The sequence below is a fragment of the Vulpes lagopus genome, chromosome 7 (assembly GCF_018345385.1).
Source record: "Vulpes lagopus strain Blue_001 chromosome 7, ASM1834538v1, whole genome shotgun sequence".
NCBI classification, from domain to species: Eukaryota; Metazoa; Chordata; class Mammalia; order Carnivora; family Canidae; genus Vulpes; species Vulpes lagopus.
Window position 1 is genome coordinate 79,767,947 of NC_054830.1, and position 124,038 is coordinate 79,891,984.

General features: G+C 39.2%; 1 protein-coding gene and 1 pseudogene across 3 annotated transcripts; both read right to left on the reverse strand.

The window, feature by feature from the left end:
- Positions 1 to 22,675: 22,675 nt before the first annotated feature.
- On the reverse strand, positions 22,676 to 120,276 carry MELK (maternal embryonic leucine zipper kinase). Of its 3 annotated transcripts, XM_041762805.1 has the most exons (18): positions 120,164 to 120,276; positions 112,341 to 112,436; positions 109,692 to 109,777; positions 108,995 to 109,111; positions 96,595 to 96,738; positions 94,869 to 94,937; positions 92,807 to 92,899; positions 86,414 to 86,512; positions 65,720 to 65,788; positions 63,973 to 64,071; positions 53,331 to 53,417; positions 47,149 to 47,280; positions 43,327 to 43,449; positions 38,801 to 39,032; positions 34,819 to 34,915; positions 33,641 to 33,809; positions 25,475 to 25,578; positions 22,676 to 23,120 (listed from the first exon to the last, which is right to left on the reverse strand). In XM_041762805.1, the coding sequence occupies exons 2-18, from the start codon at positions 112,396 to 112,398 to the stop codon at positions 22,943 to 22,945; spliced, it is 1,956 nt and encodes a 651-aa protein (XP_041618739.1). In that variant the 5' UTR covers positions 112,399 to 112,436; positions 120,164 to 120,276; the 3' UTR covers positions 22,676 to 22,942. The 3 variants fall into 3 exon arrangements, with proteins under 3 accessions (XP_041618739.1, XP_041618737.1, XP_041618738.1); XM_041762803.1 differs by lacking the exons at positions 108,995 to 109,111; positions 109,692 to 109,777; positions 112,341 to 112,436; positions 120,164 to 120,276 and adding exons at positions 104,690 to 104,806; positions 105,387 to 105,468; XM_041762804.1 differs by lacking the exons at positions 22,676 to 23,120; positions 25,475 to 25,578; positions 108,995 to 109,111; ... (1 more) ...; positions 112,341 to 112,436; positions 120,164 to 120,276 and adding exons at positions 26,851 to 28,234; positions 104,690 to 104,806; positions 105,387 to 105,468.
- On the reverse strand, positions 95,131 to 96,119 carry LOC121494543 (annotated as a pseudogene).
- Positions 120,277 to 124,038: the final 3,762 nt, after the last annotated feature.

Below are 124,038 nucleotides of genomic sequence, written 5' to 3' on the forward strand. Positions count from 1 at the left end.
CCCACGGCTCCAAGCAGAAGCCACAGACCAGGAGGGTGCCGTGCTGGCCAGACTCCCCACGGGTGCTGTGGCGGGGCAGGTCCAATGCTCCAGACTTCATCTGCCACGCGGGCAGTGGACCTGGCACCCCTGCCAATTCTCCATGATGAAATGCTGCCGCCCCGGGGGAGCCATCGCCAGCCTTCCACGGTGGCTCGGCGGCAGGTTTATCACACTCGCTGAGAGAAGACATAATCAATTCCCCAGCTGGCACTTTGCGCTGAATACCCACTTTTTCAGCTTGATAGCAGGACTAAATTAGTTATTTAGCAACTAGGCCCTAATTTAGAGCGAGCGAGAGCCTTGACAAGGATCATTGTTCAAGGCCATCCCCCCTTTGCCTTCAGATAGGAGGCCCACAAATCCCCAGAAGGTGATAAATAGACAATTAGAAAATAGATATATTTGGTTAGATCTACAAGGCTCCCCGGCGCTGTCAGGCTCACAATGAAGGGGGCCGGGGTAAATTGGTGGCCAATGAACGCCAGCTGCACGGCCATCCGTCCTGCAGACACTCAGCCATATGTGGCCATTTACAGGCCGTCCTGAAGAATAGATCGGACCAATAAGACCAGAGGGAACTAAAAATACTTGACAAAGTTGGCTGCTCTTCATTTAACAAGAATAAAATATCTAATGGGGTGTAATGGAGGCCATCAATCACCTACTGCCAGACCCAGCGTAATACCACACTTTTAACTATTAATGCAACTTTCTTTTCTCTAATAAGTGGGACAGGCACATCCGCTTTGTACACAGGGTGGATGTTTGGGGAGTGGAGATGAATGGGAGATGGTCCAGGCAGAGGATAAATTTCAGTTTAAAAATAGAAAAGGATGATGGGAATGTAAAATGGGGCAGCCATGAGGGAAACAGTATGGTGGGTCCTCAAAAAGTTAAAGAGAATTACCACACAATCCAGCAATTCCACTCCTATGTATATACCCAAAAGAATTGAAAGCAGGGACTCAAATAGTATATACACATATTCACAGTAGCATTATTCACAATAGCCAAAAGATGGAAGCAACCCAAGAGTCCACCAATAGGTGAAGGGATGGATACACGAAATATGGCGTACACCTACAATGGAATATTATTCAGCCTTAAAAAGGAAGGATATCTTGATATATGCTACAACATGGATGAACCTTGAGAAGAACATTATGCTAAGTGAAATAAGCCAGACACAAAAAGACAAATATTGTATAATTCCTCTTATATGAGGTACCTAGAATAAGCAAATTCATAGAAAAAGAAAGTAAAATGATGGTTGTCAGGAGCTGAGGGGAGGGGAGGTTGGGCAGTTAATGTTTATTGTACAGAGTTTCTGTGTAGGATGACAAAAAAAAGTTCTGGAATTAGATAAAGTGATGGTTGTACAACATTGTGAATGTACTTAATGCTACTGAATCATAAACTTTAAAATGGTTAAGATGATAAATTTTATTGTTTTTATTTTAAATGGGAATGAGAGAATAGGCAAAACATTCCAGTTTGCCTTAGGAACAGAAAAATATTGTGAATTTGGTTAATCTGAGAATGTTACAAAAAAAATAAGTCACCCCAGAAGATTGATCTTCTCTTGGGCAAGTCATGCTTTCTTGGGGTCCCAGTTTCCCTGTCAATAGATGATAGATGACAACCCTTGACCCCTCTACCTCCCAGAATATTTGTGAGACCCCAATGAAATGAATGGGAGGGACATGGGCATCCTTTGTAAACCATTAAGCACTGTTTTCTCATTTGTCAGTCCATACCTATTTCCAGCACAGCTAATAAACATTTCAGGAAACCTACTAAAGGAGACTCATCCATATGGACGGAGCCATCAATCTGAAAGACCCCATGGATAGGAAAGTCGAGTCCCCACAGATGGAGACCAGACTCTGTCCTCAACCCACCACCCACTTGGGGAGGCTCCCCCTTGGCCACTGCTGGTTTCATGCATTATTCAGTCACCAGAGTCACCCTACAGTGGCCCTGATGGTGTCCTTCACACAGTCTGAGAGTGTCTCCAGGTAGAGCAGGCAAGGAACAAGAAGCGGAATGACTTTGAACACACCTGCAGAGTACAGATGAGCCAGGTGCTGTGGCAGCGTGGGGCTGAGTGCTCTTTGTGGAGAAGGCAGGAGAGGTCTGGGCATTTGAAGGGATGATGACGGCTGCAGAATGATGACCATCAGGTTTCATGGTAATGCCTGTGGTTTGAGTTCTTTGTAGGCTTTCACCTTTCCCCATCCCCAACTGCATATTTTGGGTTTATTAAAAAGATTCCTTCTATTTCAGTTTTTAAAGCACATATATGCCTCCTGACTCATTTGATCCTCAAAACCACCTTGAAGATAAATAGATGGAATATTTCCTTCTCCTGAATTTGGCATGCTTTCCTTGCCCTACTTCACCAAGTTTGAATTCAATTCAGTCCCTCTGCTCACTGTTTTATATAAACCCATGAACCCAAATGCCCTTTATCTCCTTTCTTTTTCCATGCTCAATTATTAATTCACTTAGCAAATTATACTAGTTAGGATTCACGAGAAGCAAAAAACTAACTCAAATAAGCTTAAGCAAAAAAGGGGAAGGATTAAAGGAGGATCTCATGAATCCCAAGAACGAGAATGTGGCAGGGTTCTAGGTGCAAATCCTAGAACCCCAGCCCTGTTCAGCATAGTCTTCATCTCCCAAATTTGGCTGGGCATCTATGACTTTTCTCTTTGTCTCTCTTTATCTATCATCTATCTATCTATCTATCTATCTATCTATCTATCTATCTATTTTCCCTGATCAGCCTTCTCTAGTTCAAAGAGAGGATATATGGTGGTCAAAAGTTCCTGAGTTTTAACCACTTATGATTTTAACCACTGGGAAGAAATAAATCTGGCCCTTCCTCTGTTCTAAATTTTAGAAGCACCAAGAGGGGATTTACTGGCCCAGGTACATACCTCCTGGGCCAGTCACCAGTGGGAACAACCATACAGATGGAATGGAGTGGGAGGCAGCAATCCTAAAAGAAAATGGTTGGGGCATCGGTGCTGGGAAACAAAACATAAGGTGTCCATTACACAAATACATCCATACCCACAGTCTGTGAGGCATTTGTTCAAAAATATGTATTGAGCACCTACTATGTTGAGCCACTGAGGCACTGGAGACAAGGCAATAAACAAGACACTACACCTGCCCTCAGGGAGCTTACAGTCTACCAGCAAGAGAGATCACACGTACTCATAATAACAAATCACAAGTTTTTGTAATTGAGGTGTCCATAAAGAAGGAAGATAGGACATATGTCAAAATAGGCCAGGAAATATACATGTGTATCTTCTGACCTAGTTTCGATGGATGAGATGTCTTCCCTGAAGAAGTGAGGTTAAAGCTTTGATTAAAGGATGAGGAGTGGGTATCTGGAAACTGCTGAGTACTCTGAGAAATTTAAAGTTGAAGACCCCATCTTTAAGAAACTTCAATCTAACAGGGCAGTGTTTCCTGGAGAGTTCCACAGAATACTGGATGCACAAGTGACTGGTTTATATAAAAGGTTCGGTGGTCAAATACATTTTGGGAACACTGTTGGATAAACTATTCTCTTTGCTGCAGAACTTGTTAGCAATTTTTATATGCCAAGGTGCCCTGGCAATCTCCAAAGACATTCTCTTTTCCGATCAAGACAGACCTTCATAAATAACACCTTAAAATGCAAGCAGAAGTGCTTTGTCAGAAAACCCTATCAATTTATGGAGGGTAAGAGACCTGTCCAAGGACACACAGCTCATTAATGATAAAATCTGGACTCTATTGACCTTCCCACTGTCCCTTCCTCTCCCCCATCTTCTCTGCATGATGGAGGTTGTGGATGCAAGATGACCATTCTTCCAGCCTCCTTTATAGCTATGGATGGCCATATAACCCATTTCTGTTAATGAGATGTTAGAATTCCTCTTAAAAGCTTCTGAGAAGGACTTTGTTCCTAATATAAAGAGAGACTGAATACGATGAGTTCTCCCAGTGTGCTCCCTTCCTACTTCTGGACTCTGTTGACAGAAGGCATGGTATTTGGGCTGCTGCAGTCATCTTGTGACCATGAGGAAAGACATCACCAACACCATGAGTTGAATAAAGCATCAAGCAGGTGGGCCATGGCCCTTGATTACAACATTAAATTGCTGGACCAAGTCTGTGACCATCCACCTATGGACTTCTTGCCACGAATACCCACTTTAATGAGGGAGGGTATTATGTTACTTACAGCCAAAAAAGATCCTTACTAATTCAATTCTCAACCCTGGTTATCCACCTTTAAAAACCCTGGTTTTTAAATGCATTTTTATTTTTATTTTTTAAAAGGTTTTATTTATTTGAGAGAGAGAAAGTGGGTTGGGGGAGAAGGTGAAGAAGAAAGAATCTGAAGCAGACCCCACACTGAATCAGAGCCTGAAGCAGGGTTCAATCCCACAACTGTAAGATCATGACCTGAGCCAAAACCAAAAGTTGGACATTAAACCAATTGAGCCACCCAGATGCCCCTAAATGCATTTTTAAATAGAATGTCTCCCTGTTACTCCTGCTAGAACACCCCTCAGGATAGGAATGAGCACATATCAAAATATATATCTTTCAATATAATATTTAAGCCAATATTCATAAAAGAAAAAACTTTTTTAATTCATTAAAAAATTTATCCCAAAAACTCAGTGTGACATTATGTTTGAGAAAAGCCTCAAGTTTCTTCCAACTATAACTGGTAGACCATCAGAAACACAAAAAATTTTGAACAGTGAATCAGGAAACAATAAAAAGGAAGTGTGTCTTAGCTGGGGCTGGTCCTAAAAGAAGCTTTGTCACACTGCACAAATGACCATTAAAAACCTATGTATCATTTAATGACAGGACGGAATGTTGAAAGCCTTTTTACATCCTAATGTGATCATTTCTAACTTAAATTTACAAAGAAATTTGACTGTTTCAGTAAAATTTAGTTGAAGGATTTGGGTAGTATATAACACATCGAAATATCTTCCTATTTAAAATAAAAATTGGCTCCCAGCTAGCATGTGTATGCAAAGTGACTTTTCAGGAATGAATTACTCAAAGTACAGATGCCTGTAATTTTATGTGGCAGGAAAACTGGATTTGAATTGTTTTAGAAATGCCTTCACTGAACTACAAATCAATACTCCTCTTGTATTAAGAATCAATATGATAATTGGTTGTATAAAGAGTTTCTGCATCTTCTGCTGAACAGCGATTAGTCATTTGTTCTCCGTAAGGTTCTACACCACTAACCCACAAATCTGGCTGTGCATCAAACCCACCTGAGGAGCTTTTTAAAAAAAATATCGATGCACATGTCCCATCCTAGACAAATTAAACAGAATCTCTAGAGGCCAGATGATTCTTAAGTGTCCTCAAGTTTGAGAACTACTGCTCTAAACAACAAATTCCTCCAAGAACTTAGGAACAGGAAAACATTGATATGACAACAAGATTTATGAAACCTATCAATTTCCTTTTTACCCTGGCTATCCAGAAGCTCAACCAAACTTAGTTATAGTAACTCTCTTGCACCTGGTTCTTACTTTGGTTAACTCTCTCCATTATCCAGATGTCCAGATGCCACTTCTTTTATCTATAATTCACTTGTATCACAATAAAATCCCAAATCTTCTGTGTTCTATCATCAGACCTTCCACCAACTGACCAACCATTCTAGCATATATGACCACACACATGACCACACACACACACACACACACACACACACGCACACACCAGGATTTAGCTACTCCAGGAAGCTGTATCTCCTAATTTTGACTTTAATCTTTTTTCCCCCTCCAGAAGTTTTTGATTGCCTTTAACATGTTCTACAGTGGTTAAAACCTTGACTAATCCAATTTTATATGAATCAAGGCTATCAAATATTAATATCAACCTACTTTCTGTGGCTAAAATTTTTTTTTACTTTGGGAACAAAATATGTGGCCTCATTTATGCCTGAGTTCATCAACCAGTTAAAAATTTTTGTGTTGTTCTTTTCATCAGCTCTGACAAAGTGATATGGAATTAGACACCCTGTGAACTGTTTCTTTGGTCTAATGTGTGAGCTGCGCTTCACTAGAGGGAATAAAATAATCCACTGTCATTTCTGTTTTTATCATATTCATTTTTGGCAGAGAATTTATTCACTCTTCACTATATAGTTATTTATGTGCTACAATCTCGCATTTTTGCATTCCCCAGAGAACGCACCATTAAAACTCTTAATGTGACACCTCATATTTTTAGTAGACTAGAAAATAGTTACAATTTTAATTTAAATTGAAATGACTATGTAATAGCTGGACAAATCAGTTTGAGATCCCCAGAGCTCTTAATTGTAATTCTCCATTGTTTTCCATGCATAAATTTCTTTTCCAAAGTGCTCATTCTGAAATACTCACTCATTTTTTTCAGCTGTTCCATGCTCATTCCAAACTCACTTATTTAATAATTTTCAATGGTTAACAACTTCATGATTAAACTTTAATGTTAAATATAAATGGTTGAAATAATAAGCATATTAGAGTGTTTTAAAAAGAAAGAGGATTGGACATTTAAGGAATGATGAATTTAAGTATCATGTAAAAGAGGAGGAGAGAGATTTGGTCTGGCCAAGAATAAAGCAGAGACCCAGATTTTGATAGTTTCAATAGACATATATTTGAAATACCTGTGGTAGACATGAACGTCCAATTCTGCTCCAAGCAATGGCAGAGGAGACTCAACATGATGGAACTCAGGGCTAGACACAGCTATGAAGATATCTAATCTAGCCTTCTCACTCTACAAATAAGAACACAAAGTTCAGAAAAGGGGAAATTTTCTCAAAATCAAATGATTTATTTGCCAAGAGCAAGCTAAGAGAAGAATTGGAGGTGAACCAAAAGAAGGGGGAAAGACTCTAGAGAAGGCAGGCAGACAGCCTCTTTTTCAGAATCCCCATGTCCACCAACAAAGTGTCAGATCAAGCAGTAAATGATTTGATAGCTTCCCATTACCCACCTACTGTGGCTATGTTTCACAGCATCTGATTCTGAGTTTAAAAACAAAAACAAAAGATACCACCTGAGCTACTGTCAGATCAGATTTTATTTTAACCTGGTCTGGCAATGTTAAGAAGGTGAAAATGTCTCCAATAGAAAAGTGGTATAATGCCTCTCAAATAAGCCTCGACGGGTCTCCCCAGCTCCTTTGAACACTTTTGGAAGCAAGAATATTCTATTCTTCCCCTCCATGCCACACACACACACACACACACACACACACACACACACAGAGGGTCTAATGAAGGCAGACTGTTGAGCTGTCCCTCTACTTAATGAAGATTTAAAACATCTAGAAAAGAGCCTTTGATAGGTTCTGGTAGTCCTGGGGTCCAGTACTGACCCTGCTGCGAACTAGTCATATGACTTTGGTCAAGTCCATTCGCCACTCTGGGCCTTAATTTCCTTATCTATGAAATGAAAAGAAAGGGCCCAGCCTTTCCAGCTCTAATATTCTATGGACTCTAATTCCATCCCTTAACTCCATCTTCATGTCCTTTCCTTGACATTTATTGAGCAGGCCAGGTTCTGTGCTTGGCACTGGAATATCAAAGTGGATAAGGTGCTGTCCCTGCTATCCACGGGCTCGATCTACTGGAATAAGACAAACAATACAGAATTGGGAGTTCAGCAAGAAGGGGTTTAAGATAAATATGAAGTTTCTGGCACCAGCATTTAAGTGACTGGTCATGTCATTGTCCAAAATGGATAAAGTGACCTTATAATGTGTCATTCAAACAGAAACATTTCTGAGGAGAAAAGAGGGATTATTAATAATTATGCTGGGACAATAGGCTTACACTGAGAATATTTCAGCAACCTGGGATGTATGGTCACCCTAAAGAAAGGGACAGTGGGGAAAAAATAGAGTGGGGGGATAAGTTTGGGCCTAGAAATGATGCCTTTTGGGTTCCTATGGAACATCCAAATGGAGCTGTACAGTGAAGGTGGACTGAGTAGGACTTGGAGCTGATAAGAGGGGTCTGGGCCAGAGATGCAGATTCTGGAGCCATCACAAGGCACAGGACAGATGAGAATATCTAGAGAAATGTGAAGAGCAGGAAGAGAAGTGGCCAGAGTCAGAAGCCTGGAATTAACATCTAAGAGGCAGATAGGGGACAAGGTTGAGACATGGTTGGAAAACCAGAAAGGAATAAAATCAAAAGCAGAGAGAATTCCAAAAGAAGGAAATGGATAATAGTGTCAGGAACCAGGTAGAGCTAATGTGGTCACTGAGTTCAGCTACAAGCACAACAGTGGTACCCTAAGAGACCTGACCTCTGGGCGCTTCTCTCCACAGCCATGCTCCAATAGCCCCTGTAAACCAAAGGATTTCTCACCTCTCTTTAAACCTAGTCCCATCTGTATGGAGTCTATTTGTGGATCTGAGAAACAGATGCCTTCTCTCCCTTTCCCTCTCTCCCTCTCCCCTACCCAACATCCTTTCTGCTTCCAACATCAGTGATTTCTCATGTTGCATCCCGTTTCCCTTCTGCCTTCAACCTTCGCCTTCATAGGTCTTACCTATCTAGCCTCCATCCCACCACTCTTGCAGCCAAGTCCATGAGCATGGGACCTGAACCTCTTGCCTCTACTTCTCAGCAATTCTCTTGCATTCCTGAGGTCAAGTTTCTGCCCTAGCACATTCGTGAACCTATCCCTGATTCCTGCTTGACAGATCCAATGTCTCCTCATGCCTTGTCCTCCTGGTTCTCTCAGCAGCCTCCAAGCCTGCTGTCTCTGCCTCCTTCAAAGGCCTCTCCTCTTAACTTTGATGACTTATTGTTTCCTCTCCTGTCTCTTCAACTCCTCCACCTATTCCTCAGATGTGCAGTTGACAACAGCAGCAGTTTGCCTGGGGCTTAGACCCACTCATATAACCCTGAGGCCAGAGATGATGCTGGACCATTGGAAAAGTCTCCCCTTCCTAGAGTCAGATCTTAGACTTGGGCTTTCAACCAAGAAACCCCTGGGATTCCCACTCTACAATGTAGAAATGGGATCAAGGATTCTCATATCAAGAACCTCATAGAATTATTGCCCTTTGAGGTGAGAAAAGAGCCTCAAGTGATTCATTTCAGACATCACCTAATCTTTACACCCCCTCCCCAACAGTGCCAGTTGGGAGACTACCCTGCTGCTGCTGGAGCACTCCAGGGATGGGACTGGTCACTTTCTGGACAAGCATGTTTTCTTCTTACTTAGATAGCTAAGAAGAAAGGCCTACCTCATACCAAACCAAATCCAGCTTATTATACCCATGCATTTGGTCTTCTTTATACTTGACAGGTCTACCCAGAAAAGTTCAAATCCCTCTTCCACGTATCTTCAGATTTGTGAAGATGCCTGTCACATCTCCTCCTCAGTCTGATCTCCATAAAGCCTTGACACCTCCATTCCTCCTGCCATCCCTCATATCACACAGCTTCCAATATCCTCATGACCCTGACTCACTTATTCAAGTGTAACCATATCCAACAGTGAAGTGTGTGTGTGTATGTGTGTGTGTGTGTGTATAAGTGAACAAAGGGAATTTCTTCTGGTTTTCCTTTAAGTAGTTCATTTTTGCAAACATCAGGGAACAATTTCCGAGAGGCAGCATGACATATGATGACATAGGAACAAGGTTACCCAGAGCCCAGCACATCAGACAGTCTGGAAAACCCTTAAGTGAAGAATGCTTGTCTCCATGAAACCTTGATAATTTAAAAGGGACAATGACTCTCTGAAGCAGTCAAGGTCTCCGTTAAATCCAGCAAAGCTAGGAGACTGGAAGGGGGGGCTTCTCATGCAAGGGGACCCTTTGGTCTTTAGCGACATCATTATCTGCAGGTTATTATCATTACTACAAATACTAATACACTTTTATTAAGCACTGGCAATGACCCAGGGCAAGTGAGTTTAAGTTCATATTATATCCATTTTCATTATCGAGAGAAAAGAGGAGAATGAACAAAGGACTATAATGTGAAATTCTAAAGTAGGAAAAATGAAAAAAGGTTAATTAAAAAAAAACCCACAGAGTAAAGAGAAAGGCTCCAACTGTTCGTGGTCAGGAGCCATGATGGATGGTGGATCTTGTCACCCTAGACTTGTCCCCTATGATTTCTTTCCATCTCTCTCTCTAAAAAAAGATCCTCCTCTCAGCTAAGGACATGGCAGGGACGGGGTAGGGTGGAGAGAAGGGCAGTAGACTTTTATTTCAAGGGCCGTTTCCAGCTCTGAAATTGTAAAAATCAATATTTCCTCATTCTAATATCCAGCCCAAAACAGAATCAAGTTTAACATTAAAAACATTAAAATATAAAAATAAAAATGTTAAATCCTGAGAGATACCCCTTTCCCCAGAGGTCATTTTTTGTACTTCTGACACTAAAATATCAAAGTGTATCACTCTCACCTCTGAGTATACCCTTCCCTTCTAGATGGTTTCAGTCTCTTAGGACAAATGCAAGAAATTTCCCATTAACCACCAAACTTCGTTGAAAGTCTCCCTTGAAATTAAATCTTTCTGCTCTATAACTCTGTGCTTGGTAATTCTAAATATTTTCCTGTGCAAGTTATTTCTCTCCATAAAGTGAATGCCTGAGGCTTCTCAAAGTGTATAAAGCAGACTGGGAATTCAGAACACCAAAAAGATCAACAGAATGAACACCTAAACATAGAGGAAGTGTGCTGTCCAAGCCAGAGCGTCCTTTTTAAGGAGTGTTGTATTTTGAGTATATACTTAAGTCACATGGTAAGGTGTCTGTAGCTACTCTGTTGGAGCTACTTATCTTAGTCAAAACTTGAAACCATCACTCCTTTAAAAAAAAAAAAAGATTTATTTATTCATGAGAGACACACACAGAGAGGCAGAGACATAGGCAGAGGGAGAAGCAGGCTCCTTGAAGGGAGCCTGATGTGGGACTCAATCCCTGGACCTGGGATCACACCCTGAGCTGAAGGCAGATGCTCAACTGCTGAGCCACCCAGGTGTCCCTGAAACCATCACTCTTAATTACACATCAAACTTCAATGCCATTTGTGGTATTAGCTAGGAGAGACCCTTAAAAGAGGTTTGTACCTGTTTGCGTGTGTGTCATGTTTATAGGAACAAATCCAGAGATGGTCAGTAACTTACCCAAGGTCATAAGCAGAATCAGCTCTAGAGTCCAAAGGCCTGAGTCCCAGAATCCAGCACTCTTCCTGCTAAAGTGCAGTCTTGTAGATAGTGATACAAAAAGACACAGCTAGTCTTAAAGAAGCTTTCATAATGCCTTAAGGTAGGAATAAGAGGTCATACCCTGGATCTTTCTTCTCATATGCTATGAGAAACAGGTGCCTCTTGGAAAGTTGGCATAGAGGATCATGTGGAAAGGTTACCCCAAAACCCCAGGTGGGAACTTCAATGCATCTTGTTGCTGCTCAATAGGTTTCTCATTGAGACTCTAAGCAACCTGATGGCAGGATAATACATGTATTCTTTCCCATATCTCACCTAGCACCAATATGAAGTTTAAATTCAACAAATGGTGACTGAGCAACTGAACTAAATGAAGTTAAAAGTGAGTCAAGAGGGACGCCTGGGTGGCTCAGTGGTTGAGCGACTGCCTTCAGCTGAGGGTGTGATCCTGGAGTTCTGGGATCGAGTCCCACCCTGGGCTCCCTGCATGGAGCCTGCTTCTCCCTCTTTCTAAGTCTCTGCCTCTCTCCTTCTGTGTCTCTCATGAATAAATAAATAAAATCTTTAAAAAAATGAGTAAAGAACGAATACATATTCAACAAATGGCATCAACTGGCTAATCATTTTGGGGGCATTAGATTTAGTACTGGAGGGTACATGGGTAGCTCAGTGGTTGAGTGTCTGCCTTTGGCTCAGGTTGTGGTCCTGGGGTCCTGGGATTGAGTCCCACATTGGGCTCCTTGCAGGGAGCCTGCTTTTCCCTCCCTCTGCCTCTCTCTGTGTCTCTCATGAATAAATAAATAATATCTTTTAAAAAATAATAAAAAAGATTTAGTACTGGAAGGCCTGGGAGCAAGCATAAAATACCAGATTTTTGTTTTGACAACACCACTCCACATAGAGCCCAGTTAGAAGGATACTATAAAGCTCATCCTCTGGGCTTACTTAGGACAGACCCTGTATCATGAGCACACACATATTCTGACAGTTCTTACAACTGCCCTCCCCAGAAGAGGGTACTATTTTTTCTGTTTAATAGCTGAGAACCTGAAGCTTTCAGAGGCCAAGCAAGTGCCCAAAGTCCTTCTGCTCAGACATAACAGAGCTTTCACAATAACTGCCATTTCAAACACCTTAAATTTTTAAAAATCTGTCAACAATCTCCACTTAATAACATATTCCTATCAATGTGAGTGTTGCTGCTATTAGCACTACCTTACTTTCGGGCATTGTGTTTCAGACTCATCTTGCGTATTTCCTACCCCAGTCCTAGATAGAATCAGCCATTTCTCCAAGGAGTCCTGGTTCCTTTTGTTGGAGAATGGTATTAGAAACAAGATCTGGGTACTAGGTCTACTTGTTGCTACCAGAGTGTCTTTCAGAACTTCTCAGCTGACAAAGAAATATAAGTGCTAACACTAAGCTGTGTGTGTGTGTGTGTGTGTGTGTATGTATGTGTATATATATAGTGTATATATATATGAATAAATGAATAAATTTATTTGTGTGTGTATATATATATAGTTTTGCCCTTTCCAGAATGCCATATAATTATAATTTATATTATAAAATCTATAATTTATATATATATAATCTTTATTTTTTTAAAAAATATTTTATTTATTTATTCAAGAGAGACACAGAGAGAGAGAGGCAGAGGGAGAAGCAGGTTCCCTGCAGGGAGCCCAATGCAGGACTCGATCCCAGGACTCCAGGATCACGGCCTGGGCTGAAGGCAGCTGCTAAACCACTGAGCCACCCAGGTGTCCCAAATAAAATCTTTAAAAACAAAACAAAAAAAAACAGAATTGTTAACTTGTACTCTCATGGGAAACAATTTTATTATCTAGAGTACAATGCTTATGTGTGATTCCTTTTGTCTTGAGTCTTACATACTCTGCCCACTTCCAAAGTTACTCAGGTCAGTAGCCAACCCCCATCCCCTTCAGTGAAGTAATTGCATACATTATTTAATAACTAGATTTCTCTTGTCACAGTATACATTCTTCCCCAAGATATCCCAACTTCTTAAATGATTTAATTTACATACAATAATACTGCTGATGGAAAGTCTGTCTGCCCTCTACCCCCAATTCATATGTTGAAATCTAATCTCCAGTGTCATGGTATTTGGCAGTGGGGCTTTGGGAGGTGATTGGGTGGAGGGATAGAACCCTCATGCATGGGATTTGTGCCCTTATAAAAGAGACCCGAGAGCTCCCTCACTTTTTCTACCATGTTAAGTCACAGAAAGAAGACGACTTCCTGAACCAGGAAGCAGGCACCTGCCAGTACCTTGATCCTGGGGAGTTCCCAGACTCCAGAACTGTGAAATCTAAATGCTATGTAAGACACCCAGTCTGTGGTGCTTTGCTATAGCAGCCTGAAGAGAATCAGACTACCAGAGTTTACTCTTTGTGCTGTAGAGTTTTATAGGTTTTCACAAATGCAGAATATTATGTACCCACCATTACCGTATCGTACAGAATAGATTCACTACCCTAAAAATTCCAGTGCTTCATTCATTCAACACTCCTTCCTATCCTACAGGCAACCACTGATTTTTTTCAATGTCTCTTTAGTTTTGCCCTTTCCAGAATGCCATATAATTATAATCGTACAGGGGGTTGTCTCTTCAGACTGGCTTCTCTCACTTAATGATATGCATTTAATGTTCCTCCAGGTCTTTTCATGACTTGATAGCTCATTTATTTCTTTTTTTTAAAAAAATTCTATTTATTTATTCATGAGACACACAGAAAGAGAGAGGCAGAGACATAGATAGAGGGAGAAGCAGGCTTCATGTAGGGAGCCCAATGTGGGACTTGATCCCGGGACCCCAGGATCATGCCCTGAACCAAAGGCAGACGCTCAACCACTGAGCCACCTAGCTCATTTCTTTTTATTGTTGAAAAATATTCAATTGTATGGAGGTACCACAGTTTATCCATTCACATATTGAAGAATATTTTTGTTGCTTCCAATTTTTGATAATTATGAATAAACATTAACCTATGCGTTTGTGTCGACCTAAGTTTTCAAATCCATTGGGCAAAGACCTAGGAACACAATTACTGAATTATATAGTGACATTATGTTTAGCTTTGTAAGAAACTATCAAACTGTCATCCAAAGTGGATGTGCTGGGGTGACTGGGTGGCTCAGTTAGTTAAGTGTCTGCCTTTGGCTCAGATCACGATCCTGGGGTCCTGGGATCAAGCCTCACACTGGACTCCCTGCTCAGTGGGGAGTTTGCTTGTCCCTCTGCCCCTCCCCCTGCTTGTGCTCGCTCTCCCTCTCTCAAATAAATAAAAATTTTAACACCTCCCCCCAAAAAAACAAAAAATCCAAAGCAGATGTGCTATTTTGCATTTTTTACCAGCAATGAATGAGTTCCTGTTGCACTACATCCTTGTCAGCATTTGATATTATCAGTTTCTTGGATTTTAGCCACCCTAATAGGTGTTTAGTGGTATCTTGTTTTGATTTGAAATTCTCTAATGAGAAGTGATGTTGAGCATCTTGTCATACATTTATTTGCCATCTGTGTATCATCTTTGGTGAAGTAATGTGTTCAGATCTTTTGCCCATTTTTTAAAATTGTGCTGTTATCTTGTGGTTGAGTTTTAAGAATTCTATTTTGGATACAAGTCTTTTACCAGATGTATTTAGCAAATATTTTCTCCCATTCTGTAGGCTGTCTTTCTTTTCTTTCTTTCTTTTTTTTTTTTTTTTTTTTTTTGATGGTGTCCTCTGAAGCACAAGTTTCTTAACTTTGGTGAAGTCCAATGTATCTATTTTCCCACTTGTTGCTTATGCTTTTCATGCCATGTGTAAGTAACCATTGCCTAATCCAAGATCATATTTACTCCACACTTTTTTCTATGAATTTTTATCATTTTATCCTTTATATTTAGGTTCTGATCCGTTTTAAGTTAATTTTTTAGATGTTGTGTAGGACAGGTCCAACTTCATTTTTTGCATGTGGACATCCAATTATCTAACATCATTTGATTTTTATTTTGTTTTGTTTTGTTTTAAATTTTTTATTGGAATTCAATTTGCCAACATATAGCAATAACACCCAGTGTTCATCCTGCCAAGTGCCCCCTCAGTGCCCATCACCCAGTCACCCCAACCCCAATCCACTTCCCCTTCCACTACCCCTTGTTCATTTCCCAGAGTTAGGTGTCTCTCATGTTTTGTCACCCTCACTGATATTCTCACTCATTTTCTCTCCTTTCCTTTTATTCCCTTTCACTAATTTTTATATTCCCCAAATGAATGAGACCATATAATGTTTGTCCTTTTCCGATTGACTTATTTCACTCAGCATAATACCCTCCAGTTCCATCCATGTCGAAGCAAATGGTGGGTATTTGTCGTTTCTAATGGCTGAGTAATGTTCCATTGTATACATAAACCACAACTTCTTTATCCATTCATCTTTCGATGGACACCGAGGCTCCTTCCACAGTTGGGCTATTGTGGACATTGCTGCTATAAACATCGGGGTGCAGGTGTCCCAGCGTTTCATTGCATCTGTATCTTTGGGGTAAATCCCCAGCAGTGCAATTGCTGGGTCGTAGGGCAGGTCTATTTTTAACTCTTTGAGGAACCTCCACACAGTTTTCCAGAGTGGCTGCACCAGTTCACATTCCCACCAACAGTGCAGGAGGGTTCCCCTTTCTCCACATCCTCTCCAACATTTGTCGTTTCCTGCTTGTTAATTTTCCCCATTCTCACTGGTGTGAGGTGGTATCTCATTGTGGTTTTGATTTGTATTTCCCTGATGGCAAGTGATGCGGAGCATTTTCTCATGTGCGTGTTGGCCATGTCTATGTCTTCCTCTGTGAAATTTCTGTTCATGTCTTTTGCCCATTTCATGATTGGATTGTTTGTTTCTTTGCTGTTGAGTTTAAGAAGTTCTTTATAGATCTTGGATACTAGCCCTTTATCTGATAGGTCATTTGCAAATATCTTCTCCCATTCTGTAGGTTGTTTTTTAGTTTTATTGACTGTTTCTTTTGCTGTGCAGAAGCTTTTTATCTTGATGAAGTCCCAATAATTCATTTTTGCTTTTGTTTCTCTTGCCTTTGTGAATGTATCTTGCAAGAAGTTGCTGTGGCTAAGTTCAAAAAGGGTGTTGCCTGTGTTCTCCTCTAGGATTTTGATGGAATCTTGTCTCACATTTAGATCTTTCATCCATTTTGAGTTTATCTTTGTGTGTGGTGTAAGAGAGTGGTCTAGTTTCATTCTTCTGCATGTGGATGTCCAATTTTCCCAGCACCATTTATTGAAGAGACTGTCTTTTTTCCAGTGGATAGTCTTTCCTGCTTTGTCGAATATTAGTTGACCATAAAGTTGAGGGTCCACTTCTGGATTTTGTTTTTGTTCTTTTAAGATTTTATTTTTAAGAGACACCTGGGTGGCTCAGCAGTTGAGTGTCTGCCTTCGGCCCAGGGCATGATCCCAGGATCTGGAATTGTGTACCACGTTGACCTCCTTGCGGGAAGCCTGCTTCTCCATATGCCTATGTCTCTGCCTCTCTCTCTCTCTCTCTGTGTGTCTCTCACGAATAAATAAAATATTTTTAAAATTTATTTTTAAGTAATCTCCACACCAAAGGTGGGGCTCAAATTCACAACTCTGAGATCAAGAGTTGCATGCTTGGGATGCCTGGGTGGCTCAGCGGTTGAGTGTCCACCTTTGGCTCAGGGTGTGATCCCAGGGTTAGGGATTGAGTCCCACATTGGGCTCCTTGCAGGGAGCCTGCTTCTCCCTCTCCTCATGTCTCTGTCTCTCTCTCCATGTCTCTCATGAATAAATAAATAAAATCTTAAAAAAGAAAAAAAAAAAGAGTTGCATTCTCTGTCAACTGAGCCGGCCAGGGACACCATTTGAACACCATTTGTTGAAAAGCCTATTCTTTACCCCACTGCACTTGTCCTGGTATCTTTGTCAAAAATCAGTTGACCACTGTGACGAAAAGAATGCCCCCACACTGGAGACATTACATCCTAATTCCTGGATCTATGAAAATGATATGTTACATGTGAAAGGAGAAGTAAGCTTATAGATGGAATTAAGGTTGCCAAACAGCTAACTCTAAGACAAAGAAATACTCCTGCATGACATGGGCCCAATGTAATCATTACAGTCTTTAGAAGCAGAAGAGGGAAGAAGAATAGTTCAGAGTCAGAGGGAAATGCAACTGTGGAAAGAGTAATACAATGTGAAAAGAGTAATACGATACTCAACTTGCCTTTGTGTGAAGGTGGAGGAAGAAAGCCATAAACAGAAATGTGGGCAGTCTCCAGAAATTAGAAAAGGCAAGGGAATGGATCTTAACCCAGAGCCTACAGAAAGGCTTTTAAATATATAATTCTATAGGCCTATATTCCATAATAATCATAATCATAAAAATAAGCTCTTTAAAATGCATAAAATCACTGTGGAATCAAGCTGAAAGTCTTTCAATTCTTATTTCCTTAGTAGACTATATTCTTAGCAGAGAAAGACACTTTGAATTTCTTACTTTCACTAAGAATCACATAACAAACTCAATTGTAGTAAATTACACCGTAATAAGGTCTGAATTAGTGAAGTTTTCCTACATCTTAACCAGTTTGTGTAAGATTGCTGCTTTCAAAAAAGCAATCTTTTGATAAGTATAATATATAATCATGCTTTCCTATATGGTACAATTTCAGGAAAGAGGTATTACACCTATTTCTAGTATAGGAAAGAACATAGACTTTGGAGTCTGTCATGCCTGATTCAAATCCAATACGCTTACAAGTTTTATGACCTTGAGAGAGTTATTACTTTGCCTCTCTGATACCCAGCTTTCTCCTATGTAAAAAGGGATACCACCAACTTTGCAGAGTTAAAGACTAAATGAGTTAACGTGCATGATTTGAAAACATTTATTTAAATCCGGGGTCAGCAAACTTTTTCTGTAAATACTTTATGATGGTAAATACTTGATAATAGTAAATACTTTATGCTTTTCAGATCATATAGTCTCTGTCAAATTTACTCCATTCTGCCACTAACACAAAAGCAGTCATAGATAATATGAGTACAGCTGTGTTTCAATAAAACTACCAAGAAAGGGTACAGGGCTTCAGGGGTGGCCCCCAGGCCATAGTCTGCTGATTCTTGATATAAATCATCCAGTGTAGTGTGTGGCACATAGTGGGTGTTCAATACTAGGCAGTTACTATGATTATTACTTTATTCATCCCTATCTCAGTCAACAAACACAATCTACTATTGCTCCCACAACTCATTCACCATTCTATCATTCCCAATTTGCAAAATATTTAAAATTACCTGAAATGCTGCTGCCAGAACTTCTGCGGTCACCTACTCCCAATAACCAACCAATTGATTCATTATCTTCCACAGTTACTGGACCATAGATACTACAGCGGAGAGGAGCTTTAGGGCTACTGGTTTCAGTTCAATACTTAAATCCCTTCTGTGACCTTTCCTATGAAAGGCTGTCCAACATGTCTGCCTCCAAGGACAGGGAAACCACTATATTCCTAGGCGCCCTCTCGTCACATAGCTTGGGAGTTCTTCTGAAAGCTCTTTACCGTGAGCTTAACTTCAATGTGGTTCAACTTTGTAAGTATACACTAAGTCCCTGCTGTATTCCAGGCACTACTAAGTGCTGGAAACACAAAGAGGAATAAGATATGACCTCTACCTCCAACTTCTCACTGGACTTCCCTTGCCTGTTACTATCACCAAAACAAGTTTCCTATTCTCCCCTCATGATAGACTTCAGGTATTCAAGGGTTAATGCCCTAAGTGTTCTCGAGGTTTCAAACTCCCAATTCCTTCAACCATTCTTCACAAGTTCCTTCATCTCTTCACACTGCCTTCCTCCAGACATAAAATTCACACACACCCTCCAAAGAAGTCCAGGTGTGGCTGGACAAGGGAAAGTGAAGCCAACTTAAAGATATGTAGATTTAGTTTAGTGTCAACAATCTAAACCATTAGCAGGACACCTGGGTGGCTCAGCAGTTGAGCATCTGCCTTCAGCTCAAGGCATGATTCCTTGTCTGGGGATCGGGTCCCATATTGGGCTCCCTGCAAGGAGCCTGCTTCTCCCTCTGTCTGTATCTCTGCCTCTCTGTGTCTTTCATGAATAAATAAATAAAAATCTTTTTTTTTTTTTTTTAAAAAAAAGCAAAACATATTTGCCTCTTAGGAACTAACCCAGTCTCATTTACTCAACTCACAACTATACCCCTTTAATTTTTCAAATGGTTCTATAAAATTAGAGCTAAGTGATAGATTTTAGATAATATGACAATCATTAACATTTATTCTCCTTAAAGAAAGCAAGATTTAGCCTAAACAGCAGTCAGGGTACCTAGTTTTATTTGATCCAGTCTGATGGGTAGTAGAGCCAATAACAGCATTTCTAAGCTGAATTAATTCCAAAAAAATATATTTAAAATTTTTCATTTTGGGGGAGCCACCTGAGTGGCTCAGTGGTTGAGCATCTGCCATCTGCTCAGGTAGTGATCCCAGGGTCCTGGGATCGAGTCCTGTATCAGGTTTCCTGCAGGGAGCCTGCTTCTCCCTCTGCCCATGTCTCTGCCTCTCTCTGTGTGTCTCTCATGAATGAATGAATGAATGAATGTATGAATGAATGAATAAATAAATCTTTAAAATTTTTTTTTAGTTTTTAAAGTAAATATACTAGGGGATCCCTGGGTGGCGCAGCAGTTTAGCGCCTGCCTTTGGCCCAGGGCGCGATCCTGGAGACCCGGGATCGAGTCCCACATCGGGCTCCCGGTGCATGGAGCCTGCTTCTCCCTCTGCCTGTGTCTCTGCCTCTCTCTCTCTCTGTGTGACTATCATAAATAAATAAAAATTAAAAAACAAATAAAGTAAATATACTAAAAACTCTAAAGTAAAGACTGCAATGACCAGACTAGATGTTTACAAAAGAAAATAGAACAGAAAATAGTATCACATTTAGAGTAAGGCTAAGTAGTGTTTTATATTTATGTGTGATGCATCCTGAAGTAAAAACGGACTTCTAACTGTGTTCAAAGTCAAAAGTTTTTGTTCCAGAACATGCCATCTGCCACAGGAATATAAGAATGATTCTTCTCTTATGCTTTATAAAAATAGACGGATTGGACTTCAGAAAATTTTAAACGTTTGTTTTTCAAAAGACACCATCAAGAAAGTAAAAAGACTACCTACAGAATGAGAAGAAATATTTGCGAATCATATATTTGATAAAGAACTTAGAGCTAGGGCAGCCCGGGTGGCTCCGCAGTTTAGAGCTGCCTTCAGCCCAGGGCCTGATCCTGGAGACCTGGGATCGAGTCCCACATTGGGCTCCTTGCATGGAGCCTGCTTCTCCCTCTGCCTGTGTCTCTGCCTCTCTTGGTATCTCTCATGAATAAATAGATAAAATCTTCAAAAAAAAAAACAAAACTTAGAGCTAGAACTATAGAATTCTTGCAACTCAATGATGAAAAGACAAACAACCCAATTAAATATGGGCGAAGGGCCTGAATAGATATTCCTCCCAAAAGCTGTACAACCAATAAGCACATGAAAAGATGTTCAACATCATTAGTCATTAGGGAAAAGCAAATCAAAATCATAATGAGATACCACTTCACAGAGCCAAAGTAAAAAAGACAGACAATAACAAATGTTATAGACAATGTGGAAAAATTAGCACCCTCATAAATCACTGGTGGGAACATAAAGTAATAAGCAGTTTGTCAGTTCCTCAAAATGTTAAATGACTCAGCAATCCCACTCCTAAGTATGTATATATAAGAGAACTGAAAACATATGTCCAAAACATATTTGTATATAAATGTTCATAGCAATGTTATTCATAATAACTAAGTGTAAACAACCCAAATGTCTATCAATTGATAAATGGATAAATAAAATGTGGTGTATACATACGATGGAATATCATTCAGCTGTAATATGGAATGAAGTATGGAATATGGAATGTAATATGGAATGTAGTATGTGTCAGCACATACTACAACATAACGAATCTTGAAAACATTAGGTTAAAAAGGTGAAAGAAGCCAGACCCAACAGGCCACATATTGTATGAGCCCATTTATATGAAATGTCCAGAATACTCAGACCCAGAGACAGAAAATAGATTAGAGGGAGCCAGGGGCTGTGAGGTGGGCGAATTGAGAGTGACCACTAATGGACACAGGGTTTCTCTTTGAGGTGATGAAAATGTTCTAAAATTAGATTGCAATGATAGTTGCATAAATGTGAATATAATAAAATCCAATGAATTAAACACTTTAAAGAGGTGAATTTTATGGTATGTGAATTTTATTTCAGTAAGCTGTTATAAAAAATTTAAAACCCTTTGACAGCTTCCCTTTGCCAAAATAGTTTAGTGGAGCATTTGAGTTCTTTCGAGTTCTTTTGTCACACTTATTTCCAGCTAAGTGTTCAGCTCTCATTTCCGCCTATTTCCCCCTAGCACCACCTTCTGCTTCCACCCTAAACAAGGCATGCCATTTTATAATTCCATGCCTTTGCACATTCTCTTCTGGCTGCCAAGAATGTCATGTTTCTTCTTCTCTTTCTGATGAACACCCATCTATCCTTTAAGAACAAATATTGGTTCCTCCAAGAAATCATCCCTTACTCCTCCAAAGTTGGTCACCCTGTATGCTATAAATACACCTGCCCCTAAGAGATTCTGAACTCCCTGAGTTTACTAGACAGTATCATCTTCAGCCTCAGAACCCAATGTCTGTAAGCACTTAGTAAATGTTTACTGAATAAATGAGTGACAAAACACTCCCTCACTACTGACTACAAGTAGCACTATTTTTCTCCAACTGGTTTAATTGGTAAAATCCATACAAATAAAGCTTGAGTGCTAGCCTTTAGAGACCAATAAAATGAAATAAAAATACAAATTTGGGACCAACATTGAGATTTAAGGAAGATTACCATAAAGTAACATTTCATGGGGGTTCATAGTTCATAGTTCATAGTTCATAGTTCATTGTTGACCGAACATACTTACTGAAGTCAATACTCTTTTATTCAACATATTAAATGTGTTGTTTAACTCTGGTAACCACAGCTGTGACTTAGTTAACGATCTCAATAAATCCTACTTAAATCAGAGACAGGAAAAAATTATGCAAATGAATTCTTATCTGTTTTTCTGCCCAAGGCATATTTGATAACAGATAAAATATCTCCAAATAGTCTCTACTTAATAGTCAGGAAGCCCATTTGAGGTTTTATTTGGATCAAAATCAAATACAAAGAAGAGGAGAAGCCTGCTATATTCACAAATGATTTTATTTCAGAAAGAAATAACACATTAAAAGGAGACATTGTTAAGAGCTTACTTTCACATATGGAAGTGAATCTAGGAAAGTCAACAGTTATTAATATACAAAACCACATGATTAAAAAAGACAGTAATAGATAATGACAGATGGGCACGCCTTAGATTAATTTGCAAAATACCTTTGTCTAAAAACAGAAAGATATTGGTCTTTAAGACGGCTCTTTAGAAACAAGTCTGTAGTTCCGATGGACTTTAAAAATCAAACCGATCACACTCATATTCATCCAGGAGGGGGAGGAAACCATCCAACAATTATACCTTGCAGCTGGACAGGATGTCTTCCACTAATCTCTTGTAAACCCAGGCATCACCCTTAAGCCGCTGCCGCCTGATACCCACCACATCGGGTTTTTGAAGCTGGCACACTTCTAGTTCAAATTGCATTGTCACTTTACCAAAATCTGACTGTGTTTGACACTTCAGTGTATAGCTACGAAAAACAAGACAAGAAACCAGTTAATAGGAGAACCGTGAATATTCTGCATAAGAGAATTCTAAGCCTCTAGGAGGCCAGTGGAGAAAATGAACCCTTATTTCATATTAAGCGATCTATTACTACTTACAGTTTCCAAATGACTTAGCTATACCCTACTCATGGAGCATGACTGGTCTTTCCCCAGAAGCTGAACTAGGATCTTATGAAAGAATAAAGATGGAAGGCTTTATCAGAATTTTTCTCTTGTCCAAAGAAAAGCCCTTCTTTTACAGCTACTCATGCCATTCATGCTCAAGAAATCTTCTGGCCTTCTTTATGCATCTCTTTCAACAGTGTAATCCATAAACATTAGGCCATTTCCACAATGTTCACAACAAAGGAAAGTGTGGGGAAGATTAAGAATATTTTTTTATGTGCACCTTATCAGGAAATTCTTTCATATAAATAAGACTGAAGCCACCACCTTTGTCAGAAGGGTGTAGGTTTTAGAGATTTTTCTAATAGTAGTAAGAGGTTATGATCATTACACATTACATTACACACTCTACACATGGCAGAGTTTTAACAGAAGGTCCATAGAGATGGTATATTCCCAAGGCTGAAACACATGGTATATGTAATTAGAACTGCAACACAACAACTCTGATGATGGAAAGGCCCCCTCCAAATGAAGCCTTAAACATATCTTAAGAAACAGGTAGACTCCTGCAAAGTTAGATAAATCGAATTCATTTAAATCAATTTTTTAATTAGTTTGCCTGATATTTTAATTTGTCTTACTAATCTCCAATAAATAATAAACAATAGGATTGATTTTAAATATTAGTTCCCTAAATATTTAGGGGCAGATAATTCTCCACAGAAATGTGAAGAAATTACTTGTATCTGTTGTGTGTTATGAGGATTCACAAAATATTATCCTTTGGCTTGCTAATTTAGTTCTGTGTTTGGGGTCTTGATCTCTTAAAAATGGGCAGTCATTTGGATAAATGCCAAAAGGAGTACCCTATAGTTAAGGTTCCCGATGGGAATATGAAGCATAGAGCAATTCAGTCATATGGAAGAGAAAAGTCCATTCTTCTGCCTTGGAAAAAGATAATAATGGAATATACCCAAGATTAGTAACATCACACCACCAAAAAACAGCTTTTGTTCTACCTTGTCACAAAGAAGTTAAAAACAAACAGAAAAGTAAAAAAGAAAAAAAGGGGTCAAGGCAGAGACTTTGCAGTTGATCAGGAAGTTAGAAGAGTAAGTTATTGGTTAACAGCTAGTTGGTGATCTGAAAGAGAGATCATATGCTGAAGGAAAGATTATTGAAAGCTTTCTGATACAGATTTGGCTAGAGATTCTGGAACCATCACTCAAACCCAACCATGAAGAACAGGCCAGAGTGAGTTATTATGTGTTCTGATGACGCCTAAAGAAGAAAGCCAGGGTTCAGGTAAGGAATGCTTGCCAACATTTACAGATGAAAAATGAAATTACTTTTCCAAAAGATTATTTCTTAAACTCTTACTCTACATTGAATATTCTAGTTAAATATTTTGTTATATCCATTAGTGGCTCTTTTTATCTGCCTCAATAGTGAAATTTTAAAGAGACATGACTGGAAATACTTATCAATAAGAACCTCTTAGGTATAAGTGGTTTGGCCATTCCGACCATACGATCATAGCCATGGAGGTTTTGCTGGCAGCTCACTCAACAGTGGGAAAGAGTTCAGGTGAAATAATTTCCTACTAAAGTGCTGAAAACCCAGTCTAACAACAAGTCATAAAGGAAAGGGTTCTACATAAATCCCTAATTGGTTTGAGGTATCTCACAAATCTAGATTACAATTTATAAACATTATTGATGGGCAGCCCGGGTGGCTCAGCGGTTTAGCGCCGCCTTCCGCCCAGGGCGTGATCCTGGAGACCCGCGATCGAGTCCCATGTCGGGCTCCCTGCATGGAGCCTGCTTCTCCCTCTGCCTGTGTCTCTGCCTCCCTCTCTCTCTCTGTCTGTCTCTCTCTGTGTCTCGCATGAATAAATAAAATCTTTAAAAGAAAAAAATATTGAAAAGCAGAACATCAAAGGAAAATAAGAGTACTGAAAAAGAAAACTCGAGGAAGTTCAAATTTTTCTATTTTGAAAAGTCTAACTTTGAAAGTGGTGCCAATATGGCACTAGCTCATATAACATCAAAGAAACAAAATTATGAACAATGACACTACCATAAAAGCTTTTTTGATGAAAATGAGGTGGGAGAAATATTTTTTAAAAAGAGAAGAATCAGTACATGTCATCTCGAAGTTCAAAAGACATCAATCAATAAATGCAACAGCCTCTAAGTGTGCTTCTTACCCCTTTTGTACAAAGTCAACGTGCTTCTTTGGAAGAATAGACATTATTTCATTCAAGAGTTGATCTGGATTCACTAATCTGGTTGTAGTCACATTATAGTGAAGCTTAAAAAAAGAAAAAGAAGGGGTAAGAAGTAAATCTTTACATTAACACAAAGACCATCCTAATTTAAAAGATCTCAAATTCATTACAGTACCAGTTCAAAGGGAAACATTTCCAGAAAAAATTTACAACCAACTCTTGATAAGCTGAAGTAAGATGGCACTGGAAAGCTTGAAGAAATCGTGTCCACTAGTGACTACATATCATCCTTTTTAACATTTCATCCTCCTCTCCTACCAATCTTTTTAAAGAAATACATAAATATTAATTAACATCCATCTGTTTGGCTGGTTTCTCCCTTCCTATGCTATGCTAGAGACATTAATAGTCCTAAAAAGTAAACTAGGAAATGAAACAAAAATCCTAGAAAATGTGGTTTGTATATATAGTTGACCTGTAAACAATGCAGGAGTTAGAGGCACTGACCTATAAAGACAAAAATCCACATATAACTTTGGACTCCCCCCAAACTTAATAGCCTACTGCTGACTGAAAACGTTATAATCAATTAACACATATTCTGTATGTTAATGTATTTTTTTTTGTTATTTTACTTTTGTTTTTTAGAGAGAGACAGAGCATGTGAGCAGGGGCTGGGGGCAGAAGGGGCAAAGGGAGAGAGAGAATCCCAAGCAGGCTCCATACTGAGCAGGCCTCCACCTCACAGCCCCTGAGATCATGATCTGAGCCGAAATCAAGAGTTGGATGCTTAACTGAGCTGCCCAGGCGCCTCTATATGTATTATATACTATACCTTTATGATAAAGCAAGCTAAAGAAAAAAAAAATGTTATTTTTAGAGAATAAGGAAGAGGGTATCTGGGTGGCTCAGTGGTTGAATGTCTGCCTTTGGTTCAGGTTGTGATCCTGGGGTCCTGGGATCGAATCCGGCATTGGGCTCCCTGCAGGGAGCCTTTTCTCCCTCTGTTTACGTCTCTGCCTCTCTCCCTGTGCCTCTCATGAATAAATAAAATCTTTAAAAAAAATAGAGAATGAAAATACATTTACAGTACTGTACTATGTTTATCAATACCATAAATTTATATTGTTTACAAGATGAATCCTCTATTATCTATTAGTACTGACATCAATATTGTCTTATGACATAAAACACTATAGATATTATATGTATTACTAACACTAGATATCAAAAATGAAAAAGATATGAAAAAGAAAGTCGTATTTATTTACAGATTTATAATGATTCATACATTGATAACAAAAAAGCAGCAATATTATTGCTTCATGGTAGCCTAGTGTAATCAATACGATTGCTTCACAGTAGCTTAGCCTATACACTAATGAATAAATGGTTATATAATTTTTATGGGTTATAGTAACACAGTCATATTCATAATATGGTATTAGAAACACGGTTTTATTTTTTTAAAAACCATCTGCTGGTGATGATAGGCTGATAATCACAAGAGAAGCATATTCCACAGTAACGTAATTCTTTGAAAGTAAAGTTATACAACAGTAAGAAAACTAACACATTATTAATTTTATATTAAATCACTCACCTTATGTCTAAGTAAAGATAGGCTATCCACATCTATGAGTCTGGCGCACAATGTTCTACACGATGAATACTTAGGTAATGATGATGACACAAAAATGTCTCATGATTGTCGTACAGCTATTAGATGTTCACACAAAGACACACACACATACAATAGATAAATTTATTAACTATATGGCATGATTATTTACTGCTCATTAAGTGTAAGTGGATCATCACAAAGGCCTTCATCCCCATCTTCACGTTGAGCGGGCTGAGAAGGAGAAGGAAGAGTAGAGGTTGGTCTTGCTGTCTCAGGGGTGGAAGAGGTAGAAGGGCAGGTGGGAGGGACAGGCACATTTGGTGGAACTTTATGGAAATATATAATTTCTATCTGACTTTATGCTTTTCCATTTCTCTAAAAATGGTTCCTATATGGTACCAATCCTCCTTTAACGGTTTGCTTTCGTTTCAGTGCTCATATCATAAACAGGTCCATGTCATAAAAGAAATCAGAAGTAGTCTCGAATCATTGAAACCCTTCTGCCAGATTGCCTAATGTCAATTTGTTTTCTGGCAGTGATTCTTCTACATTTTCTTCCTCATTATCTGTCACTGGTTCAGAAGCACTTATTTCTACTGACTCATCTTCTGTTAATTCTTCTGGTGTGGTGTCCATCAGCTCTTGAATTTCTCCAAATCCATATCTTGAAACCTTCCCCATACACACCTTTTTCTGCCATAACCACAAACCCTTTCATGATTTCCTTGCTCGGCTCTGTCGTAAATCCTGTGAAATCATGCACAACATAGGGACAGTTTTCTCCAGCAGAAATTTATTGTTTCAGGCTTGATGGCTTTCATGACTTTTTCTGTTACAACAATGGCATCTTCAATGATGTAATCCTTCTAGACTTTCATGACGTTCTCTTCCATAACACTGACAATCCTTTCCAGAGAGTACTGGGTGTAATGAGCCTTAAAAGTCCTTATGACCCCCTTTTCTTGATGCTGAATTGAAGACATTGTGTTTGGGGACAAGCAGACCACTTTGATACCTTCAGTGTGAACTCATGGGGTTCTGGGAGGCCCAGCAGCATTGTCCAATATTAAAAGAACTTTAAAAGGCAGGACCTTACTGGTAAGGTACTTCTTGACCTAGGAACAAAGCACTGATGGAATCAATTCAGAGAAAGGGTTTGGAGTGCCTAGGTGGCTCAGCTGGTTAAGTGTCTGCCTTCTGCTCAGGTCATGATCCCAGGGTCCTAGGATCAGGCCCTACATCAGGCTCCCTGCTCAGCGAGGAGTCTGCTTCTCCCTCTCTGTCCCTTCTCCAGATTGTGCTCACTAGCTCTCTCTCAAATAAATAAATAAAATCTTTTTTAAAAACAGGAAAAGAAAAAGGGTTCTCATTGTCCAGACTTTCTTGTACAACCAAAAGATAAGCAGCTAGTGGTCACCTTTTCCCTTCAAGACTCGGAAGTTAGCAGCTATATAAACAAGGGCAGTGTTGATCATAAACCCAACTACGCTGCATAAAACCACAGAGCTAGCCTATCCCTCCCTACCTTAAATGCTGGTGCTCATTTTTCTTTCTTACTAATTTATGTCTTTTGTGGCATTTTCCCCCCCAGAATAGAGTATTTTTGTCTGCATTAAAAATCTGTTCAGGAAGATATCCTCTTTCCTCAATGATTTTCTTAATGGCATCTGGGAACTGGTATATACTGCCTCTTGGTCCCTATAGAAGTTGCTTCTCCTGTCATCTTGACATTTTTTAAGCCAAATCTCTTTCTAAAATTATCAAACCATCCTTTACTGGCATTAAATTCTCCAGCTTTAGATAACCTCACCTTCCTTTTGCTTTAAGTTGTCATAATATGACCTCATCTTTTCTCAAATCATATTAAAGTTTATAGATATGCCTTTCTGTCTTTTAATCCTGTATCTACATAAAAGCTGCATTTTCAATGAGATTTTTTTTTTAAGTATTTTTGCAAAAAGTAAAGGTTTTTGTGCCTATTGGTACAGCCGCAGCAAGGGCTTCATGAAGTTCCATTTTTAAAAAAAAACAATGGTCCTTATACTGGATTCATTTATCTTGAAATGGTGGATGACTGAAGCTGCAGACCCCAATCTATGATATATATCAAGCAATGCAAATTTTTCTTGTAATGTCATGACTTTTCTGTGCTTCCTCGGAGCACTTCCAGCATCACTAGGAGCACTTCATATGGGTCCCCTAGTGTTATTCAAGGTTTATGTCATTGCACTAAACATGATGAAAAATATGCAAGAACCACAAGAGATCATTTTTTACTGTGATAACAATTTACTGAAGAGATGAACACACACATGGAAGTGATTAGCACCACACAACAGTTTTAGTAGGATATTATTTAACTTTATTTTTTTAATTTATTTTTAAGATTTTATTTATTTATCTGAGAGAGAGCACCAGCAAGGGGAGGACCAGAGGGAGAGTGACAAGCAGACTCCCTGCTGAACAGGGAGCTTGATGTGAGACTCAAACTCAGGACCCGAGATCATGACCTGAGTTGAAATCAAGAGCTGGACACTTAACCCACTGAGCCACCCAGGCACCCCCAGTGTTTTTAAGCAAATATTTGCAACACAAACTCACCACAAGAGCAACATAAGGTAGCTACGAAATTATTACAGTAGTACAGCATGTATTACAGTTGATTTTATGCAGTTATTTAATACTGCATCTTTTTTTTAATTTTTATTTATTGATGATAGTCACACAGAGAGAGAGAGAGAGAGAGAGAGAGAGAGGCAGAGACACAGGCAGAGGGAGAAGCAGGCTCCATGCACCAGGAGCCCAACATGGGATTCGATCCCGGGTCTCTAGGATCGCACCCTGGGCCAAAGGCAGGCGCTAAACCGCTGCGCCACCCAGGGATCCCCTAATACTGCATCTTTAAGCTTCTTCACATTTCTTTCAACTGTGAATGGCTCCATGTACAGTATATTTGTGTGCATATGTTTTGATAAATTTTAACTTTTTATAATATATTTGTTTATATCTTATGGTAGTAAATGATAAAATAGACTAATATCTACATATATCTTACGCATTCATGACATACCTTTTTCTTAATTTTTTTTAATATTTCTAGGCTATGCAGTTTTTGAGTTTTTCCAAAGTATCATAAATCCCCCCAAATTCTCCTAACCTATTTGGTTTTTGTTTTTGTTTTTACCTATTTGTTGAAAAAATACACCACACTCAAAGTGACCCACACGGTTCAAAACCATGTTGTTCAAGGGTCAACTACATTTTTATTTTAGTATTTGCATATTTGTTCCAATCTCATTTAAAAAAATATAACTAGGGCAGCCCGGGTGGCTCAGTGGTTTAGCACCACCTTCAGCCCAGGGCCTGATCCTGGAGACCCTGGGATCGAGTCCCACGTCAGGCTCCCTGCATGGAGCCTGTTTCTCCCTCTACCTGTGTCTCTGCCTCTCTGTGTCTCTCTCTGTGTCTCTCATGAATAAATAAATAAAATCTTTAAAAAAAAAAAAAAGAAAAAGAAAAAGAAAAAGAAAAATACAACTAGCAAAAACTAATAAATTATAGTTTCTTTTAAAATAATTCAAGCGGCTCCTGGTTGGCTCAGTCAGTCAAGCATCCAACTCTTGATTTTGGCTCAGGTCATGATCTCAGAATTGTGAGACCACACCCAGTGTCAGGCTCCACACTCAGCAGAGTCTGCTTGAAAATTCTCTCCCTCTCTCCCTCTCTCTTCCTCTCTTTTTCCCTCTCTCTCTTCTCTCCCCCTCTCCCCCCACTTGCATATACATGTTTTTATCTCCCTCTCTAAAATAAATAAATAAAACTTTAAAAAATTTTTTTTAAATAAACCCAAGTTTTTAAAAACTTAGTCACCTTGATTGTGGTGATAGCTTCACAGGTGTCTATATAATGCCAAAGTATATTAATCATCCATTTCTAATATGTATAGTTTAGTTATGTCAATTATACCTCTATAAATCTTTTTTTTTTTTAAGAGTCACTATAAAGAAAATGCCAGTACAGATGATATGCCAACGTGAAGGTGAGTTAAATGACTGCAGTTTAGGGACACAGCTTCATGTTATAAAAGCAATGACAGGGCTGTCTGTCTCCTGGGTCCCCATTTAGGGCTGTTTCACCAAACTAAATTGGCTTTGTCAAGATAATAATAAGAACACTTCCAAATCACAATTTTAGTGATTCTTTTTGTAAAATAATTAATCCTAGTTTATCTATTTAAATTTCAGATTTTTACAGAGCGCTTCCTACAAGAGGGCTTAGCTACATATGGTTTGCTAACTTAACAAACAAGGTATTCTTTGTACCATCCTTTTATGTTTTCTGTGAGTTTAAAATTTTTTAATATAAGAAGTAGGGAGAAAAAAATGAAACTAATTCCCTAAAGCAAGCCATGCAGTTCTCAAAAACTTAAAGCTTTATAAAGGGTTAAAGATCCAAAGTTAGGTCAAGTTTCCAGTATTAGGTGTATGCTAATTAGGACTGCGGTTCTGCTCCATTAGGGTTAAAATGCTCAACACATGGATAGAAACAATGCTACTCAACATGGAACACCTTCTATAATATATAATAGAGTGTTTCACGTGCATCTCACAGAGACAGCTTTCTTCATATCCCAGGCCTGTGAAGTTTTGGGGTAGAAATTATCTCCAGTTTTTACAAACAAGGAAATTGAGGCCATCACAAATAAAATGACTTATCCAAGCTACATAGGATGAAGCTGAGGCTAGAACCATCTTCTCATTCCCAACCTATATCCTGGAAGTATTAGGGAATACCTGGAAAGCCAACTAACACAGCAGTTCCTACTGGAAAATGCATTCAGGTTCCAAACAATTTATACAGGTGAACGTTTTTAGGATATTATCCATCAGTATTTGGTAACTGCTTAGCTTCTCAATAATGTACATGATTGGACATGTTTCCTCAATTTTCTTTATCTAATGTTTTTCAGGGAAACAACACTATGGTTTTCTTAATCCCAATGTCAGGTTTGAAATATTTCATAACTGTCTCCATCTAGAGAAATCTTAGAACAATAAGACAAAATATACCTAATAAATAGCCATGTGCAAAACTTCTCAGTGCATTATTCAAGTTCAACAAGGCAACAAATATTAATGTACAAATAAGTCCTATCTTCTTTTTTTTCTAAGGATTTTATTTATTTATTCATGACAGACACAGAGAGAGAGAGGCAGAGACACAGGCAGAGGGAGAAGCGGCCTCCATTCAGGGAGCCCGACATGGGACTCGATTCCGCGTCTCCAGGATCACGCCCTGGGCCAAAGGCGGTGCTAAACCGCTGAGCCACCTGGATGCCCTTATTTTTAAAACAGGACATAGGGATCCCTGGGTGGCGCAGCGGTTTGGCGCCTGCCTTTGGCCCAGGGCGCGATCCTGGAGACTCGGGACCAAATCCCACGTCGGGCTCCCGGTGCATGGAGCCTGCTTCTCTCTCTGCCTCTCTCTCTCTGCCTCTCTCTCTCTCTCTCTCTCTCTCTCTGTGTGTGTGTGTGTGTGTGACTATCATAAATAAATAAAAATTAAAAAAATAAAAAAAAACAGGACATAAATGAACATCCCCCCTGAACCACACTCCTGCCCAACAGTTCACCATTTTCCTTCCCCAAATGTGCCCAGGTTTGCTCCAAATGAGAGTCTCAGTGCAAAAACTATCCAGACTCATTCCCCAAACCACAGGGAACAGTGCCATCTGCTCTGCCTTCCTCCGTGCCCCACACCTCTTGGAACATGGTTTTTTTTTTTTTTTGGAACATGTTTTTATACAGCACAGAACAACAACCCTGCCGTCTTCATGGCCACTCCACCAGATCCTCGGTGACACAGGCTGTATCTTATTCATACCTTTATCTCTTACTTCCCCCGAACAAAAATGTCATTCATTAGATGTTTGAAAAAATGCAGAGAGAATTTCAGAGAGTAAAAAGGATTTGAGACCCACTAATAACCTCTTTTTCCTTTCCTTGAAAATACTGTCCACACCACTGACATATTAAGGCCTTTAAAGCATAATAGGACTACCAAACAAGGTCCAAACCTGTTAGGCCTGTGAAGACCTGCCAGCCTACCTTCCTAGTCTACTGCTCACTATTTTCTTCACATACATCACACTCAAAGTTCAAATTCACTTCCCATGCATTCAAATATTTGTGAGGGCCTACAAAGGTACCCACATGTCAGGGACTCTTCTATAGGCCAGAGATATAAGAATTAAGCTAATATCTGCCCCATGTTTCCCCAACTCCATGTTGCCTTTGTGATTAATCACTCTACCTAAGTATTTGCATTATAGTTATTTGCTCCTTGAAAGGAACAAGTATATATAATTTACCTCTGCATCCTCAAAGCCCACTGCATTAAAACGCATGAAATAAAAAATTATCAATTCATTCAATTCAGTACTTCTTTTAGAAAAAAAAAAAAAAAAGTCCAGTTAGCAGTCAGCTTCAGAAATCCATATTGCAGAATTCAAGTTCACTTACCTTTAGTCTTCTTGGCCCGTCTTTGGCAGAGCCCTTCTTTTTGCTCCTGGTAAGCACAGTGATAACCTTATCCAATCCCCTTTCAAGGCTCCCAAACACTTTGGTTCCTTTTCTTTTTGGAGTGTCATCTACATGTGCTTGGTTGAGATCTAGTTCCACTGAGCGACATCTTAAAAAAAAAAAAAAAAATTTTAAACCCATGAGTAAAGAAGGACCTCCTGCCAGTTGGAACTTTCACAGGACACTCGAGTATACCAAGGCCAGACCACCTCACTCCTTAAGGAGCACTAAAGCCATCTCCCACTGGAATGAAACCATCACTCTGCCTCTGGGCCAACTGTCACTTGGCAAGACTTTTTTGCCCCTAGCCTTTTATTAAAAGTCAATATACAGAAAAGTTGAGTGAATAGCACACCAAACACCCACATATCCTCTTAGATTCAACAGCTGTTAATCTTTTATCACATTTGCTTTCTCTACTTATACAGATAAGTAAATATATTAAATATATATACATCTTTCCTGAACTATCTGAAAATACCTGCCTGAAGACATATGAAACTTCACCCTGAAACCAATGAATAAGGACACATAACCAATGAATAAGGACATTTTCTACATAACCAAAATATCAACACAACATCAAGAAATTTAATAATGATGCCATAGTACTGCTTAATATCTAGTTCACAGTCTAATTTCCTCAATTGTCCTCAAAATGGATCCTGCTTTTAAAAATAGCTGTAAAAGACAGGAAGGGACACCAATGCTATAGAACTGTCCATATAAAAGGAATGAGTTTTCTTTAAAACTTTCATTGGTATCTTTACTATTTGGGCAACTGCTATCTGTGAGTGGATGTCTATATTCTACTGGCAGAAGCATGGGAAAAGATGAGCCTCAAAAATGGTATTATGTGTCTGGGCCCAGGGCCATTGTTTCCAAGCCTGCTGTATGTCAAGGTGCCTGCCAGTCCTGCTCCTGATGAGTTTCAGAATTCTATCCCACAAGGAAGGCAGCAGCAACAGCTCCAGGAGTAGCCACAGACCATCGTCATTCTGCTAAACATTCCTACATTTATACAATGGTTTGTTACTTTAATCAGGTTTATCATACATGAAAAAAGGAAATCTGGTTACATATACTGAGGATCAAAGAATAAAAAACAGAATACTTACCTCCTCTCAGGGCTAATGACACCTGTCATTAACTTCTCTGTCCCTGTTGAATTTATTGGCATTTTAATTGGGGTTTCTTTCAGGCACTGGTTTCTAGCTATTAGAAAAACAAGAAACACAAACCATATGCAGGTGACATATTATGGTTTCAAAACTTCTATCAATAACACATACATCACTTATTCATTGACTCAGAAATATTGTAATCACTTGGCCAGTGCTGTTAAGGCTCTAATTATTTAAAGAAATGTTTCATGTGATTTATAATAAAAACAAAATCATTTTGCTTTGCATGTGTGGCTCCTCTTTTCCTTCATTGCAAAATGAAGGCCATGCTTAAATTCCTATTTTAAATATTATATGACAAATTTAAATAGATCACATTAATACAGATTTTATGACTACTGATTCTCCTTTTTTTAAAAAAAAAGATTTTATTTATTTATTCATGAGAGACACAGAGAAAGAGGTAGAGACATAGGCAGAGGGAGAAGCAGACTCCCTGCGGGGAGCCTAATGCAGGACTCAATCCTAGTACCCCAGGATCATAACCTGAGTCAAAGGCAGATGCTCAACCACTGAGCCACCCAGGTGCCCTGATACTTTCTATAAATAAAAATCAACCTGTACTTATACAAGAATCCAATTTATGCTTCTAAGTGAAATAGTATTGAGAAGTGTTAATTCAATTCCTAATCCTACTCAACTCCTGTTAGGCAAAGAAAACAACAGTCCCTGTGAAGGCTTGACAAAAGTTATTAAACAGCTTTGGCTATTTTTATATTCCCTATTCTAGAATTTTGTGCTTGATTCTAGTAGGGTATCTGTATCCAGTTTCTGACAAATTCACAATAACAAATCTGGTTACCAATGATTAGCTAACTTTCTGTTCATGATCTAAAAGTTACATACCCAAAATAATAATACTTTATAAGTATATGATATCAAGTTTTTTAAAAGACTTTTTATTTTTCTTTATGACTATTCATTACTATTTTCACTGGTTCCACAAGAACAAGAAAAGATCACTGAAAGGGTATCTCTGAAAATAGTTTTCATCTTGGTATACAAAGAGTATCTTCTACTATACATAGTTAATCTTTGATAAACTGTCACTGACTGGATTGTACAAGGTTCAGAAAAGTGATTAATGCTAATGGCAAAAATGACTCAGAGTAAAAGTCAAATGCAAAGCGCTAATGAAAACTATCAGTCGGAGCTTCAGCTACTAGCTTCCGTGGATGGCTCTTGTGTTTAAAGAAAAATAGCCAATAATTCCTTTTGACCAACACAATCTTTGTCACAGGGATAAGACATGCAAACTGATGACACTTTAAGACTAAATTCCAAACTATCCAAATGTCAAAACCTTCAGAACTACATAAAAAGTTAAAAAACACAGGGGCACTTGGGCAGCTCAGTCGGCTGAGCAGCTGACTTGATTTCAGCTCAAGTCACAATCTTGGGGTTCTGGGATTGAGTCACATGTCGGGCTCCAGGCTCAGAGAAGAGTCTGCTGGAGGATTATCTCTCCCTCTGCCCTTCTTCCCACCGCATAAACGCATGCACATGCACACACATACACATACTCTCTCTAAAAAATAAATGAATAAATATTAAAAAAAAATTTAAGTTAAAGCATACACACACACACACAAAGAGTAACAGAAGGGATTATAAACATTCAAAGGTTTAAAAAAAAAGGCCTCAATAGCTAAAGTCCATCTTATCTTACTACCCAACTCCTTGACTCACAAAGGATGTTGTAGCTATATTAACAAATAACAGAAGAGGAACACCTCTCATTAGGAAAAAAAACGCAATAGCAGCTACTACTAAGGTCCCACTATATCCAAGGTTATCTCACTGAAACCTCATAACAACACCAGGCAGCCACAAATGCTTATCACAGCAAACTAGTCTCACAATTCTGGGGAAAGCGTTGTCTGAGCTGATGAATGAGAAGTCCATTAACATAATAATAGAACTCCCAATAAATATTCTGTCAAAGTTTTTCATACTTTCTTTATAAGAAATAGAGCTCTGGGGGATCCCTAGGTGGCTCAGCGGTTTGGCGCCTGCCTTCAGCCCAGGGCGTGATCCTGGAGTCCCGGGATGGATTCCCACGTCAGGCTCCCTGCATGGAGCCCGCTTCTCCCTCTGCCTATATCTCTGCCTCTCTCTCTCTCTCTCTCTCTCTGTGTGTCTCTCATGAACAAACAAATGAAATCTTATTTTTTTTTTTTTTTTTTTTTTACAAATGAAATCTTAAAAAAAAAAAAAGAAAAGAAAAGAAAGAAAAGAAAAGAAAAGAAAAAAGAAAAGAAAAGAAAAGAAAGAAAAGAAAAGAAAAGAAAAGAAAAGAAAAGAAAAGAAAGAAAAGAAAAGAAAAGAAAAGAAAAGAAAAGAAAAGAAAAGAAAAGAAAAGAAAAGAAAAGAAAGAAAAGAAAAGAAAAGAAAAGAAATAGAGCTCTGGAACTGGCAATCAGCCACATTAGTAAACTGAAAGCACGAGGGAAGGATGTGATTTAACAGCAGTTCACATGGCAGTCTCAGAATTTGGGTTCATGAGGCTCTTAATATAAAACAAGTAGGTCAGGGACTCCTGGGTGGCTCAGTCAATTAAGTCTCTGACTCTAAATTTTGGCTTAGGTCATGATCTCAGGGTCATGAGATCAAGCTTCATGTTGGGCTCTGTGCTGAGTGTGGAGCCTGCTTGAGATTCTCTCTCTCCCTCTCTGTCTGCTCCTCCCACTTGCACTTTCTCTCTCTCTCAAAATCAAGAGAAGGTCACAATTGCTGGAAATACGGCCAAAAGTTTAGGGGTCATTTTAATGTGACAGACTGTATTACAGTAAATAAAACCCCTCAGGGGGATCCCTGGGTGGCTCAGTGGTTTAGCACCTGCCTTTGGCCCAGGGCACAATCCTGGAGTCCCGGGATCGAGTCCTGCGTTGGGCTCCCAGCATGGAGCCTGCTTCTCCCTCTGCCTGTGTCTCTGCCTCTCTCTCTCTTTCTCTCTCTATGTCTATCATGAATCAATAAATAAAATCTTTAAAAATAAATACATACCTGCATACATACATACCCCTCAGGCTCTCTCTAATTTTTGTATTCCTTCATTCAACAGGTATAGTCCCACCACACACAAGGCAATGGGAATCTACTATGCACCAGACAATAAACACGGCTCCTCCTAGACTACACCATGCTGCCATAAACACAGCAGACACAATCTCTACTCTTGTGACACTTGCTGTCTCATCCTTGAGACTTGGTATTAGAGGAGACTTGGTACTAGAAAACTGGGTTCAGTTCTAAGCACTGTCTTAAGAGGCACAATGACAAAACAGAACATGCCCAAATAAGGCCAGGAAGAAAACAGTGAGGTATCATAAAGGAAACAGCTTATATAACTGGTGATGACTGAGCTGACCAGGAAACCAAAGGTAATGAGAAAGTTGTAACATCCGGACACAGATCTAGATATCTAGAAGGACATCACAGGTCTCTCCTGTCCGGTGGAATATGGGCAAGAGCAGGATCAGATCCCAGAACTGGAGAGCTAGACGAGTAAGAAGGGCTCAGCAGAGACTTCAGCTTTAGCCATGATAAGTAGAGGCAAAGGAGAAAGCAAGTCTAACTCTGGATATATGACCTTGGGCAAATCATTCTTCTGAGGTTCAGGTTCTTCAGCTGTGAAAAAGGCAGGTGGATAAAATGAGCTCTAACTTGCCTCTTGGTTTTGATATTCTATGATGCTATGATTCAATTCTATATGTGAAAAAAAGAAAAATTCACTTACGAAAAATTAGAAGTTGCCTAATATGCTTTCATTTCAATCAATGCAATTAACATGATAAAGAAGCAGAAATTCCTGAGAGCAATGCTAGTCATTTCTGACCTGCACTAAGTTTATTTACATGGTAAGAAGAACGGAATTTGAAGTATGTTGCCACTGATTAGTCCATATAGCAAATACCTTTTGAGGGTGTAGTGTAATGATTTGGTGTACAGAGTATTTCTCTCTTATACTGGCTCTTATTAACTGGAGTCTTTGGCTCAGGAAATACAAAGCAGTCATCATCCTTTACAGCAGACTTAGGCATATATACATTCTCTTTGTTCTTTAATTTATCAGCAGATGCTCTGCATAATACTGGAGTTAATGATTTAGATTCCAGACCATTTGATTCTGTCCAATGCTTGGCAAACTGGAAAAAAAAAAAAGTTACTGGATAAAGCACACTGACAAAGAAAAAAAGTCAATTTCTCTACAACATGCCTTAATCATTTGCAAATTACCTTGCATCATTTTTATTAAAATGAAATACTCTCAAAAGGATATTATTGGCAATACCAGGGAATTTGAAAATGTATATACAGTTCTCTTTAGTACATGTAGATTACTTTAGTCTGTTCTATTGACAGATCATTTCAACATGTTTCAGGCTAAATGTTAAATCAAACATACACAGATCTCAGGCAATACTGAGAATGGCCACAAATAAATCCCTAAGAACTATTTCCCATGCCTAGATTGCCATGGTTTGTCTCTAGTATGTACCAAAAAATCAAAGTTTAGTCAATGATTAGAGCAGAAAAACCGTGTTAAAATACTCTAACGGAAAAGTTGGATACTAAATATTTAATCCTTTTGAATTTATGGCTGAGCTTGCAAAAAAATAAGGAAAAATCCTCAGAGGCTAAACTAAAAAAAGGAGCATGAATCCAGAGACATAATGAAGGCCAAAACTGTCCTAGCTCTAAGGGCACCTATCTACTCTATCTTAGATAACTAACTGCATGGGCTGTAATAGCCATGGAAGCCTTAGAGTATGCAAGGTGGTAAGTTACAACCAAGCCTCTCAAAAAAAGCCAGACTGGGCTACAGCTAAAATGAAAGGGTGAATTAAATATAAATCTGCCCTGGAAAGGAGTTGGCGCGAAATGTGTCTCGCCTGGTCTTGGCTCTAGAGAAGCAAAAATCTCCCTTTAATAATTTGTAATTTCAAAAAATAATAATAATAATAATTTGTAATTTCACATAGGTTTGGGTACCAAATTCATACTACCTGCATGGTCCCCCCTGCATTCAAGGAAAATATAATCCTTAGCTCTTAAAAAAACATTCCAGGAGGAGACCACCTGGGTGGCTCAGTCAGGTAAATGTCTGCCTTTGGCTCAGGTCATGATTCCTGGGGTCCTGGGATGGAGCCCTACTTTGGGCTCCCTGCTCAGTGGGAAGTCTGCTTCTCCCTCTCCCTCTTCCCCCCCACCTACTCATGCACTCTCTCACTTGCTCTCTCTCTCTCTCTCTCTCTCTCTCTCTCTCATAAATAAATAAAATCTTTTTAAAAAAAAATTCCAAAGAATAAAAAAGGAACACATCCCAATTCATTTTAGAAGACTAATATAATCACAATACCAAAATCAGATAAGATTAATACAAAATGGAATGGAATACAAGGAGAGGAAAGTCTTTCATTATTCGACGTTGCTCTATATTGTTTGAATGTTTTATAAGATGAATATACCTATGTATTACTTCTGTAATAACAAAATTAAATTTTTCAAAAGAAAAAAAGGTATAAGAGAAAGAAAATTATAGGCCAATTTCATTTAAGAACATAGAAGCAAAAATTCTGAACAAAATGTTAGCAAACAAAACCAAACAATGTATTAAAAAAAATAGTTAACTGGGCTTACGTAAAGAATACAAGACTGGTTTAACATCAAAATTGTTGATATACAACAAACTACCTTAACTAATGAAAGGAACAAAAATAGATGATTATTTCAATAGGTAAATCTTAATCAATCTGTTTTCTGCAACAGAGATTTGTGATTTTTAAACAAATCTTAGCAAACCAGGACTAAATGAAAAACATGTCTTAATCTGAAAAATAAGAGATGGGGAGGTGCAGTGGGGAGAGCAGAAGAATGACAAAGAGGGGGAGAGGGAGAAAAAGAGTGTGGAGGGGAAGAAGGTATAAGAGGGAGAGAGAGAAAACAAACATATTTAATGATAAAAGCAGCATTTTTTTTTTTTTTTTACAGTTGGGAAGAACACAGAGTATCTGCTATATTGCTAGGTCTACTGAATATAGTAATAAAAGAGAGAATATTAAAGGCATAAGAATTAGAAAGGAAGAAAAAAACTGTCATCCATAGATGATATACTTTTCTATACAGAACACTCAAAAAATATACAGACGGGAGTCTGGGTGGCTCAGCTGGTTAAACCTCTGACTGTTGTTGTTTTTTAAGATTTTATTTATTTATTTGAGAGAGAGAGAGAAAAAAAAACAGGAGCGGGGGGGCGGGGGAGCCGCAGAGAGAGAGAGAGAGAGAGAGAAAAGCAGACTCCCTACTGAGCAGGGAGCCCAATGTGGGGCTTGATCCCAGGATCATGGAATCATGACCTGATCCAAAGGCAGATGTTCAACCCACTGAGCCACCCAGGTGCCCTGACTCTTCGTTTTGGCTCAGGTTGTGATCTCAGGGTTGTGAAATCAAGCCCTGCATCAGGTTCCCTGCTCAGCATGGAGTCTGCTTAAGATTCTCTCCCTCTCCTTCTGCCCTTTCCCCAACCCCCACCCTGACCCCACCACCCTCCACCCCACACTAACACACTTGCTCTCAAACAAACGAATAAGCAAACAACATAAGAACTTAAGAGTTTAGGAAAGTTGAATATAAGATCAATAAACAAAAATCAATTTTATATCTATACACCAGTAGCAGAAAATGTGATTTTAAAAAACCTACCATTTCCAATAGCAATAAAAAATAAGAGTACTTAGGAATAAATCTAATAAAAAATACAAGCCTTTTTTGGGGAAATGTATAAGACTTTATTAAAAGCAACTACCTAAAACCTAATAAATGAAGAGATTTACTGTTTATGGGTAGTGGGATCTGAGGGTCCAGATTTCAATTTCTACCAAGTTGAATCTTTTTTTTTCCAAGTTGAATCTTAAATTCAATGTAATTTCAATTTTTCAGTGTCCATGAAATTTGTCAGAATGATTCTAAAATGTATATGGAAATGCAAAGGGGCAAGAATAATAGCCAAAACATTCCTAAAGAAGAATAAGATGGGAGGAAATTGGCCCACCAACAGAAGAACAATTATAAAATTTAAGTAATTAAGAAGTATAGTATTGGTGAAAATAACCAATAAAACAAAATATAGCCCAGAAACAGACACAACCCCTACAACAACTTGATATATGATTGAAGTATCACTGTAGACCTGGTGGTGAAAGAGTTGACTTTTCAACAGTGGAGATATAACTTTATACTCACTAGATTAGAAACTATTTAAATATTAAATAGCTAAAAATATCAATATTAATAAATATGTGGAACAATGGGAACACTCTTCTACTGCTGGTTGAAGTAAAATTAATACAACCACTTTGGGGGAAAAAATTGGCTGGTAAAGTTGAAGATACTCATTCCACTCCTACACACAATAGGACTCTTACACATATGTAATAGGCCTTGCTGTGCACCAGAGTTAGAATAGTAGGTCCCGGCTGGAAGCTGGGAACTCAGGTTTTAGAAAGTTCCAAACACTGTTGGGATAAGTCTGTTTGCACAGCTGGGGCACCAAACCTTGCTGTACTAGGCTGTACAGACTACAAGCAGTGTGATTAATGATGAACAGCAGCTTTCCTTCTAGCAATCTAGAATTTCTGTAATTATGACTGATTACACCGACAAAGAGAGCCTGTGTAACCAGCCCCCAGTAAAAACTCCGGATTCTATGTCTCTAGTGTGATTCTCTGAGCAGAAACATGCATACCTGCTCCTGCATTTCACTACTGTAGGAAGGAGTACACTCCTTGTGGCCCCCTCAGAGAGAGCAGAGGAGTAACATTCACTGTACATCCACTAAGTTCAACAAACACCAAGTAAGATTTAAAAAAAAAAAATCATCAGAAGGAGAAAAAAACAAATCAGTTGCTTCTCTGAGTTGGGAGGAATATGGAGTTGACCACAAAGACGCATGAGGGAATTTGAGGGTGCAACAGAACTGTTCTTGATTTTGATGAAGGTTACATGGTATGCATTTGTCAAAACACACAGAATCATACATTAAAATGGTGAATAATTAACTATATGTAAGCTATATCTTATTTTTGGAGAGGGTAGGGCAGGAGAGGGGAGAGGAGAAGAAGGCAGAGGAGGGGAGGGGAGGGGAGGGGAGGGAAGGGAAGGGGAGTAAAAAGACAAGAAAAGCGAAAAGAGGAGCAGGAAAATGCTCCAAAATGGAATCTTGGCGTTCTTCAACTTGGAAATAACTGGCTTCCCTTCCATTTATATTCCAACAATTTCTCATTAATGTTTTCAATGATTTAGGAATTCATTAAATTCGCAAGCACATACACAATACTGCATATTACACAGAACTACTACTATACATATCACATTAGAGTCTGGATGTTTTTATAATTAAGATAACATATACTGCTTTAAATAGTAATACAAATAACCAACCTGTGGTGTTTGTGGAGTGGCCACACCTGTTGATGAACTGTCTCCACACCAGTCATAGTCTATCAATCCAGCCACACAGTTTTCATCACTTGTTGTCATATCTTCTAGACTCAGATTCTTTGACTGTTGAAAATCAGAAGAATTTAGAGACAACACCATCATGATTCAATTTTTAAAAGAGTATGTTCAAGGCAAAGGGCAAGGCCCTGATGCAGAAACAAAGCAGAGATAATATACTGAAGGAGCTCACCATCAAAGGACTACTACTCAGCCATAAAAAAAAAAAAAAGAAAAGAAATTTTGCCATTTTCAATGACTGTGGATGGAACTAGAGGATATTACTTACGCTAAGTGAAATAAGTCAATCAGAGAGACAATTATTATATGATCTCACTCGTGTGTGGTATTTAAGAAACAAAACAGGATCATAGGGGAGAGAGGAAAAAATAAAACAAGATGAAATCAGAGAGGGAGACAGAGAGAAAAGACACTTAATCGTAGGAAACAAATTGAGGGTCACTGGAGGGGAGGTGGGAAGGAGATGGAATAACTGGGTGATGAATACTGGAGACAGCATATGATATAATGAGCACTGGGTATTACATAAGACTGATGAATCACTGACCTCTACCTCGGAAACAAATAATGTATGCTAATTAATTGAATTTAAATTTTAAAAAATTTAAATTATAGTCACGTCAGTGACTTATCCTATCTTGTTCAAAAATCAATGGTTCCCATTACCTATAGCATAACCCTAGTTATAACCCTAGCATACCTAGTCTAACCCTTCTGATACAACATTTCAAGGTTCTCTACAATCTAGATCTCCCGTACCCTCCCAGATCACTTCCTCCTCCTCTTCCTCTCACCTTTCCCCTACTTGACCTCTCCATCTTAACTAAAGTCTGGTGACTGCCAACAGACATATCAAGCACAGTTAGGTGCCTCAGATTTTGCTAATTTATTTACCCTGCCTTGAATACTGTGTTCCTTCTTTTCTATTTTTTTCTAGACTTGACCACAGATCCAGCTTGGATCACCTATGGTGATCACTCCCTTCCTAAAGCCACTAGAGCACACCTCTAGGCCCTTACTGGCACCCATCAGCTACTATTCCAGTATAGTGTTATCTTTATGTATGTTTTGCCTCAACTTAACTGTTACAGAGCAAGCATAGGCCTGAAAATGCTAATGATATGTTGATGATACAGTCTTCTGTGCTTCTTGGATCAGACTGTATTATTGTTTCACTGAAAACACTATCTATTAATTAATAGTTCAGGATTACCTACTTTCTTATAAATAATACCCCAGAAAAAAAGGGATTCTATCAAGGGGGAGAAGAGTACAAAGGAACCTTGTTTCACATTTCAATGATTTGCATAAAACCAGAAAACAACCTAAAATTTGATTTCTGCTCCATTTTTTGTCATTAAAATGTCTGCCTACCATAAAAATTGATTAAATAACATAAATGCCCAAATAATTACATGATCAGGGTCAATGCTCATTAGTTAAAAGAGAAGAGTAAGCATCTTCCCAATTATTTCCGTTTGAGTACTTCATAAATGTTATAAGCAGATGAATTGAGATCAGACCAATCAGATATAAGAAAATTCAGTGACTTAGGAAAATGTCTCATGCCTATTTTTTTTTGTCTCATGCCTATTAACTAAGGTATCATAAATGTAAAAATTTAGCTGAAGTTTATTAATAAGGTTTATTATAAATTAATATATATCATTTGTATATAATTTAATATAAAATTAATTATAAGTACACACTTATCTAATTCCTTTCTGAAACTACCTTGATCAGAAACAGAGTTCATGGGGCACCTAGGTGGCTCAGTGGCTGAGCGTCTGCCTTTGGCTCAGGTCATCATCCCAGGGTCCTGGGATCCAGTCCTGCAGCAGGATCCCCATAAGGGGCCTACTTCTCCCTCTGCCTACGTCTCTGCCTCTCTCTGTGTGTCTCTAATGAATAAAATAAATAAAATCTTAAAAAAGAAAAGAAAAGAACAGAGTTCATGATTTTGTATCCTCCCGGACCTAAAGGTATTCACTTCAGCCTGAGAGATTAAAGGGTCCAGCAATGTAGGCAGGATGAGTGACAGGACAACTCATGAAGTCCATGGGTAAAAGATCTGTCTGGGCATGGGGTATTCACCAATCCAATAAAACTCTTCAAGAACAGACAAGAGGGACAGACACCTGGGTGGCTCAGTGGTTGAGCATCAGCCTTTGGCTCAGGGTGTGATCCTGGAGTCCTGGGATCAAGTCCCGCATCAGGCTCCCTGCACAGGACCTGCTTCTCCTCCTTCTGCCCATGTCTTTACCTCTGTGTGTCTCTTGTTAATAAATAAAAATAAAATCTTAAAAAAAAAAAAAAAAAAAAGAACAGACAAGAAAACCCAACCCAGGAATGACATTATCTCACTTCAGAGATTCCTTTACATAACAGCTACTGACACTTTTAACGCTTAGTTTGGTCAAAAGATCAACTAGGGAAGGAAGAAGGGACTGGCAGGATCTGGGAAGAACAGAAAATCCCTTATATCTGCAGCAGATGATTGACAAGTACCAAAAAGAGAGTTCTAAATGAAGCAGTAGGGACGCCTGGGTTGAGGGACTCAACCAGTAGGGACTCAGCGGTTGAGCGTCTGCCTTCGGCTCAGGGCATGATCCTGGAGTCCCAGAATCGAGTCCCACATTAGGCTTCCTGCATGGAGCCTGCTTCTCCCTCTGCCTGTGTCTCTGCCGCTCTCTCTCTCTGTGTGTCTCTCATGAATGAATGAATGAATGAATGAATAAATAAATAATTTTAAAGAAAAATAAAATAAATGAAGCGGTAAAGCAAATCAGGGGGTTGGAGGGAGATTAAACACAAGATCATGAAAAAGGTGGCCTTTTTTTTCTTTTTAACAGTTTTGAGACCTAAAGGAATAAAATCACCTCACCTACACAGTCATTTGGGCTATAATGGATTCTGTAAAGAGAACTAATTACCTCTCTCTGAGAATAGTAAAAGTACAATTTCCTAGTGCTGGAATAACTTAAATTGCAACCTAAATTAATCAAAGGGAAGATTTACTATATTACAAAGTTCCACACCCAGCCAGCAAAGGATTTGGAAGGCAGGATTTTAGATAACAAAGAATCAGACAGAAGACAAAGACTAATCTTAGGAATGATACAGTGCTTCCAAAAATGTAAAGCTTTTGCACCATTCTAAATGCTCGTGACAAAGAAAAAGGAGACAAAGGAGACAAAAATAGAAAAAAAAAATAATATGGTCACCACAAATTCATACAAGGAATTTGAGTTACATAAGCTATAATTACTTCTCAAAACAAAACCTAAACAATCAACACAAATGAATATCAAAATATTCATTAAATTATTTTATGTGGTACAAAGTATAATATATCCCCCTTCAGAAATCTTAACAATTTTTAACATTTTTATCCATGATGCAGTAATATGGTATCTTTTAAAAGCACTTGTATATACATAAATTACATAAATAAACATACTAAAAAGGACCGGAAAGATACAGTCAAATTAAACCTACAGGTAGTAGGTTCATAGATAAGTTCTATTTCCTTTAGCTTATCTGTGGCTTAAAATTTTTCTACAACAATCAGAAATTACTTTTGTGAAAAACAGAGGGGAGGAGAGGATTAGTTCAATGTCATGTAAAAATTCTTATTTTTAGAGTTGTATATGATAAATTTTTTAAAAGATTCTCCCTCTCCCTATTCCCCCCTTAAAAAAAAAAAAAAGCAACGAGTGTTCACACAAAAGGTCTGACATTTACCTTGATGTTTGTGAATGGGGTAGTACTGGCTAGTCCACAGGAAAAAGAAGGAAGCCTTAAACGAACTGGTTTTCCCCGAGCCTTCTTGGCTAGAAGCAGAAGATAGGTAGCAGTGAGGTGATCATACTGCCACTGGAAAAAAAATAAAATCAATTTATTTAGAAGACTAAAGTTGTTTTTCAAAATAATGTTTTATTTTACTTTAATTTTTTTTTCCATTCAAAGAAATTGCAATCTCTTATACCATCTCTCTCTCTCTCTCTCTCTCTCTCTCACACACACACACACACACACACACACACATACACACACACACACACAGAGTTTCTGTTCCTCAGAAGGAACCACCTTTAAATACTTTTAGTATTTCTACTGTTTCTATGTTGTTAATATAGCTTTAAATTTTTTTTCAGCTTCACATATTATCTGTGAATTTCCTAGTATGGAAAATAAGGATTTAGTTCTACTACAACTCCTTCCTGCCCTATACATTCTTCCTCCTTGCATCCTCCTACTATAATTTTATCACAATTTTTAGTTAAATCAATATTTACACTATTATGATTATGTAAATAGTATTCACTACTGAGTAGGGGGAATGTTCAAATACTTAATTGGTACCCTGAACAGAGAACTGAGAGGAAAGTAGGGCCCTGAGGCACCTTTGCCATGACAATTATTAACCTTTTAATCACTGGGTCCCAAGGAGGTGCTCAGGGGACCTAAGGGAGGTAAGAGATAACAGGGAGGGCACTCAGAGTAGCAGTTCTTTATCAATGAGTAGATAAATATTCTAATATCTTAACAACCAGTACAGAACTGCAGCTAAACTATGCAGGGTGCTACCCTTGCATTTCTTTCCTTTGTATCTTGGTTTTTCCCAAAATTAAATATAAAAAAGAGGCAGTTACTTGTCTTACTAATTCAACTCCACACTCTCCAGCACTCTTTACCTTCTCAGCATGCCCATACACACCAGCTAATCTGTTCCCTCTTCCATTGCCCTTTTGAAGATATTCCATGTCTGCATTCCTTGCTCCACTCTGGACTGGCTTCTTTTTCAACCTGCAACTCAACTATCAGTCTAGGGATGCCCTTCACCTCTAATCTACAATGTGTCCCTAGTTTCCCTGATTCCAAATATTCCTCTTTCTTCTTGTATTATTCTTCTTGTATTATTTCTTTGATGCTTTCTTCCCTTCCCTCCTTTCTTCTGTTTTATCTTCCTGCAACTTCTATTATTTGTATGTTGGACCTTTCTTACCCATTCTGTTCTATTTGTGCATCTCTTTGTCTTTAGATTCTACTTTTGAAAGATTTTCCTTTAATTTTATTCTCAATCATTTCTACTAAGCTTTTCATTTCTGTGGTCATATCTTAAATTTTCAAGTGCTATCTCTTGAAATGTTCCTTTTTAGTCATTTTATTCTTATTTCAAAAAAGAAATAGCTTCTCTTATCTCTGAGAATATTATCATTTCTAGGCATTTTCTTCCACTCTCTGCATTATCTGTTATTTCTGAGTATCTTTGCTTTTCTTCCTTCTCCCCCCCTCACCACCCCTGCCATTTGTTTTGATCTCTGATTTTCATTTTAGAGGCTTTCCTCAAATGTCTGGTAATCTTTGGCTGCCTGTCTCTATTTAAAGGTAAAGAATTATAAAGCACAGCTAACTAAAGGCTCTATGCATAGTTTGAGACTGCTTATCACCTTCAGGGCTTTTCTCTATGGTAAACAGACATAAATCTTAACTCCCAATCACTGGTATAGTAGGTCCTCTCTCTTGGCTCTTCCCCAGAACTGAATCTTCCAATATTTTCCCCACTCCCACTGCAAACAGGATAAAATCCTGGGTCTAGCACTCTAAGAGTTGAATAGGGAAGGTGGTTAAGTGGTTCACTACTGAATATGAAGACCACATGTGTCCACGTATCCATTTCAGAATGGCTCAACACCCCTACCCCTGAGCTGTGTATGGTGCACAAGTGCTTCTTGTTCAATGTCTCCCATCTTCTGCTAGGGTAAGGAAGAGATGGCAGTCATGCAGCATAAGGTAGAGAAAGGGACCTTGAGTCCAACTGCTTCTAATACAGACTTTCAACTGATCCTCCTGTTTTCTACCCTACTTACTTCCCTAACTTCAGAGGTTCCTAGTATTTCTGGTTCCTAAGCCTAGGGATCTAATCACTTATTTTCTTTTCCCCCTTGCAGGCACTTAGCTCTCAGCTTTCTTTAAAACGCTATGTCAGATGCCATTTATCTATTTTATAACTCCCCCAATGTTATTGACATTACTTTTTGTCTCCTCTTTTATTCTCATCTTCTTTGTGAATTTTTTATCTTTTTAGCTCTTTATTATTATTTTAGTGAGGTTTTAGGAAGCAGTGGATATAAATATATCTGTTCAATCCACCATGTATAACTCAAAGTTTCTAAGTATGTACTCTTAGACTAAGTAACTCTCTACCCTACTAGAGTGTTAAAGTTTAATAATATTGAATAATATTTAATACATGTATGTATCTCCTCACAAGGCACATGATCCAAAGGGGACTACTACCAAAAAGGTGTAAATAAAAACTGTTTGTTTGTTTGAAGATTTTTTTATTCATGAGAGACACAGAAAGAGGCAGAGAAATAGGTAGATGGAGAAGCAGGCTCCCCATGAGGAGCCTGATGTGAGATTTGATCCCAGGACCCTGGAATCACGACCCAAGTCAAAGGCAGGCGCTTAACCACTGAGCCACTCAGGTGTCCCAAAAACTGTTTTTATTAATACATTTCATCAGTTAATATTTTAGATGGCCACAATCATCGGGTATGCTTTGAAATTTATATAATGGACCTATCGATCTAGTGGAAGAAGTATATAATACTATGATAAATTATCACAGAATGTGGCTTTAAATCCAAACAGGATGAGTTGGAAGGAAGGACAGAAAGTTTCTTAGAGAAAGTACTTGGGAGTGGGTAAATACCATGAGTCACAACCTCTCTCCAGTACGACAGTCCTACCCTTTTGAAAGAGATGCCATAAACTGATTACAGACAATGGCTCAGAAACATGTTGCCTCTTGTTTATCAACAACGGTACGGCACAATCCAGGCATTGTAAACAATACCTGGACAGTTTTAGATGGAGTCCTCTAAAACTGCCTAGGAGTTTTATAACTCTAACCCCTCTTTATCCCTAAGCAAAAAGGCATCCTTTTTATGACTTTTGCCATAGCTACTGCACACTACTCATTACAAGTAGATACACGGGGGAGTTATGTTCAATAACAGATTAATTGGCATATTAGTTACGCTTTCAGTGCTGCCAACCACAAGTCTAACACAACCAATGTCTCCCTTATCTTTTAAGCAGCTCCCTGTTTTGAAAGTCAAATGTCTGAAAGTGAAGCAATAGGTTTACCTATCATAAAGAAGGTTCCATTTCTAAAAAACAAAACATTTAAAAATCCCCAGTTATTGTTCACACAGGCTACATGTTAAAGAACTATCCAGGCACCTGGGCTGAGGACAGACAGTGACTGGTACAGAGTGTTTGAGAAATTGAGGAATGGCTCACTATCCTTCTCCTGACTTTAGTCGTGAGGCCCTCAATCTTTAAACTTCTGCCACCAGAATACATGGGGATTTGCACTGCAGGGGCGGGGGAAGGAGCTGGTGGGAATAGGTTCTCATATGCACATGTAATCCTCAGTGAAGACCCTCAACCAGATGATGGGCTGCTCCCACAATCCACAGCCATTCACAGTTGGAAGAATTGGGGGAAAATAAGGAAAGCAATCAGGTGGAAGGAAGCTCTAGTACCACTATTAGGAGTCTCAAGAGGGCTACAGTGAGATAGCTCAAAATCAAAACACATATGAAACTCTAACTTCTGCATATCAAAAGCAGTTTAAGAGTGCTCATGTATAGGGGGTGCCTAGGTGGCTTAGTTGGTAAAGTGTCTAACTTTGGCCCAGGTCATGATCACAAGGTCCTGGGATCCAGCCCTGCATCAGGCTCCGGGCTCAGTGGGGATCTGATTCTCCCTCTTCCTCTGCCCCTACTCCCATTCACCTTCTCTCTTTCTCAAATAAATAAGATCTTAAAAACAAAGGATTCTCATGTATATGATATAGAGGAGTTCTAGGACTCAAATATTTGAGAATAATATTGTTTCTGTCTCTGCACAAAGATCAGCAGTACCAGTATGGATCACACTAAACTCACTTCTCTGTCCTAACTAGCCCCCAAAATAAAGGCAAAGTTCCCAAAGTGCCAGAAAAAGTGTAACAGACCACAGCTGACCTAAAATCTTTTTCTGTATCAGAATTAAACAATTCCTATTTCCATTCCACTCTTAAGTTTGTAATTTGTATGTAAAGACCACATAAAGGATACCAATTTAAGAACTCTTTTTCAATAGTTCCTGAAATTCCAATGTGGGGCTCAAACTCATGACCCCAAGATCAAGACCTGAGCTGATATCAAGAGCCAGACACCCAACCAAGCCACTCAGGTGCCCCACTAAGTATATTACTTTTAAGATTCAGATTTTAAAAGTCTGTGGATCTCACATCAAATTTTTTCTCAAAAAAACCAAAAAAACAAAAAACAGGATGTCAGGACTAGCTTTGAAATATCGTAGTTAAAAAGGACAGATGGGAGAGGGAGCTGGAATACAGATAAAACAGCAAAACATCATTAACTGTTGAAACCTGATCTCAGCATGGAAGATCTCTGTTAAGCAATTCTACTTTTGTAGGTGTTTGAAAATTTCTAGAATCAAGTTTTTTAATTATTTTAAGATTTTTATTTATTTATTTATTAGAGAAAGAAAGAGATCACAAGCAGGGGGAAGCACAGAAGGGGAAGCAGACTCCCCACTGAGCAGGGAACCCAACATGGGACTCAATCCCAGGACCCTGGGATCATAACCTAAGCTAAAGGCAGACATCAACTGAGCCACCCAGATGCCCTAAAATAAAAAATTTAAAAGAAATTTTAGTATCTGGATTATATTTCAGATACATATTCAGAAATATAGAAGACTATATTTCAGATACATAAGATTTCTAGTCTTTCATCCTAAAAAAAAGTCTTATTTTTTTTAAAGTTACTTAAATGGAAACTTCAGACTTTCATTATAAAGGCCCTTGCAGCAATTCCCAATTCTTGCTATTCCTTTAAAAGCATTATCTGGGGCTTCTCGGTGGCTCAGTAAATTATGCCTCTCCCTTTTACTCAGGTAAAAGGTAAGGGTGATCTTAAGATCCTAGGATCGCCCCACTCATGTGGGACTCCCTGCTCAGTGGGGAGTCTGCTTCTCCCTCTCTCTCAAATAAATAAATAAAATCTTTAAAAAAATAAAATAAAGGCATTATCCATGAAAAACTAAATTATCATTCTGTTTTCCAGACACATTCCTGAACCTTTATTACATCATTCAAAATAAATCCTTTATATCTCCTCACTGAAAAGAACTGTGGCTTAGCAAAGCTTTGTTTAGTAAAAAAATATTTTCTTAAGGCCTTTACCTTGCCAATTAGAAAAGAGAAAAAACACAAATCATAGTTGATGAACAGTACTGAACCAGGAGCAAAGTTAGGCACAATCTCTGCCTATCAGGTTAGATTATACTCAAAGTCAGCTGTGAGTGCCTCTATCTCTAGGAAAAAAATCTCGAGATTAAGCATCTGAAAGAGTTAAAACAATCTAACACAGAAATCATGATAATGATTTCATGGTATTTGGTTCATAGCTTAAGGGTGATGTGATGCTATGGGGTTGCTTTTAGGTAAGACATAAAGTGCTTTGCGTTTACCTATTCCTACAGCAAAATCATAGTTCCATGTTAGAGAATTTCAAGGAGTAAAATAAGAACTCCGTCAATTCTCTATGGACTAGTTTCTTCTGTTGCTTCATTTTTCTCCCACTATAATATTCTGTAATCAATGTCATTTTTAAGAGGATATCCAGCAGATATGAGTAAAGAATGGAGTGAAAATCACACATAAATAAATATAATATTTACACCCATGAAAAAATCACAGGTTTGAAAAACACTATATTATTTTTAATGTACTTTATTAATACATTTATTATCAATAAAGAATAAAACAAAAAAAAATTAAAAAAAAAAAAAGAATAAAACAAAAGATACTATTCTCAAATTCATGTTGTATTTCTTACCAGTGAAATTAAATCCTCCATTGTTTGCCTGTTATTTCTGTGATGTACAGAAAGTTCTGTTATGCAATCCTCATCGAGGTGAATAATCTACAAAAAAAATTACAAACTTTATTAACAAAAAATTACAAATATATTTATTGCTTTCAAATCTTAAAATTAGCATAATTGCTTTGTAAAATCAATACCAATATGTAAAAATAACAAGAGTTCATCAAATTCTTTTTTTTTGAGTTCATCAAATTCTTAAGTAAGAATAAACATTCTTCATAATTTTTAAAGATATTAGCAGGTGAAAATAAGCAGTTCAAGAAGAGGAAGTTTTGGGCAGCCCAGGTGGCTCAACGGTTTAGCACTGCCTTCAGTTCAGGGTGTGATCCTGGAGACCTGGGATCAAGTCCCACCTCAGGCTCCCTGCACGGAGTCTGCTTCTCCTTCTGCCTGTGTCTGTGCCTCTCTCTCTGCCTCTCTCTTTCTCTCTCTCCTCTGTGTGTGTGTCTCATGAATAAATAAATAAATCTTTAAAAAAAAAAAAAAAGAAGAAGAAGAGGAAGTTTTGCTTAGCCCTTTACATTCCATCATTATATGATTGTTAAAATTATGTGATAAGCCAAGGCACTATGTCCTCCTTCCCTGCTGTAAGACCTGTAGGCATTTTCATCAAGGAACAGTCATCTAGGCACTAACATCAGTGGCTATACAACAGACTGGTAAAAGAATGGCTCAGACTTGTAGCGCAATGTGCAATGCACCTCAAGCTACATTTGGGTTTAGCACCAATCCAAGGAGCCCTCATGATGCTGACGGTACTAGCAAAGCACAATTTTAAAAAGTAAAATAGTCTCTAGACTAACTTTATTTTGCTTAAGGAAAGAAATTATCCAAGTATCCTGATCCATTCATGAAGGATCAGAAATAGGTTCTGAGAACCGAACACAAATCACTGAGAACCAAAAGGTCAAAGGGCTTAGACTGAACCCAGAACAGGAGTTCAGAAGATCACAGTGTTCAGAAGATCACAGTGGAAGAGATTCATACAGAATGTAATTTAAAAGTTGCCTTTACCATGTATGAATCCTCTTCACAACAGCCCCAATAAGCAATCTTTCACTTCTGCCCTAAGTCCCCCTCACCAGGAGCAGATCAGCTGGGAGGGCTTGCTTCTCCAATCTGTCTCCTAAGATCTGTCTGCCTACAATCTCCATTCAGGGAGTCAGTACAATCTGATGGCTAACAGGCTTTGGAATTAGAAAGACCTTGGTTTGAATTGTGAAGTCACTAAATAACTGTATGACCTTGCATAGATACTTCTCGGAGCCTCAGTTCCATCATCTGTAAAATAAAAATAGAACCCACCTTGCGATCCATGTTATATTGATAGGCTCGTACAACATCTAAATAGAATAGACCCTCAAAAAATTATTAGTAACAGTTGTTTTACTTCCTCTTTGATGAAGAGCTTTTCAAAAATTTGAATATTCCTATTACAACCAACCTGTCCTTGCCAAGTTTTCTCTTTTCCAGTTTCTTTAACCACCATTCCAATGATTACCGCCCCTTACCATTCTGGCCCTTTCTTTAGTTCACACACTCGAGGTTGTCACCAACCCTCAGCATAAAGCATTCAGAACCAAACATAATATGCCAGGAGAAGTCTGCCTAACACAAAGTAGAGCAATATCATGAACCTTCCCTTGTTCTGGAAACCACACTTGTAATAATGGATTCAAGAGAAAGTCACACTGCCATCATTAAAATAGAGGATAACTAGACATAACAACCTGCATGACTGGCCAGTATAAACACAACCTCATGGGTTACAGAAAATATGGAGACCACAGAGGCTTATACTAATGGCACTATAAGAGTCCAAAATGTTAAGATAAATTTTCACTGTGTTGCTTTGACCTTAGCAGTTCCCCCAACTGTAGATTCCTCCTTCAGAAAGGTCTCAACCTCAGAAGCCCAGACACTTTACCACCAGTTGATGTGACCACTGCTCAAGTAAGAAGATTTCTGGGGTTCCTTCCGTAATCTTAATGTTACTCTCCTAAAAACAGGTGTGCTTAAGTGGCTCAGTTGGTTAAGCATCCAACTCTTGATTTCAGTTCAGATCATGATCTCAAGGTCAAGAGATTGAGTCCCCTGTCAGGCTCCGTGCTTACAGAGCCTACTTAAGATTCTCCCTCTCTCTCTCCCTTTGTCCTTCCCCCTGACCTGCTCTCTTGAGAGTTTTCTCTTTAAAAAAAAAAAAAAGTTACTCTCCTAAAACAAACAAAAAAAATCCCTTTCTCTCTCTCCCTGGCCTTCTGCTTTGTACCTTTACCACAAGGTGTGTGTGGGAAAAGAGGAGAGGGTAGAAAGAAGGTGCTAGCTTCTTTGCAGGACTCCTAAACTGGAAAGGATAAAGAGGGGTGGACAAGACTCCAAAGTTTGAAAAATATGGTTTATCTCAAGCTGGGTTTTCCAAAGAAACTCAATACTTTTAAGTATAGATGGTCCCAGACTTATAATAGTTCAACTTACAATTTTTCAACCTTATCCTGGTGCAAAAGCGATATACATTCAGTAAAAATCGTACTTCAAATTTTGAATTTTTAATCTTTTCCCAGACTAAGGATATACAGTATGATACTCTTTTGTGATCCTGGGTAGGGCAGCAAGCTGCAGCTCCCAGTCAGCTACGAGATCATGAGGATAAAGAGCCAACACATTTATAATCAATCTGTACCCAATCATTCTGTTTTTCACTTTCTGTACAGTAATCAATAAATTACATGAGATATTTAACATTTTATTATAAAATAGACTTTGTGTTAAATGACTCTGCCCAACTGTGAGCTAATGTAAATGTTCTAACCATGTTTAAGGTAGGCTAGGCTAAGCCATACTGTTCAGCAGGTTAGAGGTATAAAATGCATTTTCAACTTACGATACTTTCAACTTACGATGGGTTTATTGGGACACAACCCTGTAAGTTAAGGAATATCTGTATCTGTACTCTGAATTCTCAGCCACACATACTCAAGTTAAATTAAGTACAAAAATGAATATCAAAAGCCAGCCAATTATTTTGGATTATCCGTGCCTACTATATTTCCTGTTCAGTAGGGCAGAAAATAGAACTGAATATAACTTCTGTTTGATACAATACTTGGGTACTAGAGCTATGTGTGAAAATGACAGAAGGAGATCATGCATAGAGTTATAGAATAGCACCTATACATTAAATATCCAAGTAAATCTGAATTATTTTTTATAATACACTCTTGAAGAAACATAATACTGAGAGGAGAAAAGCAAATACTTTGAAAAGCAACAATAATTGCTAATAGTTCTGCTGTATACTACTCATTTGATCCCTGAAATAGTGCTACAAGGCAGGCAAGACAGATGAATGACACAACACATGAAGGCACTCTATAAATGGCAAAACATAACCCAAACATACATAAGAGGCTGACATTAGAATACCCATTTTGGAGGTGAGAAAATGAAGATGCAGAAAAATTTCTGCATTATGTGGAAAACTGGCATGTTTCATTCCTAGCCCAGAGTTTGTTCTATCACACCATAATGCCACCTCTCCACAACTCTGCTCCAGTGGCTATTTTAACAGTGACCAGACAAGCAATCCTCATCACAAAGGCCACAGCTCACAGGATGCAGGCCCTAAATTTGAATTATTTGACCCATTAGATCCATCATATTCTGGAGCCCATCTAGGTTCAAATCCTGGTTCTACACTTACTAGTTGTTTGATCTTGGGGAAGTTACTTTATGATTCTCTTAGTGGCTTCATCTGCAAAATGGAGACAATAATAGTATCTACCTCAGAGGGCTAGTATGAGGATTAGAAGAGAAGAGTTAAAAACACAAAGCCCATGGAATAGCACCTGACTCTTAAAGGGAATATCCTAAGAGCTCTATATTATACTAGACTATAATATACTAGTATACTCTAGTATAATATAGGATATATTAGTATAGTATAATATATTATACTATATATTAGTATACTATATATATATCCTAAGAGCTCTATATTATACTGGAGTATATTATACTATAATAGCATACTATTTAATTATATTAACTATTCAGTAAATATTAGCAATTATTATACTAAAATATAAGGAAAACGACACTTTTTTTTGAACATTCAAAACTATATATTTTACTTCATACTGCACCTAAATTTAAAATAATTTTTATATCAATGAAATCAGAGACTTTCTTCATTTTGATATCTGTTCTATTGCAAGCAGTAGTGTATTCTATCCTATTAGGATCATGGCTGGGAACACCTGCAAAGCCCTCCCACACATGGAGAAATGAGGACCCCCAATGGCTGAAATCAGGCATTTGTACCACCCACTCCCTCTACCTCACAAGGGACACATCCTAGCTTCCTTGGTCCTGCTATTACACTCATCACATATCTGCACACTGCTGTTCTTAGACTCTCAATACTGATATTTGCTAGAATGAAGTTGTTGTTCAACCACCTAACCTTACAGCTAAAGGAGCTAGAAAAAGAATAATGAATGAAGCCTAAAGCCATAGAAGGAAGGAAATAATAAAGATTAGAGCAGAAATAAATATAGAAACTAAAAAACAATAGAATTAAGGAGCTGGTTCTTTGAAAAAAATTAATAAAATTGACAAACCTCTTGCCAGAATTGTCAAAAAGAAAAGAGAAAGGACCCAAATAAATCAAATGAATAAAATCACAAATGAGAAACGAGAAATAACCAACAACACAGAAATACAATTATAAGAGAATATTATGAAAAACTATATGTCAACAAATTGGACAACCTAGAAGAAATGGATAAATTAAAGAATCAATCCCATTTACAATTGTACCAAAAACAAAATAAATTCAAAAATGGATTAAAGACATAAATGTGAGAAACCATAAAAATCCTAGAAGAGAACATAAGCAGTAACTTCTTTGACATTAGCCATAGAACTTCTTTCTAGATATGTCTCCTAAGGTAAGGGAAACAAAATAAAAAACAAACCACTGGGATTACATCAAAATAAAAAGCTTCTGCACAGTAAACGAGACAACAAAACTAAAAGGCAAACTCTGGAATAGGAGAAGATATTTGCAAATGATATATCTGATAGTTATCCAAAATATATAAAGAACTTATACTACTCAAACCCAAAAGATGAACAATCCAGTTAAAAATGGACAGAAGACATGAATAGACATCTTTCAAAGAAGATATACAGATGGCCAACAGACACATGAAAAGATGCTCAACATCCTCATCATCAGGGAAATGCAAATCAAAACTACAACAATGATCTATCACTTCACAACTTTCGGAATGGCTAAAATCAGCAACATAAGAAACAACAGGTATTGGTGAGAATGTAGAGAAAGGCGAATGAATGCTCTTGCACTGTTGGTAGGAATGCAAATATAGCCACTCTGGAAAATATTAAGGAGGTTCCCCAAAAAGTTAGAAAAGGGGGTAGGGCACCTGGGTAGCTCAGTTGGTTTGGTTAAGTGTCCAATGCTTGCTTTCGGCTCAGGTCATGATCTCAGGATCCTGAGATCCAGCCCTGCACCAGGCTACACACTCAGCGAGGAGTCTGCCCAAGATTCTTTCCCTCTCCCCCTCCCCCTGTTCACATGCTCTCTCAGATAAATAAATCTTTTCTTAAAAAGGTTAAAAACAGAACTACTCTATGCTCCCGCAATCATAATACTAGATATTGAGCCAAAGAATACAAAAATACTAATTCAAAGAGGGGTGCCTACCTGGCTCAGTCAATGGAGCATGCAACTTTTGATCTTGGGTTGTGAGTTCAAGCCCCATGTTGTATGTGGAGATTACTTAAAAATAAAATCTTTTTTTAAATGGGGGGAATTGAATGAATGAATGAATGAATGAATGAATGAATAAATAAATAAATTTTTTAAATGGGGGGACTGAAACACCTGAGTAGCTCACCAGTTGGGCATCTGCTTTCAGCTCAGGGCGTGATCCCAGATCCAGGATCAAGTCCCACATCGGGCTCCTTGCAGGGGGTGTGCTTCTCCCTCTGCCTGTGTCTCTGCCTCTCTCTCATGAATAAATAAAATCTTTTTAAAAAATAAAGTAAAATAAAATGGGGGGATATATGCACCCCAATGTTTATAGCAGCACTATCTACAACAGTCAAATTATAGGAACAATTCAAATATCCATCAGTGGATGGATAAAGAAGATGTGGTATATATCCATACAATGGAATATTATTCAGCCATTAAAAAAGAATGAAATCTTGTCATTTGCAACAACATGGATGGAATTAGAGAGCATTATGCTAAGTAAAATAAGTCAGAGAAAGACAAATACCATATGATTTCACTCATATGTGGAATTTAAGAAACAACAAAACAAGCAAAGGGAAAAAAGAGGAGGAGAGGCAAACCAAGAAACACACTCTTGGAGAACAAACTGATGGCTAGCAGAAGGGAGGCTGTGGGGGAAGGGGTGAAGTAGAAGTAGGTGATGGGGATTAAGAAGTGCATGTGTTTTGATGAGCACCAGGTAATGTGTAGTAGTATTGAATCACTATATTAGGGATGCCCAGGTGGCTCAGCGGTTTAGCGCGGCCTTTGGCCCATGGTGTGATCCTGCAGTCCCCAGATCGAGTCCCACGTTGGGCTCCCTGCATGCAGCCTGCTTCTCCCTCTGCCTGTGTCTCTGCCTCTCTCTCTCTCTCTCTCTCTCTCTCATGAATAAATAAATTTTTTAAGAAAGAATCACTATATTATGTACCCAAATATTACACTATATGTTAACTAGAATTTAAACAAAAACTTAAAAAAAAAAGAATTAAGTTGCTGCTCTAACTGCATTTGCTCAACAGATACTAAAGATGTCATGGAAGACCAAAGGGAATATAGAGAAGAGAAATTTTAGGAGCTGACAGTCACAAGAGAATGAGAGGGATTTCTTTTTTTTTTTTTTTTAAGATTTTATTTATTAATTCATGAAAGACACAGTGAGAGAGGCAGACACATAGGCAGAGGGAGAAGCAGGCTCCATGCAGGGAGCCCAATGTGGGACTCGATCCCAGAACCCCGGGATTAAAACAGAACTACTCTATGCTCCAGCAATCATAATACTAGATATTTAGCCAAAGAATACAAAAATATTAATTCAAAGAGGGGTGCCTACCTGGCTCAGTCAATGGACTTTTGATTATCAATGGACTTTTGATCTTGGGATTGTGAGTTCAAGACCCATGTTGTGTGTGTGGAGATTACTTAAAAATAAAATCTTTTTTTAAATGGGGGGATTGAATGAATGAATGAATTTATTTATTTATTTATTTTTAAAATGGGGGTTGAAACACCTGAGTGGCTCACCAGTTGGGCATCTGCTTTCAGCTCAGGGCATGATCCCAGTTTAGGATCATGTCCTGAGCTGAAGGCAAACGCTCAATCACTGAGCCACCCAGGCATCCTGAGAAGGTATTTCATAACAGTGGTCAGACTACTGAGAATGAGCTAAAAACAAGCACACTCTGTTTTTCCAAGACCAGTTGGCCATTGGGAAGAGTATTTCTATTTATTAGGGTGATTATCCCAGAAAGCAAATACCTGATGGTTATACCAAGTCCACATTGTGGCATGTCTGAAAAACCACCGAGCTAATCTGTTGACCCATGCACATACCCGACTCCACTGCAGAAATTTTAGTGGATTATCAGACAACGTGCCCAATTATCTGAAAAGGCCATTAAAATACTTCTCCTTTAAAGTACTAAATTAGTGCTTGCTTCAGCAGCACATATACTAAAGTATTAAATTACTTTTCTAACCACATATCTATGTGAGGCTACATTTTCTTCACATGCTTCAGTCAAAACAACATATCAAAACAGACTGAATGCAAAAGAAGGTAAATATCTGAATGTCTTCTATTCAGCCAGATTCAAAAGTAATCTGCAAAGATGTAAAGCAATGCCAGTCTTCAAAATTAATTTTTTAAATCATTGTTTTTCATTTCTTGATTCCCTTATCCATATATTAGGGATAAGAATTGTATTGATTTAGAAGGACACACCTTTCATGTGGCTTGCTTTGATGAATGGGATATTAGCAAACATGATGCAAGCAGAGCTTGAAAAAGTAAAGATTGTTTGCCCATTTTCTTGCCTCTTTTGGAATCCAGGCAGCATTCCAAGAAGCCCAGACTAGCCGGCTGCACACAATGTGGCCCAACAAACAGCCAGTACAAATAGCTGCTCTTTTGAGTGAGGTATAGACCATCCAGCTATAATCAAGTCACCAGATGACTACAGTCACATGAGCGACTCCAGGTAAGACCTGCACAAGAACTGCCCAGGTAAGCCAGCCCAAACTTGCTGGTCCACAGAATTATGAGTTATAATATTGTTTGAAGACACTAAATTTTGAGATTTCATTTTATACAATAATAGTTAACCAATATCAAAGCATACATATCCTTCAGTAATATTTACATTTTGCCATTTGGTAAGGAAAAAAAGATTTAAATATTAATGGAAGAATATTTATTTAAATAACTGTTTAAACTCACATGGGACTCTGTGTTAAAGTTCTTTCACATAAATATATTAGACCAGTTCTCAGTGGGTAGCCCACAGAGCCCTGAGGATCTCCAAGGTCAAAAATATTTTTATAATAATACTGTTTTTCATTTTTTACAATATTAACATTTATAGTGATGATGCAAAAGTACTGATTGAGTAGTAACACTGCTGGTGCCTTAGTACAAATCAATGCAGTGACACCAAACTATATCTCTGTCATGCACTTATAGTTCAAAAAACAATTTTTTAAGCCAGTTTCAATTAGGAATATCATTGATGAAGTAGTAAAAAGTATTAATTTTATTAACTCTTGGCCACTCAGTACATGTTTTTTATATTCTGTGTGACAAAATGAGAAGTATGAATAAAGCACTTCTGCATGCCAAAATATGATGGCCGTTTGGAGGAAAAGCACTTGTGTGACAAGTTAGGAATTGAATTACCTGTTTTCTTCATAGAACACCATTTTTACTTGAAAGACAAGTTATAATTATTTACACTTGGGTATTGGGCATTTTCTCAAAAATGAACAAAATGGACTTATCACTTAAAGGAAAACAAACAACAGATAGTATTTGTTGCTAATGATATGATTTGGGCTTTTGAGCAAAAATTAGGATTTTGGGGTATGCCTGGGTGGTACAGTTAGTATCCAACTCTTGGTTTCAGCTCAGGTCATGCTCTCAGAGTTGTGAGATTGACCATGTTGGATTCTGTGCTCAGTGTGGAGTCTGCTTAAGACGTTCTCTCTCTCTCTGCCCCTCCCCCCTCTAAAAGAAATAAATCTTTAAAAAAAAATTAGGATTTTGGAAAATTTATACCTGCCACCATTAGTTTAACAGCTTTCCAATTCTTAAATACTTTTCTGATGAGATCAATATGACTTTAAGGAATGTGAGGGGGTTTTTTCTATTGTATAATGAAAGGCGTTAACATCTGGAAGATCTGTATAACTCAGTGAACCAATATTTTCCAAATGACCAATGCATAATGTTACATGGGGAAGAGATTCAATGGGCAGATCAATGGATTTTAATGTAATAGAATACAACAACTTCATTGATTCCACAAGCAACTAACCCTTAAGAAACCATTATTTGCCAAGTTTTAATGGACTATCACAGAATATCCCTAATTATCTGAAAAAGCTTTTAAAGTGTTTACCCATTTTCCTACTACATATCTGTGTGGGGCTGTTTTTTCTTCCCATGTTTCAATCAAAACAACAGATCAAAACAATATAGAAGTAGATGAGATCTTAGCATCTTCTGTCAAGCTAGATTTTAAAGAAATTTGCAAAGATGCTACTTCTCTTATTGAATTTATTTTTTAAAGTTATTTTTCACAAAAATATTAATGAGATAAAATGTAATAGGTTTACTATTATTACTTTTAAATGAATCAATCAATAAATATTAAGAATGTAAAGGAGTCGGGGATCCCTGGGTGGCTCAGTGGTTTAGCACCTGCCTTCAGGGCAGGGTGTGATCCTGGAGTCCCAGGATCGAGTCCTGCATCAGGCTCCCTGCATGGAGCCTGCTTCTCTCTCTGCCTCTCTCTCTCTCTCATGAATAAATAAAATCTTAAAAAAAAAAAAATGTAAAGGAGTCTTCAGACTTAAAATTTTGAGAACTGCTATAACTTCATACTACTCTGGGAAGTAGATAGAAGTGGTTTAATCTACTTTTTACAAACAAATAAATAGATTTGGTAAAGTTAAGTGACTTGCCTGTGATTTCCAGAACATGATTCACAATCCTGACTACATGTGAGAAATATTTGGAAGCTTTTAAAAATATCCACTAACTCTTCTAAGATAGGCACAGGCATTTTTTTTAAGGTCCCAATGATTCTCATGTGCAGCCCAAATTAAGAGCTACTGTCCTAGAGATTAACAGGCAAATTTATAATTAGGTTACAAACCTCACAAACACCAATCTGATAAACAAGTCTATAAAATACATTTTCTTTTATATTTAAACCTTATTGCTGTAGGTCTTAAATCCACACAAAGATCAAAGTTTTTTTGAAAAATTCTACCAGACTTCATTTTACTTACAGAATTCTTGCTCTGCCACTCAACAGGACAGTTGTAATCGTGCATGATCCAGGGATGGCTCAATAGATTTTTCACAGAAATCCGTTTCTTTGGGTCCACCTAGTGGCCATTGAGAAGTAGCTAGAGATTAACATTTCAAATAGGGAACACAGAACTCCTTTCCTCCTGAGAACTCAAAATTCATCAGAACAGATGTAAACTTTATCATCACAAAAATGCTGCCAAAGACCTTAAAATGGCCTTGGAATAAATTCTTTAAAAAAGGCAATAGAGGCAAGAAAACTATAGCAACCAACACACGCTTAGAAGATAAATGTTTAACAAACATGAACTTCATTGGTATGGACATTATTCATGAAGTTCAGTCAATCTATTGTATGATGTAATAGTCTTTGCTGGAAAACCTATTCACAGGAAATATTCACCAATTTAATATTCAAGCAGCCACAATGCAGGGCATTCATAGTGAATATGCAATCTCTACCTCCGATGAGCTTACAATCACATAGAACAAGTTGAAAAGCACACCTTTCTTTTCTATTTGTAATTTTCAAATGTGAGGAGAGGAAAATTAATCAACAAAGATTAAGTTTTCTGGAGTTTAGAAGAAAGGATGAGGTGTTTTCAATCTCATTATGGAGATTTGGTGGTCTGGCCCTACTTAATCAAGGTGGGTGAGCCTGAGGTAAATTTTGAATAAAAACGAAGATGGCTTAATAGATGGGAAAACTGGAAGAGGGCAGCTCGGGTGGCTCAGTAGTTTAGCGCCGCCTTCAGCCCAGGGTGTGATCCTGGAGACCCAGGATCGAGTCCTACATCAGGCTCCCTGCATGGAGCCTGCTTCTCGCTCTGCCTGTGTCTCTGCCCCTCTCTCTCTCTTTGTGTCTCTCATGAATAAATAAATAAAATCTTAAAAAAAAAAAAAACTGGAAGATATTCTGAACACATAACAATGAAAAAAAACTGCACTAATAAGGTACTCATATTTTCAAAGTGTTTCCTATTTAACTCATTTTATCCTCATAACACTACAGAGCAGTGAGGCTAGGCTCAGAATCCCCATTTGACAGATTAGAACCAATTTAGGTGGCATGCCTATTGATTGGCAGGGCAGATACCTAGACTTTAGCACTCCCACCTTTAGTCCTCAGAGGCCATTCCCGTAAATCAGTGGTTCTCAAAGGGTGGTTCCATGACAAGCAGCATCAACAGCATCTAGAAGCTTGTTAGAAAGGCAAATTCCTAGTCCTGCTCCAGATCTATTGAATCAGAGACTCTCGAGGTGGCACCCAGCAATCTGTGTTTTAATAAGGCTATCTGGTAATCCTGACATGTGCTAAAGTTTGAGAACCATTGCACTAGGTCATGGGGTCCACCTGATTGTACACCAGCTCATTCAAGCATATATTCCCTATCTATTACACTATACACTTAATGTATAAGAGTGGGAGCAAGAAAGTGGAAGACAGTAAAGCAAGAGCAGGTCAGAGAAAATAGACAATGCTCAAGAAAAAGGAAGGAGAACCACATCAGCAAAGATACACAGTAGAGGTCTAAAAGAAAATGCATTTGCAACACAAGTAAGAAAGCATCTAGTGGAGAGCGGCAGACATAATGAATGAAATTTTTTTAAACTAACAGAAAAACAACAGTGTCCTCCAAAAATAGCAGTATCACAGACATGTTAAAGTTGGATCAAACAATTGCAGTAGACTTCTCTTATTTAAAAATAAATAACAAAGTTTACCTGTAGCATTTGTTGAAGAAGCAGAATGCTACTAGAAGAGAGCCACTTAGGAACCTCATATTTCCCTCTCTACAAAAAACAAAGAAATATTTAAGAGATTTAGGTTCAATCAGCCTTGACATAAATTTCTATGATAACAAAATGCTGTAGGTTTACTTCCAAGCTTGAAGATTTAACCCAACTATAAGATTTAGTAAATATCATTAACAACATTAGAAACATATTTCTTGCACTAAAGAAGAAAATCCAATAAATTAACTATTGTCACCTCTACAGTAGCCACATAACAGAGAAGGACTAAAACACAAAGAATAAAACTGGAATACATAAATGTGGGGGGCTTTGGAATCTGTAATGTGATTAAACGGACAGCCAGCACACATCATTGTCAATTTTCTTACTGCTAAGGCAAATTTTAGTTTATAATCTCAGAACAATTATCAGTTGACAAAATGAGGTAGGAGAAAAGCATATTTGGTGGCAGGACATAGGCTGAGGTAAAAAATAAGTCACATATCATCCACAGGACATAATTCACAATCATTGAGGGAAACTGATGAAAGCTATTTTCTAAGTGCATATTTCGGCTAGGATACTTAGAAATTGGAGTTACTGTGTCATCAACCAAACACAAGACCAGGGGCTTGCTAAACACTAATATGTTATAGAACATCTCTTTACACAACCTGCCACTCACTTCTTTCTCAATTCAGAGGAAATAATATAATCATTTCTCTCAGCAATGAACAAATTGTTTAATGATGCCAGGATAAAAGGTAAATTATTTGAAAAAATTAAGATTGAGCTTTAATTCAGAGTTTACACCCAATTAATTTCATCCGGATTAAAGAGGGAATGCAAATACAAAGCCATAGAGTACTTAAGTAAAAAATCGGTGATTATTTTTCGAATCTTTCTAAACATGACAGCAAAGCCAAAAACTATAAAGACTAACAGTTGACATTTCTGTATAATAAAACAGCACTAAGAAAGTTAACTAAAAAAAAAAAAGTTAACTAAAGGGATGCCTGGGTGACTCAACGGTTGAGCGGCTGCCTTTGGCTCTGGGCTTGATCCCAGAGTCCTAGGACAGAGTTCCACATCAAACTCCCTGCATGGAGCCTGCTTCTCCCTCTGCCTGTGTCTCTGCCTCTCTCTGTGTGTCTCTCATGAATAAATAAATAGAGTCTTTAAAAAGAAAAAAAAGAAATCATTTTTTTTAAAGTTAACTAAAAGCAAATTGAGGAAAGAAAATTTTTTTCACCTAAATGACTATTAATAAACTTCATCACATAAAAAGCTCTTACAAATTACTAAGATTTCACCACCAGCCAACCTGTTCTACCCACATTTTCCCCCATCTCTGCAAATGGCCAAAAAACAGTCATCTTTAATTCCTTTTTCTCACAGTTCACATCTGATCCACTTGTCACTACTTCCACCATGCCACTAGCAACTCCCATCTAGCATACTGCAAGATGCTCCTAACTGATGTTCCAAATTCCACTATTGCCCCTCCCATCCACCAGTCTAGTCTCCACTGACCACCATCAATGTTCTCTTAAAATATCGGGTCATGTCATGCCACTTTACCACTCAAAACTCTCCAATGCTTCCCCAGATCACTCAGAATAAAATCCAAATACCTTATTCTGGTTCCAAGGCCCTGCATGCATGTTCTATATCCCCCATATTCACCCAACTCCTTGTCACCTCTCAGATTCACCTCCTAATTCTCCTTCTCATTCACCAAACTACAGTCACATGTCAAACACAGTCCAACCTCAGGGCCTTTGCACTGTTTGTTTCTTCTGCCTTATAGTGCTTTCCCCAAACATCAGCAGAACTTTTGCCTCAATGTTCAGGTCTCTACTCACACACTAGTCATATCAGTCAGGCCTTCCACGACCCCTTTTATAACACAGCATTCTCCACAATCATTCTCTACCTCCCTTTAATGCCTACTTTTTCTTCAGTCCTTATCCCCATTCATCATATTACATATTTACTGGTTTATTTTCTGCCTCACTACAACAGAATATAAGCTCCTTAATCACAGGGATTTTGTCAGTACTATTCCCAAAGAACAGTGTCTGGCCCTAGCATATGAAAGTATTCAATTAATACTTGTTTAATAAATAAAGGAATGGGATGAAAAGCAAACACTCCAAAAGAAAATGAGCAAAGTATATTCATGGATAATTTCCAAAACAAGAACTTTTAAACAGCCAATAAACATGAAAATATGTCCAGCTAATCTAGTAATAAAAAAGTAATTAATTTAAACAAAAATACAATGCCATCTGTTGTCTATCAAATTGATGAACTTAAGATGAACATTATCCAGTGTTAATAAGAGTTCAGGGACAACGGGCAGCCCGGGTGGCTCAGCAGTTTAGCGCTGCCTTCAGTCCAGATCGTGATCCTGAAGACCCGGGATCGAGTCCCATGTCGGGCTTCCTGCGTGAAGCCTGCTTCTCCCTCTGCCTGTGTCTCTGCCTCTCTCTCTCTCTCTCTCTCTCTCTCTGTGTGTCTCGAATTAATGAATAAATAAAATCTTAAAAAAAAAAAAAGAGTTCAGGGACAAGAATGCTTATATATATAACTAGAGAATATAAGCTTTCCTGGAGAATAATTTAGAACTACACTTAAAAAACATTCTAAATTGCATATCCTTGATCCAGCAATTTCATTTCTAGTAATTTAGCCTAAGCAAATAACCTGGCATATAAAAATATACAAATAATAACATTCATAACAGAATTGTTTGTGGTAACTTTGGGAACTAAGGAACATAGTCTGCTGGCAAATTCCAGAGGGTCCCCAAAACTACTGACTGAAGACAAAAGGTACAGAATGAGTTAGAAATATATATAGGTTCAGGGAGACCAGGGAGAGCACACATGGACATGTATGCACATCCATAAAGCCTACAGCAATTAAATAAGGCTAGAAGGGTGGAAGCAGGTAGATGCAGAAGCCATTGATTAGCCCCAGCATTGGGATTCTCTGCTCTTAGAAACCATCTAGGACATAATCCTCACAGAAATCAGCCCAGTTCCAAGGCAAGGGGAGAAGCAGACATATATGGGTCGCTCAGAGTCCTACAACTACATAGCAGATTGGATTCTGATTATGTTAAAGAAACAAAGTTCCAAAGAAGCGTTATGAAGCAATAAACTTAAAAAGAAAAGGTGTCAATGCCAAAACAACTCAATCTCTGACTCAGCCTCTCTGATGAGAGCAGAAAAGCTGGCCTGCAAAGTATTTCCCAGAAAGGGCATGAGCTTTCTTTCATTTACAAATGACATTTAATATTATTAAATTTTTCAATATCCTTTATCCAGAGCACTCAAGATCATCCAGGGAGTCCACTCTTATTTACACTTTGCCAGGGGACCTTAACACTAGCCAGTGTTGGAAACTGAATTATAGTGATAAAGCCTTCAATTCACTTCTCCTCACTCCCTGCAGGCCTATCCCTAGGGAGAGGGCATTTTTAGATGCTTCAGCCAACTCTCTAGGACTGAGCAGTAAGTCACAGTTGCCGTTTGGCCCTGATCTAGTCAGCCCCACCCTCATATCTAGGCTTTTCCTTACTCCTGGGACCAAGGCCTCTCATGATTCAAACCCTGAGTGTCTTAACTTGTTCTCTTTTTTTAACAACCTGACCATTTGCCTGCTCTCAAACAATTTGGCTTGCTCTTGCCAGAGTCCTAGAGAAAGTAGAGACCTGCCTAGGACTCTCCTACCTGCTGACATTGATCAAATGGTTAAGGCCTACCTGAATCTCCAATCACAATCTGTTCCTACAGTGTCCTCTGTCATGTTTCATTCACTGGTCAGAACCCCTATGTACTCTGTTGGGTCTCCCCTCAGGCCAACTGTGGAGCCTTTTGCCACTTACTCTCTGGATAACTATCTGCACTGGGTGTAGTCCCCAAATGCATGTCCACCCAGAACGTGTGAATGTATTCTTATTTGGAAATGGAGTTTTTTGCAGATGTAATCAAGTTAAGATGAGGTCCTACTGGGTAGGAGTGGGTCCTAAATTCAATATGATCAGTGTCCTTATAAAAGGAGCAAAATTTGGGCACAGAAATACAAACACATAGGAAAAAATGCCATGTGAAGACAGAGGCAGAGGCTGCAGTGATGCATCTACAATTCAAGGCTCTCCAAGCACGGCCAGCAAACCCCAGAAGCTAGAAAGAGGCAAAGAAGGGTTTTCCCCTAGAGCCTTCAAAGAGAACATGGCCCTACTGATATCCTGATTTGGACTTGTAGCCTCTAGAACTGAGAGAATGAATTTTTGTTGTTTTAAGGCACCGCCTTGTAGTACTCTATTACAACTACCCTAGCTAACTAATACACCATCCATAAGAGTTTAACTGTTCCCATACCTCTCTCCCACCAGCACCTGCCCACTCCAAGGATAAGTCTGGTTCTAGGTTCTAGCCCCTTCTAGTCTACTCTAACACAGATAATAGACCCATCACCAGAGCTATCAAAATAAAAGAAATGTTATGCCTTTAAATTCATAAGGTACCACTCAGGGCAGCCTGGGTGGCTCAGTGATTTAGCGCTGCCTTCAGTGCGTGACCCCGGAGACCCTTGATGGAGTCCCACATAGGGCTCCCTGTATGGAGCCTGCTTCTCCCTCTGCCTGTGTCTCTGCCTCTCTCTCTCTCTCTGTCTCTCATGAATAAATAAACAAAATCTTTAAAAAAAAAAAAAAAGTACCACTCAACACAAAAACACTCTTAACAAAAGCAGTATTCTACAGAAACTAGATGTAAAAAGAAATATTCAGAACAAAGTACTGAATAAGAAAAGCCCCACTAGGCTGATTCCAAACTTCTCTTTGTCTCTTTTTATCAGCTCTTGTATCATCCCATCTTGAATTCATGACATATATTCTAATGGATCCCCCTACTATGCTGTAAGTTAGCACCACCTGAGCTATACTAGCCAGAAAGAGGCAAGAACAGGCCAATGAGAAGTATGATGTTCACCACACTGGAAACAGTGATAGACTGTTTCTATCAACAGAATTCTATCAGAGAATCAACATTATGTGTGCCTACATTATCCGAGCCTACTACTTAGTAGCTCTGTGAACTTGTACAAGTTATTTAACCTCTCTGAACGTGTTTCCTAAGAGAGTATTCTCTGGAGACGGATTTCCTAGATTCAAATCCAGAATCTACCATTTACTAAACGTGTAAATGAGCTACTGAATCACAGTAGCCTCAGTTTCCTCATCTACACAAAGAAGCAAAATAATAGTACCTACTCAAAAAATGTTGCTAGGATTCAGTGAATTAATACATAATTCAAGCTTCATGATACATTAATGTATCAATGTATTAATACATTAATACAAGCACTGAGCACAGTGCTAGGCACACAGTAAGAACTCCATAAATGTTCGTTTTGACTCTTGCTGCCTCTACTATCAATACTATTACTACTACTACTATTGTTACTAAAATGTAAAACAAGTAATTCCACCTATAGGATTCCAAAAGGAATAAAAGAGAATACGTGAAAGCACTCAACACAATGTCTTGCACATAGGAGACAATAAATGTTTGTTGAGTTTGCAATAAACAAGAGGGAAATAGGGATGCCCAAAATAGTAACAGACCAGAGATGGGTACGTTAGCCAAAACCATACATGCCAGAGTGCTACATACTTAGTATTGAAAAAAAGGCTAGAGTCATTCTGAGGAATGCCACATGTCTTCCCAGTGGAGCTATGCCCCATTGCAGCTGCTTCAGGACTGCCTGGTAAGGAACACATCATCTAGTTAAGCCCTGCTCCCATTTCATCCTGAAATTACCTACCCACTTTCCCTGTTTAGACAGAAGAGCCCTGTAGAGTACGACTTACAGTAAGTCTATGAGGCCTGTGACCCCATCACCAAGACTCAACATTCTAAGCTTCATTCTCTGCCCCGAGATACTGACAGAAATAGAATTTAGATCTGAGTTCTGCTACCAGGCTTAACCCAACCTCTTGTTTGTACATAATACTTTAAAATACACAAAACAGGGGGATCCCTGGGTGGCTCAGCAGCTTAGCACCTGCCTTTGGCCCAGGGCACAATCCTGGAGCCCCGGGATCGAGTCCCACGTCGGGCTCCAGGCATGGAGCCTGCTTCTCCCTCTGCCTGTATCTCTGCCTCTATCTCTCTCTCTCTGTGTCTATCATGAATAAATAAACTCTTTTAAAAATAAAAATAAAATAAATAAAATACACAAAACACTTGTACATAAATTTTATCCTGTGCAGTAAGCAAGGATTATTAACCACATTACACAAACAAGGAAACTAAGTCTCACAGGGAAATCAAACACTTGTTTAATATTATAAGGCACTGGTTCTCAGCTGGGGGTGATTTTGTTCCCCAGATGACATACAGCAATGTCTGGAGACCTTTTTATGTATGCAACATAATGATTTAATATATGTATATTAAATATGACTATAGGGATCCCTGGGTGGCGCAGCGGTTTGGCGCCTGCCTTTGGCCCAGGGCGCGATCCTGGAGACCCGGGATCGAATCCCATATCAGGCTCCCGGTGCATGGAGCCTGCTTCTCCCTCCGCCTGTGTCTCTGCCTCTCTCTCTCTCTCTGACTATCATAAATAAATAAAAATTTTAATAAATAAATAAATAAATAAATATGACTATATATCTATTATATTATTTATTCAATTAATAATTTAATTTAATAATTTAATTATTTAAATATTACTTATTAAATATTATTTCATAATATATTATGAAATTATTATCACAAAAAGTTTAATTCATATCCATCACTGCACATATTTACAAGTTTTGTTCATTTAGTGTTTTTCTTGTGATGATAACTTCTAAGATCTACTCTCTTAGCAACTGAAGACATGTTTTATTATCATGATTTGGGAGCTGCTAGTGGCATCTAGCAGGTCAAGGCCAGGGATACTACTACAACACCCTACAATGCATAGGACAGCCCCCATAACAAAGAATTATCTAGTGTAAAATGTCAATAGTGCCAAAGTTAAAAAAACACTGTTATAGAGCAAAAATGGTGTGGGGATAGGACTACAGGAGACATACTGTACTTTTTCTATTGTACTGTACTGGAAAGTCTAAGGAAGCCTAGAGGTAAATAAGGAGAAAGACACCTTATTTAAATACTAGAAGTATACTGAAGATCAAATGAAAAAGACCTTAGGATGAGCAATTCTGTTGGGGAAGAGTATCTTCATAAAAGGTCCTCTGTCAACCAGGGCTGGGCAACTTAACCCTGGTTTCTGTTCAGTCTTTAGAGAATTCTTGTTTATTTAAGGGACGATTACCTTGCAAATGAGAGCAAGAATTGGGTAATAGAGAGAGAAACCAAGCAGGAGGGGGGGAAAAAACCCTGTGGGCAAGCAAGATAATCCTGGGAATTCTAGAGCTTGAAATTGTTCATTTTTCACATGGTTCTAAGAAAGGCAGGCGATCTCTCCAACACATAATTACAGTATATAGTCAACTCAATAATTGTAAAATATAATCTCATAAAAAGATAATGTGCCCATTTTCTTTAAAATTATAAATTATACTTGTTAGAAAGCAATTTTACTTGCAAGCTATTCAACTTTCATTTACTAAATTATTTATATTTCCCTAATATTTGTGTACCCAGCACTGGAGTACAGTCATGCTTGTCTTTGAATGCAGTGATAGTAAATGAGTATAGGTGACATTAATAAGATTAATACCCAATCTGTTGGTAATCATGCTAGAAACTGCAGTTGAGCATTTTGGTTAAAATAGTCAACAAATGCAAAAGATAAACACAGTCTGCCTCTTAAACAAGAGTTACATACAGTGTGTCAAATATTGCTGGGTTTTTCAATCAGACCAAGAAGAACTAAAGAAGTGTTATTCCCAAGTGAGGAATTTTAGAACATTCTAGGCAAAGATACATACTGCATGCAAGTGATACGACACCTTAATTAGATTCAACCAGCAGACTGTATTACACTGCGCCTCGGAACAATAGTTCTGAGCCAAGATTACAATAAATTTCAAAATCTATAATGTGTGAAATTAAATTCCACAATAATGCATAAAAGTCCTAATTTGAATCAATTTTCAACTTGCAGATACATGAAAAACTAAAAAATGAAATTCAGAGTAGGAGAAACAAAGAATATACAGTATTAGTAAATAATATTAATTAGGAAGGTTAAATCTCTACTGAACAAGAATTAGATATTTTCTACCATATTCATTCCACTGCATAAATATCTGATTTACCAAAATATCATAATACCTCCCCCAAAGGATTCAAACAAACAAACAAACAAATAAAGGTAGAGAACACTGAGGATTGCATGTTGGTACATCCACCTTGTATTGGAGAAATAATCTATTAATAATCAGGGCAATGATTCCATGGCTGCCATATGAATGTGAACTTGAAGCAGCAGCAAATGAAGGTAAACAAACAGTATGGAAACTTAGGTCCAGCCAGATTAAAAAAAAAAAAAAAAAAGACAGACAGAAAGAAAGAAAAAAGCTTAGAGTTAAGTCAGCAAATGAGGAACACTGTGGATCTAATGTAGTTTTCAATTTCCATAAGGCATTAACAGTCACTTGGTTCATCTTTGTGGATAAGACCACAAAACCTTGGGGAAGTGTACCCAATACAGACCAAAACCCACTTCTCAAAACACCTATTCTATTCAGTTTTTTAAGTGACAACTTGGATTGGAGATATTTGTTTGTTTATTTTTGAAGATTTTATTTATTTATTCATGAGAGACGCAGAGAGGCAAAGACGCAGGCAGAGGGAGAAGCAGGCTCCATGCAGGGAGCCCAACGTGGGACTCGATCGTGGGACCAGGATCACGCCCTTAGCCAAAGGCAGACACTTAACTGCTAAGCCACCTAGATGTCCCTATTTTTTTTTAATATTTTATTTATTTACCTATTTATGAGAGACATAGAGAGAGAGAGGCAAAGACAGAGGCAGAGGGAGAAGCAGCTCCATGCAGGGAGCTTGATGTGCAACTCGATCTGAGACCCCAAGATTACGCCCTGAGCCAAGGCAGATGCTTAACCGCTGAGCCACCCAGGCATCCGGATTGAAAATATTTAAAGAAACGTACGAAATGGTACAATGCTGGGCAAGACAGCTGATATTTCATGACAACACAATCAAGATTCAAAATTTCAGGGCAGCCCCGGTGGCCCAGTGGTTTAGCGCCGCCTTCAGCCCGGGGTGTGATCCTGGAGACCGGGGATTGAGTCCCGCATCAGGCTCCCTTCATGGTGCCTGCTTCTCCCTCTGCCTCTGTTTCTCGAATAAATAAATAATATATTTAAAAAAGAAAAGAAAAGAAAAGAAACAAATGAGAACAGAGAGAAGTGAGACAACTTATAGCTACTCTGGGCTGAAGTGGGCCTTGAAATAACTGATCATTGCAATACTCTAACACTACTAATGAGGAAAACCCAGACCTACGTGACTGCTCTACCAGGAGTGATGCCTAAAATGAGTAAAAGAGGTGATGCACAATAATATGAATTAAGAGAATTAACTTGTAGTCTTGGTAAATCTGACAAGTTGGGGTGTCTGATAATATTCCCAAGTGAAAAGACGAAAAAAAGAAGTTTGGGGGCTCCAGGGTACTTCAGTGGTTGAGGTTTGCCTGAGGCTAATCCCTGGGTCCTGGGATCAAGTTCCACTTCAGGCTCTCTCTAGAGGGCTTGGTTCTCCCTCTGCCTATGTCTCTGCCTCTCTCTGTGTGTCTCATGAATAAATAAATAAAACCTTAAAAAAAAAATCATCAACAACGGGTGACCAGCTGGCTCAGTCAGTAAAGCATCTAACTCTTGATCTCAGGGTTATGAGTTTGAGCTCCACACTGGGTGTAAAGATGACCTAAAACACAAAATCTTTATACACACACACACACACACACATATATACACATACATATAGAGATATTTATTAATATTATTGAAGTTCAATTTGCCAATATATAGTAGAACACTCAGTGCTCATAAAAACACAAAATCTTAAAAAAAAATCAACAACAAAAAGACTGATGCAGATGCTCTAGGCAGAGGAGACTTCAGCACAACTCAAGTAAATATATAATTCTACTGCCACAAACTCAGACTTCATTGGAGAAGGCATCTCCTCCACTTTCCCTATCAGTTTTGGGGGTTCGAAACTGAGACAGAACTTCATCGCTCTACTTTTAAAAACTCATTACTAACAAACTGAATTCAACAGCATATTAAAAGAATTATACATCATTACCAAGTCAGATTTATTCCTGGAATGTAAGGAAAGTTCAACATACACAAATGAATGTATGTGATACACCACATTAACAGAATGAAGGATAAAACAACACATGATTGTTTCAACTGATGCAGAAAAGGTATCTGACAGAAATCAAAACCCTTTCATAATAAAAACACTCAATAAACTAGAAATAAGAGGAAACTACCTTAACATAATAAAAGCCATAAATGAAAAACCCATAGCTAACACCACAGTCGATGGGGAAAGACTGAAAGCTTTCCCTCCAAGATCAGAAACAAGACAAGGATGCCCGCTCTCACCACTTTCATTCAACATAGTACTGGAAGTCCTAGCCAGAACAATTAGGCAAGAAGTAAAAACTTTACATGATTCAAAATTTATTTTTTTTCCTATTTCATTTTCTTTAACCCTTTATTTTTTTAATTATTTTTTTAAATAATAAATTTATTTTTTATTGGTGTTCAATTTACCAACATAGAGAATAACACCCAGTGCTCGTCCCGTCAAGTGCCCCCCCCTCAGTGCCCGTCACCCATTCACCCCCACCCCCCACCCTCCTCCCCTTCCATCACCCCTAGTTCGTTTCCCAGAGTTAGGAGTCTTTATGTTCTGTTTCAAAATTTAAAAGAGCATACAATGAAGTCTCCCTTCCATTCTTCTCTCCCAATTTTTCTCCCCAAAAGGAAGAGCAACTACTAACTTCTTATATTCTCTTTCAGGGGAGTAAATAATACAACAATGCCTCCCTTTCCTTCATTTTTACAAAAATGACAGTACACTATACATACTGTTCTAACCTTGCTTTTTCCCCCAACAACCTATCTTGGATATCGTTCATATCAGTATTTAAAGAGCTTCCTCATGTATTCATGTCTGTAGAATATTCGGTTATAAAGATGTACTTTAATTTAGTAACAGTTTTTCAAAAAAAAAGAAAGAAAGCACTAATAACACAAACACACAAAGAATTAAGAAATAAAAATGCGGACAAGCAGTAAACAAAAGTGTGTTTCTACGCTATGAAAATACAAACCCTCTGAAGAGACTGGAATTTCATAAAACTGAAAGAACATCCAGGGGGATCCCTGGGTGGCTCAGCGGTTTGGCGCCCGCCTTCTGCCCAGGGCGTGATCCTGGAGTCCCGGGATCAAGTCCCACGTCAGGCTCCCAGCATGCAGCCTGCTTCTCCCTCTGCCTGTGTCTCTGCCTCTCTCTCTCTCTGACTATCGTAGATAAATTTAAAAAAATAATAATAATAAAGCAGATAAAAGTCAGGTTTGAAAATGTTGACAGAGAACCAGAAATACTTTGAAAAGAAACAAAATTTGGAAAATACAAATTCTAGACCTGAAAAAATATATATAGAATTTAGCTCAGTTGGCCATAAAAAAAAAAAAAAAAAAAAAAATACAGCAACTAAAACAATTATGTATCAGATAATACATAAAAATATAAGTACAATAAAAAGCCCAGAAAAAGAAATATGTAAATGTAAAAATTTAATATATAATAAAACCATCCTTTCAAATCAATGGGAAAATGATGGATTATTGAATAAGCAGTCCTGGGACAAACAATTATTTATTTTAGAATAAATAAGTAACTACTTATTTAAAAATGAAAGATCCCGGGCAGCCCCTGGTGCTAAACCAGAACACAGTTTAACACTGCCTTCAGCCCAGGGTGTGATCCTGGAGACCCAGGGTCGGGCTCCCTGCATGGAGCCTGCTTCTCCCTCTGCCTGTGTCTCTGCCTCTCTCTCTCTCTCTCTCTCTCTCTCTCTCTGTGTCTCATGAATAAATAAGTAAAATCTTAAAAAAAAAAAAATCCCTAGATACTATCACAGATCAGAGAGGGCTAAGAAGATATGACAACTAAATATAATATGGTATCCTGATAGAATCCTAAAATTAAAAAAGGACATTAGGTAAAAACTAGTGAAACAGGAACAAGGTACAGAATTTAGTTAGAAGTACTGTACCAATGCCGGTTCTTTAGTTGTAACACACCACCATAGTAACATGAGATGTTAATAATGGGAAAAATTAGGTGAGGGGTATATGGGAACGCTGTACTTATTATCTTTGTAACTTTCCTATAAATCTAAAACTATTTTAAAATAAAATTATAAAAATAAATAAATAAAATAAAAATTGTATTAAAAAAAGCTGGGTCTCTAGTACATCTTATACCAATATTAATTTCTAGTAGATCAAAAAATGAGTATTTAAAAGTATTGGGGTACCTGGCTCAGTTGGTGGAGCATGCCACTCCTGATTTCAGGGTTATGAGTTCAAACCCCATGTTGGGTGCAGATTACATAAAAATAAAATCTTAAAAAAAAAAAAAAGTTAAAAATACTAGAAAAAAAGCATGAAGAAAAAACTGAAATATATAGATTTTAACACACAGGACAAAATGTTAATTTCCTTGGGATGCTCTATAGCATGGTAGTTAGGAATACAGTCTCTGGATGCAGACCACCTGAGTTCAAATCCCAATTCTACCAATAATTAGTTGAATAACTTCAGGCAAATTATTTTTGCACTGTTTCACTTTCCTCATCTTTAAGAAGGGTATGATCAGGGCATCTGGGTGGTTCAGTGGTTGAGCGTCTGCCTTTGGTTCAGGTCGTGATTCTGTGGTCCTGGGATCCGGTCCCACAACAGGCTCTTTGCAGGGAGCCTACTTCTTTCTCTGCCTATTTCTACGCCTCTCTCCGTGTCTCTCGTGAATAAATAAATAAAATATTTAAAAATAAATTTTAAAATAAATAAATAAATATATATATACATACATACATAAAATAAAAAGGGTATGATACAGTACCTACCTCAGTGGACTACTGTGTGGATTAAAGGAGCTAATCCATGTAGAATGCATAAAGCAACAGGTGACACATAGTAAATATTCAATGAATGATAGTAATTATTATTATTCTTTATTGTAGAAGCATTCTTATAATTTAATAAGAAAAATATTTTTTTAAATGAGCAAATGCCATGAACAGTTTGCAGAAGAAAACCTTTAAAAAAATATATACACACACACATACACACATACACATTTAAAATAAGTTCAAACTCTAATTATTAAAGACACATGAAGAACACATTAATGCCATAAAGTTTTTAAAAATCATATCCCATTTGCAGATGTCATTTTCATCCATTCAATTGACCAAGACCCAAAAATTTTTTTAAAAAAATTAAACAAACAAAAAACACACACAAAAAAAAAATCCAAAAATTTTTATAAGTAACAATGTTAAAAAGAGAGTATGAGGAGTATGGGAAGTTAAAGGAGTAAGTTAACACAACATGGATTCCTAACTACTCACACATCTGTAACCCCTGAGTTGCTCAGTGGTTAAGCATCTGCCTTCAGCCCAGGGCATGACCCGGGATCCAGGATGGAATCCCACATCAGGCTCCTTGCAGGAAACCTGCTTCTCCCTCTGCCTGTGTCTCTGCCTGCCTCTCTCTCTCTCTTTCTCTCTCTCTCTCCCTCTCTCTCCCTCCCTGTGTCTCTCATGAATAAATAAAATCTTAAAAAAAAAAAAAAGTGTGGGGAAACAGCCACTCTCACAGTGCTGCTGGAAGTATAACGTGGAAAAAAAATGCTGGAGCATAATTTGACAATATCTGTTAATTTTTCAAATAACATACCCTAGGATCTAGCAATTCTACTACTTGGTACATATGTCCAAGAAGATATACACAGGGAAAGAATTATGTAGAAGATATGCATTGGTGAAAAAATTAAAAAATACAAAATGTTCAACAAGAAAATGACTAGATAAACTATTTGTAAAAATGAGTTAGTATTATATGCACAATGGCACATAGTGTTGACTAAAGAAACAGAGTTATATTAGTATGATACCATTATGTTAAGAAAAAAATACAAAATACTACAAATATAAAGTTCCAGAACCAAAGTGATAATAGTAATTACCTATGTGAGAGATCAAGAGGACTTCAGTTATCTGTAATGTTTTAAGTCTTTATACAAAGAATGTTTTTATGCACTACTTGTATAATTGTGTGACTACAAATTAATTTTTTAATGATGTACACAAACTTCAAATAAAAGAAATTTCACAATCAATATTATGCAGCCATTAAAAAATAAAACAATGAAAACCTATACATGCTGCTATGTACAAGATGAAACTATCTTCAAAGTAAAGCATTAAATTTTAAAAAGGGGAGGGGTGCACCTGGGTGGCTCAGTCAGTTAGGCATCAGACTCTTGGCTTCTGCTCAGGTTATGATCTCAGGATTGTGAGAGCCCACATAAAGGCTCCATGCTCACTGCAGAGTCTGCTTGAGATTCTCCCTCTCCCTCTGTCTGCCCCTCTTGCATGTACACGCGCGCTCTCCCTCTCTCAAATACATAAATAAATAGGAATTTTTTTTTAAAGATTTATTTTTATTTATTTATGATAGACATAGAGAGAGAGAGAGAGAGAGAGAGAGAGAGGCAGAGACACAGGCAGAGGGAGAAGCAGGCTCCACACCAGGAGCCTGACGCGGAACTCGATCCCGGGACTCCAGGATCGCAGCCCGGGCCAAAGGCAGGCGAAACCGCTGAGCCACCCAGGGATCCCCAAATAGGAATTTTAAAATATAAAATAAAGTAAAACAAAATAAAACAAAATGAAGGAAAGGAGAAGGGGAGAGAAGGGGGAAAAGGCGAAGGTCATTCACTGTATGGATTACATAATCCCAAAGGATATATACAGACATATAAAGGTTTGTGTAAGTATAGATAATTTCTACAAATGCATGTAATAAATTTCTAAATAAATAGTTTTCTCTGTGGAAGAAAACAGACGGCTAGGTGAGCAGGAACGGTTTTTTTCTTTTAATTATATACCCCTGAGTAATGTTTTTTTATCATACATTCTTCGTTTTTCATTATAAAAACAATGAACTGAATGTCAGTTTCTTGATAAGCTACAAGCCTGGGCATTTCAGACCAATATTCTAGGAAAGGAGCAGGCAAGATCATTCTACTACAGATCATGAACACTAAGCCAGAAGGCAGCAAACTTTTTCTGAAAAGGAACAGAGAATAAATATTTTTGGTTCTGTGGGCCATGCAATCTGTCACAACTACTCAACTCCACCAACTGTCATGGAAAAGCAGCCACAGACAATACATAAACAAATAGGTATAGCTATGTTCCAATAAAATTTCATTTAACCAAACAGGTGATGGTCCAGATTTGGCTGGTAGGCCACCATTTGCCAACCTATCACCTAGTCAAGAAGTCTGACTGAAGTTTAACGAACCTTTCTTTGCCTTTAGCATCCTAGAAAGGAGTAAATTAACACAACATGGATTCCTAGCTACTCACACATCTGTAAGAACTATATATCATTGGGATGCCTGGGTGGCTCAGTAATTATATGTTTGCCTTTGGCTCAGGGCATGATCCCAGACTCACAGGATCCAGTCCCACATCGGACTCCCTCCATGGAGCCTGCTTCTCCCTCTGCCTATGTCTCTGCCTCTCTCTCTCTCTCTCTCTCTCTCTCTCTCTCTCTGTGTGTCTCTCATGAATAAATAAATAAAATCCTTAAAAAAAAAAAAAAAAAAAACTATGTATCATGCTACTAATTCAGGAGACAGAGTTGGTAGCAACAATTTCCTAACAAATCAACTACTACTTTCCAATAGAGTAGGATAATAATATATCCCACCCTCAACCCCTGGTCCACCTACCCCTCTGTTTAACTTGTCCCTACTGCCTCAATATTACTTGAAGAAGACCTGAATGCATGACCTCCTGCCAAGTAGTCTTCTTACAATGTGGATTACAACATTTTAACATTGCAAATCAAAGATTACAGCCTATATAATCATCACTATAAAAAAGAGATATAATTATTCTAAAATCAAAGTTTATAGTTGGTAAATCCATACAGTACCTTATTTTGTTTTACTAGGTGGATATCCATGGGATATGTGGAAGTTTGTTCAAAGTCAGATTTTTTTTTTTTTAGATTTTATTTACTCATTTAATTTGAGAGAGAGAGAGCATGAGCAGGGTGAGGGGCAAAGGGAGAAGCAGACTCCCCACTGAGCAGGGAGCCTGATGCAGGGCTCAATTCCAGGACCCTGGGATCATGACCTAAGTCAAAAGCAGACACTTAACCAACTGAGCCATCCAGGGCCCTCAAAGTCAGATACCTTTATTGAGCCTTTGCATTGCCAAGGTGAATATTCAAAACTTTTCCTAGATAAAATTATTATAGTGATCCTTTATGTCATAATGTCTGACTAAAATTCCCATATACTCATCAAGAAATCAAGTATCCTTAGAAGTCTCTGTTTACAAAAGAATGTCAATTCTACCTCCAGTTATACTGACAGTCACTTTTGTCCCTAGCATAGCCATAACCTCAGGAAATTTCCATTCATGTGTGTGAAAAAACTATAAATGGGAACGCCTGGGTGGCTCAGTGGTTGAGTATCTGCCTTCCACCCAGGGCATGATTCTAGGGTCCTGGGATCGAGTCCTGCATCAGGCTCCCTGCATGGAGCCTGCTTCTCTCTCTACCTGTGTCTCTGCCTCTCTCTCTCTCTGTGTCTCTCAAGAATGAATAAATGAAATCTTAAAAAGAAAATAAAAGAAAAAAATGTAAATGGAATAGCAAAAAGAGATACAATATATAATTCCTTATAAATGTATAATCTGAAAAAAATACATAAAAATCTGATACTTAGTCCCTCGTCAACAATCTTATACCAATAACTGAGAAATTAAACAAAATGGGCACATTATTTGTGTCCAACCTGAACTCCTGATCATCCTTGCTCTACCAAGAGTCTTCCTCATCCCAGTTCATGGCAGCTCCAATTTTCCAATTGCTCAGATTATTCCCCTATCCCACTCATCAGCAAATCATATTAGCTATACCTTCAAAAGACTATAGACTAGGGACACCTGGGTGGTTCAGCAGTTAAGCATCTGTCTTCAGCTCAGGGACTGATTCTGGAGTCCCAGGATGGAGTCCCACATTGGGCTCCCTGCATGGAGCCTGCTTCTCCCTCTGCCTATGTCTCTGAGCTGAGCCACCCAGGCATCCCTAAAAATTCTAATCTTAAACTCTCCCCCAAGAAACAAAAGCAAATAGTAAAACGAAGAATATCCTTCAATTAACTTTATGTGGCTAATAAAATCTTGAAACCAAAAACAAAAATAGTTTAAGAAAAGAAAGTCCACATTAATCTATGAGCAAATTTTAAGTTCTGGACAAAATACTGGCAAACCAAATTTAGACATATGTGTGTATAATAATAGCAAATATTTATTGAGCACTACTCTAATGCTGGCATGGCTTAACTCATTTAATTCTAACAACCCTATATTGTAAAAACTATCATTCTATCCATTTTACAGAGAAAGCAACTAAGACTCAGAAAGGCCCAGTAATTTGCCATATTCTGTCCACTAACAGAAAGCAGAGATCCCAGATTTAAAAATACCAAACACACACACACACACACACACACACACACACACACACAAACCCAGTAAGACTCTGATTTAATTGCTCTGGGGGCTGAACCTAATGTATTTTAAATCATCCCAAGTGATGGTAATACGCAGAAAAATTACATGGACATAGCCAAGGCAAGAGATGTTTGTCATGATTTTAATATGAAACAAGAAACAGAGGTGAGAAAACATGATTTGTAAGATCCTTTCCAACAGTGAATTTCCACGATTATGTATTCCCATACTGTCTTTCTAGAATTCTAAACGATACAAGATTTCATGCTGTACCACCTAACAGATCCACTTCTAGTTCATCTTAGGAGAAATGTCAGTTTATTTCTCTTGTATGAAATTCTTAAAAAAAAAAAAAAAAAAAAAGAGGGGGTAAAATATAATAGTAGCTTACAATACTAAAATTATTTTCAGAACAAGAAACATTGCTCTACAGAAAAAAAGTAGCAAAAAGAGTGAATAATTGAAGAGGCCAACCCAATTTTTTTTTAAAAAAGCATAACTGCAAAATTATTGCTGAGCTGTCCAAAGACCAGCCTTCACCCCACTTCACTTGTTTTAGGTAAAGCTGAAGCTATGAAGTGATCCTAACTACTCTCTCCCATATTCTGTTTTTGACAGAGTAGGGTGTGGCTCTTTGGAATCAGGAACTGCTTGCTACCACAGTGAGCTTAGCGCAGAGCCAAAGCAACAACTGCTACCCTGCAAAGCTTAGGGAAAGGAGGAAATACAGGCTGTTGGTTACCTCCAGCCAGCCTCAGGGAGCCAGCCACCAGCCTACTGCCCCATCCAGTTTCCCTTCCCAAGGAGAAGCACATACACATATGTTTCCCCAAAGCAGTGGTAACAGCTACTGCTAACCTACTTTCATTCGATTGCGGAATCAGAGCTCCTTAGCCTTCAGAATTGGAACTACTACAACTTCATCTCTTCCCAAAACTACTCTTTGTAATTTTGGCATGGATTTTAAGTTTTTCTAGGGTGGGATTTAGGAAATAAATAGTAAGCCAAATAAATTTAAAAACTGAAGTCTGAACGCAGTGCCCTTAAACCTGTTCCTATAGGGTAAGAAATGAGCCACCTGGGATTACCACTTTCAACTCATGTACCACGTCCCAAAAATAGGAGTTGATTTAGATAATCTCCCTACCTAAAGGGCATTAGAAACCCAGTGGTCCAGCATATAAAACATCAGACCATTTTCCCCCATGCTTCTCCTATCTTCTATCTTTGCTCATACTATCTACTCTATCAGCGTGCTCTCTCCCACATCCCTTTCTGAAGCACTTCTACCTTTTTTTTTGAAAGCCCTGCTCAAACCTCACTTCCTCTAATATGTGTTCTCCCAAACCCTTCACCCACTCCTATATTAACTTCATTTATATCTCTGTTATAACATGGCATCCCAGACCCTTTGCCCTCTTTAGATAGCCTTGTATCTGTCTCCAACAAAAAATCAGGCCCAGTGGACAATGATCAAGTTTCACAGATCCTTGTTCATGCCTTCCAGTATCTCATACAAAGATGACCTTCAGGAAATACTTCTTCAACAGAACTGAATTCAAAACACATGGAGAGAAGCTGCTCTGCAGGTCTGACCCTGGTTTGCTAGGGACACAAAATGGTGCTTTCTTCCTTTTTACATATCTTCTTGTGTTATCCTGCTTTGAATATTAAATCTTTTTTTTTTTAAAGATTTTATTTATTCATGAGAGACACAGAGAGAGAGAGGCAGAGACACACAGGCAGAGAGAAGCAGGCTCCATGCAGGGAGCCCAACGTGGGACTCGATCCCAGGTCTCCAAGATCACGCCCTAGGCCAAAGGCAGGCACCAACCCCTGAGCCACCCAGGCATCCCTGAATATTAAATCTTTAAAAAGAATTTTACAATTTTCCTTGCTATATACGATTTTGAGGATTTAACTGAAAATAATTCAGGGCAGCCCGGGTGGCTCAGCGGTTTAGCACTGCCTTCAGCCCAGGGCGTGATCCTGGAGACCCGGGATCGAGTACCACGTCAGGCTCCCTGCGTAGAGCCTGCTTCTCCCTCTGCCTGTGTCTCTGCCTCTCTCTCATGAATAAATAAATAGAATCTTTAAAAAATAATAATAATTGAAAATAATTCACATAACCTAAAATTCACTTTTAAATGTATAGTTCAGTAGTTTTTAGTATATTCACAAAGTTGCATGATCATTACCACTATATAATTCCAGAACGCTCTCAGCACCCCAAAAATAAACCCTGTATCCCTTAGCCACTCCCCCACTGCCATTCCATCCCCAACCTCCACAACCACAAATCTACTTTCTGTCTCTGATAGATATGATTTTTAACAAAGCTAACAGTGCTCTTAACTGTAGTTTTAGTATACCTTAAAAGCCAAATGTTACCTTAAAAAAAAAAAAAACTTTCTCTTATTTTACCAGAATTCAATAGGAGAATGTGATTTAACCCAATAAATTATCACGGTGTCATTTCAGGATACAAAATAAAAACTCTTAGCAGAAAAATCATCTTACCTGTTTAGTTCCTCATTTGTCTTTATCTTATTGAGATATTTACCCAAGCAGCATTATACACAAGGACAGTATACATATTATGAGGACACACATGGACAAGTTTTCAAAAACTGAATACACAAGTATAACCAGCACCCAAATCAAGAAACTGAACAGGACCTCCCTCATATTCCATTCATTCCTTCCTCCAAAGCATAAGCACAAGATAGACCTCTAACAGTACACATTACTTTTGCCTATTATTGTACTTTTATAGACAGAAGCAAATAGTATGCAATATAAAATCTGTACATTGAAATTCTGTCTTGTGATACTCACCATAATCTTCTTGTACAAAGCCATAACATTATCATCATCAAATGGTAGAAAGCCACACATAAGTACATATAAGAGTATGCCCATACTCCAAACATCTGCCTGAGAGGGAGGGAGAGAGTAATAAATACATACATATATACATACATACATATTACAGAATGGCAGTACACTTAACAGAATCATAGAATCTTCACAGAGCTGAAAAGAGTGCAGAGACCATCCAAATCAGCATGGTTATTATAAAGACAGGGAACCTAAACCCCAGAAAGGAAGACTTGCTGAAAGTCATCCAATCAATGACAGGTCACCCAGCTCAGTCTCCTAACTTTCGTTGCAGGGCACTCTCTTCCAGTGTTGGATTCTAACACTTAATAGAAACTAATTCCCAGTTGGCTGGACTTGACTGGACGTGATAAGGAAGGAGATGAGCCCAGGTCTCTTGATTCTGAAAAACAATTCTGTAGTGTTATTGAGGGCTTATGACATGTGAGGATTAGATAAACACACATGAGGATGTCAAAACAAGTCTTAAAATTTACTTCTGATAATCTGCAAATGTGACTGAGCTGTGCTGTAAAGTCCTCTCTATGTAAAGAAACCTTAATAAAGTTCAACAATTGACTTCTCAAATATAGAGGCTAGAAATTAGCCTTCCAGCACAAACACCCCTACAAATCTCAAAATCCCAGAAAGGAGCTTAACCTTTATGTAAGATATCCATGTGTCCCATGAGTCCTAAGTACTAACTACTTATTCAAGCGGTATTTGGCCTTAGTCAATAATGATACCACTGTTGGCTGAGGACAAGTCACAGCTCCCACCCCTGCTTGAGCCTTAGGAAAATTTTAAGAGCTGAAAAGGGCAGCATTTTTTTTTTAAAGGCAGGAGGGGTTGGGCAGAGGAGAAAAACAGACTCAAAATTACTCAAGCAGCATCACATCTAGGTAGTACCTATACTAACTCTTAGTCCTGTCTACCAAATGACATCAAATTATTAAGAGGCCCCAAGTGAACAATCCACTTTCAGGCAAACACCTGATTTTTTTCTTCCAAATTGCAGAAGGTCGAAAAGTAACCATTTATGCCTCAGAGATGTCAAATAATTAATCTATAAATGAAGCCCAAATAGCATGGCACTCCTGACCAGGGTGTTAAATTCAAAGCAAAGAGGAAAGAGTGGGCTAGCATGGCCTCGTCAAATGTCATAAGAAGAGGTCAACAGAAAGATTATGTCTGAAGTTAAATAAAAAGATAAGAAAAAAAAGTAATATCCCCACAAAAATCTACCAAAGCCTACTAGAGAGAAAAAAGCAGAAAAAGTACTCCTCAGTTAACTCATCCAAGTACCTTCCATTCACTATTTTGAATTGATATGAGAATAAATTAATCAATTAAAATCATAAGCCAAAGCAAATGCAAGTAAATCTATAAGCAACCAATTGCCAAGTAAGAAAAAAAAAATAATCAGAGGGAGGAGGGGCTTGAACTATTTCCTGTGAGAAATCACTGAAGGAACTAGAGATATTTACCAGGGACATTCCTTAAAGCCTGCTCTGGATCATGAACAAAAGAATTACCTAAAGTACTTATTTTAGGATGATTTTCTTTTCCTCCCTTTTTTTTTTAAAGCCCCACCTTAGAAAACAAAACCAAAATCTCTTAAGCACCCAGGATTGAATTCTAGCTCTTTTAACAAGTGCCTCAGACAATTCCTGGGACACCATCCTAGAAGGATGGAAAGTCAAACAAGAGGACAAGAGGGACAGCTATGTGGCTCAGCCAGTTAAGTGTCCAACTCTTGATTTTCAGCTCAGAATGATCTTAGGGTTGAGAGATTGAGCCCCACATCAGTCTCTGAACTGGGCATGGAGGAGCCTGCTTGAAATTTTCTCTCTCTCTCTGCCCCTCCCCTCACTCACTTTCTCTCTCTCTCTAAAACAAAATTAAAGAGACAAGAAAACACCTTAAGATCCTACAGGAAAATCTCATATCCATTCAAACCAGGAGAGCCTCATAACCAGTCTCCTAGGAATCTTGTGAGCATTAGGCATAGGATTACCACTCCTCCTGGGAGACTGGATGGAACAGTGGGAAAAATACAGGTAATGGTGAGTGGAGAGATGGGTGAAATAGGTGAAGAGGCTTAAAGAGTACACTTATCATGATGAGGAATAAGTAAATGTACAGAACTGCTGTATCGCTATATTGCACACCTGAAACTAATATGACACCATATGTTAACTATACTGTATTTAAAATTAAAAACTTTTTTAAAATGTAAAAAAAATAAAAAAATAAAAAAAATAAATAAATAAAAAAATAAAAATAAAATGTAAAAAAAAAAAAGGGACACCTGAGTGGCTCAGTGGTTGAGCGTCTGCCTTCAGCTCAGGGTGTGATCCCAGCATCCTGGGATTGAGTCCCACATCGGGCTCACATAGGGAGTCTGCTTCTCCCTTAAAAAAAAAAAAAAAAAAAAAAATTTTATTTATTTATTCATGAGAGACACAGAGAGGCAGAGACACAGGCAGAGGAAGAAGCAGGGTCCACGCAGGGAGCCTAACACAGGACTCAATCCCGGGTCTCCAGGATCAAGCCCTGAGTTGAAGGCGGCGCAAACCGCTGAGCCACCCGGGCTGCCCAAATAAAATCTTTTTTAAAAAATATCTAATAAAATGAGAGAGAGAGAGAGTAGGGGTACACAGTAAAACCTTAGTTCAAATTTTGACCTGTAGTTACCAGCTTTGTGATTCTGAGAAGACACTTAATTTCTGAACCTCAATTTCAACATCTTTACCTTAATGAAATGAGTAATTCATTCCAAAGGATTTTTGTGTATTTAAAGATAGATTGTTTGTTTTTGACAGAGAGAGAGAAATGCCCTCACAGAATCAGGAAGGAGCAGAGTGGGAGGGAGAAGAAGAGGGAGAAACACTTTAAAGCAGACTCCACACTGCATGGAGCCCAGACGCAGGGCTGGATCCCACTACCGAGAGATCACTACCTAAGTGAAAACCAAGAGTCGGAAGATGAACTGACTGTCCCAACACTCAGGTACCCCAGGATTTTTGTGGATTTAAATGAAAATTATAAAATTATCTAGCTTAAGTGATGGGGGCACAGAGGGCTAGCTGAGGACAAAACGCAAGCTGATATCCCATAAATGACCCCCACCCAGGGTGGGATATGTATGACATTCCTCAGGAAGCTTCCAGTTTTCTTTTTTTTTTTTTTCTTTTTTTTTTTTGCCTCCAGTTTTCTTAATGTTAATACCCTGCTAAAGGGAAAAACAATCTTTAACTTGACCATGGCAAGGCCTCCAGTATCTTGTAGGTCCTCCTTAGCATATGAAAATCCTTTTGAAACCTCCCTTTTTCCTTAACTCCCCCACTCCCATGTATATAATCAGTCAGTCCCGCACAAGCCCAGGGCAGCAGCTCTACCTGCCGAGGGTCCTGTCTCCGTGCTTTAATAAAACCACCATTTTGCACCAAAGACGTCTCAATTCTTTCTTGGTTGTCGGCTCTGGACCTCACCTATATTCCAAAACTTCATCATTAAGAAATCCTATACACTGTTGTAGGAATATAAAATGTTGCCACTGTGGAAGACAGTATGACAGGCCCTCAAAAAATTAGATCTAGAATTACCAGGGTGCCTGGGTGGCTCAGTTTCTTAAGCATCTGACTTCAGTTCAGATCATGATCTCAGAGTCCTGGATGGAGCCCTGTGACCAGCTCCCTGCTCAGAGGGGAGTCTGCTTCTCCCTCCCCTTCTCCCTCTGCCCCTCCCCTCGCTTGTACTCTCTTTCTCAAATAAATAAATAAAATCTTAAAAAAATAAATAAGAATTTAAAAAATAAAAATACAATTACCATATGACCCAACAATTCGACTTTGGGGTATAATATCTAAAACTACTGAAAGCAAGGACTCAAAGAAATCTCTGTTCCTATGAACAACATTCACAATAACGAAGGGGGGGCATTTATTCATTCATTCGTTCATTCATTTGAGAGAGAGGGAAAGAGCGACTGAAAGAGCAGGAATGGTGGGGGTAGGGGCAGAGAGGCAGAGGAGGAGGCAAGGAGCCTCTGAGCAAGGAGCCTACCACAGGCTCGATCTGAGACTCTAGGATTACAACCCAAGCCAAGGCAGACATTTAACCGAGCCACCCAGGCACCCCTAAAAATGAAAAAATTCTGACACATGCCACAATACAGATAAGCCTTGAAGACATTATGCTAAGTGAAATTAGTCACAAAAAGACAAATACTGTATGACTCCAACATATAAGGTACCTAGAGTGGTCAAGTTCATAAAAACTGTAAGTGGAAGGGTGGTTGCCAGCAGTGGGAGGAGGGAGGAATAGAGAGTAATTATTTAATGGATAGAGAGTTTCATTTTGCAAAATGAAAAGAGCTCTGGGGATTATTTGCACAACAATATGAATGGGCCTAACATTACTGAACTGTACACTTAAAAATGGTTAAGATAGGGGTGCCTGGGTGGCTCAGTCAGTTATGTGTCTGCCTTCAGGTCAGGTCATGATCTTGGGATCCTGGGATAGAGCCCTGCATCGAGCTCCCTGCTCAGTGGGGAGCCTGCTTCTCCTTCCCCTTCTGCTGCTCCCCCTGCTTATGCTCTTGCTCTCTGTCAAATAAATAAATAAAATCTTTTTTAAAAAATGGTTTGGTTTTAAAAAAAGATGGTAAATCTTACATTACATGTATTTTTACCACAATTGAAAAGGACCTAGTATGACTCCAGAACTACGTTAAATGCTCAGTAAAAGTTTGTTCCTTTTCCTACAACTAACTGAGAAGGCCTCAACATTACTTTTGTGCTATATCTGCCAAAAATGCATAACCTAAATCTAATCATAGGCATCATACAAATTCAAATTGAGGGACTTTCTACAAAATAAGAGGTTACCTCAAAAATGTCAAGGTCAGGGCACCTGGGTGGCTCAGTGGCCGAGCATCTGCCTTTGGCTCAGGTCAAGATCCCAGGGTCCTCGGGTCCTGGGATTGAGTCCCACATTGGGCTCCCCACAAGGGGGCCTGCTTTTCCCTCTGCCTATGTCTCTGCCTCTCTGTGTCCCTCGTAAATAAACAAATAAAATCTTTACCAATAAAAAAAATGTCAAGGTCAAAGAAGATAAAGGAAGGTTAAGGAATTCTACTAGATTAAAGAAGACCATTTAGACGACAACTAAATGCAATATGTGATCCTGAACTGAATGCTGGACTGGAGGGAAAATACAACTAAGAACATTAGTGATATGATTATCAGCATGGGAATATGAATTATGGATTAAATAAGTTGTATCGATGTTAAACTCCCTGATTTTGAAAACTAAAGTATGGGCATAAAAGAGAAGGTCCTTGCTTTTACAAAATATACATAATATTTAATGATAAAGGGATATGATGTCTAAAACTTACTCTTGATTGGTTCAAAAAAAGAATATGCATATATACAGAGAATGAGCAAGCAATTATAAGAAAAAATGTAAACAATTATGAATATGACTAAATGTATACAGAAGTTCCTCCTTCCATATTTGCAACTATAAGTTCTATATCTAAATAGACACCAGAAATAAGTCAGTTCCATCTTCTCTTGTTATAAATTAAGTAAATGGGCGTATCTCAAAGTTTCTCTAACATAACACTAGCTCCAAAAGATGCTCCACATAAAAGGTGGACTCTGTAGGCAAAGCAAATCAAGACCAGCTGCTCTCTGTGATGCTCCTCTCTCAAAGGACAACACTGTACAAGAATATATTAAAGATGTGGAGATGTCCTGAACTAAAGAAAACTGTTTAATCCAGCATTTCCTGACCTTTTGATAACTAAACCTTGTTTGCCTTAGGATAGTAGTATCAGCAAAATTAGTACTCCAGAGAATGGAAAGCACTGACTAGCTTGTAGTAGCTGACAGTAAGTAAAACAAGCAATTCCAGGCCTTCTGAGCCTGGGCCTCTGACACAGGACTGCTAGCCTCACATAGTTAGTTGGCTATGAACAAAGTACAAGTTTTCTCAGGGCTAACCAGTATCTCTAAAAACTGAGCCTACGACTCTGACTTTGCACTCTACCTGGCAGGCCTAACCACCTTAAGCTATGGTACTGTTTAACACAAAAGCAACCAACACAAGGACACCAGAAAAGTATCCTTGCTTTATAAGTATTCTATGTATTATTACATTTATTGTAAGTTATTCATTTCATGCATTACTTTATATCTTACTCCCCTAATAGACTGAACTCTGATAAACAAGATCATTTCTTGCCTTATTGTAATATCCCCAATGCACAATGCCTGACTCACTACAGGTCACCAATAAATATATATTGATTATATACTGAATTAATCAATGAATGATTACCTCTGATCCCAGATAGGATTTGCCTTGTATTAATTCAGGTGCTGCATAAGCAAGACTCCCACAGCACGTCTGCAGATGGTAGTCCTTGTTACCCTGCCAATAAGAAAGAACGAAAGACTTATTAATTACAGCCCTTAAGAAATTAAAACCTTGGGATGCCTGGGTGGCTCAGTGGTTGAGCATCTGCCTTCAGCTCAGGCCATGATCCTGGAGTCCCAGGATTAAGTCTCACATCAGGCTCCCTGCATGGAGGCTGCTTCTCCTGCCTCTGCCTATGTCTCTGCCTCTGTGTGTGTGTGTGTGTCTCTTGTGAATAAATAATTAAAATATTTTTTTTAATAAATAAAATCTTTAAAAAAATTAAAACCTTAATAAACATTCTTTCAGCACAAGCAAAAAGAAGCTAGACAAAGAATTAGCCCAAATAATAAAAGACTCTGCAGCCAACCCAATACCCTGGCTATATGCATGCATGCACATGCAGTTCCCTCTTCTCTGGATTTCCAATACCACTACAACCTGGCATGAACAAAATCCTTTGCCCCTTAGCTTAGTCAAGTCAGGTTCATACTTTCCTAGACATCCATTCACACAATAATCAGCTTAGCATGCATCCAAGCACCCATGTCTTCCCACCCCCAAGTACTCAAAGAAAAAGCAGTATTTCTTTCCTAGACCCTATCTCTAATACCAAATCTTTACAAATTCAGAAGCTTCTCTTTCCTTAGAGAGGAGTCTGCTGCATAGAACAGAGCCTCAGGAGTCTGTTTTCTAGACCCTGCTATAACACAAATCACAGCCTGAACTTCCAGACCTGTGAAAATGAGGAATCTGCTCAACATCCTCTGCTCTCCCACAGACATATTGAGACATAATGAAAATGATACAACTTCCCAGCACTTGTATAGTCTTACAACTTGCAAACGACTTGGGAAATTGTGAAAATTCATTTACAACTGCAACCACATGCCCAGAAGTGAACTCCTCAGCAGAAAGCGGAGGCAATCTTCTCCCAGCCAACCCTGCTTTTTTCAGATGGTATCTGTGTGGGTCGAATCTGTGGCAGTCATAAATAAAAGCTAATGGAGTCTGTCACAAACCTTCTCCACTGCCTCCTGTGGAGAACATGACTTAAACCAGTTTATCTGCTGAAAGTATGTTTTATCTTTATATGGCTGCCGATCAAAAAAAATGCCTTATAGCATTTGGCTCCCAGACACAAGGATCCATTGACAATCTCTGAAGAGCCAAGGGAAGGGGAGGAAAATCAGATAGAATCAAACATTCCGCTGAAGGGGCAAAATCTGCTTCCCTTTGCATTTAGCTAATTTTGATTGGGGCAGGAAATAATCCTGGGACTACAAAGGGTTGAGACAGGTCTGCAATTTCAACATTCTTAATGAGTGTAGACAGCTCATTTTAGAGACTGTGAGTGCCATCATTAGAGAGCTCAGGAGGAAGCCTCCAACAGGCAGCCACACAGGAGCTCTGCAGACAGCGCAGCTGGAAAGTTCAAAGTCACCTCAAGGTATGCTGGAGAACACCAGTACTTAACTGTGGAGTGCAAATTAAGGAAATATATAACAGTATAAATTTAAAAGTGTATATGGACTTCTTCCTTCTTCTTTTATAAGGAAAGGGGATTGTCTCTCAAAATGTAACTGCTAGTTATATAACCATTTGGATAAACAAAGAAAGATTTGCACTAAATTCCCAAAACTCTATTTAAATGAACAAAAGCATCATCTAGTGGCAACATACTCAAACTGCAAACACATGATCAATTCAGCATTCATGTTGTTAATGACCTCATGTCACCTCAGCACTGCAAATTCTCTCACAGCACACCCATGGGGTCATCAGCAGGACCAACCCTGGACCTAGAGCAGTGGTTCTCAATCTTGGCTACATATTAGAACCATCCAGAGAACTTCTAGAAGGGATGAAATTTAACACTCTTAATGGATGCACCCAGGCTCAGTAAAGGCTAAGTCATTGCAAGATAACATACTAAGAGGTGCATTTACAAAGGAAATAAATGCATTTTGATTTCTCCACTTACCTTGGGTTTTGCACAGAGACCAAAGTCAATCAGCTTTAATTTATGATATTCATCAAACAACAAATTTTCCTGGGAAAACAAAGATATTTTCATTAACTGTGTACTGATTTCCTTATATCACATCCTACCTCTAGCCATTTCCAAAAACAATTTCTAAATAAGTAAGATTTTTTTTCACATATAAGACATTTATTTCCAGAGTATTTCCCATAGTAAGCTTTTAAATATAGAAAGTAAATGTAGGTATTCAGTAGGAACTTATTCAAAGATTGACAGATTTTAGAGGGAGAAACACTTTATATACTATACAGTATATATGTTCGGGACAAAAGCAAACATTATACAAAGTATAAAAAAACAAAAGGATGCAAACACAATATATTTTGGTTGGAATTTCAGATATTTTTTTTTCCTCTTTTCCTTTTATTTCAAGTGTTATAAATACTTTTGAAGCAGCATATATTTTTGCACTGTGATTTTTTTGTTGTACAGTTAATGAACTTGAGAATCTGGATGACTGGGATCATCTATTTGGCCTTCCCATTCTTTTGTTTCTTTTTTGATGAATAAAGACTTTCCCAGAATTTGGCCAATAAGGTTATAGACTTCTTGAGCTTTGCATCACACGTTCACAACAAAACAAGCTTGCCATCTTAGATTCTCAACAGAACCTGTAGTATAACAGAACTGGGGTTGGCTGATGACAACAGAGCTATCTAGCTTTTCAACAAGAAAGTTACAAATATTTTGCATTTTTCTAAATTCAGTAAATGTACTGCAGAGCTCTGCTTCCATATGATAAGCATTTTCCACTCTCCTAAAACCCTTTGTCACAGGTACGTTTTCTGTCTGCAGACCCTGCTGCTGGAGGTTCTGTGTGATGTAGTCCAGGTAGCAGCAAAACCAATAAAGATTTAAGATTGTTTGTATTAAACAGCCTGGGAACAATAGAATGAAAATCATTAAAAAAGAATGAAATGACAAGAAGTATAGAAGGGGAAAGAGGAGGAATGTTGATAAATATCCTGCTTCCCCTCAAGACACTTTAGCATAAACCATTTTCTCCTTGGTGCTCTGAAGTTCAACTACAAGCAAACACAATGTGTGCCAAATCAAAAGAATGAACTGAAATAAAAGGGCTGGGCATAAACAGGGGGAAGAGGACAGTAACATTGCCATATTTTGTCAATCAATTCTAGCTCCCTAACTCTAATATCAAGTAACATAAAATCCATGTTCACCATCATACATAGTAGTCAGAGCCTACAAACTTAAAAGTATTCACATTTTTATTCTGTTCTTGAAAATTAGAGTCTGTTTATTCCATTGAATTGTTCCCTTCTGAAGCATAATGGAAATAAAATTAAAGGCAAATGAGGTCAGGAAGAGTATTGAAGGGAAAGTATTTAATGACAATAGTCTCAAAGAAAATACTCAAAACTCTTCTTTCCAAGAGATAAAATCCTGAGGTTTATATTCCCCAGCTGATTACAAAGACATTCATAATGCTGTGCATAACTGACAAATACACAGAATGCCAATAATCAAGCACATCCAAAAAAGCCTACTGCAGTCAAAAGAAAAAAGGGGGAAAAAAGTGATCCATTATGAGTGAAACAAAAAAAGAAGCCAAGCTAGATCATAAACAAAAAGAACACTTGGAAAACCAGTAATTACTAGTAAATGGTGTTGAACTCTCAGGAGAGTATCTGTGACAGGCACTTACTGGTTTGAGGTCCCTATGAGCATAGCCCTGGCTGTGTACGTAAGCAACTGCAGAAAGTATCTGACGGAAGACAACTCGAGTCTCCTCCTCGGACAGGCGATCCTGGGAAATTATGTAGTCAAAGAGCTCTCCTCCAGGGCAGTACTTCAGTATCAACAAAGACACAGATATTGTTACTACCTAGGAAAATCACTTCAGAGGAATTAAAACAGAAAATTATACTTAACTCAGCAATAATATTAATTCAACTAAAAGCCAAAGGGAAACCAGGGAAATATACTCTAAGGATCAAACAAATCAACAATTACTGCAGGAAAGAGAACAATAGCTCTTGGTCTCAAGCAGTTTTATGACCAGTAAGTAGTAGTAGAACCAATTAACATTGTGATTTTTTTTTTTAAGATTTATTTATTCCAGAAAGAGTGAGAGCACGAGAGGAGGGGGGGGGGGCAGAGAGAGAGGGAGAGAGAACCTCTAGCAGACTCCCCAATGAGTGCAGATCATGACTTGAACTAAAATCAAGAATCAGATATCCAATCAACTGAGCCACCCAGAAACCCCAAAACCCATTCTTTTCTTAATGCATTCATATTTAATGTAATTCCCTAAAATGACAAAAAAACCTAGTAGTATTTTCTTAAAAATTTTTTTAAGGATTTGGGGATCCCTGGGTGGCTCAGCAGTTTAGCGCCTGCCTTCAGCCCAGGGAGTGATCCTGGAGTCCCGGGATTGAGTCCCACATCAGGCTCCCTGCATAGAGCCTGCTTCTCCCTCTGCCTATGTCTCTACCTCTCTCTCTCCCTCTGTCTCTCATGAATAAATAAAATCTTAAAAAAAAAAAAAAAAAGTTTTAAAAAATAAATAAATAAATAAAATAATAAAAAATAATTTTTTAAGGATTTTATTTTTAAGTGATCTCTATACCTGATTGGGACTTGAACTCACAACCCTGAGATAAGAGTCATACACTACCGATAGAGGCAGCCAAGCAGCCCCAAGCAGCAATTATTGCTTTTCTACCCTGGAGACCACTAATTCTTCAGTCTGTACCTTAAGGAGCCCAGTTCTACAGAGGTTCCTAAGAAGCTGCAGGAGAATAGGTACCAGAATATAAAGCTCTAAGCTTTCCATTCCTTTTTCTCAAGAGTGCCTGCGCTTTTCTGTAGACTGGGGTTTTCATTCAATATTTCATTTCAGGGATCCCTGGGTGGCACAGCGGTTTAGCGCCTGCCTTTGGCTCAGGGCGTGATCCTGGAGACCCGGGATCGAATCCCACATCGGGCTCCCGGTGCGTGGAGCCTGCTTCTCCCTCTGCCTGTGTCTCTGCCTCTCTCTCTCTCTCTGTGTGTGACTATCATAAATAAATTTAACAATTTAAATAAATAAATAAATAAATAAATAAATAAATAAATAAATAAATAAATCTTAAAAAAAAAATATTTCATTTCACCATAGCAATATCAGTTATTTTTTAAAGATCTTATTTATTTATTCATGAGACACACAGAGAGAGGCAGAGACATAGGTAGAGGGAAAAGCAGGCTCCCTGCGGGGAGCCCGATGTGGGACTCGATCCTGGGATCCCAGGATCACAACCTGAGCTGAAGGCAGATGCTCAACCACTGAGCCACCCAGGTGTCCCAGGAACATCATTTCAAATCACAGATAACTATAGCCTTTGACCTCATAGTTCCACACTTAGAAAACATTCCTATAGATATACCCTAACGTCAAAAAAAATACACTTTCAAGATCATTCACTGTAACAGTATTGTTTGTAACAACAAAGCCTGGAAACAACCCAAAAATGCTCACACTATTTAAATTTCATTACAAAATAGAATTCTAGGGGCTCCTGGGTGGCTCAGTCAGTTAAATATCTGCCTTTGGTTCAGGTCATGATCCCGGGGTCCTAGGATGCAGCCCCGCATGTGGCGCCTATCTCAATGGGGAGTCTGCTTCTCCCTCTCCCTCTGACCTTCCCACTTGCTTGTATTCTTATTCCCACACTCTCTCTCAAATGAATAAATTAAAGAATCTTCAAAAAAATGTTTTTTTAAGGGCAGCCTGGGTGGCTCAGCAGTTTAGCACCGCCTTCAGCCCAGGATGTGATCCTGGAGACCCATGATCGAGTCCCATGTCGGGCTCCCTGCATGGAGCCTGCCTCTCCCTCTGCCTGTATCTGTGCCTCTCTCTCTCTGTGTGTCTCTCATGAATAAATAAATAAAATCTTTAAAAAAATGTTTTTTTAAATACAATAAAATAAACAGAATAAAATTCTACACAGCCACTTAAAAAAAAAAAAAAGGAAGAGCTCTTCACAAACTGATATAAAACAAACTCCAGTGGTGCTTGGGTGGTTCAGTCAGTTAAGCCTCAGACTCCTGGGGCACCTGGGTGGCTCAGTGGTTGAGCGTCTGCCTTTGGCTCAGGTCGTGATCCCAGAGTCCTGGGATTGAGTCCAGCATCAGGCTCCCCTCAGGGACCCTGCTTCTCCCTTTGCCTATGTCTCTGCCTCTGTTTCTCATGAATAAATAAATAAAATCTTAAAAAAAAAAAAAAAAGGCATCGGACTCTTGATTTCAGCTCAGGTCATGATCTCAGGATCCTGGCACTGAACCCCAAATCAGGCTCCTTGCTCAGCGGAGGTCTGCTTCTCCCTCTGTGCTCACGCTCTCTCTTGCTCACTCTCTCTCAAGTAAAAAAATAAAATCTTTAAGAAAAAATAAAATATCATTCACCTAAAAAAATTTTTTTTAATGTCGTATGCTTAAAATGTGTGGGAGGGCATGGCAGAGTGGCTGGGTGGCTCAGTCAGTTAAGCGTCTGCCTTCAGCTCAGAACATGATCCCAGGGTCCTGGGATTGAGCCCCACATCAGGCTCCCTATTCAGTGGAGAGTCTGTTTCTCCCTTTTTCTCTCCCTCTGCTTCTCCCCCTGCTTGCTTTCTTTCAAATAAATAAATTTTTTTAAATGTTAAGAAATAAATAAACAATCTCCAGTATTAAGTGAAAATAGCAAGGGATAAAACAGTATACATTGATGTACTGACTTGTATGCTGAACAAAAGACACCAAACACATAAATCTTCATAGGTAACATTAATCTAGTGACAAAAATGAAACCATTAATCACTGAAAAGAGTAGTGGGCAGGTGGGATTATAGGGATTAACTTCAAAGGGTCAGGAAGGGGATGCCTGGGTGGCTCAGTGGTTGAGCATCTGCCTTTGGCTCAGGGCATGATCCTAGAGTCCCGGGATCGAGTCCCACATCAGGCTCCCTGCATGGAGCCTGCTCCTTTCTCTGCCTATGTCTCTGTCTCTCTCTGTGTCTCTCATGAATAACTAAATAAAATACTTTTCTTAATAAATAAAGTTCTACTTATTTAAATAATCTCTACACCCAGTGGAGGACTTGAACTCAGAACCTTAAGATCGAGAGTCACATGGTATAATGAGTGAGCCAGCCAGATGTCTCAATAGTTAATTTTTAAAAATGCTATCCAGTTAAGATTTACACAAAGAAAAGAGCCTATTTTATATTCTCAAATAAAGAAATGCAAAACAAAGTGAAATAAAAATATTAAAAACCTCTATGAATGTACATAAATGGTCTCCAAGCTAAAATATTAAGTGCCAGGGGAAAAAAGGTACAGAACATTATAGTATGTGACCATTTGTGTGACAGAAACTAATACGTCACATGCATATTTATATATATTTATACATAAATATATGCAAACATATGTATACACACACAAGCATATAAGATATATGCAGGGATTAAGTACAATTGACCCTTGAACACATGGGTTAAGAGTGCCAACCACCCTGACAGTTGAAAATCTGCATATAATGTTTTTTTAATCTTAATTCCAATATAGTTAACATAGTGTTTTATTAGTTTCAGGTGTACAATATAACGATTCAATAATTCAATACATTACTCAGTGCCCATCAGGACAACTATACTTTTTTTTTTTTTTTAAGATTTTATTTGGGGATCCCTGGATGGCTCAGTGGTTTAGAGCCTGCCTTTGGCCCAGGGCATGATCCTGGAGTCCTGGGATCAAGTCCCGCATCAGGCTCCCTGCATGGAACCTGTTTCTCCCTCTGCCTGTGTCTGCCTCTCTCTGTGTGTCTCTCATGAATAAATAAAATATTTTCAAAAAAATTGGTCTTGGATAAAAATCATCTTATTTATTCATGAGAAACAGAGAGAGAGAGAGAAAGAGAGAGAGAGAGACAAGGCAGAGGGAGGAGCAGGCTCCATGCAAGGATCCTGATGTGGGTGGGACTTGATCGGAGGACTCCGGGATCACCCTGAGCCAAAGGCAGATGCTCAACCCCTGAGCCACCCAGGCATCCCAGGAGAAGTATACTCTTAAACTCCTTTGCCTATTCCACCCATCCCCTCACCTACCTCCCTTCTGGTAACCATCAGTTTGTTCTCCATAGTTAAGAGTGTTTTTGGTTTGTCTCGTTTTCTTGTTCATTTGTCTCTTAAATTCCACATATGAGTGAAATCATATGGTATTTGTCTTTCTCTGACTTACTTCACTTAGCATACTACTCTCTAGCTCCATCTATGTTGTAGCAAATGACAAGATTTCATTATATTTTATGGCTGAGTAATATTCCTCTGTGTGTGTGTGTGTGTCTTCTTTATCCAATCATTTATCAATACTGCTACCATAATTTGGCTATTGTAATTAATGTTGCAATAAACATTGGAGTACATATATCTTTTCAAATTAGTGTTTTCATATTCTTTGGGTAATCAGTAGTGGAATTACTGATCATATGGTAATTCTATTTTTAATTTTTTGAAATTTGCATATAACTTTTGACCCTCCTCGAAGTTCAACTATAAACAGCCTACTGTTGACCAAAAGCCTTACCAATAACATAAACTGTCAATTAACACATCTTTTGTGTGTTTTGTGTATTATATACTGTATTTGTACAATAAAGTAAGCTAGAAAAAAAGAAAATCATAAGAAAAAGAAAATATAGGGGCGCCTGAGTGGCTCAGTTGGCTGGGCATCTACCTTCTACTCGGGTCATGATCCCAGAATCCCAGGATCAGGCCCTCACATTAGACTCCCTTCTCAGCAGAGAGCCTGCTTCTCCCTCTCTCCCTGTTCCTGCTTGCTCTCGCTCACTCTCTCACTCTCAAATAAATAAAATCTTTAAAGAAAATACATTTACAGTACTGCACTGCAAAAAAATCTGTGGGAGGGCGCCTGGGTGGCTCAATGGTTGAGTGTCTGCCTTTGGCTCAGATCATGATCCCAGGACCAAGTCCAGCATCACGTTCCCTGTAGGAAGCCTGCTTCTCTCCCTCTGCCTATGTCTCTGTTTCTCTGTCTCAAATGAATGAATGAATGAATGAATAGATAGATAGATAGATAGATAGATAGATAGATAGATAGATAGACAGATGAATCAATCAATCAATCAATCAATCAATCAATCAATCTTTTTTTTAGGAATCTGTGGGGGCTCCTGGGTGGCTCAGTCAGTGAAACATCCCATTCTGGATTTCAGCTCAGGTCATGCTGGGTGTGGAGCCTGCTTAAGAATCTTCCTCTCTTGGGATCCCTGGGTGGCGCAGCGGTTTGGCGCCTGTCTTTGGCCCAGGGCGCGATCCTGGAGACCCGGGATCGAATCCCACATCAGGCTCCCAGCGCATGGAGCCTGCTTCTCCCTCTGCCTGTGTCTCTGCCTCTCTCTCTTTCTCTCTGTATGACTATCATAAATAAATAAAATAAAAAATTAAAAAAAAAAAAAAAAAAAAAAGAATCTTCCTCTCCAAAAAAAAAAAAAAAAAAAAAGAATCTTCCTCTCCCTCTGCCTCTCCATGCCCCACCCCACCCTTGGAAGGAAGGAAGGAAGGAAGGAAGGAAGGAAGGAAGGAAAGAAGGAATCTGTGTATAAATGGGCCCATGCAGTTCAAACCCATGTTGTTCAGGATTAACTGTACATGGAAAATCTATAAGAAACACAAGAAAAGTGACTGAGTCAGAGGAAAGGGAACTGGAGGACTGGGATATGGGAGAGAGAGAGAGTTTTCCTTTTATTATATACTCCTGGGGTGCCTAGGTGGCTCAGTTGGTTAAGCATCTGACTTTGACTCAGGTCAAGATCTCAGGGTCCTGGGATTATTCAACTAAGCCATGCAGGCACCCCAACATTACAAATTTTTAAATGTGCTTTCGAAACAGAGCTAATCTATAAAAATGATATGCAGTTACAAATTAACTGGCTGAGACTAAAGAAAATGAAACAAGAGATGAATGATGGAAGTTCTAAAGACTTTACATTTTGGGCCAAAAAGGACAGCTAAAATTTGAAAGGTCTGATTCATTTAACACATGTATTGAAGAAGACTACCTATGGACTGTGAGTTGAACTGTGTCCCCCAAAAAGATATGTGTAAGACTTAACATCTGGTACCAATGAACATAACCTTATTTAGATCTTCGTATATGTGGGATGCCTGGGTGGCTGAGCGGTTGAGTGTCTGCCTTTGGCTCAGGGCGTGATACTGAAGAACCAGGATCAAGTCCCCCATTGGGCTCCCTGCATGAAGCCTACTTCTGTCAGTGTCTCTGCCTCTGTGTGTGTGTGTGTGTGTGTATCTCATGAATAAGTAAAGAAAATCTTTTAAAAAATGATCTTTGTAGATGTAATCAAGTCCAGATGAAGTTGTACTGGATCAGAGTGGACCCTAATTCAAGACTATGTTATTACATGAAGATGGAAATCTGGACAAAGACACAGACACATAGATAAGAATATGTCATTTAGGGCAGCCCAGGTGGCTTAGCGGTTTAGTGCCACCATCAGCCCAGGCTGTGTTCCTGGAGACCTGGGATCGAGTCCCACATCAGGTTCCCTACGTGGAGCCTGTTTCTCCCTCTGCCTGTGTCTCTGCCTCTCTCTCTCTCTCTCTCTGTCTTAAATAAATAAATAAATTAATTAATTAATTAATTAAAAGTCGGTCAGTTAGTCATTGAGAGACAGAGATAGAGACAGGAGTGCTACAAGCTAAGGAATGAGAGACTATCAATAACTGTCAGAAACTAGGTAGGAAGCACGGAACAGAGTCTCCAGAAGAAACCAACTTTACCCACACCTTGATTTCAGACTTCTAGGTTCCAGAAGTGAGATAATAAATTTTTCTGTTGTTTAAAAAAAAAAAAAAAAATTTCTGTTGTTTTAAACCACCAAGTTTGTGGTAGTTTGTTCTGGCAGCCCTAGACTAATATGCCATATAAAACTGGAGTGGATCCTTCCCTCTAGGAACAAATTCTAACATTCTGTTCATTAATCCTAATCCCATTAGGAGTGTCTTAGAGGGATGCCTGAGTAGCTCAGTGGTTGAACATCTGCCTTTGGCTCGGGACGTGATCCCAGGGGTCTCAGGATCAAGTCCCACATCGGGCTTTCTGTGGGGAAATGCTTCTCCCTCTGCCTATGTCTTAGCTTCTCTCTATGTCTCTCATGAATAAATAGATGAAATCTTTAAAAAAAAAAAAGTGTCTTAGAAAGCGTGCATTTACAATGAATTTCCAACTTATATATGTCTACTCAATCTAAATTATTATAGACAGAACTCAAACATGTAAGCCACTTAATATTTATTATAATCTTTCAAGTGAAACACACTTTTCACTTAACTATTGATAGAGTATATGGAAATGGTCTGAATATTTGATTTCCCCACAAAATTGATATGGCGAAATCCTAACCCCCAAAAGATAATGGTACTAGGAGGTGGAGCCTTTGGGAAGTGACTGGGATATGAGGGTGAAGCCCTCCTTAATGGAATTAATGCTCTTATAAATGAGATTCCAGAGAGATCCCTCGGCCCCTCTATCATGAAGGACACAGCAAGAAGGCACCAGCCATCAACCAGGAGAAGGGTCCTCACTTGACCATGCCAGCGCCTTGATCTTGGAATCCCCAGCCTCCAGAACTGTGAAAAATAAACTTCTATTGCTCCTAGGCTCCGCAGCCTGTGATATAGCAGCCCAGTGGACTACGACGGAGACCAAATACGTTTAGATCTCTAGACCATACTACTAACCTCAAGAACCATGAATATTTTGTTGGCTGTCTCTAGCACGTGGTAGAGTTGACATATATGCTGATGTCGCAGGTTCTTCAAAGCCTCAATCTCCGTTTTGATCCGAGGCAAATCACTCTGTGACAAAACACATTACATGAACAATAAACCTATTTGGGAAGTGCACCAAGCATTGAGAGCAACAACCTTAATGCTGAGTACCAAAAGCAACCAATGGCCTCAAAACAAACTGTTCAAAAGTACACAAGGATATAACAAAAATAATCTGTATGGACATTTTAAAAAAGCCTTGAAGGTTTTATGAAACCCTCTTTTATGACTCTTTTATGAAAGAATAATTTGATGTGGGTCAGTAGTACAAGGTCCATAAAAATCAAAACAAACTCAGACTCCCTTAGAGGGTTAGCATTTCAAGCAAGGAAAATAACAGAGACACACCTGTGCTGCCATTTAAGCCATATCAGTGTCCCTTAGAAGCATGTGGAGCTAAAAACTGGTGATGTAAGTGAAAAACACACAGGTCTTCACTGTCTCCATCTTTCGACTTTTCCATGGGACAATTTTAAAAACAAGACAAAAAAGAGAAAACTATAGAAAAAGTATTCTCATAAAAGTAGTAACCAGAACATTTGAGCAAATTCAGGTTTGAATTTATAAAACTAATCTATACATATTTTGAAAATAATTTTAAACTTACCCCTAGTGCATTTTTATCCATGATTTTTATAGCTACCATTTCTCCGGTAAGGATGTGGCAGGCAAGTTTGACCTTTGCAAAGCCACCTAAATATAGGAAAATGTATTATGAAGAGATAAGTAAGAGTCATCATCATCAGAGCAACCCAAGGACTCAGGCACAAATACCTTTCCACATGCTTTTATTTTTTTTAAGATTTTAAGTAATTTCTACACTCAACGAGAGACTAAAACTTACAATCCTGAGATCAAGAGTTTCACACTCCAGCTGAGTCAGACAGGCACCCCTGCCATTTGCCTTTTTTTTTTTTTTCCGCCATATGCTTTTAAGAAGCTCTATCAATCCATATCCTCCTGGAAATTTGTGGCTCTTTCTTCCTATTGCTTCTAAAGTGCTAGCCATGACCCTAACCTCTCCTCATTCAAAGTCTAGCTGAAGATTTTTTTTAACTTTATTTATTTATTTTTAATTTATTTATTCATGAGAGACACAGAAACAGAGAGGCAGAGGATAGGCAGAGAGGGAGAAGCAGGCTCCATGCAGGGAGTCCGATGGGGGGTCTTGATCCCAGAACTCCAGGATCACGTACTGAGCCGAAAGCCACCCAGGCATCCCATATCTTTAACTTCAGATTGAAGAAACAGGAAAACAATTCACTACTTAGAAATCTGCTTCATAATTAACATTGCAATTAAATTTGCTTTATAATTGGGGATCACCGGGTGGCTCGGCGGTTTGGCACCTGCCTTCCATCTGGGGTGTGATCCTGGAGTCCCGGGATCGAGTCCCGGATCCCGCCATCAGGAACCCTGCATGGAGCCTGCTTCTCCCTCTGCCTGTGTCTCTGTCTCTCTCTCTTTGTCTCTCATGAATGAATAAATAAAAATCTTTAAAAATTTTTTTTTCTTTATAATTAACACCACTAGAATATAAAGTTGCTGAGAAAAAGACAATAGGAAACATCCACTCAGTTTTCGTTTTTGTTTTCCACTCAGTTTTAAAACTGGATCAGAAGCAGGATATTGTTTCAAAACTGTATCAAAAGGTAGATAAATGTCCACACGTCAGTATCTAAAAGAAATTGCCAATTTAACATTTCTAAAAAGAAGCTATAAAAAAAAATTTAAAAAAAATAAAAAAAATAAAAAAGCTATGGTCTTCCGCATCTCAGTAAATGGCAACTCAACATTTCCCAAAAATCTTAGCCCTTCTCCTTTGTCTCACACTCCACATCCAACCCATCAACAAATCCCATTGGCTCTGGGGCACCTGGGTGGCTCAGTAGTTAAGCGTCTGCCCTGGGCTTAGGTTGTGATCCCGGGGTCCTGGGATTGAGTTCTGCATGGGCTCCCCACAGGGAGCCTGCTTCTCCCTCTGCCCATGTCTCTGCCTCTCTCTGTCTTTCATGAATAAATAAAATCTTTAAAAACAAAAACAGGGCAGCCCCGGTGACACAGCGGTTTAGTGCCTCCTGCAGCCCAGGGTGTGATCCTGGAGACCCAGGATCGAGTCCCATGTCGGGCTCCCTGCATGGAGCCTGCTTCTCCCACTGCCTGTGTCTCTGCCTCTCTCTCTCTCTCTCTCTCTCTCTCTTTCTCTCTCTGTCTCTCATGAATAAATAAATAAAATCTTAAAATAAATAAATAAATAAAAATTTAAAAACAAACGAAAACAAAGGGATGCCTGGGGTGGCTCAGCTGTTGAACGTCCTCCCTGGGCTCAAGTCATGTTCCCGGGGTCCCAGGATCAAGTCCCACATCGTGCTCTCCACAGAGAGCCTGCTTCTCCCTCTGCCTGTGTCTCTGGTCTCTCTGTGATGGAAGTTCTAAAGACTTTACATTTTGGGCCAAAAAGGACAGCTAAAATTTGAAAGGTCTGATTCATTTAACACATGTATTGAAGAAGACTACCTATGGACTGTGAGTTGAACTGTGTCCCCCAAAAAGATATGTGTAAGACTTAACATCTGGTACCAATGAACATAACCTTATTTAGATCTTCGTATATGTGGGATGCCTGGGTGGCTGAGCGGTTGAGTGTCTGCCTTTGGCTCAGGGCGTGATACTGAAGAACCAGGATCAAGTCCCCCATTGGGCTCCCTGCATGAAGCCTACTTCTGTCAGTGTCTCTGCCTCTGTGTGTGTGTGTGTGTGTGTATCTCATGAATAAGTAAAGAAAATCTTTTAAAAAATGATCTTTGTAGATGTAATCAAGTCCAGATGAAGTTGTACTGGATCAGAGTGGACCCTAATTCAAGACTATGTTATTACATGAAGATGGAAATCTGGACAAAGACACAGACACATAGATAAGAATATGTCATTTAGGGCAGCCCAGGTGGCTTAGCGGTTTAGTGCCACCATCAGCCCAGGCTGTGTTCCTGGAGACCTGGGATCGAGTCCCACATCAGGTTCCCTACGTGGAGCCTGTTTCTCCCTCTGCCTGTGTCTCTGCCTCTCTCTCTCTCTCTCTCTGTCTTAAATAAATAAATAAATTAATTAATTAATTAATTAAAAGTCGGTCAGTTAGTCATTGAGAGACAGAGATAGAGACAGGAGTGCTACAAGCTAAGGAATGAGAGACTATCAATAACTGTCAGAAACTAGGTAGGAAGCACGGAACAGAGTCTCCAGAAGAAACCAACTTTACCCACACCTTGATTTCAGACTTCTAGGTTCCAGAAGTGAGATAATAAATTTTTCTGTTGTTTAAAAAAAAAAAAAAAATTTCTGTTGTTTTAAACCACCAAGTTTGTGGTAGTTTGTTCTGGCAGCCCTAGACTAATATGCCATATAAAACTGGAGTGGATCCTTCCCTCTAGGAACAAATTCTAACATTCTGTTCATTAATCCTAATCCCATTAGGAGTGTCTTAGAGGGATGCCTGAGTAGCTCAGTGGTTGAACATCTGCCTTTGGCTCGGGACGTGATCCCAGGGGTCTCAGGATCAAGTCCCACATCGGGCTTTCTGTGGGGAAATGCTTCTCCCTCTGCCTATGTCTTAGCTTCTCTCTATGTCTCTCATGAATAAATAGATGAAATCTTTAAAAAAAAAAAAGTGTCTTAGAAAGCGTGCATTTACAATGAATTTCCAACTTATATATGTCTACTCAATCTAAATTATTATAGACAGAACTCAAACATGTAAGCCACTTAATATTTATTATAATCTTTCAAGTGAAACACACTTTTCACTTAACTATTGATAGAGTATATGGAAATGGTCTGAATATTTGATTTCCCCACAAAATTGATATGGCGAAATCCTAACCCCCAAAAGATAATGGTACTAGGAGGTGGAGCCTTTGGGAAGTGACTGGGATATGAGGGTGAAGCCCTCCTTAATGGAATTAATGCTCTTATAAATGAGATTCCAGAGAGATCCCTCGGCCCCTCTATCATGAAGGACACAGCAAGAAGGCACCAGCCATCAACCAGGAGAAGGGTCCTCACTTGACCATGCCAGCGCCTTGATCTTGGAATCCCCAGCCTCCAGAACTGTGAAAAATAAACTTCTATTGCTCCTAGGCTCCGCAGCCTGTGATATAGCAGCCCAGTGGACTACGACGGAGACCAAATACGTTTAGATCTCTAGACCATACTACTAACCTCAAGAACCATGAATATTTTGTTGGCTGTCTCTAGCACGTGGTAGAGTTGACATATATGCTGATGTCGCAGGTTCTTCAAAGCCTCAATCTCCGTTTTGATCCGAGGCAAATCACTCTGTGACAAAACACATTACATGAACAATAAACCTATTTGGGAAGTGCACCAAGCATTGAGAGCAACAACCTTAATGCTGAGTACCAAAAGCAACCAATGGCCTCAAAACAAACTGTTCAAAAGTACACAAGGATATAACAAAAATAATCTGTATGGACATTTTAAAAAAGCCTTGAAGGTTTTATGAAACCCTCTTTTATGACTCTTTTATGAAAGAATAATTTGATGTGGGTCAGTAGTACAAGGTCCATAAAAATCAAAACAAACTCAGACTCCCTTAGAGGGTTAGCATTTCAAGCAAGGAAAATAACAGAGACACACCTGTGCTGCCATTTAAGCCATATCAGTGTCCCTTAGAAGCATGTGGAGCTAAAAACTGGTGATGTAAGTGAAAAACACACAGGTCTTCACTGTCTCCATCTTTCGACTTTTCCATGGGACAATTTTAAAAACAAGACAAAAAAGAGAAAACTATAGAAAAAGTATTCTCATAAAAGTAGTAACCAGAACATTTGAGCAAATTCAGGTTTGAATTTATAAAACTAATCTATACATATTTTGAAAATAATTTTAAACTTACCCCTAGTGCATTTTTATCCATGATTTTTATAGCTACCATTTCTCCGGTAAGGATGTGGCAGGCAAGTTTGACCTTTGCAAAGCCACCTAAATATAGGAAAATGTATTATGAAGAGATAAGTAAGAGTCATCATCATCAGAGCAACCCAAGGACTCAGGCACAAATACCTTTCCACATGCTTTTATTTTTTTTAAGATTTTAAGTAATTTCTACACTCAACGAGAGACTAAAACTTACAATCCTGAGATCAAGAGTTTCACACTCCAGCTGAGTCAGACAGGCACCCCTGCCATTTGCCTTTTTTTTTTTTTTCCGCCATATGCTTTTAAGAAGCTCTATCAATCCATATCCTCCTGGAAATTTGTGGCTCTTTCTTCCTATTGCTTCTAAAGTGCTAGCCATGACCCTAACCTCTCCTCATTCAAAGTCTAGCTGAAGATTTTTTTTAACTTTATTTATTTATTTTTAATTTATTTATTCATGAGAGACACAGAAACAGAGAGGCAGAGGATAGGCAGAGAGGGAGAAGCAGGCTCCATGCAGGGAGTCCGATGGGGGGTCTTGATCCCAGAACTCCAGGATCACGTACTGAGCCGAAAGCCACCCAGGCATCCCATATCTTTAACTTCAGATTGAAGAAACAGGAAAACAATTCACTACTTAGAAATCTGCTTCATAATTAACATTGCAATTAAATTTGCTTTATAATTGGGGATCACCGGGTGGCTCGGCGGTTTGGCACCTGCCTTCCATCTGGGGTGTGATCCTGGAGTCCCGGGATCGAGTCCCGGATCCCGCCATCAGGAACCCTGCATGGAGCCTGCTTCTCCCTCTGCCTGTGTCTCTGTCTCTCTCTCTTTGTCTCTCATGAATGAATAAATAAAAATCTTTAAAAATTTTTTTTTCTTTATAATTAACACCACTAGAATATAAAGTTGCTGAGAAAAAGACAATAGGAAACATCCACTCAGTTTTCGTTTTTGTTTTCCACTCAGTTTTAAAACTGGATCAGAAGCAGGATATTGTTTCAAAACTGTATCAAAAGGTAGATAAATGTCCACACGTCAGTATCTAAAAGAAATTGCCAATTTAACATTTCTAAAAAGAAGCTATAAAAAAAAATTTAAAAAAAATAAAAAAAATAAAAAAGCTATGGTCTTCCGCATCTCAGTAAATGGCAACTCAACATTTCCCAAAAATCTTAGCCCTTCTCCTTTGTCTCACACTCCACATCCAACCCATCAACAAATCCCATTGGCTCTGGGGCACCTGGGTGGCTCAGTAGTTAAGCGTCTGCCCTGGGCTTAGGTTGTGATCCCGGGGTCCTGGGATTGAGTTCTGCATGGGCTCCCCACAGGGAGCCTGCTTCTCCCTCTGCCCATGTCTCTGCCTCTCTCTGTCTTTCATGAATAAATAAAATCTTTAAAAACAAAAACAGGGCAGCCCCGGTGACACAGCGGTTTAGTGCCTCCTGCAGCCCAGGGTGTGATCCTGGAGACCCAGGATCGAGTCCCATGTCGGGCTCCCTGCATGGAGCCTGCTTCTCCCACTGCCTGTGTCTCTGCCTCTCTCTCTCTCTCTCTCTCTCTCTCTTTCTCTCTCTGTCTCTCATGAATAAATAAATAAAATCTTAAAATAAATAAATAAATAAAAATTTAAAAACAAACGAAAACAAAGGGATGCCTGGGTGGCTCAGCTGTTGAACGTCCTCCCTGGGCTCAAGTCATGTTCCCGGGGTCCCAGGATCAAGTCCCACATCGGGCTCTCCACAGAGAGCCTGCTTCTCCCTCTGCCTGTGTCTCTGTCTCTCTGTGTGTGTCTCTCATGAATAAATAAATAAAATTTGAAAAAATAAAAACAAAAACAAATCCCATTGGTTCTGTCTTCAAAACATATCAGTTGTTACCTTGGGGGAAAAGAGGCAGGTACCGACTGGAAAAGTTCTGTCTTGATCTGAACAGGGAACACATACATAAAACTCCATGGAGACGAGTGTACTTTGCATATTGTATTGTGTTGTACCTCAATAAGTTAAAATACACAGACACGTACAGAATCCCATTCACTATATTCACTGCTATCACCCTCATTCAAGTCACCATTATCTCCCGTATCACTCACCTGAAGCATTGCAATAACCACCTAACACCTCTCTGCTCCTGCTCCTGCCTTTCCCAGCCCAAATTTTTTACAACTAAGCGGCCAGAGTGATCCTTAAAAACAAAGGTCAGATAGATCACTCCTTGGCTCAAAACTCTCTAGTGACTTTCATTCTAAATGAAATGACCTATAAGGCCTCTCCTACTACTCCCCTCTTTCTTTTCTTTTCTTTTTTAAATATCTTATTTATTTATTCATGAGAGACACAGAGAGAGGCAGAGACACAGGCAGAGGGAGAAGCAGGCTCCCTGCGGGGAGCCCATGTGGGATTCAATCCCAGGATCCCAGGATCACAACCTGAGCCAAAGACAGACTCTCAACCACTAAGCCAGCCAGGTGCCCCTACTCTCCTCTCTCTTGTTCCACTTTTTCTTTCTACAGTAGGTTGAAGAATTTTAAAATTAAACTGAAAAGCTCATGACTTCCCAAATACACTATATTCTCAAACAGTTGATCTGTCCTCTGCTTCCAAGAAAAAAAAAAAATTACCTGTCCCAATAGTTTCATATAATTCATAGTATTTGAGAAGTTCATCATAATCTTTCATAGTCCTCCTGAAGGTTTATACAAAATTACAAAAAGAACCTATAAGACAGAAATAGTACATGATCAAAAAATGAACTACTATGAGATTATCTCCTCCACTCTCATAAGTGCACATATAAATATGTCACAGACATATAAATGATACCAAAAAAACTGATTAGCTATATGGTTAAAAAAAAAAAAAAAACTGGATCCCTATCTCATACCATATGTAAAAGTCAACTTCAGGTCCAGGAAAGACTTATATTTGAAAGATAAACCTTTAAAAAAATTTAAAGAATAAAAAAAATACATTAAACATTAAAATTAAGAACTTTTACATGTCTAAAGATATCCTTAAAAAAAAGAAAACCATAAATGTGAGAAATATTTGTAACACTTATAAACCATGGATATTTATCCAGAATATACTATATACAATATAGAAAGAGACAACCCAAAAGAAAAAAGCAAATGAAATTAAAAGGCATTTCATAAAGAAACACAAGTCACCAATAAAAAAATGTTCAATTTTATTAGTCATCAGGGAAATGCAAATTAAGATTTCAATGATAGACAATTTTAAGAAACATACAATGAGTTACATATTTTATTACTATGCTCCACAACTTATATGTGTTACATACACAGTTGATTCTTGTACAATGCAGGGGTTAAGGGCATTGGACTCCCTTGCACAGTCAAAAATCCACATAGAACTTTTGACTCCCCCAAAACTTAACAGCCTACAGTTGACAGGAAGCCTCATCAATAACATAGTCAATTAACACTTATTTTATATCCTATATGTATTATATACTTAATTCTTACAATAAAGTAAGCTAGAGAAAAAATGTTATTAAGAAAATTATAGGGGGGATCCCTGGGTGGCGCAGCGGTTTGGCGCCTGCCTTTGGCCCAGGGCACGATCCTGGAGACCCGGGATCGAGTCCCACGTCGGGCTCCCGGTGCGTGGAGCCTGCTTCTCCCTCTGCCTGTGTCTCTGCCTCTCTCTCTCTCTCTGTGACTATCATAAATAAATAAAAATTTAAAAAATTATTAAAAAAAAAAAAAAAAAAGAAAAGAAAATTATAGGGATCCCTGGGTGGCGAAGTGGTTTAGCGCCTGCCTTTGGCCCAGGGCCCGATCCTGGAGACCCGGGATCGAGTCCCACATCGGGCTCCGGGTACATGGAGCCTGCTTCTCCCTCTGCCTATGTCTCTGCCTCTCTCTCTCTCTCTCTGTGTGACTATCATAAAATAAAATAAAAAAAAAAAAAGAAAGAAAGAAAATTATAAGGAGGGATCCCTGGGTGGCGCAGCGGTTTGGCGCCTGCCTTTGGCCCAGGGCACGATCCTGGAGACCCGGGATCGAATCCCACGTCGGGCTCCCGGTGCATGGAGCCTGCTTCTCCCTCTGCCTATGTCTCTGCCTCTCTCTTTCTCTCTGTGTGACTATCATAAATAAATAAATAAATAAATAAATGTAAAAAAAAAAAGAAAATTATAAGGAAAGGGGCACCTGGGTGGCTCAGTTGACTAAGCGTCTGACCGTTGGTTTCAGCTCAGGGTTCTGGGATCAAGCCCCAAGTTGGGGTCTGTACTCAGCAGGGAGTCTGCTTAAGGATTTTCTCTTCTCTGCCCCTCCCCCAGATTCTGTGCACATTCTCTCTAGTAAGTAAATACATCTTTAAAAAATAAATAAATAAACAAACAAACAAATAAATAAATAAATAAAATAAATTTACAGTTTTGTACCATACCCAAAAAAAAATAACTATGTATAAGTGGACTCGTACATCTCAAAACCGTGTTCTTCAACAGTCAACTATATTATTAAGTATGTATAAAAATATATATATATATGGGTGCCTGGGTGGCTCAGCGGTTGAGATCCCGGGGTTCTGGGATCAAGTCCCACATCAGGTTCCCCAGAGGGAGCCTGCTTCTGTCCCTCTGCCTCTGTCTCTGCCTCTCTGTGTCTCTCATGAATAAATAAAATCTTTAAAAAGATAAAATATATATATGCATATACATATGTTAGTTGTAAAAAGGTCTTAGGAACAAAAATTAAAAAATAAAAAGGTCTTAGGTAGATCTGGTTTGATTTTTGTCAGTTTTAAAATTAAGTAGAATTACAAAAAATCATGGGGATGGGGACACCTGGGTGGCTCAGTGTTTGGGTGTTGCCTTCGGCTCAGGGCACGGTCCTGGTGTCCCAGGATCGAGTCCCATGTCAGGCTCCCTGCACGGAGCCTGCTTCTCCCTCTGCCTATGTTTCTGTCTCTCTCTCTCTCTGTGTCTCTCATGAATAAACAAAATCTTTAAAAAATAATAATAATAATGGGGATGAGTAGGGCCCTGTTGTGTACATGATACATAGGATCACACAGCTTATGTATCAGCTTTATCTTATTTGTGGAGGATATGCTGTTTAACTAGAGATTAGCAGTATATAGGGCAGAAGTGCTAGTGCAATCACTGTCAATCCTGATTTTCTTTTATTCACTTATCATACAGATGTGTTTACTGAACACCTATGATGTGTCAGACCTGCGTTTTACACTAACTCTAAAACAGAGAAGAAATGCGGTCCCTACCCTCATGAATCTTACATTCTAGCAGAGAAGACAAAAAGCAAATAAACAGATAATACATAATTAAAAGCTATCATAAATACTAGGAAAGAAATAGGCAATAGTGGTCAGAATGGGTTGCTGAGAAAATACTGTTTAAGCCAAGATCCAATTTAAAGGTTGAAAAGTGAGAAAAAGAAAATCAACCTCAGGTAATGAAATTGGAGGAACTGTTAAAATGATAATGATCCTGGGGCACCTGGGTGGCTCAGCGGTTGGGCATCTGCCTCTGGCTCAGGTCGTGATCCCGGGGTCCTGGGATCGAGTCCCATGTGGCTCTCCATGGGGAGGCTCCTTCTCCCCCTGCCTATGTCTCTGCCTCTCTCTCTCTCTGTGTCTCTTATAAACAAATAAAATATTTTTTAAAAAATGATAATGATCCTTAGACTCACCACTATTTTCTCACCAATATCCTCCCACCTCCTGCTTCCTTAAGACACCCACCTGCTGAAAGGCTACAGCTTTTTGACAGTATTCATTCTAAAACTGGTCCTTGCTTCCCTAATCCTTTCTTAAAATCACCAGCACAAGCTCAAATCCTATAAGCCCCTTTTTGGTTCCTAGGGAGTATTATTTCTTAATGGTCTTTGTTCAATAGGCCTCAACAGAAGTTGTGAGCCCATTAAGGAGAGGAAGGATATTCTAAAAAGAGGGAATTTAGGTGCAAAGATCCCAAGGGAAAAAAAGTCAACGTGTACTGAACTAAAACTGCTTTTAGAGGTACCAGCAACTGGAAATGCAGATTTGAAGCTGGGACAACAGATGAGCCACATGGAAAAAAAGAATATTGGTGCTCTCTCTCTCTCTCATATTACACACAAAATCAATTACAGTTTGTATAAAGACTTAAAAGTGAAAGACAAATCTTTAAAATGTAGACAACTAAAGTCTTGCCCATACCAGGCCTATAGCCAGGAGTGGAAAAAGGCAGAAAGGAAAAAGAAAAGAAAGAATTAGAAGAATATAGTTTCATGGAAGCCAAGAAAGAAGAAAAAAGTAAAACGAGTAAAAGAAAGTTTCTAGGGAGTAGATTTCTAGTTTTCTAAAAGTGTTCATACATAGGTCAAGTCCTACAGCTTGAGTCTCAGTACTGCAAAGTGGAGCTTTCTTTATGGATAGACATGAGGTGAAAAATCTGTGAACCCACACAGAAATGGCTCCTCTAAGATGCTCTCCTTCCCAGAGGCTAGTGTGGAAGGACAGGACTGGGGGATTTCAACCTTGGGAAGAGAGGCCCCAACACCCCTTAGAAAGCCAAGCAGGAATCAGGAAGCCCAGGCAAGTGAAGGTCACTGAGTCAGGCACAAATAATCTCCCATATAATCCAGCACAGCATATCAGGACCCTAGAGTTCACAAAGGAGTTTGAGGCCAATACCTGGGTAGTAACAAAATTCTCCTTTGCCCAACCTGACCCCTGTGCACAGGTCTCCCCTGGTGACCTAGCAGCAGACTAGCTATGGCAAAACAGGCCAGGATCCTCAGACCCCATTCTCTCTAACATTTTGAAAAATTAAGTGAGTACATGCATATCCAATTGGGGCTTCGGAAGTGAAGTTCCAGGTGGAAAGGGCAAAGCTCATACATCTTGATCACTGACTCTCAGTAGTAGAAGCCTGGTATTAGTGCTCATTTCTAGAAACCTGACAGTCTCCCTTCACCCACAGGCAGAGTTCTAGCAAGGCCGCCACAAAATGATGAGTGGCCAGCACCATGTTCACTCTGTTCCTCATCCGGTCTCATCCAGAATTGAGTAGCCAGCACATTACAAAGCCTTAAAAACGGTCATGACTTTGGAAGATCTAAAATGCAAGTTCCACTTCAGGAGTGCAGGGAGTTGGGACGCCTGGATGGCCCAGTGGTTGAGCATTGCGTTTGGCTCAGGTCGTGATCCCGGGGTCCTGGGATGGAGTCCAACACCGGGCTCTACACAGAGATCCTGCTTCTTCCTCTGCTTCCTCTGCCTGTGTCTCTGCCTCTGTGTGTGTGTGTCTCTCATGAATGAATAAATAAAACTTTTTAAAAAAGGAGTGCAGGGATCCCTGGGTGGCGCAGCGGTTTGGCGCCTGCCTTTGACCCAGGGCGCGATCCTGGAGACCCGGGATCGAATCCCACGTCGGGCTCCCAGTGCATGGAGCCTGCTTCTCCCTCTGCCTGTGTCTCTGCCTCTCTCTCTGTGTGACTATCATAAATAAATAAAAATTTAAAAAAAAAAAAAAAAGGAGTGCAGTGAGTTTATAAAAAAAAAAAAAACAAGACAAAGTAAAAGGAGAGATCCTGAGTACAGTGAGGGTGAGGTATCATCTTAAATTGAGGTAGAGAAAAAAACTGAATCTGAATGAAATAATCAAAAGCGCAAGAGCTACAAACAATATTTTTTCGAATATTCTCTTAAATCTCCTTTTAAAATGCTTAAAGCTGGGCAGCCCGGGTGGTTCAGTGGTTTAGCGCCGCCTTCAGCCCAGGGCCTGATCCTGGAGACCCGGGATTGAGTCCCATGTTGGGCTCCCTGCATGGAGCCTGCTTCTCCCTCTGCCTGTGTCTGTCTGTCTCTCTCTCTCTCTCATGAATAAATAAATAAAATCTTTTTAAAAAGTAGGCTATCAAAAAAAAAAAAGTAGGCTATCAGGTTCATTAGAGAGCAAAGCCCCAGCTTAGGCAGTATTGGGGGTATGGGGGTATTCAGAACACAGAGGCTAAAGAGGAAATACAAAGAGACATTTCAAAGCTTAAAAACCATGAGATGGAAATTGACAGATGCCTCGCAAAATATAAGAATCCTAATTGCCAAGTGCACATGTCTAAATTCCATACAAAAGATTGAACCCTGTTGACACATTCAAAAGGAGACAACCTTTTGTATGACCTTGGAATTCACTTCCCCAGATGAGAGATATAAGAATTCACAATTAACACAAATGAGTTTTGAACTTCCAGGTCACAGCCCCAAGTCAACTAGCAAAAGATCAACTTACGCCAATATAAGACAAGCACCTTTTCTTTCTCTTTCTTCTCTTTATCTACATCCCCCCCATCCTCAAATTACACCATATTTTTGGACGAGTAATACAAATGTGGGCCTCAATCAAATCTACTGAATCCAGTAACCATCATTTTTGCTACTGTAGAAAGTTTGCATTGCAAACTGGTACAAATGACAGCAGATTTTACTTGGCTTTTGTGGAGCTAGTTCTAAATATTCTTAAGTGGGATCCCTGGGTGGTGCAGCGGTTTGGCGCTGCCTTTGGCCCGGGGCGCGATCCTGGAGACCTGGGATCGAATCCCACGTCGGGCTCCCGGTGCATGGAGCCTGCTTCTCCCTCTGCCTGTGTCTCTGCTTCTCTCTCTCTCACTGTGTGCCTATCATAAATAAATAAAATTAAAAAAAATATATATATTCTTAAGTGCTCTGTTTACCGTCTAGACTTTGGAAGTATAGAATATAGGAAGGATGGGGCTGGAGTAACCTAACTCTGTAGCTGCTTAAAAAAGATATTGAGGGCAGCCCTGGTGGCCCAGCAGTTTAGTGCCGCCTTCCGCCCAGGGCTTGATCCTGGAGACCTGGGATTGACTCCCACATCAGGCTCCCTCTGCCTCTGTCTCTGCCTCTCTTTCTCTCTCTCTCTCTCTCATGAATAAATAAATAAAATCTTAAAAAAAAAAAAAAAAAGATATATGATCATTGTGGAAGGCAGCCTCTCCACTGTGGATAATGTTGAAGAAAACTAGGCCCCACTTAGATACCTGAATGTTGTTCTCAGTGTGACCATATAGAAAAATGGGAGGCATATACATTTAGTATCTTGAACTTCTCTGGGGCAACTGCTTAGGTAACAGAAGGTTTATCACCAAATTTTATAGAAGAGCAACAAATTGGAGGCAATTTCTTACTAATGATATTATCCGGGCTATGCTATTACCTGCTGGGTAATACATTTACCTCATCGATGAGCTTGGTTAAGATACTATGCTGAGGATATTTCAAATAAGAAGTAGAATACCGGGATCCCTGGGTGGCGCAGCGGTTTGGCGCCTGCCTTTGGCCCAGGGCGCGATCCTGGAGACCCGGGATCGAATCCCACATCAGGCTCCCGGTGCATGGAGCCTGCTTCTTCCTCCGCCTGTGTCTCTGCCTCTCTCTCTCTCTCTGTGACTATCATAAATAAATAAAAATTTAAAAAAAAAAAAAAGTAGAATACCGAATGGTATATAATGTGGCCTTGTAATTGATACATTTAATTAACATCCAGTCCTTCTGCCTCGCAGAGGATTCTAGGAGCACCGACGAAGAGGCATTCATTCCTAAAGGCGTTAAGAGATTCATCTGCTCATCTGGCTGGTCCACAGTAGATAAGAGAGGCAGATCCGCTGGTGAAACAAGCCCAGTGATGATGCAGTAAGGGGCTTTCTGATTTCTCCCCAAACATGGGAAGCAGAAACCAAAACATGAACAAGAAAGCTGGGGCACACTGACTTCCAAGCAAAACTCCAGGTACCTCTCAAACCCGCCGCCACTCCCCCCCTCCCCATCCCACTACCAAAGAGAAACATCAGAGGTGACGTTCAGGAACAATTACTCATCCTAGGTGCTATAGGACTGATGGCTTTCTTGGGACGCTCTCCATTGGGAGTTTCCCTTTTTCCCGCTGGTTTCTTGGGGGTACTGCTGCTTTTACTGCTTTGGCAGTCAGGGCATGTCCCTTTTAGCGTGAGCCTTCTTAAGCCACTACTTGGGGACAGTGAAGGGGGAAGAAGGATCTGGACTCTTAAAAGGGGGCGGTAACAACATAACACGTTTCCCCTTGAACTGCACTGCCCCAGTGCACTGGGCTGTAAGGCTGTAAGAACAGAAATAACTTGGAACCTTCCTCCACCTTCTTCGGCGGAGACAGGGTCACGGACACGTGTAATGTGGGAACTCACGACTCTCCAAGTCCCCTTAGTGGCAAACGCTTTGCCGGCGCCTCATCAATAACTCCGAGTTAGAGACGATCATTATCCCCACTTAGAGAGGAGAAAACCGGGGGTCGGGAAGCCTGACTAGACCATCCGGGAAGTGGGCTCGCAAGGTGGGGCTCCGGAGAAATTCTCCAGGTCCCCCGCGCCGCGTTACAGCCGGGACCCCGGCCCTCACCTACGGCGGAGACACTGACCTGAGAGGGGCGGAGGGCCGGGAGGGGCGGGGCCGGGCAGAAGCACACCGGAGCCGGCCAGCGGTCCCGAGCGGAGAAGCAGCTTTGGAATTGCGGGGTTCCGGCCGCTTCCGCCCGCCAAGGAAATCAAACCTTCCCGGACCGGAAGGGGCGGGGCGCGGCGGGGGCGCGCGGGGGGCGGTGCCGGGCGCGGCGGGAGCGCGCGGTGGCGCTCCGACAGGCCCCCCGCCCCCCCGGAAGGGCTGGGCCTGGGAGGGCACCGCAGAGCCGGTCTGGGGCTCCCGAGGCCCCATGACGTAAGGGCCTCGGTTTTCCGTCTGGGTGCGCCTTCACCGGAGGGCATGGAAGGTTCTCCAGGGGCGGTGGACGTACAAAGTCTCCGCGTTAATCAGCCTGCTCACGCCCCGCTTCCTAGAATCGATCTACGGGGCAGCCCGGGTGGCTCAGCGGTTTAGCGCCGCCTTCCGCCCGGGGCGTGATCCTAGAGACCCGGGATCGAGTCCCGCATCCCGCATCCCGCATCCGGCTCCCTGCAGGGAGCCTGCTTCTCCCTCTGCCTGTGTCTCTGCCTCTCTCTCTGTGTCTCTCATGAATAAATTAGTAAAAATCTTAAAAATGAAATAAAGTTGATCTACAAAGAGGTTGCACGTCTTTGCGGTTCTCCTTTCGTGCTCTCCTTGCCCAGTGGCCCTTCTCCCACCCCGTCAAATGCAAGTCTACCTCTTCTCTCGCCAAATCTTACGAAAATGTGCTGCCACCTGGAATAACAGCCCCGGAGACCACGTTCATGGTCTGTTAGGTAACTCAAAGGTACGAGAAACGCCAACCAGTTCTCAAAGATGGAAGTCTTTCTTTTTTTTTTAAGATTTTATTTATTTATTCATGAGAGAGAGAGAGAGAGAGAGAGAGGCAGAGACACAGGCAGAGGGAGAAGCAGGCCCCAGGCAGGGAACCTGATGTGGGACTCGATCCCGGGACCCCAGGATCACTCCCTGGGCGGAAGGCAGGCGCTAAACCGCTGAGCCCCCGGGGAGCCCCGATGGAAGTCTTTCTTTTTTTTTTTTTTTTTTAATTTATTTTTTTATGATAGTCACAGAGAGAGAGAGAGAGGCAGAGACACAGGCAGAGGGAGAAGCAGGCTCCATGCACCGGGAACCCGATGTGGGATTCGATCCCGGGTCTCCAGGATCGCGCCCTGGGCCAAAGGCAGGCGCCAAACCGCTGCGCCACCCAGGGATCCCTGGAAGTCTTTCTAATACAGTTCGCTGTCTGATCATGATGTGATGTTCATTGCTGTATGAATTACAGTTGTAATGGTAACTCTGTCTGGAAGCAAAAAGAATTATAGCCACGGGAAGAAAACGTTCAGTATAAATTTGCATATGTATTTTTTAAATAGACATTACAATTTGGGGGCACCTGGGTATCTCAGTTAAGCCACTGACTCCTTTTTTTTTTTTTTTTAACGATTTTATTTATTTGAGAGACACAGAGAGAGGCAGTGACATAGGCAGAGGGAGAAACAGGCTCCCTGCGGGGAGCCGGATGTGGGATTCGATCCTAGGACTCGATCCCAGGACCCTAGGACAACGACCTAAGCCAAAAGTAGAGGCTCAACCACTGAGCCACCCGGTGTCCCAAGCCACTGACTCTTGATTTCTGCTTAGCTCATGATCTCAGGATTATAAAATAGAGGCCCCAGTCGGACTCCACCGTCAGCTTCTCTCTCTCTCCTTCTGCCCCTTCCCCACCAGCTCACACTCTCTCTGCCTCAAAAAATAATAGAGGGGCACCTGGGTGGCTCAGCTGGCTGGGCATCTGTGTTCCCCTAGGGTTGTAACCCCAAGGTCCTGGGATGCAGTCCCCACATTGGGCTTCCTACTCAGCAGAGAGTTTGCTTCGCCCTCTGCCCTTCCCCTCTGCTCCTGATATCTTTCTCTCTCAAATAAATAAATAAAATACTTTAAAAATAAAATAAAATAGACATTACTTTTTTAGAGCAGTTTTAGATTCACAGCAAATTTTTTTAAAAGATTTTGTTTATTCATGAGATACACAGAGAGAGTGAGAGAGTGGGACTCGATTCCAGATTCCGGGATCAGATCGTGAGCTGAAGGCAGACGCTCAACCGCTGAGCCATCCAGGTGCCCCAGACTCACAGCAAACTTAGGGGTAAAGTATAGACATAGCTCCTAAACACTCTGCCCCCACTCATGTATGGCCACCCCTGTTATCAATATCCCTCACCAAACCTCCAAAGTCGTACATATGTTACAACTGGTGAACCTACATTGATATATTATCGCTCAAAGACCATAGTTCAGGCCTGCCCCAGTGGCTCAGTGGTTTAGCACCGCCTTCCGCCCAGGGCCTGATCTGGGAGACCGGGAACCGAGTCCCATGTCCGGCTAAATAAAACTTTAAAAAAGGCCTTAGTTCACATCACGATTCCCTCTTGGTGTGTACATTTTACAGTTAGACAAATGTACACTGACATGTATCTACCATCATAGTTCATATAGAATAGTTTTACTGTCCTAAAAATTCTCTGCTCTACTTACCCATGAAGCAGTATAGTCCTTTTTTTTTTTAAGATTTTATTTATTGGGGATCCCTGGGTGGCGCAGCGGTTTAGCTCCTGCCTTTGGCCCAGGGCGCCATCCTGGAGACCCGGGATCGAATCCCACGTCGGGCTCCCGGTGCATGGAGCCTGCTTCTCCCTCTGCCTGTGTCTCTGCCTCTCTCTCTCTCTCTGTGACTATCATAAATAAATAAAAATAAATTTTAAAAAAAAGATTTTATTTATTTATTCATGAGGGACACAGAGAGGCAGAGAGAGACACAGGCAGAGGGAGAGGCAGCCTCCACACAAGAAGCCTGACGTGGGACTCGATCCCAGGTCTCCAGGATCACGCCCTGGGCTGAAGGCAGTGCTAAACCTCTGAGCCCCCCGGGCTGTCCCAAGCAGTATAGTCATATAATATAATATAATATAATATAATATAATATAATATAATATAATTTTTTCTTTTTTACTGCAATGAAGTACAATAGGGCCATGGATAAAAGATTTTCTTTTAAGATTTTGTTTATTCATGAGAGACACACAGAGACAGAGAGAGAGAGAGAGGCAGAGACACAGGCAGAGGGAGAAGCAGGCTCCCTGGGATCACAACCTGAGCCAAAGGCAGGTTGTACTCAACCACTGAGCCACCCAGGAGCCCCTGAAGGAGAGTAATTATGCCACAAGGCAAAACAGTCCAGTGCCAGGAGGCAGGGCTCTGACTTGTGAGGTGTGAAAGAAGTGCCTGATCCTCTGCAGGCCTATTTCCTCATATGGATAATAAAGAGGTTGGATTATGATTGTGCTGCTCCCTATTTCATGAGTCACTAACTGGGTGGGTCTGGCTATTTGGAATATAACATGTCTACCAATAATTACACCATTAACAGCAATAATAAAACCTACTATGATTTTTTGGGCAGTTAATGTATACTTACATGCATCATCTCTATAACCAAATGCCTGCCCCTCTCATGCAGGGTAATGAGTGCTAGTCATTCTTTCATCAGTCACCAGTGCCTCCCCAAGGCAAAGCCAGAGAAAGGAAAAAAAGAGATGTGGCTTCTGCCCAAGGTAGCTCACAGAAAGAAAAGCCAGATTCGGATTCATAGACAACCAACTCTAATAAAGGGCCAAACAAAAGTACTAAATACAAGGGTACACAGCCATGCTGATCAGAGCTCAAAGAGGATAGCAATCATTTCTGATCAGGGAATTGAGGTATTTTGTACTAGAGTTAGGCCTTGGCGGGGGGGGCACAAGAAAAATTTGACAAGGGAAGAGCATTCCCCAGACAGGGCAAGGTATGCGT

Excerpts from the sequence above, each read along its gene's own strand:
- MELK (XM_041762805.1), bottom strand. The coding sequence starts at position 112,398 with ATGAAAGATTATGATGAACTTCTCAAATACTATGAATTATATGAAACT. Across the intron at positions 25,579-33,640 it reads ACGGGCCAAGAAGACTAAAG|CTTCACTATAATGTGACTAC; the intron begins GTAAGTGAACTT and ends TCTTTTTTTAAG. Across the intron at positions 23,121-25,474 it reads GTTGACTTTGTACAAAAGGG|CTATACACTGAAGTGTCAAA; the intron begins GTAAGAAGCACA and ends TGTTTTTCGTAG.